Consider the following 120,217-nt stretch of genomic DNA (forward strand, 5'->3'; position numbering starts at 1 on the left):
CCGAGAAGACTCTTTGCATGTTTACTGCTTTTCAGCTGAGCTCTCATAAACATTTAGAAGCAGGCCCAGAAAAGACAAAAAATGTTGGAACTTTGACATGAAATTACATGTTATAGCGTAGATTGTTTTCTGCTTACAGTGGTATGACGGATCTACTGAGTGTTAAATGCCAGATTTCCACACTGTGAACAGTGAGTGTTCCAGTAAGGAACAGATTAAACTAAAAAGCTTTTTTAAATGACATGATTCAAGTCTGACAGAAGTCATTTACAGTGGACGGTGACTTTCTTTGACGTCAGCCTGCAGGGTAGAGTGTTAAAATGGTTCACCTCCTCCTACAGAACTTTTTCAGCTCATGCTTTAGGTGAAATCCCTCAAGGCTCCGTTGCAGGCACCCTCCCGTTCCCGTTTACCAACCTGTTCCACCTATGTTCGCTTAAATCAAAGACGTATGTCAGTGTGCAGTGACAATAAATGCATTCTGACTCAAAAGCTGCACAGCAAGAAATTAGTCTGAATAAGCCTGAAGTCTAAACGACACCATATGTCACTCCAGTGCCAAGTCCACTGCTTTAGACTGTAATTTTATTTCCCTCGACTGAAAAGCACTCAGGGTCAGCCTGTGTCCTTTTTCACTGAAACAAGGTAACTTGGTTACATGCCAGTGGCGACATGTTTGTTTATTTGTAAAAGAAACGTTAACTGTTTGTTCCATTTTCTTCTATTTAAAACAGGAAAGAAGAAGTTACTTAATTCAGAGTCGCCACAGCCCATGCAAGCTGCAAAACGATTCTTCTTGTTGGTGCGAGTGGCTGCTTGACAGGAACTGCTGGTGTGTTTTTAGGAAGAGAAATGAGTGATTCTGCACGGCACTTTAAACCAGGGATGTCAAACTCCGGTCCTCGAGGGCCGCTGTCCTGCAGGTTTTATATGTTTCCCTGCTTCAACACACCTGATTCAGATTAAATGGATCTCTTGGAAAGATTGTTAAGTTCTGCACAAGCCTGATAATGATGCATTGATCTGAATCAGGTGTGTTGAAGCAGGGAAACACCTAAAACCTGCAGGACAGCGGCCCTCGAAGACCGGAGTTTGACATCCCTGCTTTAAACCATAGGATGTGAGCTTCAAACCCAGACACAACAACTGCTTTCCCACTTCTGAATGATCAGAAGTCAGTAACACAACAAGACTTCACTAAAACACTCCTGGTTGGCTTTAGGCAGTGATGTCACATTATGTCATCTTAATAGATGCTATTTAGATCAGTTACAGGCACTTGCTCCATCAACCACTGGAGGTAACATATTTCTTTCTTTGTGTAAACACAAAGTGCACGAATAAACAAACCATCGGGCCGTTTTTTTAAGGAGGACAGCCTTAAAACCTTCAATTTGAGGACCAGGACCAGGGGCAAAGGGTGGCTGTAGGGGCTCTCCTGCACAGTCGGTCTGGAGGGCCTTTACAGTTCTGGGAATGGCAGGGAGGGGGAGGAAGATGGCTGCTAGCAGGTGAGGCGAGGCAGCTGAGAGAGCCTCCTGCTGGGTATGGAGTAGGAGGGAGGAGTTAAGCTGGAAGCCAGGAGAAGATGGGCAGTGACTGGCCATCACTGCAGACCCCCCGACTGGAGGGCGTTGTGGTTCAGGGTGGAAACACCTGAGGAAAGTCGGACGCCACCTGATGACATCTTCTCCTGATAAGAGGTTGCAGTTAGTGTAACTCATCGTGTGGTCATGCAAAATGTTTAGAATTCCAACCTGTGAGGTTTAATAAGGTTACAGGTGATGCTGTTCACTGTTGGATAGACACCTTAGACCGTAGATGAAAGACAGGGGGTCTGGCGTCGAACTCAGACCAATCATCTATCCCTCCCTGTTCCGTTCTGTTCGTGGTCAAACTTCTTCCATCTTTCTGAAAAGAGGCAAAAAAAAGGACCACATTAGAGCTGCTGCAGGATGGTATGTTTCCGATAATCACAACAAGAGCCGGAGATTGAAAATCTGATTAGTTGAACCAGAAGGCAAACAAATACAACCCACCCTCGTAATTTATTTATAGTCCCGTTTCTGTAATGTGAGCTTGTGTCAAACTTTGATGTGGCCTCACATGCTGCTCTGTTCAGAGCCTTTTCAGTAACCAGCTCTTGAAAAAGCATCTTGACCCGAGAGTCTGAATGGAAAATCTCTAAATCAGACGGCGAAATGTCGCTGCTTTGTTTGTTTTTTTGCTTATGTTTCTTCGAGAGCTTTGCCCTTGAGTGCTTCTGGCAGCTGAGCACAAAGAGCAAAGGTCCATTAATTTGCTTCTGAGAAGCTACTCACAGCTGCTTGATAATGGCTGATTTCTTCACCAGTCAATCAGCCCTTGAGCCATGAGTGGTTGTGGGTGGAGGGAGTGTGTGTGTGTGTGTGTGTGTGTGAGAGTGTGTGTGTGTGTGTGTGTGTGTGTGTGTGAGTGAGAAACAGTATTGGTAACACCATGGGGTAATACCATAGACTCAGACTTAGACTTAGATTCAACTTTATTGATCCTTTGGGATGACTCCCTCTGGGAAATTCAGTCTCCAGCAGCTTATAGGATACAATAGGAAAGAGTCAGCACACAGATATATATCTATATATATAGATATATATATATATAAATACAAAGTATGTAGTGAGTTTAAGTATAGTAGTGAGGTTGTAATAAATCTTGGTGGATCCTCCCCTTTAGGCTGTTGCTCTTCCATCCTTTTGGCATGTCCATTATTCCCAATAGATCTGTAAGAAAGCCAAAATGGACTCTTTAAGAAGCCTTTATAGATAGTTTGAATGCACATATTTTGACACAAAAAAACAGGGTTTGAGAGGCAATGCTGCATCTGAAGAGCTGTACTCTGTTTGTTGGAAAGGCTGTAGCACAAACCCACACAAAGACTCTGAATGGGGTTTGTTCATGCAATCGCAGCTTGCATTGGAGCGTGATAAATTACAGGTCATCAAGGTGATAAAGCACTGAGCTTGAAATGGGATTGTGTCTGTAAGGCAGTGCACCAGGCAGCTCACATGTGAAGTGATATATGTTAGTCCCTGAGCGGTCTGGATAAGAGCGATACGCGCAGGGCACGTCTCCACCCGTGACAATGTAAATAGAGGCTATCCACTTATCGAGTGAAAGCCGGTGCCTCTCCTCAGTGGAAAGGCTCCGGCAGCCACGCTGTATTTACCGAAAAGGAAAACACCCACAAAGTGCTGACACAAGTGAACGGTTTAGAGTGGGGTAAGCTATCTCTTTTCACTGACAGGCCAATTCTGTTCCATCCTGTGCCTGTTCCAGCATCTGCATTCATGTAAATCCACAGCCGGGGGTGTCTAGTTTGTCAGGAATTCATTTGAGGGCTTCGTGGCCATTAAAGGAACCTCAGACTCCATTAAGCTGGCATAAGCTTTTGGGTTACAATACCTATTATGAAAAGTGAGCAGGTACGTTTAGATAAAAATGTAATAAAGCCACTTAGAGACACAGCTACATCTCAAAGGTTTAGGACTCCCTTAAGGCTTTCTTTACAGAGGAAGCAAACAATATAATCACTTTGAGGACATTTGAAATGCTTTAGTATGGTCTAAACAAACTACAATGCTTTAAGGTAAAAGATTTTATACCTTTGGTCCAAACGGAAACAATCACATGTGACTAAAAAGCTGCCATTAAAGAGCCCCGTTTTCTTAGTTAGCTGCATTGTACAAATAGGAATAAGAGCACTCCTTTCATAAAGGCTTTCGTGTGTAAATTTACTCGTGTTTCTATCTATCAACATTAAATAAAAGAGGAGAAAGTTTATTAGTTTTGTGGCACTTGTTGATTCCCTGGAATGACCATTGAACTGATCCACTGTTAATGATAGAAAATTGTCTTTACAGGTTCTCGCTGTCTTCAGTTTACTGTAAAATCCTCCAAAGGACAGAGCCACAACTGATTATGATCATTCTTTCCAGGCCAACAATTAAAAACCAATTGTCTTCAGAGCCCCATTCAACAAATTCGGCAGGTTGAAATGAGGTTATTATGTTAATTAGGCGATTAGCAGTTAATTAACGTGGCAATTTTCTTAGTAACCAATAATTTATACAGCAGAATAAATGCAGATGCTCAGACTTTTCTGCTTACTTTTTCCTGCCTCATTTGTGAGCTTGTTTGACCATTCAGCTGAACAGTCTCCTCACTTTTCCTGGGGACTTATTGATTCCACATGTCGCGCTTATTAGCATGCACAGACACAATAATAAGTAAATCCATCTTCTGTCAGTCCCTGCTGCAGGGAATACCTTCCGCAGGAGGGGGGGCAACACATTCAGGTCCAATTTTCTTGTCTTTTGTTAAGGATTACCATCATATTGTACAGTCCCAGCACAGCACCAGTGTGTGAAGAGCAAGGAGACTCTCACACATTTGGGATCCTAACTGGCAGAAAGAATTCAATAATAGAATAAATTCATCCATGGTGGTTTAATTAACGGGTGCTGCTGGAGTGGAACAAAGCTAGTTGATGGGAAACAAATACACAACAGAACTTAATGGGATAGTTGCACCTTAGCTAATATGAGACATCCACCTTTTCTCACATGAAAAGAAACTTTGAACAGGAAAAAACGCGTGTGATGAAGTGTCAAATGCTGAAAATGCACTTAACACTTCTCAAAATTACCAGCTTGCATACAGTACCAGTTTGGCCTGTTAGACCCAAGTCGTTTTGAAATATAGTCCCAGATCTTTCGTCCTTTACTGGCTGTGACTATTTGCTCTGTTCCACAGAAGCATGTCCCATCATGGAGTGGTTTCATGCTGAAATAAGGCCGTGGACTGCCACCATGACCCATATCAGCTGTAATTTGTAGATGGGGGAATGGCTTGCATGGTTACTTTTACAAATTTTACAATCTGAAAATCTCAAGTTGTTTTATTTGGGAGGTGACTGGAGAAATAGAGCAAGAACTCACCTCCAATACCTTCCTTCATCTGTTCAACAGCACTTTATGAGACTTCTTCAGAATCCACAATTCACAATTAAAGGCAAATAAAAGAATAACTCATTTCTAAAGGTCACAAATTGATAATTGGGGCCAGATGGCCTGTTTTTAAATATGCACTCTAAATTTATAATTTGAATTCATACCAAACAGAAATTTAATTGGTTTCAGTGAAGGTGAAATAACTGTCAGCCTTGTTTTCAACACTGAAGAACTAAACACTCAAAAGTAAGTAAAAGGATGACTCACAGATGAGCCTGCAGTCAGAGAGCAAAGTGCTTTGATGATAAAGTCTTTATGATACAACTGAGCTTCCACTGACTGGTGGACTATCTTTTTAATACCTGGTGTTTTGCACTTAATTATTGCAATTTTGGCATTTTTTAAACAGGAAGTGACCATATAAAAGTAAAGGAGGGCGGCGAAGTACAACTATGAGTCACACAGGCTTGATTATATGGCTTCATCCAGGATTTATGATAACTGTGATATAAATGCTGATCGTCTCCCCTGCTAATCAAAACAAGAACATTCGCAGTACGTGGCTCACATTCTACTTAATGCATAAGAAGGTCATTAGATTTCAATAAGAGAACAAGTATTTTCTGTGAAAAAACCCCCAAAACTCCAAAAGGATTCATCAAAGTAAAATTAGAGTGGACCAAAACCTGATTAAAACAAGCTGACATAGCTTCGATATATTGGATTAATTCATTTAATTGGATTTACTTGGCTTATGGCTGTATTAGAATGAACTGAGATGTAATTGGCTTGAATTGGACTGTTTTCGAAGGGGCCTGAGATGACATTTGTTGTGATTTGGTGCAGTGTCGATCAAACCGAACTGATATGAACTGAAATTAACTCGTAACTCAAGTTCATAGGTGAATAAACACAAGCTGGACCACGACCACACGAATCAAAGGAAGTGAAATGAGCAAAAAACTGGAATCGGATGCTATTCTGGGATGTTCCAGAGCAAATCCTTTGTAGTCATGATGGCACCAACCAGGTAAATTCTTTCCTGAGCTATGGTGATCAATACGAACCGGAAATAGTTTTAGAAATACATTATAGACTCAGGGCAAAGTGGCTCTTTGACCTTTTTGAATGTAAAATGTAAGAAATTCATTATTTGATCCCATTAGACATTTGTGTGAAATGTTATGTTTATTTTATCCGTTTTTGAGTTACAACCAAACCATGCAACGCTGGCCTTAACCACTGACCACCACACTCTAATAACTCTGTCTTATAAGTGAATGTTTGTGCCGGATTTGACTAAATACACTCATGACATTCAAGAGATATCGTGTGAACAGGCTGCTTGCGAATGTCGTGCCTTCGGCCACATCCTCGAAGACGCAGAGGCATCGGGAGCTGACTGAGGGAGACATTTTTCTTCACCGTATGAGGATAAACACTCACTCCAGCTCAGGTGGAGTAGAATGTGAAGAGGAAGGAGCGTGGTGTGAACATCTGTCAGTCTCTGAGCTTCAGAGTGTGGCGTCCTATCAGCAAGACGTGATCAGAAAGTCAACACGATGGCTGCTGCATCGTGTGGGATTCTCTTCCAAAATAGCCTGCAAACACTGGTTAGTTTAACCCGATCTCAGACTGAATCATCACATTTTAGTAAATCATGGCCAATGAATCGACCATTTTAATAAAATGGGAAAAATGGACGGGAAATGCGGTCATCGTGCACTGAAACACCAGGTCAGGGTCACTGCTGAGAAAGAGAAACGTGAATTAAGGTTCGTAGCAGCAGCTTCGCTTCTCTGAAATCAAAGGATCATTTCTGAAGTTGTTCATCTATTGGTCGTAATTTACGGAAGCCTGGAGTGACCATGCCTAATGAAATATTTTACTGTTGTTATCTCAAGAATCCAAGTGAAAGGGGAACTCCGGTATTTTTAAACCTAGATCTTATTTCTGGCATGAAATACGTTCATCTACTCACAGAGAACAGTTTGGTGAAAGTCGGCGTCCTTCTGAAGATATTTAGATAACTGGAGATCCATATAACGGAGTGAACGGGGCTTAGAGGATGCAGCCTCTAAATAAGGCATTATCTGTCTTTATTTCACCGATACTTTAAGAAGAATGAATGAATGAACGTGTGCTATAGCTCTGTTAGCTCATAGCTGCTGTGTTGTTGTTATTGGCGGCTATCGGGGGGCTTATAGAGGGCTTTCTACACACTCGTCTACTGGGATGATGTCATCGGTACACAGCTCGTTCACTCCGGTAAGAACGTCCATCTTACTCAAAGTCATCGTCCACGTCGTCAAAATCTGATAAATATCCTGCCATGTTGCACAAAACTATCAGCAGCAAACTCTGTGTGAAGTTAGCCGACTGTCACAGAGCACGGAGTGAATAAACTGTGCTGCAGGGGGGCGTGTGGATGAAGTGGTCCCAGTAGAGTGCCTGTGTAGAAATCCCTCCGTTAGCTCTCCTATAGCTGCAAGTAGCCACATAACAGCAGCTATGAGCTAACAGAGCTATAGCACACGTTCATTCATTCATTCTTCTTAAAGTATTGGTGAAATAAAGACAGATAATGCCTTATTTAGAGGCTGCATCCTCTAAGCCCCGTTCACTCCGTTATATGGATCTCCAGTTATCTAAATATCTTCCGAAGGACGCCGACTTTCGCCAAACTGTTCTCTGTGAGTAGATGAACGTATTTCATGCCAGAAATAAGATCTAGGTTTAAAAATGCTGGAGTTCTCCTTTAATTATTTAATTATTATTTAAGTTAACGTATCCTTGTAATAACAGAATCATTTATGTTGTTACCTCAAGATAACATTTTAGTTTTCTCTCGATTTATATTCGATGTTGTTACATCTCTGCTTTTCGCAGATGATGGGGTCCTGTTGGCTCCTTCAGTCCATGACCTCCAGCTGCACTGGAGCGGTTCACGGCTGAAGCAGCTGGGATGAAAGTCAGCTCCTCCAAATCCGAGGCCACGCTTCCCAATCAGGAAAAGACGGAGGGCTCAATTACGGTTGGGGACGAGTCGCTGTTGTACCTCAGGATCTCGTTCACTGGTGATGGCAAGTTGGAGCGAAAGATGGGGAGACGGATTGGTGCCTCATCAACAGTAATGAGAGCACTGAGCACCTCTGACATGAGGTTCCCTTCAGAGTGTGACGGGGCTCAGCCTTAGAGACAGGCTGAGCAGCTGGGGAGATTAGAGCAGAGCTGCTGCTTCTCCACACAGAAAGTAGTCAGCTGAGGTGGTTTGGGCGTCTGATTAGGATGCCTGTTGGTTGCTTCCCTTTGAAGGATTTCTTGGGTACATCTGGGCAGACCCAGGACAAGTTAATTTTCCGATTTCTGCAACCAGAGGGACAGCCTAAAGGCAAGCTGCTGGCTGTGGCGGAGTTGGTTAAATTCTTGTCAATGCCCACATAGGTCACTGTCTGTACCGAAGAGGAGACAAATACACGCCTTGACTTTATGCTATAGATCCATCTCAAGTGTCAGGGGTGCGATAAAACTGGATATCAACACAGGGACCACTCAATTTAGAGCTCACCAGAACCGCCTTGTGATGTAGAAAAATCAAACTACATTTTCCGATAATCACGATGTTCGATTTCTTGTGAAAATTAGATCAAATAATTTCTTATCACTCAAAAACAAGCTGTATTTTCTCTGCTTTCTGCTTCTGTTGTAATTAATTTTCTAATAAAAAGAACCCCTCTTGGGATGCATACTGTAGGTATTGCACACATTTCTTTTTCCTTATAAAATCCTGTTCCCATGGTGCTGCTGGCAGTGGGGGTGAAGGCAGTGCCTGAGGCCTAACTGATGTACTCTGTTGACACAAGTCTGAAAAGCCTGGCTTAGTACCCTGCAGCGAAAATAAAGGCCTGCTAGAGTACAGTTATATTACAGTTATGTGATACATTACAGTTATTACAGTATTATTACAGTTATGTCTTGCTCTGTGTAATATGAATGAAGTCTGCTGAGTGTAGAATTACATCACAGTCTTCATTTATTCCACACTACTTATTATCCTAAACAAAGATATTTGATGTATTTTCTATTTATTGCATTATTTATATCCTCCATGGGATTTTTATTCTTATATTCTACTGTAATGAAATCAGTTCCTCTTTAAATTAAACCACTTTTCCCAGCTGGAACAAGCATCTTCCCATCAGGGGCTAATAAGGTTTATTTTATGTTGTCTTTTTTCTCCAGAGAAAGCTGACTGAGTGCACTTTTCCGAATAAAACCACAATCTGCTGAATACTGATTGATTTAAGCATTGAGACTTCTGATTGCAGTGATGAGGTAGACAGATGTTAGTGTTTATTAACCAAACTTTAACTTGCACTATTTCAACCAAGATTTCTTAAAGGGGAACTCTGGTATTTTTAAAACTAGACCTTATTTCTGGCATGAAATACATTCATCTACTCACTGAGAACAGTTTGGTGAAAGTCGGCGTCCTTCGGAAGATATTTAGATAACTGGAGATCCATATAACGGAGTGAACGGGGCTTAGAGGATGCAGCCTCTAAATAAGGCATTATCTGTCTTTATTTCACCAATACTTTAAGAAGAATGAATGAATGAACGTGTGCTATAGCTCTGTTAGCTCATAGCTGCTGTTATGTGGCTACTTGCGGCTATAGGAGAGCTAACGGAGGGATTTCTACACAGGCACTCTACTGGGACCACTTCATCCACACGCCCCCCTGCAGCACAGTTTATTCACTCCGTGCTCTGTGACAGTCGGCTAACTTCACACAGAGTTTGCTGCTGATAGTTTTGTGCAACATGGCAGGATATTTATCAGATTTTGACGACGTGAACGATGACTTTGAGTAAGATGGACGTTCTTACCGGAGTGAATGAGCTGTGCTGCAGGGGGGCGTGTGGATGAAGTGGTCCCAGTAGAGTGCCTGTGTAGAAATCCCTCCGTTAGCTCTCCTATAGCTGCAAGTAGCCACATATCAGCAGCTATGAGCTAACAGAGCTATAGCACACGTTCATTCATTCATTCTTCTTAAAGTATTGGTGAAATAAAGACAGATAATGCCTTATTTAGAGGCTGCATCCTCTAAGCCCCGTTCACTCCGTTATATGGATCTCCAGTTATCTAAATATCTTCCAAAGGACGCCGACTTTCACCAAACTGTTCTCAGTGAGTAGATGAACGTATTTCATGCCTGAAATAAGGTTTAAAAATACCGGAGTTCCCCTTTAAGGCTCATATTGTAACAGGATCTATGTTGAGCAAAGCCTCCTTCTTTTCTGTGCTCAAGTACCTCTGGTATCTCCTGGTTAGTTATATTGCTACTGGTCCAGTTTTGGTGCTTAAAACTAAACTAAAACTAAACACTGGTCCAACACAATCCTCATCTGCAAAATTAAACTCCTACAAAACTCCAAGTCAACATCACTGCAGAGGAGGAGGTCACAGGTCAACAAAAACAGCTGCTGTTGAGTTTCTCCTCTGTGAATAAATATGTTCAAACTAACCAAAAGACTGAAAGAAATTAAAGTTTTCACCCACATTAAAATGTACATATTCACATATTTTATCGGATTTTCCCCCAACAACATAGTAAACTTTCTGCTCTATAGATTTTTAAGGCTTTGAGCAAAACTTTGAACTGAAAAATTAAGCTGCTTTTTAGTTTGACTCCAAGTGAAGCTGAAACACACACACACACACACACACACTCAGACAACCTGATCTTTCAACTTTCAATCTTTAACGATGCAAATGAGATGCAGCCTCGATGGTCTCCTCTTGGCTTCAACCTGACCTCCACAGTGTGACATTTCTCCCACCACCCAAAACTGTATTCCTCATTAACACCAGTGACATTTAGACTTTTGAGGGGTTAGCTTCACTTCTCCACACTCAGATAAGCTGTTCTTTCATTAAAATCGACTCAACTTTAGATTTTGAATTATGGATCACTGATTTTCTTTCATGTTCAGAACAATCAATAAATTTAAAGATGGTTTTAATTAGCCTGTTTGGTAAAGCTCAGCTTGACCTGTTAGCTGCTATCAGCCACATCACAAACTGAGGAAATGGCTTTCTGATAAAAGAGCGTCTTACAGCGCTCACCTGCTAATGATTGTGAAGTCATGTCCCAATAAAGTTAATAAAAGTTACATGAAAACTAAAACCTGTGGCCCAATCTTTAGCATTTTGCTCTGCCTGGTGTTATTAGTGCCTTTTATAGCATTTCCACAGGTTATTAAAACATAGCCATGGTTTAGTAATGTGGGGGATCGTAATAATCAAACTGTTTTTATGACCACAAGTTGCTGCAACACGACTTTGAGGCTGGATGTGAAATGCCTGCAAAGCTCATTTCCTTTCCCTTAAAGCTGCTCTGATTCAGCTTCTTCCTGTTTGCTGATCACAATGTTAACAGTTAAAATGAGATGAACTGTTTCCCTCCTCAGCGACAGCTTCTTTTATCGACTAACAAACTTACTTTCATGAACGCTGTGCTTCAAAAACACAGTCAACACAATATAAGTGACTCTGAAATAAGAAGACATTTAATATCATGCCGAATCTTCTCTGGATTTCCTCACTCTGATTAATTCAAGCCCTTGTCTTTCATGCCTGTGCACGCCAATAAATCTTTACATCCTGCTTTCCTGCATGTTCTGTGTCAAACGCATCAATCCTCCTGTTTGTGAACACAATGGTTGGATGTATCTGAGTTATACCCCCCCCCCCCCTCTGTAGAATTAATTCAGGTCAAAACAGAACATTGGAGCACAGGAAATCCCTGACATGGCTGCAGATCAATCCGTCCTGCTTGAAAAGCAACTTCACTGCCTCCACTCCATTAGACAGAAGGATAGGCTCCTAATAGCCATCTTGTTGAAAACAATCTTGGACCTCATGATGGAAGCATGTATTTCACTGTGCACTTTATTCTGGGAAGTCAATAAGTCTTAAAGTAGTCGATTATCAATTAACTACTAATTATCAATGAAGACAGTTCAGCGCAATTTACCTGAGAATTATTAATGTGTAGACATTTATTTCTGTAATGGCAACCGCTGATGGCTAAATAAATGTCAAAATAATTGTCCAGCACGATATGAAGCAGTTCATCATTTTATTTTTCTTCCTTTTTTTATGATGTATTTGTTCTGCAGGGGCAAAAATGGATTGCCATCAAAATCTCATCATAAATTATTTCCCCTGAGCAAGACTTAATATTCTTCTGCAGTTGCCTTTAATGGTTTTTCAGATATATTGCTGCCATGCAGGAGACATAAATCTACTAAATTTTAAATCGTACACATCGTTTTTGCTCTTGGAGAACGTTTTCGTCACACTCGCAGGGTAAATTTCGTCTTCGAACACCAAACAAACACAAATAGGAACATTTTTCTCAGGCCGTTAAAGGCTGCCGTACCTTTGTGTGTGTGTGTGTGTGTAAGATTATATCTTTCTTGTGCAGGTTAACAATCCTCGATGGGATGCTTCCTCAGCCATCAATTTCTTCCCTGTGGCAAAGTCCTCTCTGAGGATCACTGGACAGTCTCAGCATCTCCTAGTTGCACATCCTCTCATTCCGTATGATAATAAAGTCCTGGCTGTTGAATAGTTAGCCTGATTGTGTGATCACATGACACAAAAGGCTAGTCTCTCGCTCATGGATGTGTCAGTGCTGCAGATATTTGAATGTGTTCCTCTCAGGATGGCCACCTGAATGCTGATTGCGCTCCCTGTTGAAGTGCCACTTTATCTTACTGTGGGGTGAACAGCAATGCCATAAAAAATCCACTTGGCTTTACACTGAGATATGATTGATTTTTTTCTCATGGACATTTAAAACGCTGATCTTGTGCTGAAATAGTACAATTTCCCAGTGACACTGACAAAGGATTCAAGGCTAAATAGTGTGTCACTTTGGTCATTTCCAGAATGGCCTGCTGTCTGTTTTCAGGAGCTCTCTTTGTCATTCCCTTTGCTTTAGACTTCTGAAGAATGTCATTTTCTAAAATGCTGAGTCACAGCAGCATGGAGATAAACATGATATATTAACCTGCATATACGTCTACACAAGTAGTCAGTCAATAAATTACAATAAGACTGAGTTAAAACTATAAAACCCCGAGATAACTCGATCCAAAACGACAGCGGATCGGATCGAGCGTTCTGCGCATGCTCGAGATTTTTCCCCGCGATCGTCACCCGGAAGTGGAAGGAGACGATATTCCTGTTGTTGTCGCCGCCTTCAGAAAGAAAGAAACAACGCGATGGAGAATGCGCCGTTGTGCATCGTCTGTTCCATAACCAGCTCATCACAGATGGAGAGGGACGCAGCTTCATCTCGCTCTGCGTTCTCCATCTTTCTGAACGCCTGAGTTTGTTGCTGTTGGTGGTGAAGACGTCAACAGGAAGTGGCTCTATTAGCGATAGCTGAAATGGGGACAGCGCCACCTATCGTACCGGGGTATGACATGCTTTGTGCCAGTGATTCCATTCATTCAGCGCCATATATCCAAGGATAATTACCCTCAGATAAGGAGCAGAACCCAACTAATAATAATCTGTTGGGGGAATTGCTGGACCCATGCCACAACAACAAGAGACCACATTTACTTTGTGTTTCCTTGCAGTTTCACCAAAGATCTGGCTGTTTAGCCATTATTATTTCCTCAGCCCAGTTTCACCTGAATAAATGTTGCTCACAAAGCTACTAATAAATTATACATGATATTCTGCCTTCTAACAGTCCACAGAGAAGCACAGTTTCCTGCAACATTATCATAACCACTGTTGGTCAGGATCTGCTCTCAATAAGTTTTCGTAATGTCGAGAGAAATCTGTGTTCCTGGAACTCACTTATCTGTAAAATTCTGTTTTGGTGAGCTGTAACTATATAAAACAGGTATTGGTATCACAGGTATTGCAGATAGATGCAGGGCTGCACCTGTTTCTCTCGCCAGTAGAGATAAGACAGGAACATTACATGCATCACCGCCTCCTGGAGCCAACAGAGTTTTATCCCAGTGTCAAATCTCTCTCTCTCTCTGACATGTGTTCCTGCGATATTTGCAAGGACTGTCATTTTTGAAAAACTCCCAGCGCCCTAAGGCTATTTAGGTTTACATTTCGAGGCGTTTATGCAGAATTTGTATAGGCTGCAACACTACTGACCTTGTTTCAAGTGAAAAAATTTGTATCACTAAGTTATTGAAAATGGGGCTGCAATGACTAAAGTTGGGAGACAGTGTGTGCATTGTCTGCTTTGAACAACACTACAATGAAACCATACTAATGCAGTTGTGATAGTCAGAGAATAACAAGCAGCCAGACATGAATCTAATAGCTGCACCGGTCTGCTTCTGATAAAAATCACAAAGCTTAATCCCACTCCTCACAATACTTGCATGAATTTGTGTAATAATAAAAACTTCACAATATGTGGAAACTAACGCTGATTAGACAGGAAATGTACATTTTCTTAGCAAATAGATTGCATCTATGTGCTGTTTTAACACAATGGGCCTTAATCCCAGTCATCAGGAATCAAAGCCATGCAGGTCTGCAATCTGAGCATGTAATCAAACTCATTAGTGCCTCTGTGTGTATTTTACAACAGCTGCAGTCCAAATCATGCAATACATCATTTAAAACAACGCACCAAGTCATGGTCAACAGTAGCTAAATCTGACTGGTACAACCTGTTCTCAACTGATTTCTTCTGCTCTTACAGAAAAATGATCCCCTTAAGTCATATAGTTAAATTGGTTTTGCTAAAACTCAAAGTCAAGCTTTAATTTAGGCTTTGAATTTACTGGATGAGCCGTAATCAGTGTATTTATGTTCATATAAATCCGAAGCACCCAGCTTCCACAGGAACAATACATTAGCAGATATACTCTAAGCATTATTCTATCCTGTGTTTTGGTACTTTGGGGCTCATTGTTACACATTCTTTTGGTTTATGCTCCACAATCTTCCAAACATTGTTTGATACCCTATGCCGGCTTGTTCACAGACACGAGACTTGTGTTCCTTTCACTGATTTTTACTGTGGTCTTCATCGTCAAACGGCTTTCACCACAAGTACACCGTAGAACTGATAAAACACAAATGATGTACAAATATTACATTACACATGCCTCAACTAAAAGAAAATATATCATTTACAAACATAAACTTACATACCACTTTGGCCTGCAAGTGGACAAACCGGTAAACTTGAAACCGCTTATGGTCTTCGTTGATTGCTTTCTTAATTGGATCCATATCAATGCTTCCAGTATACCGGACCGCTTTTATAAACAGGAAGTGACGTCACCGCCACCTTAAACTAAACTTATCAAGTTTTAACTTTTAACTAACACCAAATGTTATTAACTATATCCTTTAAACATTGCTAAAAATATTAAATATATACATTAAAACACTTAAAACAAACGTGTTATACGGACATTCTCTATGGCCATAAAATCATAGCTGCATCTAATTGCGAAACATGAATATAACTGCCGTTACATACACAATTATTTACACGTTAACAATCATTAGAGTTACAGAATACCATATGCAAATGCACGTAAAATGCATTTCTAATTCAGCTTCATGGAAGTGTAACCGGTTAGCTTCTAGCGTTGTCTGCGTTGTGTTTTTATGAAAATGAACAGGCCCAGGTCAGGATATCTTTCTCCGTTTATTCTGACAAAATGTGTAAATAACAACAAAATCCTCCGGTCAATCGTGATCAACTTGAGCTCCTCTCTCCAAAGGAGTACAACAGCAAAAGCGTGAGACATATATACAGGAGGGACCCTCAAAAGTGAACATCAAAGGTACAGAAACTGAGCCTCAAACCTTCCACATATTGGCTCAGGAGGTCATTTAAACAGATTTTGTGTAATTATAATGCTACATATTACTGCTGTATAATTGACTCTGTTACAGAAGCATATTTCAGTCAGTTCCAAAGCTGAGATGCTCATAAAGACTCCTTTCCAGTAATTGCACAAGACCCCTGCGGTGGGGTTTGATGGCCCTCATGGCCTCTAAACATCACCATTTCAGGCAGAATCCTACCTGGTTAAATGGGCTACTCGGCAGTGAGGTGCTAGCTGCTGAACTGCCCTCTCAGGCCTGGCTTCAGAGGGTAACGAGCCGGTACGAACCTCTCATCTGTAGTCGTAAACTCTTGGTAACTACTGAGGGAGAAAAAAGATGAGGTGGGATGTTTGGAAATGTAAGCGTGGCTCAGAGTTGGATCCCTGCTCTAAGGTGGTTTCCTAAATGAGCAGGTGTCTGCAGGAAGATCAATAAACTTGTACTTTTGCTGATTTTTGTTAAGAATGTTACTCACAATGGCTCTAAATAATCATTTGTGTGAAATCAAACAAGTTTTATTATTCAGATACTCAGACAGGTACTTCAACGTTCTATTATATACAAAACTTAAGCTGTTACAATTTAGAAATAAAGTGGAATCATCCAACTTTTCTCCGTAAAGCCAGACTAAAACAAGTTATTCAGAGATTTTTCTTTGACATAAAAACCTTTAGTTGCAGAGGAGGTACGAACAGCAGATGAGTTTCGGAAGCCATCAGCCACGATGGTGGGTGGATGTAAAAGGTTAGTTTTTCAGCCGTGCAACAAAGATCTCAGTTTATTGTCTGCAAGGGAAGTCTCAGCTCCACTGAGACAGATAGATGTGTAACCTTAATACCAAGGTGGCACAGATTGATAAATGGAAGAGCAGGGAAGATGGAGCAGTCACTGTTATCATTGTTGTCAGTCCAATCTCTCTCCATCAAAGACCTGGGGAGGCCGTCAGCTACCATTAGTGTGCAATTTCCAGTCCTGACCAGGGGACTGCTGAGCAGTTATTTGGTTCCAAGGCCGCTGGAGAGCACTGGTTTTTCTGCTATGCCTCAAAATATTTCATGTTGCAAATGTATTTTGTTGTGATTTGATGCTTTTCAGTGATGGTGTTGAATGTAAAACACTCATTTTACACTTTTTATTCTTTCTGTTCTTTTCTGCTGTTCGTTCCCTGATGTTTTATTCCAGAGAAAAACCGAATAACATCGAAATATCACATATACAGGGATTTATATTTAGAATATGGAGAAAAATGAAAAGAAGAAGTCATTTAGGGGATTCCTGGGGCCCATCATTACACCATCAAGCTCATGAAGACGTCTCAGATTGATGGTTAATGTGTTGTTTTACATGAAACCTAAATATACTCTCATCAGATAAGAATATACACTTAGCTGGATCAGCTCTATAGCTGGGTATTTAGGTGGTTTGTATGGGTTAAGGTGGAATAGAACTGCATTTGACCTGGCAAACATTAGCTTAATCTTCCGACATATGATATAATATCCCAGATATCCCCATGGATTTTCCCGTTGAGGATGCCCACCACAGTTAATTCTTTTGGGTAAAGACTCTATTTCTTCTACTTATTTACAACTGCTGGTGAAGTAGTTTCTACTGTCACCACCTGATGACACCGTTAATTTCAAACCAGCCAATGGAAACGAGTCTGATTCACATTTATTTTGAGCCTTGTCCAAAACTTGCACATTTGGCTTTTGTTGCAAACATGGACAATAATTACATTCAAAGAATATACGAGAATATGGGTTGTGAAGGCAGCTTTATGTGAAGGATAATAATGGCATCCATTGCAGTGTGGTTGTGTTGCAAAAAGAATGTATTTTAGCCCTAACCGTGGTTGTTTTCTACCTCCAACCAAGTATTGAGCCTAAACCCAACCAGGAAGTGACAAAATCATTTTAGAAAAGTGCTGTTGTGTTATTGATGGAAGTTATGTTAGCTTCAGCATGTTAGCCCATCCACACAGTGTATAATAAAGCTAGTCAGCTGTTTATTGCGCATTTTTGCACATTTCTTATTAGATTAAGGAGATGCAACTTTAATCAGAGCAGGATCTGGATTAGAATCAGTGTCGGATAAGTCTTCCGCCTCTGTTGAGCTGAGACCCACCCTGACAGTTATTCACAGCCCTGCCTGGTCTTCCTGGTGTGATATGTGCTTAGACCACAAACCCATTTCCTTCTGCCTGCCTTTGTCAGCTCAGTCTTCAGACTCCATGTCAGAAAGACTGACATCACTTCTCCTGCCATTTGAAATTTTTCATCCATTCACCGAAAAAAAAACCCAGCCCTTTTTGTGATTTTCAAGCAACTGCTTTCAGGTTTTCCCTTTGGAGAGTTCAGAGTGGCCAATGTATGGGCTGTCATGTTCCTGCACTGTCACATCTTGAGAAACTATGAAAAAATACTGCACAACTGCAGTGAGATTCAGACTCTCGTGTCAAAGAGCCCACGCTATGTCACTTCGTGCTGTGACATTTCTCAGCGACACCACATGTCAGCCACCGAAGCGTCAAGTGGGGGAAAATGTCAGGTTTTTCCACCTTTATTTGGTCCAAAACATGGGATTCAGCTGCAAAAACACGTTGCTTCAGCTTCAGAGGAAACTGAAAGATTGGGCTGAGAGAAAGAACAGCTCCTCTGTTGCAGAGACTTGGCTGCATTGTAACCTAAAGTTGTGGATTTATTCTAATTCAAATAAACACCAAACACTGATGTAACTTAAAGCCTGAAACTCCTCAGCAGTCCGTCAGAAGTGAGGAAGCCTTTAGGAGAAGAGACGGATCATCTATTTGAACCAAGAAAAGAAAACACTTTGAATTAACTTGACACAAATGAATGAAAATCTAAACAAATGTTTATGAGTGCGAAAGACATTAAACAGCCTTCATTGAACATTCTCTCAGATGTGCTTTGCAGTGATATCAAAGATGATGTTGGCAGGCTGACAAGAAGAAGAACAAACCCCAAATATAACTGGATTAAAAGCAGCAGCTCATGTTTGTACTACAAGAGTAATTTGAGAGATAACTGTACAGTATAAGTGCATTTTATGCTGCTGTAGTTTTAAAAGCTTTGGCAGACTTTAGAATGCTGCTATATGATGCTAAAACATGATTTTCCAGCCACTTACTTATTACTTATTTCCAGAACTCGCTCGGTCTGGTTTGGCAGATGTTTACTCACCTAACCAGATGTTTACAGTGGTTTTAATTCTTTGAAATGCTAACGATGAAAGAAAATACAAAGTTTTCAGGACCCAACTTTAGTTTGTCACGATCAACAGTGAAAATTCCCTTCCTGTGATCTCAGCTCTTTCACCACCTCCCTGCAGCAACCTTCACTACTCAGTGTCAGGCTGCTCAACATTTATAGACCTGTCTCTTCTGCATCTCCTGAGCTCTGTCTCACATGCACACTCACGGGCATCGTTTTACTCAGGCTTATTTCATGAAGCTTTCAGGTTTAATCTTAAATTAAAGCCCTTTTAACTAAATAGCTTCTAATATTATAAAATCAGCTGCAACACAATTCCAGACTCTTGTTAGCATTTTCCCCATTACCTTATCATCCTCATTTATACCATTTAACTCAGACTTACTGAGTGTTTCGTGGGCTTTCATAGATACTTGCCTGCTCACAAAATGGCTCTGCTGTAAAAGGACCTCACTAATGATGAGAATGACATGAAATGAATGACACAGCATGTCACAAATGACTCATTTGTTATTGGTACAACAGCCTGTGATATCTCCATCATCCCTCATAACAGGAAGGACCTGTGGTTGGCTTATTTATAGCGCGTTTGAGTGTTTGTGTGTGTTTGTAAGTGTCAGTCAGTGGTGCTAGTCGCTGAAGCTGGATTGAAAGATTATCTGCTGCCATTCATTGAAATGTCACTGCTGATGTAAAGGTCCTGAATATTTCACTGCTACTACTACTACTTCTGCTATGCGTCCAGTCACACAGCCTTCCTCTGCACAACATCGCAGCCACTTTCTCTGCTCATGTTAAAGGCAGCTCTGAAGCTAAATTGGCTTTCAGGCTAAAGAAGAAGAAGAGTGTCATTCATCTCAGCGAGTGGCTGCAGATTTCATCTTTAATTAGATGTCTTAAAGAGATGAGAGTGATGTGTTCCACTCTTACTGCTGTGACGGTAGTTCATCAAAGCTTCCAGCTAAACCAATACGGCATCCTATCCACAGGGCAGTCTCTAATGTTTGGTCCTGATTCAAATGAGGATATATGCTGTATATGTAAAAAAAAAAAGCTTTTTTAATATCATTAAACTGCTCTTAGCTCTGCTGATCAATAAAGATTCTGTTTTTTTTAAATTTCCAGTGCAAATCATGCATGAAGAAGGAGGTAAACCCATCAGTTAGTGGCTACAATCATTAAGATAAGTTATCAGGTCTGATTAGATCTGGATGTGGTTACAAGAGGAAGATGGTGAGCTCCAGCTCTCTGTGGAGGTCGAACATCATTTCAAATACTAATAGCAACACATATGCTGTATTTAACACTAGAGCTATGAGTCAGAAAGTAATCTAAAGTTTCTTTACACCCAGATAGAAGGACAAATTAAAAAGTCTTACAGTTTATTTGATTTAATGCTGGCATCAGTCCTTGTTATTGCAAATTTATATCCAGTGTAATAATTATTCTTTAATGGCAGGAGGAGAACGGTTGTGTTTCCTCACTGTATTCAGTGCAAAAATGTACACAAACTGCACTATTACAGACCCACATGCATGCCTACAAGGGCATGAATATGTATTTCAGAAACATTCATATAAAACTAATTTACTGTGGTTAATGTATTCTTGGAGGAAATGTAATACCTCCACGGGAATAAATTTGTTCCATTGTAAAAGAAAAAAATGTTACAGGAAGAATGTTGGTGGATGGTGACGCATATCCACTGAGATAAGATGACAGACACCAACAAAGACAGGACAGCAACTGTGTACCCATATGTCAGTGGGAGCCTGTTTAGGACATTAAAGGCCAGGGCTGGAACACCTGCCTGAGGAGAGATGCTCTGAGCAAAGCTCATCGCTTGGTTCTGAGTGTCTAATTATGGCTTGTTGAAAATGAGCCTGAGTTGTGTGCAAATGTGGTTTGTGACGGAAATATTGGCACGTTTTTATAATACGACTTCTGTAGATTTATGACGGAGACTCATAAAGCTTCAGGACGAGCAACTTCCCTGAATAAGTTGAAACTTCATTTTCACCTCATAGGAATCTCCTTCTTCTTCATGCACTGCCTTGGCAGATTAGTTGCACCTTTCCATTGATGATATATTGGCAATAAAATCCAATTGGTCATCTGTTTGTACACAGTTATAGTAACCTTAAAGGGGATTTTTAAACCTAGACCTTATTTCTGGCATGAAATAGAGTGAAGTGAACGGGGCTTAGAGGATGCAGCCTCTAAATAAGGCATTATCTGTCTTTATTTCACCAATACTTTAAGAAGAATGAATGAATGAACGTGTGCTATAGCTCTGTTAGCTCATAGCTGCTGTGTTGTTGTTATTGGCGGCTATCAGGGGGCTTATAGAGGGCTTTCTACACACTCGTCTGCTGGGATGATGTCAATCGACCCGCTGCTGCAGCACAGTTTATTCACTCCGGTAAGAACGTCCATCTTACTCAAAGTTGTCGTTCACGTTGTCAAAATCTGATAAATATCCTGCCATGTTGCACAAAACTATCAGCAGCAAACTCCGTGTGAAGTTAGCCGACTGTCACAGAGCACGGAGTGAATAAACTGTGCTGCAGGGGGCGTGTGGATGAAGTGGTCCCAGTAGAGTGCCTGTGTAGAAATCCCTCCGTTAGCTCTCCTATAGCTGCAAGTAGCCACATAACAGCAGCTATGAGCTAACAGAGCTATAGCACACGTTCATTCATTCATTCTTCTTAAAGTATTGGTGAAATAAAGACAGATAATGCCTTATTTAGAGGCTGCATCCTCTAAGCCCCGTTCTCTCCGTTATATGGATCTCCAGTTATCTAAATATCTTCAGAAGGACGCCGACTTTCACCAAACTGTTCTCAGTGAGTAGATGAACGTATTTCATGCCAGAAATAAGGTTTAAAAATACCGGAGTTCCCCTTTAAGCCACAAATAAAAATGCAAACCCAGCGAACAGTGAAGGTCTAAAATGGCGCTGCACTTCAATAGAAATACAAGGGTGCACTTGTTTGTTGCCTCTGTACCTTTTGTTCAAAGAAACATAAATAAAACTAAATACACAATACACTGAACATGTGTGCAATTCACAGCAGGCCCATGATGTGTGTATGTGTGAGACTGAAGAGGGCAGGCAATCAAATCAGCCATGACAGCAGCAAATGAGGCTTTTAAAAGCACTTTGCTCGTACTACATCACAGCGTCTCACCGTATCACCTGACGACCAATGAGAACGGGCGGGAATTTTATGCTAAATTCTCATTAGTGTGGTGACGGGTCTGCATGTCTGAGATGATGAGCTCTGACACGAAGGCTTCCTGGATAACTTTTAAATCTTGTTAGAGCCCTCAGACTTTGAGACGACTTTCTTCAGAAGGGCTTTGAATTAAACAAGGCTGGATGTGTGCAGCGAGCGTTGATCCCTGTCAGCAGCTGCCAAAACCTCGGGTTGTTTTATTTTTGCTATTTGCTCTTGAAAAACTGTGCCTGTCATACACAGGGAGCGACAGACTATGGCAAAATGTGGGGTCCATTGAGGCATGGAGGCCTGCAATTTATTGTGCATTTGTGACAACAAATCCTTCAAAGACAGATCTTCTGACTGGACCTCCTGCTCTGCGGTACAACGGTTTGTTTGAGACAACATCCAATAAGGTATGACATCCCAAGGGTGCTGGAGTGTTGTGAGTGTGAGGGGCATTCCTAAGAGCCATTTCTATTATATTTGATATAAATGGAAAAAAGGCAGTGTGTTATGGACAGAAGCACAATGGCAGATGAATCACTGAAGGTCTCTGTCACTGTGTGTCAACACAGAACGGGTTTCGTGTTAAAAACAACAGGCTGCTAGTGCTGAAAACCCCGATAAAAGCAACCGAGCTTAACCAAAACACTTAGGCTGCGGGCTGTATGACAAAGCATTAAAAAACAATATCTGAGCTGTCTTTATAACATCAAAAGGAATAAAATAAAGACCTTTTATTTGGAATATGGCTTTAAATTTGAGTATATTTTATGACATTATGGTAAAATATGCAGCTTTTTCCCTTTAATGCCGTATTAACAGCCACTGAACCATCTCATCTCTCTTCTCAGATGTCTCCAAACAAACAACACTTGGCCACTAACTAATTAAAATCTTAGGTGGTTTAAAAGAAAAGCATTTCAAAGTGTAGCTCAAATCCTTGTTAAACAGGAGATTTCACTTTAAATTCAGTGCTTTATTTTACTGTAGACGAACCTAATGTCAGACATCTCTTACTGTTTTACATGTTTCAGTGTCACTGACCTCCTGTTTTAAGCATAAATTCTGTTTTAGTGAATTAAGACCCTTTGGAGTAATGTTAATAACATGTCACGGCTCTGCAGCTAACTCCCCATTCTTTCCTTTTCTGACGGACTTTTAAGATCCATTAAAACTGAAATGTGAACCTTAAGGGAAGACAGATTGATTAAAACCTGAATGGAATTAAAGGTGAAACCAGTGTTTTCCTCGTTTTTTGAGCAGATTTTATGTTTTGTTGTTTTCTTTGGTTTCTGTCGACTCTCATCCTGTGGTTAAGTGAATTTAAAGCCATAAATCTGGTTATTTTAAGGCTTCTCTACTACTTGCCTGGGGTAGGGATGATCATGTTTGGCTCCTGAACATTAACAATGCCTGTTGGCAGCATAGGGTCTGAAAACCTCTCAGTGTGGGACACAATGCAGTGAAAATGGGGAGAATTGTGTATTAATGTGGGCTGAAGAGAAAGCTTCACTCTGCCTTTTTTCTTTTGGTGTAACTAGACTGCGTGTACAGTGGAGCTCGTACAATAAAGCCAAGCAATTATATGTTTAAATGGCTTTATTAAGCCTCATTAAATAAACTAAAACCTCAACCCAGGTTTTAATGTCATTGCTGTGAGATCTTTCATGTAAACGGGAAAAATCGGCACCAGATGATGAATCACAAACATGGATCTACAATTTCTTACAGGGAAACGTAAGCACAAGGTTGGGTGAATATGTAAATGAATAGGTTTACAGATAGCACTGATCTATCATCGGGACTTGAGTGGATTTGACTGTGATTCCACCTGGTATTTTGTGAAGAATGTTCTGCATTTTGTCAGATTGAACGGATCCTGGGTGTGTTGAACCTGCTCAGTCTCACCATTTAAAGCAAACAACACAGCCCAGATATAATCCACATACTTGACACGGAAACAGTCTGATCATAGCCTCCGGTCCCTGGATTTCATCACATTTGCCCTCAGTCCGTACTGAACTTGGCAAAAAGGCGTTCTCCTATGCTGCGCCTACAACATGGAACTGAAGCTGTCCAGTTTTATTTCATTAGAGGACTTCAAATTACTTATAGGAAGGCTGGTGAGACAGTCAGTGGGGGTCTGCACATGTACTGTACTTAACTAGTTCCTTTTTTCTTTAATTTTATTATTACTAATTATCATATGTTCCTGTTTTTGTCTCTTGTACGTTCAGTTAATCTGTAACTTTGTGTTTTGCTGCTGCCTAAAACTGGTCTCTCTTGCAAATGAGACCCTGGGTCTCAATGATATTTTACCTGTTTAAATAAAGGTTAATAAATAAAAAAAACTCAACAAAAACTGGAGTTCTCAGGCAGCTGCCATCCACTGATCATGAGGAAGACTTCAGGGCTCAAACGTGCATCCATGCTCAATCTGTCATGAAAATCTCACCGGTAGATGTGTATTTTTTCCTTTTGTCCTTTGTAAAACAATCACAAGAGTAGAAGTCTGAGTGAATATATACAGTTGGGATATTTTCTATCACCTCTATGGAAACAGGGTAATAATAAGAGTACTGTGAGCTTCTCTCTCAAAATATGCCCCAATTTCATCGTCTTTATGTGACGGCAGAAACTGTATAAAACAATGTCACTGTCTGTAGATCCCCTTACACATTAAAGTGCGGTTTTATCTTGTGTCTGGTACCAGAAAATGTGCGGGTCCATGTGATTTATACGTTAAAGCACCTCAAAAGAACACCTGCTGCGTTCCTCTTCCTTCAAAACATGTCAGCTTCCACATGCCGGTTTGAGATTAGTGTCAAACGCTGAAGCTCTGGAACCAGGTGAGTCCTTGTCCTGGTGTTGTGGCTTTCTGGACACTGCATGTGTGCATTTATTTGGTCCCACATTCACTGACCTTTAGCTGTCCACATGAGTCCTGTGTTTCTGCAGCGAGGAAGAGGAGAGGACAGCAAAACACCTGAAAACGAGGAAGATATGATTTAAAGAGAGAGAGAAAATGCTGGAGAAGTCGGTAACAAAAGGAGACAGAAGGTGAAAGAGAAACTAATGAGTGTTTCTGGAATATCTATTCAAAACTTTGAATACTGATTCATTTTATTTGACAAAGTTGTTCCTCTCAGGGCTTTTATTCTGACATCACTGAGGCTGAAGATATTGAATCACTATGAGGAGCCGTAAGAAAGAAAAAGCTGCAGCATTACAATCATTTAAAGGGGAGCTCTGATATTTTTAAACCTGGACCCTATTTCTGGCATGAAATACGTTCATCTGCTCACCGAGAACAGTTTGGTGAAAGTCGGCGTCCTTCGGTAGATATTTAGATAACTGGAGATCCATATAACGGAGTGAACGGGGCTTAGAGGATGCAGCCTCTAAATAAGGCATTTTTTGAAAGGTGGGAAGAAGCTGGAGTAACCGGACAGAATCCAAACCGGACAGGAGCTGGGATCCTCCTCTCTGATCCCATACAGCCCTGCTGAGGTGTATTTTCATGAGGCACTTTGCTTTTCTTTTGCCTGACAGTGTGGACTGGTTGTTTTTGGCCATGGCTCACAGGTTAAAGTGGGCCATGCAAGCATCAGAGCAGCGCTGCTTGATTCTGGATTTCGGCCGCTTGTATTCGCGATCTCGTTCTTTCGGTCTCTCCCCACAGCTCGTGACCATCGGTGAGAATAGGAACCAGTAACTCGAGAGCTTGGCCTTCTGGCTCAGCTCCTTCTTCACATCGACGGGTCGGTGCAGAACAACACTGCAGACGCTGCACCGATCCTCCGTCAATCTCACGCTCCATTCGTCCCTCACTGTGAACAAGACCCCGAGATACTTGAACTCCTCCACTTGGGGAAGGATCTCATTCCCGACCCGGAGAGATGAAAACTAAACGATGAAAACTAAATGATGGAAACTAAATTTCCTCCGAAGGTGGAGGCCTTGGCGGTCTGATCTGATCCTGAAATTGTGCCCGATGTATTCATCAGAGACTTTCCACCTCCCTAAAACATGCCCATGTTGTGTTTGTTCATGCAGGCAGATATGACCTAATACTCCGTTCGAAGTGCATGTGACCTTAAAAAGTGCCTAAAAAAGTGAAAATAGTGTCCATCACACTACAATAATAATGCATTTCTAACTGTAAAAATACTGTAGTACTGATTTCTGCCCCTAACCAAGTGATATTTCCTAACGCCAACAACATTTCATCATAACTTATTGTTTTACACGTAACCAAGGGAACCAGCAAAAGGGCATCCATGATGGCGATGGTCAAGTTGTTGTTATTTTAGACCTGTGATCGTTTTCTAACCCCAACTACGTCACGTTACCACCTAAAGCCAGAGAACTTTGTCAGTTTGTGAACATGTTTGAGACAGAAGTGCTGTGTTAAATGCAGTCAGTTAGAAATTAAGAGTCACCCTGGAAACACGTTCAGCAGGAACTACGACATACAACAAACATGCTACGGGAAGTTTCCTTTGCTGTCTGATGCAGGATGTTCTAAATACTGATCTTTGATGATCTAATATGCAATCCTGTGTGCTGGGAAAGATCTTTGCACCTTGGCACCTTGGCCAACAGCTGAATTGGTAAAACAAAGTAGTCGCTGCAGGTAATTAACATCAGCTAATGTTTTGACCAAAGGCGGCAGGTGGCCCCTGCTCACCACACGATCCCACACTGAGGGACAAAGGCGAACATATGATCCTCACTCCTACTCATTAGATGACCTTTCAAACAATTGCCTTGATTAAGCTGCATATTAGTTTCCAGCAGAGCTGCTCTGTAAGCCCAGTAAACCAGTAAAATTGACCTGAGGGACAAAGCACAAGCACTCCAATAAAATATTTATCTCCTTTTTGGATTGTGCAGGTTTTATCTTCCAACAAGTTTAATGGTTTTAATTCAATTCGGTTCAGTTTTATTTATGAAGTGCCAAAGCACATAATTTTAAGGCACTTCAAAGCCACAAACTCTCTTTATTTTTAATTGACAGAGATCCCAAAGTTTATTAAAGCAGTCATTCTGCAGTGACTTCATCCTCATTAGATAAAACTTGCTTTATTCTACATACCCTGTCAGTGTCAGTCGACCCCATTAAAAACTATAACTACTCGTGCGATGGTCCACCGATTCCTACTGATGATGTAAATTAACTTTAAAAAAAATGGGCATTGGATTTTTTTTCTTATTTATCTTTTTTAATAAACTCAGGATATGTTTGCAGGATATTTATTGGGGACTATTTCTATTTAAAAATGGCTGTTAATTCTGGCGACCTGTCCAGGGTGCACCCCGCCTCTCGCCCAATGACAGCTGGGATATGCTCCATCATTTAATCATCAAACTGATTTCCTTTTGGATTGTAATGAATCCTTAACTCCAAACAAGACAGTCAGTGCGTTTAATGAGCGCCATCGGATCGGATTAATGGCTAAATTACAATAAAACTGAGTTATTCAGCTCATGTAGACACCTTAATCTGGCAAAAAAACTATATAAGACTATAAAACCCCGAGATAACTCGATCCAAAACGACAGCGGATCGGATCAAGCGTTCTGCGCATGCTCCAGATTTTTTCCCGCGATCGTCACCCGGAAGTGGAAGGAGACGATATTCCTGTTGTTGTCGTCAGAAAGAAAGAAACAACGCGATGGAGAATGCGCCGTTGTGCATCGTCTGTGCCATAACCAGCTCATCACAGATGGAGAGGGACGCAGCTTCATCTCGCTCTGCATTCGCCATCTTTCTGAATGCCTGAGTTTGTTGCTGTTGGTGGTGAAGACGTCAACAGGAAGTGGCTCTATTAGCGATAGCTGAAATGGGGACAGCGCCACCTATCGTACCGGGGTATGACATGCTTTGTGCCAGTGATTCCATTCATTCACCGCCATATATCCAAGGATAATTACCCTCAGATAAGGACCCAACTGTAGCTGTAATCCAGTTAATCTCATCATGTAGACCCACTGATTTTTACAGTTAAAATTTTGATTTTTAGCTACAAAATGACTTGTAACTTGCCTGGAAATAGCCTTTATGATTCTTGTATTCGTGGGTAATAGAGCCAACTTGGGCCTATGATGCATATCGACAAGGACAAGTAATGATATCTATCGTGACCAGGGCCTAAGATTAAAGTGCTAAAATTCCTTGGAATAGTATTCCGACTGGACTGCATCCTTTTTAATGTGTTTATAGGAGTGTTGCCAGTGTCCCCTTACATGATCTACTGCTTTTTATCGACTTCTCAGCTGATTAACGTACCAGCGCACACATTGTTGACTGCAGATTAACATATTGGAAGGTTATCAGTGACATTTAAACCGATTCCCTGTTCATCTTGTCAGAGTTGTGCTATTTAACTGCTTCATCTAAACTCAAACGAGTAGCCGGAAGGCAGACATAACGCCAAAGGAGGCATGATTCCATCATTGCCTCCTTGCTCAGTGAAGATGAAAATAAGCGATGGATGACTTTAATGATGGCTGCTTGACATATGTTTGGACTTCTATAAGAAGCTTAGGCTGCTTGCATAGGGTTGCACCTATATTGACAACACAAGCCTTTACTGCTACACAAGCTAACACTTTTATTTGTTAATTCATGCAACAATACTGTGATGCAAAGGAAATTAGACTTGTTTCTTTATGTGTAAATATAACTGTGTTAAAAGCTTGTGCAGAGAACAAATACAAATGCTGTTCTTACAGAGAGAAAAGAAGGTTTGGGGACATATAGATATATCGTGAAATAGTTCAGCCCAAACATTGTTTTTATTAAAGTTTCCTCTCAGGAACACAGTCCCAGTGAATCTGTTTTAAGCTCTGCTGCAGTAAATAGGGTAAAGTTTGTCCTCGGGTGCAGGGAAATAGGATCATTTATTCAACACATTGGTAAGCTGACCTGTGTCCAAATGTTTTCTGCTGATATTTTTCACCTTTTCACCTTTTCTGCAGTTGTACTTGCTGCTTTAGGTGTCTATTTACTCTTCATTATTATTCTGTCACCTAACATTGGCCTCTCCTGTTGTTCACATATCACCACCTTCTGTATAGTGTCTCCAGACTCCATATTTTCGTATATATTTTTTATTTTTCTTATCACAGTGCCTTATTTCTTAACGTTGCATAGTGTTTCTATATTTTATACTTCTTATTTAAGTTTCTTATTACCTAAATTGACTACTTATTGACTACTTATTGAGCCTCTGCACAGGAATCCCAATGTGTCTGGACTGCTGGTTTATGCACAAATGGCAAATAAAGAACCTTGAACCTTGAGGTAAGCATGCAGAAGCTCTGCCACTGTGTCCAGCATTGAAAAAACGTTCTCCTTCTTTTATATATTACAATATTTGTCACCAAATAACCTTACTCATTTAGGATTTATTGTTGCTGGAGTGTTGCTTAGTCACATCACCACTCCAGTTGTCCTTCATAAAACCTACAAAAGCTAAGTAAAGACAACATTTGTTGGCCACTGAATTATGACTGATTTAACTGTTCATTAACAGTTTACAGCCTAAATTCTGATTACATAAATGTTTTGGTTCAGACCTGCTAAGGTTTACCACTGTTTGATGTACCTTAAATACAAACATAAGACTTTCACTCGACTGATTCCTGGTCTGATTCCTCGGTGTTTCCCCCTTTTCCTCATTCTGTAGCATGGTTTGGGGGAGATAATGTTACTCTTGATTTCAGTCACTGTTTAGTTAGGTTCAGGCACCAAAACCAACTGGTTCGGAACAAATTATTTATGTTTTGTGCACAGAACTCTTCTTCTGTGGTGCTCTCACCACCAATGCCTGACATGAGCCTCATCACCCTGGTAACCAAGCAAGCTGGTCTGACATACTGATGTGAAATGATCCCAACTTAACTCCACACTACAGTCTGCAGTCAGTGGAGGAGTTTGAGGGTTTCCATTCTTTCCTATGGTAAAGATAAATCAATTAATTCTGTTATATTTGATATATATTCTTATTTCTCTCTTGTAGGTCCATCTCTCCATCCTCAACATCCTTGTAGCAGCTTCAGAGAGTAACTTACTTTTCAATTTACTGCTACAGGCCAGGTTCTGCTTCTTGAGAATCTTAAGAACTTAAGAACCAGCTCTTCATCATCTCACTCAAGAGGCCGACTTCCCCCAAGAGAACAAGAGCTAACCGCAGCAGTGTTGTGATATATTTCCTTCATTTCCCACCCAGGAACTGAAAAAGTTTGAATGCTTTGTCACCATTAGCTGAAGAGTGAAAACAATGGTCCATCTTCCACTTTAAAACCTTTTCCATCAGCAGAAAATGATCCAGTTTCAGCCATGTAGGCAGAAATAAAAGTTTTCATGTTGAATTTCAGAAATAGTTTGCTTATTTAAGAAAGTGGGCGATCTCAGGCACAGTGCAATTAAGCTGAGGGATTCCAAACTCAGTCTTTCTGACAGTCTCCAGCTCTCTGTCTCCTGATATCTTGCCTTTTTTCATCTGTCTCCTCTCTCTCTGCAGGTTCCTCAAAAGGCAGCTGTCAGGAGTTGTATTCTGCTTCCCATGGTGCAATGCATTATTCACAGGTCCCAGATCTGTCCTTTGATCTTGATAAATTAAAATGGCGCCCTCTCAGGGAGGCCATTCATCTGTGGGCTTTGCAGAGCTGCACATCGCAGCCATTTGTTACACTGAGTGCAGTTGTTGCAAGCTCCTTAGGTTAAAGTTTCAAAATTGTGCCTCGCTGTTGACTGAAAGAAGGGGATCTTGATAAAAGGGTCACATAATGGGGTAAAACTCCAGTTCATTTACAGCCAATTCTCTTGTCTGCTGTAATTACAGCATCCATCACACATAAAGAGGACTGCTCTCACTGCTGACACCTTTAAGGCAGATATAGGACAACTAATTGGGCAGTTTAATTACAGACTTCAAGCCCCCGTAGAGACAACGTATGAGCTTCAGGTCTTAGACACAGATTAACACACCCAAGCATATACACATTGATGCTATCACATGGAAACCTGCATGGCACCCTCTTATTAGACTTATTAACAGATGCTCACACTCCATACCTTCTCAGGCACATCACAACGCTTTACTTTGACTAAACTTTTCTGCTGTGGAGTCCTTAAATGCCATTAATTTATACAAATACAATCAAAAACAGTTGCATTTGTTTAACTATATTCAATAAGGTATAAAATAGCCATCTGGACACAACAAATGCATGACAACAGAGGCGATTAAATGGCTCCCAATCAGTCATAAAGTGTCTAAACAGGTTCTGCAGCATGTTTAAATTCTAATAACTTTGTCTTTGACAGTATCACAGCAGTTATTAATGTGTAGAGAAGACTAAACAATAAAGGAAAGGACATTGAGGTAAAACATACAGTGGGTGACATTTCAAAATATTTCCCTCCTTTGATACCTCTGTTATTAAAGCATGGTGTGGTCTTAATTGAATTGGCTCGGCTCACCTCGTTATCTCACAGAGGCCAATTTATCTTGTTTATATTTATAATAATATTTATTGAGCACCATTACAGCTCTGAAGGAGCCTTGAGAAAGCAGCAGAAGCAGCTGCTCGGTTTCCAGAGGATTGTTAGCATAATGTGTCGATGTTTTAGTTATCTTCATTACCCAGACTGGACAAAAGAATCAATACTTCATCGGACGGGTTTGGACCCCGTTTGCGGTGGAGCGTACAGAATTTGAGCCACATCCATTTTTATAAACCTGTTTATCTGAATATCTTATCGTCTCCCTGAAGACAGAGCAGAACATGAGCTACACAGTTCAGTTGTAGATATTGATCGTTGCCTCAGGACTCCATTTGACCACACTTTGATATGCATGATAAAAAAAAAAAAAAAAGAATATGGACGACGACTCTCAATCTACTCTGCAAAAAACACAACAACTTCACACTAAGATCTAAGCTTTTGCTCATTTTTCATCACATACACTTTGCTTCTTATCTCACTTATGTTAGTTCCTATTTGATCGTTAAAAGTATCACCGACACACTCCTTCTCTACTGCTTCGTTTGCAACGCCAAGCAACTTAAAACAAAAACCATCCCCTTTTTTTACGCAGATACTAACTTTATTGCCCCAATTCTCAAAAATAATAAGGTCTGAGGCGGAGGATCCTGGGAAACATGCCCACTGAGTACTGCTTTTGTTCTCTAAATACCCAAATACCACAGAGAGCTCAGAACTCCCATGCAGAAATCTTTTAAATCTCTATCTTGCTTGTTGTAAACATAGAAACCATCACATGTGAGCTCATATACTGCACACAGAAGGCATGCTCAGTGTTATATTCTGTCACACATGCATCAGATTAAGAGAGAGAAGATGTTCTTTCCTTTGAAGGATTTACGCTGTAATCAGCCTTCTGACAAAGGTGATCCTGTCGGTGATTACACTGAAAACTGAGAGGAGTAAACACGAGAAAAAAAAAAGCTTCCACTGATTTAGACGCATTGCAGATATACAGAGAAAGCTCCACACACTATCACTGCCATCAAGTTTATCCTCAGTTGTGCTGCAGTGGGGCTTCAAACCCCCTGTCGCTGAGCCGAGCATTTAACTCGGACTGGTGTGGCACCACTCCCCTGCTGCGGCTCAGGATAGTGTTTCAAGGAAAACCCAAATGAGGCAGTGCAGCTGAACTCTACCACAGCACAAAGATTGGAGCTCCTCTTCTGGAAGTCTTCAAAAGTCACAGCTCAGAGTTTCATTGTAGATGATTAACGCCTGGTGACATCATCCAACTCTCTGCACCTGCTGCCTACTCCAGATTCCAGGTTTAAGGGCTAGTTTGGCCCCAGCTTTGGACCAGCCTTTTAGTTAGCCTGGTGAGGAATGATTGAGTTTCTGCTTTTAATCACGTCATGTTCCCCCTTCTTCTCCAGCCTCTGCCTTATCCTCCTGTTTCCTTGTCTTACCCATTCATCAATCCCTGCACGCATTCAGCCCTTCCACTTAATCTCCTTTCTTTCAAAAGTGATGCTTTCTCTCATCGCCCGTCTTGCTTGTCTTGCAGCCACTACCACCCACCAGAGGATTCAGAACTCCTTGTGCATGTCTCCAGAACTGCCTTATAAACAGAGTGTAGCAGCAGCCGTTTCTCTTTATTCTGTACAACTCAGACCTCCAGTTAAACAGAGTGCTGTCATCTGCTGAAATACTTTGATGATTCTGTAGTTGTTGGGTCTATCAGATTTATGGGTGAAAGGCAAAAGCTGCACTGGTCAATCTTGATTATTTCAACACAAGGTTTCACTCCTCAGCAGAGCAGGGTCCAAGAACAGCAACCAACCCGAGAACAGCCTCCAGCTCAGATAGTGTCAGAAAAATTCTCTCAAAATTAGGCTCAGAGTCGCTGGATACGATTAACACAAAACATTTATTTCTTGCAAGAAAGAGACAAGTCCGCACAATCTGTCAGGAAGCTGCTCAGAGTTGTCTCCCTTACGAAATGGTGCTCTTGCTATTTATGTTGTTTATGCTTGCTGATCACACAATGTTATGGGAAAAGGTGCTTCTCTCCCCATTCCTTGTTATGGGAAAAAGGCATTTCTCACCAGTTAATATTATGGGAAAGACTAGTACAAGAGTGAAAACTCTTTTGCTTGAATCATAGAAGAGGAAGAGATGGAGGGACTCTTCTGTCATAGTATAACTATATAATTTTTCCAACAGATAGTTTCAGATGTTTGAGAGAAAACCACCTCATTATCACATGTTGATGTGCGTTTGTGAAGCACCAAAGGTTGCAGAACCATGTTCAGCCTCTAAACCTAGACTGGAACTGAAGTTCAGATGTCCATAATCCATCCATTTCTATGTCAGCTCAATGCACTCAGAGGTGCGAGGGGGCTGGAGACTATCAGCTGCCACTGGGCAAAAGGAACGTTGCAGACAAATGAGACGAACAACCGTGCACACTCACTCCTAGGGTCAATTTAGAATAATCAGTTAACCCAACATGCATATTTTTGGATGGTGACAGGAAGCCGAAGTAGTCGAGGAGAACCTCACTCACAGGAAGGACACAAACCTTTGCAGGGATAGCGCTAACCATCACTCCAGCAGCCAAGGGGCACAAAGGCAAAACTCTGGGTTTATCAGTGGTCTGCACACCTTCCAGCTGCCGTAAAGTGATGAGCCATGCAGCAGAGCTCACCCTCACAGATGTAGAAGTAGCTCAGGCTTGAAGCAACAGCTGCCTGTGGTGGTGTCCAGTGAGGAGAAGACCTCATGGTGCACTGTACTCTATCTGGGGTGTGAACAAGAAGACCTGAAGGAGGCAGCGATGGGAGAAGCTGGGCTTGGATACTGTAGTCTGCTGCAACGAGTTCTTTAACCATCTTATACTAATTCACGGTTTCCAAAGACACTTTAACAACTGCTTGATTTGCTATTCAACTGATTTATCTGTTTGGAAAAGACGTGATCATTTTACTTTAAACATAAGCTCTCATTTAAGGCCAAAACAAACAGTTAAATAATGTTGTACCTTTTTCCAAAGCTCATACACTGATGCCCAATAATATACCATCTCAGTCGCTGGTTTGGCCATCTGGAAGCAGGAGGGTTTTATGTCTTATCCTGGGACACCTTAAGATGTGATCTTATGGAGCTTAACATTTCAACACTGGCTGAAAGAATCTGCAAAGTTGCATCACTTGAAGCTACCTGCTGTAGTTTTAACCTTGTATTGGCTTTCTTTGTTGTCTGGAACTGGAAAGGTCGTAGTTAGGATCTTACAGTTCTTTCTCTTATTGTGTAATAATTGATGCAGATGCTGCTTGTGTGGAACATAGCATGCTTGCACTGTTATCATATGATGATTTCTGCGGGTTTAACATATAATTGGAACAGATGTGCCTTTTCTCTGGGGCTCTGGGGCTCAGAAAACATCAGGGGCTGCAGCCCCAGACACCAGGAGCTTAAAGAGCCCTAATATGTACCATATATTCATGCTGATACTCAAGTCACTTAATTGCTTGCTAACTAAATAAACAAATAATGGTGAGCTCTTTTCAAATCATTATGATATAAAATTGAATAAAATGTAGGCGATAATATGCATGCAGATTTTTACCAGCGCTGTTTCTATGGATACTGGCTGTTTTAAATGCCTGATGCTTGTCAAAGGTGTCATCTACTGCAATCTCACACGTACCTGCCCACCTATTTTCTGCCATTATTTAAATAACACGACCAACTCATACTGAAGATTCAAAAGTGCCTGAAAGAAGTAAAGCTAAACACCACTTTCTGTCAAAAAGAGCAGCATTTGAAAACTTTATCTTCTGTGTAATTGAATGCAACTAAAACGTGAGGTATAGCGGTTTTAAAGAAAATGCAACATGCCTGTTTGCTTGTTTTACTGGCTTTGGTCTATATGTGCTGAGCCAAACTGGTCTGGAAAAGATGTACTTACAACAGTAACAGCTTGGAGAGAGGAAACAACCAGAAAAACGTTGCCATAACTTTGGAATATGTAAATCCTTCTTCCACGCTGTGCCATTACCAGCGAGCCACAGCAAGTGTGCAGGCGGAGCAGGCAAAACTATTTCCTTTTTTTTCAGAATACTAATTAGAATGCAGATCAGATGATGTACTGCCAATAAAATGTTCTGTCAACACGTCCTGAGGGGAAAAAATATAGTTTTATCGTCACTGCGGCTCCAATCAGTCACAGAGCTGATGAGGAATAAAACATGAGTAAAAACTGAGATTTTTCTTTACATTTTTCGTAATGTGCTGTTTAGGAATCTATATATATTAATGGTATATTTCTATATTAAGTTTTTAACTTAAAGACATGTAAGAGGGTGCTGGGGATGAAGGAAGAGGGGGAGACTGTGGGATCCGATCCATTGGTCACTGTGGAAGAGAGAAAGATCCTGGATTAAGTATTTTACATATTGAACAAACTGCATCTGATCTGCACCGATCACCAGGCAGATCAGTTTTTACTGGCAGATTTTTGTTCCAATCCTGTGAAGAAAGGCCATGAAATAAGACTGAAACTCCTGAAATCAGAGCAACACACAAACAAACCAGTGATTAATCACCAATTTTCCTTTGTAATGTAGTTTAATACAGAGTAATAAGATGTAATGTAATTGCTAATTTGCATGACATGAGTCTTCCTGTTATTGTCATGGCGACGGAGCTGTGATTACCTCGAAGCACTTAATTTCATCCCATTGTGTCTGACTGCGTGATGTCAGGCTCTGGACCGTCGCCATGATGACGGCGCCTGTTCTTCTTCAGGTCATGTCAGCCGAGCGCCGCTGCTTGGTTTGTCTGCCGATGAATTTTAAAGTCACACTTTTAAAGCCCACACCAGCCGGAATTAGCGTTTGCATTCATGGGATTCAGCTGAGCTCTTGTAACAGTCATACTTGGCTTGAGCCTTTGATACCCGACAGTTGACTCCTCTTGTTGCCGTGAATAAACCTTTTAACAGAACGTTTCTGTTCACAGTGAAGGCGTCTGCCAGCCACCTCTCCTCTGACTGAGATTATGCTCAGTGCAGAGGAAAGAAATGATGATCCTCACTGTAGTAGCAGCGGCTTTTCAGTCACTGGGAGTTTGTTGACTTAAGAAAATGTAGTTTATGTTGTATCTAATGCAGCTGAAAAACAAAAAGAATACATATTATTTTAGATCCCATGATGGACTGCAGACCCATCCAGAGTGCACCCTGCCTCTTGCCCAATAGGAGCTGGGATAGGCTCCAGACCCTGGATGAAGCAGGTATAGAAAACAGTGGATGGATTCAGTCCATTTGCATGACTTACTCACTTTAATACAATCAAGTCTGTCAACTCTGCAAGTCATTGTTGTCATGAACTGGGGGAGAAGTAGGACCCAGATGCAGCTCTTTAGGTTCAAAAAAAGGTTAATTCACAAAACAGGGAGCAAAAGCAAGAACAAAAAGCCGGATTCAAAAATACTTAAACGTGGAAAAAGACTATGACAAACAAAACAGGACTAGGATTAACTGTGGTAATAAGACTATGAAATAAATACTACGAGCAATGACTAAACAAAGAAACGTGACTATGAGGCAAAACCAGACGTCTCTCTGTGGCAAAGCATGAAGGGTTAGTGAGGATTCTGCAGAAAATGAAAGGAAACCAGGAGGCTAAATTCTGTGGAGGGAGTGATCAGTGAATGCAGCTGAGAACAATGAAGCAGGTGATGTGAGTGAACCGAATGTGACGGGGAGAAACATGACAAGAATAACCTGAAAACAAGATGATTAAACATGATCTGAAAAACAAACTGACAGAACATAGACTGGGACAATAAAGTGTAATAATTGAAAATTGATGGACATTGCAGCACATGTGTAGGCTTGAATATTGAAAAGTTTAAGCTCTAACCAGGTATATATTAATAGTTGTGTTTTAAACTCCTAACCTGGACCACACGTCCCCCCTCTGTTCATTGAACTCCTCTGGCTGCCCTTAGCCGCCCGCATCAGGTTCAAGTCCCTGATGTTAGCTACAAAGAGCTTAATGGAACGGCTCCATCTACTTGAATGCTCTTGCAAATGCTTCTGTCCCAACTGGGTCCCTCCGTTGGTCCCAGGATTGTCGTCTAGCAGCTCCTACACCACGCCTAAGACAATCCAAACTCTGTTCATGTGTCGTCCCACGATGGTGGAATGAGCTACCGAGCGCTACCAGAACAGGGGCGTCCCTGTCTATCTTCAAGAAGCTCCTGAAAACCCAGCTCTTCAGAGAGCATCTCCTATCCCAGCACTTACCTTGTACTTCCCTCCCCCCTCTATCTCTGCTCTTTATCTTTCTGCACTTCCTTCTATGCCTGCACCCTATCTCTACTCTGTCCCCTCTGACAGAGTCGGACTCCTGGGTTCCTTCTATGTAGCTTATTGTTAGCTTTTTATACAGCTGTTATATCTTCATTTATAAGTCGCTTTGGATAAAAGCGTCTGATAAATACAGAAACATATCGGAGTGAGAGCAAAGTAGAAAAGTGAAAGAACTGTTGAAAATGGCGTGTGGTTCTCCTGCATTGGCTGCCAATTAAAAGCATACTGGTCACCAAGCGGAAAAGTCTGATATCTCTGCCATGTCAACAAAGGTGAGGTGGGGTATGAACAGGCATGTAAACAGATAGCTATTCCATTAACAAAGCATGGAATAACTACCCTCTGACTCACTGAAACTTCCCCAGAGCACAACAAGTAATTACATTTCACATCCATGGATAAGCTCTTACAGATGCCTGGATTTGTTTGGCTAAATACTTTCATATAATCAAAGATTGCTCAGTGGCTCCGGAGGGACAAAATCTAAATGAATGACAGCAAAAGAAGGTATAAGAAGACTCTGCAGTTACAGTTTTGCACACAAACTCGTTAATTTCTCAACTCTGAGCTCTGTTTTCACAGTCTGGTAAACTGCAGATTACTTTTTATTAATTTCATGCAAACAAACAAGCCTAAAATAGGTCTATAACCCATCCGTGGTCATTTTTCAGCTTTTTTTTTCAGCATTTTTCAGCCCATAAATGCCAAAAATCTGTCTGTTGACATGATCAGACAGGGATGCAGTGAGTGCTGGGTGTGTGGACATATCTAAAGAAGATTGCTCCCAGCTCCCAGAGGCCCTGAGCAGGAAATATAAGTCGAGGTTTGATGGCAATCTGTGGTCAAAGCAGGCAAAGGTTCAGACTGGTGCTGTTGTATTGCTAAAATGTGATATTTATCTAACTGAACTATGAATGCAGCTCTACTGAAAATAGTATTTAATGCATTTATAGTGTTTTAGTTTCATGTTTCAGGTATTATATTCTGTATTAATCATGATGTTGAGCTGCAGCTTGTTGCAGAAAACTATGAAACAGAGCTAAAAGAAGTGAACTGCACAGGTTAAGAAACATTCTTTGACAGAAACATCTTCACAGCAGAATGTCATCATCGACTCTGAAGCCAAACGAAAGATCTGGGTTTAATAGAGCTCTGGACTTGCCTGTGGCACTGAATTCAAGGTGTTTATGAGACTTGACTCAAGAATCTCTGAATCTCTGAGCTGACAGCAAGTGACTACAGCATGCCGCCTGCTGACATTACAGCAAAGTCACGTTTCTGCACACAACACAAGATGTTACAGCTGTGAAAATGTGTGTCAAAGCCGTTTATTTAGTATATACATGGAATAATTCAATCAAAATGGAATAAAATGTATTTATTGACCAGTAAACAATGTAAACGCCCGTAAAATAAAATAAAAATGGATAAAATTACACAGTTTATACAGTCATGTGAAATATAAAGTACACCCTCTTAAAATTTTAAGGTTTTATTTATCGGGACACCAACAAAAATCTCTTTTGGTCTCTCTTTTTCACCTTGGGGTGACCTTTAACCTTTAACATGCTAACTGAGGCCTGGAGAGTCTGAGATGTAGCTCTGGGCTTTTTCACCTTGGGATGACCTTTAACCTTTAGCATGCTAACTGAGGCCAGTAGAGTCTGAGATGTAGCTCTGGGCTTTTTCACCTTGGGGTGACCTTTAACCTTTAGCATGCTAACTGAGGCCTGTAGAGTCTGAGATGTAGCTCTGGGCTTCTTCACCTTGGGGTGACCTTTAACCTTTAGCATGCTAACTGAGGCCTGTAGAGTCTGAGATGTAGCTCTGGGCTTCTTCACCTTGGGGTGAACTTGCTGGGACGTCCACTCCTGGGAAGATTGACAGCTGTCCTGAATGTTTTCCACTTGTGAATAATCTTTCTCTCTGTAGAATGATGGACTCCAGATAGTCTGGAAATAGCCTTATAACCCTTCCCAGACTGACGGGCAGCAACAGCTGCTTCTCTGAGATCATTACTGATGTCTTTCCTCCTTGGCATCGTGTTAAACTGACAGAACTCCTGCTTTTATAGAGCTGCTCACACTGACTGATGATCAGTTAATCAGAGCATTGATCAGCAGCTCCTGCCTGCACCTTGAAGATTTGCTTCACTTTGTTGACTCATCTCAGTCTTAATCTTTTACGTATTAATTGATCTTTTGAAATTAAGTGCCTGCCAAACAAGTACAAGACTATTAAGAGACCTTGGTCACCTGGCTGCAGTTACCCTCTTAATTCCTGAGGAAGCAATAGGAGTGTACTTTGTTTTTTTAATATCTAACATGATTTAGTTACACTCAGTCGCAACCCAGATAAGAAACCTGTTAAAATCAGAAGTGGTTTAATAAAAATCAAACTTCAAAGTATTTCTATGACACATTGGATCACAATAGACTTCAATCAATGTCAAATTCTCTTGATTGCCTGCAGATTTAGTGAGACTGCCTCACAGGCACGAACATGGCTAGTATTTAGCAATCCAGGGTTTTTCAAATATCAGGAAATACACGACATGTGCCTTATATTCGTTCAACAGGGACACAATAAAAGGAGGCAACCTAATGTCATGTATGCACTGCATGGGTTTGCAGCAGTGTTGGAAGAAAAAACTCAGAGACGCAGGACCAGAGATGAGGCTCTGCTTGTGGTGGTTAGGAAGAGCAGCAAACAGCAAGAACATGGCAGGTAATTCATTAAGGCAGAAATATGAGGCAACCAGCATGGTTCACCCACTAGGGCATGATTATTATTAGCGCAACAGGAAATGGAGGTCAGGGGTAGTGGCAAAGCTTAATTACGTCTGGAACTAATCAACTAATCTGTTGAACAAAGGATACTGCAGCTACATGGCTTGTGTTCCCGAGAAGCTGCAGGACACCAGTCAACCATCCATCCATCCATTGTCTTAATCCAACCCAAGGTCACAGAGACAAATGAGACAAACACCCTCACACTCACTCCTAGGATCAGTCCAGAGACACCAATCAACCTAACACCCACAGACACATGCAACTGAGACCCATCCCGAAGTTCAATCTCCTTCCCAGGGCTGCTTTTGGGACAGAATATCTCTCCCGAAACACCGTTTAGCCCCATGTTTGTCACGAATGTCGAAGCGAGGACCCCAGAGCGGAGACACAGAAACAGGCAAAGTGGTAAGAGTGATCCAAAACACACGAGACTATGGCTTAACATAGAAAACCAGAATGATAACCGACTATCTGGCAAAGAATGGGAACGACGACAAGGTATTGATACCTGGAAGGTAATTAGGAACAGATAGAAAACGGGGGTGTCAGGGCTACATATCATCCCTTCCTCCTGTTGGTGGAAGGAAAAAAATCAGGAAAAGAAAAAAGACTAAGTGGAACCTGGAGTCGCAGCTGTGGCTGTGACATCGTTTCTGCTGAAGAAATGAAAGGATTCAAAGAAAAGATCCATCAAAACCCTGGTTCCTGTAGTCAAAAAGTAGCTAAATAAGTTGATTCTGTCCAATGGAAAGGTTTCATATATATATATATATATATATATATATATATATATATATATATATATATAACAGGATAACAGCTTTCTGCAGATTTTGATCCAGAATGCAAAAAGATTTTCTCAAACAAACTTTTCATCTTCCTCCAGTTTCACTAATAGGTCCATTCTTTTGCACTTTTTGGTTCCTTATTTCAGTTTAGGACTAAAAAGGCCATTTGAATGTCTTCAAGAAGCAGGAAAAGAAGTTGCCTTCTGTTAGAATAAACTTTACTGATATTACGCAAGGCCAATTTATCTGTAAAACCCTTCTGTGAACTATTATACTGAAGCTGCTTCAGTATAATCCCTACATAATTGACAGCTCAGCTAAATACTTGTACAATGATGATATTGGTGCTATGCATCCATCCATTTTCTATACCCGCTTAATCCGTCGGCTGGAGCCTATCCCAGCGGTCATCGGATGAGAGGCGGAGTCACCCTGGATGGGTCGCCAGTCCATCACAGGGCCACACAGAGACAAACGAGACAAAAAACCACACACACTCCTAAGGACAATTTTAGAGACACCAGTTAACCCAACATGCATGTTTTTGGACGGTGGGAGGAAGCCGGAGAACCCGGAGAGAACCCCCGCATACACGGGGAGAACATGCAGCCTCCACACAGAAAGATCCAGCTGGGAGTTGAACCGGGAACCCTCTGCTGTGAGGCGACGGAGCTAACCGACCACCGCACCCCCGCAGCCCTGATATCGGTCCTATATATACCCAAAAAGTCTATCTGGTCCCATATTTGGCAGCTGTAGAGATCCCACTGAGAAAAGCTTTTCATATTGGTTATCCACGCTGATTAAATCTCACCAAGCCACAAAGCCGAGCCTTTGATTTATACGTGCCTTCTTCAAGCCAGTAGAGTGATCATACTAAGGTGGAAAAATATTGATTGCCCCACTTCTGCAGTGCAGTTATGGGAAATGGCACGTTGCCTGGCCCTGAGATATTGTGTGGTGAGAGAATTTTCTAAGAAACGAGAGGTAATATCGGACATTTTTCATTTCGAGGAGGGTTTTTTGACTGAAATGAACGAATAAGATTAATGCACAAACACCTATATAATTACCAATATACACTACCGTCATTCTCCGTTCCAGATATTGTTTTTCTTGTTAATTTGTCTTCAATCCCTGAATGTTTGTTGCCAAGTATGAGAAGCGTTAAGGGACATTTTCTGAAATATAACAGCCTGTATGATTAATGTTCACTCTTTTAATGCTAAAAATCAATAAAAATGTATTATGTGGAGCAATCTAATTGGCTGTTTTAAATTTGAAAGAGATTTCATTGGACGTTTTATTTACTGTCTATCTATTAAAAAGGAGCTCCTCAAATGAGCAGGTTTTGATTGATTAATACTACTAATGTTACCATTTATAATCTAAAATGCTTCAAGGGGCTTAAATTTGATGAGCATTGATTAGGGTTGAAAAGAGGGAATTCCTAAAGAGATCAGCTTGTTCAACTATGGTTGAGATTTGGATCCTAAATTAAACTACTGGAATGACATTCATCAATTGCAACAATTCAAAGTTTGCAGTGCTAAGATATTCCAGAGGATTTTCCTCACTAAAATACTTCAGTTCAATGAGACAGAACAACACTGTAATGACTCCAAACCACAGATATTCAGTGTTACATTTTTAAAAAGCTTCCGAATGAATCATCTGGGTTATTTTTTCACAACTTTATAAAAGATTGCTGCACACTAAAAGCCTTGGCTATTAGATAGAAAGGTAAAAGCACTTCTCATTGTTGAGATTTATTGCACTCAAAGTGTCAAATTCCTCAAAATGATTTGTTTTGAAACAAACCCGCTCAGCACAGCACAAAATGAGCCAGAACCGGACAGAGAAATACCCGTTAATATACACATAGCTGCTGGGTTTTCATCCCATGTTCAAAGCAAATCACGCAGGCTGTGAGGAATACAGCTACATGAGAGGGAGAGGGACACAGACTGAGACACGGATTACTCATTTTCTATCTCTTTGCAGCCTCTACCATTGCTCGTGACATGACCCTTTTTAATGGATTTTCTCATCTTTGTGAGGCAATATGATATGCATTCAGGTGAGTGTGACTCGCCTCACATGGGGGACGGATGTGCAAACATAACATGATTTCACCTGCAACACCTATCCTTCCTGTGCTTTATCTCATTCCTGACACAGTGCCAGTGCTTAGATAGCATCCAATTTTCCATGTGTAAACATTCTTGAACATAAATCTAAGGATTGATTCCACAACACAGTCTATTTAATAGATTTTCCACTGTGGATTTGTCAAATTGTACCAAAAAAGTAGACAAATCTGCAAAAAAAAGTGATACAATCATGTTATCTTAGCTCATAATCTCCTGTGTGGTGTTCTAAATCTTTAGAATTTCCCCCACTGGAGGATGAATAAAGTATTTTTCTATTCTATTTTATTCTTCTATGCAAAGTGCTTGGAGCTCAGAGAGTTAATAAAACTCAACACAAGCTAAACATCATGATAAAAGTGTGAAATTAGCATGTTGCTACAGTGGACGACTCCTACTTTTTCTTATTCTATCATTTGGCTGGCTTTAGCTAGCCTGCATGCGTCTATTATCTCTGAGGGTTACATTACATGTCTTTTACTTGGAAGGGAGAAGGAAGCCAGAGCAAAGGGAGATAAGGGGAATTACATTCTGATTCATTCTTTCTGATGGAAGTATAATTGAGTCCATTTGAGGCTTTTAGGGACTCAGATACAACCACGATGCCCTCAGACGTCTCTGTAATATCACAGAGTGCTGGGAGAGCTGCCACCGCTGCCCATGCCTCAGATCAGCAGGGTGAATTAGTATTTCCATAATAATAATGCTTAGCTTTTGTTATCTTCACTGAATACTAAATTTGTGGGGTTTTACCACATTAGCAAATCTGAGATGCAGCTAAATTGTCAGTTGTTTTACCAAGTGTCTCCTGCAGCATTTAAAATAAGATACATTAGTTAAAACTGGCAATTAGTGAAAACACAAGTACAGTAAGCAAGTATTTGGGTAAAATTAATCCATTATAAGACGATTCAGCACTCATCTAGAGCCATGGGGTCCAATACGCTTCGACTCAGGGAAGATACCGTTCTATACGAACCACTGGGTTCAGTTCAGTGAAGTCGGATACAGTTCTTAACATTTCTTTAACATAGACATGAATTGTTCTAAACAAGCGATTTCTATAAATGTGTCAGCTGGTGGACATATTTAATGAAAAACCAGGGAATCACAAGTTAATTTTGGCACTTTGTTGCACAGGAATAGATACATTTCATAGTTCTTTACCTTGATGCACAAGTCAGGGTTCGGTGGAGAGGTAGGATCCAGATGCAGCTCTTTTAGTTCAAAAAAGGTTTATTCACAAAAACACAAGAAGAGCCGAGCCGGATTCAAAAAATACTTAAACGTGGAATTAACAAGACTATGAAAACAAAACTATGGAATAACTACAAAGACTATGACTGAGAATAAATAACTATGAGGCATAACCAGACTTAACTTGTGAGGGTAAGTCAGGATTCTGCAGTGACTGAAAGCAAACCAGGAGACTAAATACTGTGGGAGTGATAAGTGAACGAGGTGCAGCTGTGAACAATGAAGCAGGTGATGTGAGGGAACCGAACGTGGAGAAACAAGACCAGAACATAACCTGAAAACACAAGACTATTAAACCACAAACTGATCTGAAAAACAAACTGTGACAGTCGAGTCGTCTTTTCTTAGCATGGCTCGAATGCACACCGTCAGCCACATTGGGAGATTAAAAAATCCTTTAACTCTTCTTTTTCTTACAAATCTTAGTCGTCTTTTTCAAGGATTTCTCGAGGCTCAAGGATAATTACCAAGGCCATCCTGATGAATCTTTGCAATTCCGATACCAACATCTCCAGGCGGCCAATCTAGCAAACAAGGTCGGGATCCATGGATTCCAATCAAAAAGAACTCATTTTAGCAAGACCAGCAGGCACAAATAGAGAGCCTTTGTCATTAATTGTGTGCTTATAAGAGATGGGATTAAGTTGTTTAGACTTGGCTTTAATTTGGTGAAAGAAATGAGAATCCTAAGAACGCTCTTCTGACAATCAACCGGGGTGAAAGGAGCTGAACGCTCACGTTTAGTAAATGGACAAAGAGTCTGTCCATTTACTTTGTGCTCACTTTGCATGCTAATGCTTCTGATATGAAGCTCAAACACTGACTGGTATCACAGAAATACGGCACAACAACAAAAGAAAGTAACACAATTAACATTCTTCATATTCAAGAGATTTAATTGGATTCATCGCCGGGAGGAGCTGCTTAATTTAGAGGAGACAATGGGGAAAATACTGAAAACACCTTTTGCAAATGTGTCACTTCCCTTGTGATGAATGTGCTCGCCTTAGCATATTTCTACTGACTCTATTTTCACTATTTCTTTAAAGTTTACACAAAAGACTTGCTAACAGAAGCAGGGAGTGTGATCAGAGCTGGTGTCTGCAGCAGGAGTAAGAATACAATAAATAAACTGCAGTTTTTATCACCCTTTTCACAGAAGAAACGTCTGCTTTTTCTGTGGATCTGAAGAAAAACCTGAAATCACTTGTGCTAACAGCTGAATTTCAGTCTCGTTAGGGTATCTTTCTCATTCATAACTCTGCTGTTTTCACACAGAGCACTGAGTTATACTCCTACTGTCTGAAGCACCACTATCGGACTTTCAGAAGCAGCATTAATCAGGCACAAGTTTATAAAGACATCTCGATAGCTAACAATATTGCATTTCAGTCTCCAATATCAGACAAGCTAAACATGACAGAAACAGAGTGATGCGCCTCATTAAAGCAGGGATCAGGACCTTAAATGCAGACAATGGCAGCTTTTCACAACACTAACACGAGCTTCTTTGTGTCATCTCTCCACTGATGTCTCAGCCGTAGACATAAGGAGAGTGGGAGCAAGGAGAGAAGTCTTATTGAGCTCAGAGCAAAGAGATGAAGGCAAAGTAAATCCCATGCCTCGACATATAATACATGCTTCGGACCATTAGAAAGGAACCATTTGTCTCATCCATTCCTGCATCCATTTGGCATCTCTTGAGATGAAAGTCAGGCTACTAAAAAGCCAGCAAAGACTGTATATTTGCATTAGCTGCTTCCTCACATGGGCAGCAGCACACAGAGGCTGGTAGCCCACAGGATTACATGCACATCTCTGTGGTTATTACAACCATTTATCGTAAATGCTTTCAAAAGGAGCACAAAGAAAGAACCTGGAGAAGTGGTAGACGTTGGCGTGGGTTTGGTGGACGCTTTGTGTGAGACATGCAAAGAAATAAGAGTCTCAGAGATGGACTGCAACACTGGAAAGGATGGATGAACTCACAGTCTCACCTGTGGAAAGTTTTGTGGAAACTGAAAAACCAAATTGTCAGAACATCCTCTTTATTCTTTAAAACTGTAGTTCTCAGCCAAAGCGCATTCATTCCCACATTATAAGAGTTATCTTTGGCACTTTTACAGATGCAGCAACGTGTTTTTAATACTTATTTACAGGTGAGCTCAGTGATGGAGAAAATGTATCAGGCTTTGGCATTACTTGTCAGAGTGAAGTCATTCAGTGGGTCTACATCAGGGATGTCAAACTCCGGTCCTCGAGGGCCGCTGTCAGATTAAATCAATCTCTTCAAAAGATTGTTAAGTTCTGCACAAACCAGCTAATGAGGCATTGATCTGAATCAGGTGTGTTGGAGCAGGGAAACAGCTAAAACTGCAGGACAACGGCCCTCGAGAACCGGAGTTTGAGATCCCCGGTCCACATGGTGAAATTAACTGGATTATAGCTATAGTTGGGTTCTGCTCCTTATCTGAGGTAATTATCCTTGGATATATGGCGGTGAATGAATGGAATCACTGGCACAAAGCCTGTCATACCCCGGTACGATAGGTGGCGCTGTCCCCATTTCAGCTATCGCTAATAGAGCCACTTCCTGTTGACGTCTTCACCACCAACAACAACAAACTCAGGCATTCAGAAAGATGGCGAACGCAGAGCGAGATGAAGCTGCGTCCCTCTCCATCTGTGATGAGCTGGTTATGGCACAGACGATGCACAACGGCGCATTCTCCATCGCCTTGTTTCTTTCTTTCTGACGATAACAACAGGAATATCGTCTCCTTCCACTTCCGGGTGACGATCGCGGGAAAAAATCTGGAGCATGCGCAGAACGCACGTTTGGATCGAGTTCTCTCGGGGTCTTTATTCGATCGCGAGTAACCCGATCCGATCTGTTTTTCAAAGTTTGAATAACTCAGTTTTATTGTAATTTAGCCATTAATCCGATCCGATGGCGCTCATTAAACGCTCTGATTGTTACGAGTTATCAAAGATATAAAAGATTTAATGTGTGTAACACAAAGGCTGGAAAACCCAGAAGGTTTAAGCCAACATTTAATATAAATCTATTCTTTTACATTCAGTTTAATGTAGTTTTTTTATACTGATGATGTCATCTGTTGCTATTTTTAGCGTTTGGCATTTTACAAAGACTGTTATTCTGAATTAGACTGTGTTGAACTAAAATTGAATGAATTTAACTGGATCACAACAGGATTGATTGAACCTCTTTTAATTGGGTTTGAATTGATCTCATTTAGTTTCTCTGTAAAGTGCCCTCAGATTCAGACTTTTGTACTAAATTAATAAAATGAATTGAATTGAACTGAATATCACCTTAAACGAAGGACACATTTTTTTTAAAGGCTGCAGTATTTGCAGCCATTTCTCTCTTTTTTTGTTGGTTAGTCTGTTTTCAGGTTTTCTATCACCTGGTCTCCCAGACTCTTCAGTTCAGCACTAATGGCATACATTAGCCCGTTGGACAAAGCAAGCCTTTCAGCTCTTTCATGCAAAACTTTGAAATGGTTACAGAGTGCCCACTCGCTGTTGGTCGTAGCTTAAAACATTCAATCCACTGCAAATAGGAAGATGTGAAAAACACTTAGACAATAACAGTGTAAATAACTGAGAAATGGAGGAGTGTGGAAGCTTTTGGATGAATCGTACCGTACAGGTTTTCAGTTTTGATGTTTTAAGGAGTAAAAGTTAAATTCTTTACCCGAATGCTAATATTTCCAGCATGATGATGCATTCTTTTCAGCTGATTATAGCCAAATTCTCCTCACATATTTCAGTGTCTGCCCTGTTAATGTCACAGCGAGCCGGCTTTGCCCTCATTAGCAGCCTGCTCGAGCTCTCGGTCGACTGTTTCGGCAGGAAAAAACAGGCGTAGGAACACAGCTTGGGTGAGCGCTTCCTTTGTCCACCACCCTCGTCCTTGTCCCTTCCTCTGAAGCCTGAGCAAGGACAAAGAATGTCAGCGACACAAGGTGCCAGACGAGCCTTCAACATGCTGTGTGTTCTGGATACTATTCCCTGCTCATTAGGAGGTATAACAAGATTTCACCCTTCTGCCCAAATCAAATAAGGGCTGTGTGATGATAGCTTGAGTGACCTTAAGGTTCCTAATGAATCTGACAAGGCATTTTGTTTCCCCTCCGCCTCTCTGTGTGTCAGACACTATTTATCTGCTCTTGGTGGACATTGTCCAATTTCTTGGAATAAACATGGGACAAAAATGTAGTTTTTTTTTCTAAATTTCAGTTCAGCACATCGTCTGCTGTGGAAAAAAAGATTTTAACTCTTGATCGAACGGCAGTGTCTCTGTTTGAGGTGAACAGGGTGTTCCTCTCCCATGCTTTGAATGTGAATCATGTCTTTCTCATCTTTATTGTATTCAAGAGCAGAGATGTAGCAACATGATCTGTTTGTAATAAGAACATAAAGAGGGAAATAGCTCTTTATTTCTGTAATTCAAAACTACACTGTGATGCATATCTTTGGTTTAGACATTCACTTAACAAGTTGATGTCTACTGTCTAATGTATTCTAATGTAATACAGTTTTCCATCCACAAGTTCTTTACTTTCATACCAATACTTACTGTTCAGCGGGTCTGCGCATACTATTCTGGTACGGTTCCATGCGATGGGCCTGATAAATGCAGTGAGGAAGGAGGCAGAACCAGAGTGTGTGCAAGGCGCTGTGCTCTTCATACGATGCCTGCACTCTAAAATGTCAAAGTGTCAATGTATTCAAACACCTTTGAAGCTTAATGCACTGCCCACTCCCATTAAGTTACCATAATGTTCCTCCTGGGGGATGTTTCGAACTTGGTCCTGGTAAATTACTGCATTCAGCATTTAACAACTGAATCAGTTAAGTTTTTTTAAGATGTTTCTCTTTAATCCAATGTTGGATTCAGCTGATTCTGCAAAAAGCCCCGAAAAGATAACTTTAAATGCAGAACAGCACATCTCTGAAATATAGTCATTCCAGACCTGTTGAGAAGGCAACGTATCTGTAGGCTGTTGTTTCTGTGTGGGGCAGCATCCACATATGATTTCAGTAAGATCCCTGTTAGTACAAGACTTTAGGCTGCTTTTAACTCTTAACCCTCACTAAATGCATTAGGTGCAAAAAAGAGGAGAGACTGGAAAACTTGTCTCATACAATGATTTTACTACAGATTGGTCATTGTTAAATTGTTTGGGGACTAAGGTTCATTAATGCCTCTGCTGAGTTACTTTGTATCTATATTTGTTTTTAAAGGGGAACTCCGGTATTTTTAAACCTTTTTTCTGGCATGAAATACGTTCATCTACTCACTGAGAACAGTTTGGTGAAAGTCGGCATCCTTCAGAAGATATTTAGATAACTGGAGATCCATATAACGGAGAGAACGGGGCTTAGAGGATGCAGCCTCTAAATAAGGCATTATCTGTCTTTATTTCACCAATACTTTAAGAAGAATGAATGGATGAACGTGTGCTATAGCTCTGTTAGCTCATAGCTGCTGTGTTGTTGTTATTGGCGGCTATCGGGGGGCTTATAGAGGGCTTTCTACACACTCGTCTGCTGGGATGACATCATTGACGCCCGCCGCTGCAGCACAGCTCATTCACTCCGGTAAGAACGTCCATCTTACTAAATCTTCAAAATCTGATAAATAGAAGTTAGAATCTGAAGTTAGCCGACTGTCACAGAGCACAAATACTTTATTTCGTCAGATATTAGTCAGATTCATTCATTCTTCTTAAAGTATTGGTGAAATAAAGACAGATAATGCCTTATTTAGAGGCTGCATCCTCTAAGCCCCGTTCACTCCGTTATATGGATCTCCAGTTATCTAAATATCTTCAGAAGGACGTCGACTTTCACCAAACTGTTCTCAGTGAGCAGATGAACGTATTTCATGCCAGAAATAAGGTTTAAAAATACCAGAGTTCCCCTTTAACCACAAAAAGCTGCTGATGCCAGGCTTTTTTCTTAAGTTTTACTCATAAAGCTACACGATGGAAAGGTAAAACTGAAAGATTTGATTTAGTTTTATCTTCCTAATTTCTGCTTGTTTGGCCCCCTTTTATTTGCATGTCTGAACTATTTCTGCTGTCTTCAGGGAAGCAGCCAAAATGAGTCAACTCTAGTCAAACACTTTATTTTTACCATCAGTGGATGCATATCCCACTGAGACCGACTGTGGTGCAGCGACAGCCTCTTTGGTTTCACACTGGCATGCGTGAGAAGCTGTGGAGGGATTCTGACAATCAAGATGTTAAAAACACAGAACCTGAAACTTCCCCAGAGCTCTGATTTTAGCTCTGATTGCCATCAAACTTTTACATCCAGCTGAAGTCTGCAGTCTGCTTTCACAAAAACCCACCAGAAGAGAAGGTCCTGCTTTTAGCCTCAGAAATAAGGCAAAGAGCCGACATTTTGGAAAAAAAATCACTCAGTGATTGTTGTATCCAATGTATACTGTGGACTGTTTTCATCAGAGACAGCTCCAAATATGATGAAATGATGAAAAAATGTTATTGGTAAGCACTGGAGGAGGGAATCCTCAACTGAAGCCATTGTTTTATTTTACAGTTTTAGTGAAATCGACCTGGATTTACAACAAAAGTCATCTTTCTTTGCCCATCTTCCTGCGCATAAGAAAGTTTTTACTCAAAATCGCATGATAAAAAGTTTATGAAGACCTATTGAATTTCAGTCTGAACACATTCTGCTCAGTCTGTTTATTCCTTTTTGTTCTGTTCTTGAGTCTGTGGGAGTTTCACTCTGAGCCTGAAGGGTTTTCCTTCCAAACATGAGATTTCTGAAACTTTAGCACATGGTGACAGTGTCTCGGTGAACTTAGAATGAACTGACTGTAGGAGGAAATCTTCAGTATGACAGAAAACTGCTCGGTCTCGAAGCTCTTTATTAGCGTGTCAGAAATTAAAGTAGCTAATTTACATTTTTACAGATAGTGTCAAGTGAACGTCTTTTCAGGTTAGTGAAGACAGTATAAAATTACAGATTGCTATGATATGATACTCCAATCAACCTATATGGTTTGTTGTATTTAGGTAATTATATTACTACAACTACTACTGATAATAATAATAATAATAATGATGATTAAAATGAAAATAATGTTCCAGAATAATGATGAATGAAAAAAGAAAAGGAGCACCTCGTAGCTTATTGCCATAGCAGAATATCAAAAGAGGAAAATAACATATAAAAACTGCTATTTCTTAATAACACAATAAGGGATTTAACGGTCTGAGAATTATTCAGTTCTGGTTTAAATCTATAAACTACAAGGAATGCACTTAAAAGTTAGCAAGTTGTCCTGATTGGCATATTTATATGGATATTGACTGAAGTAACTAACCTCAACGCTGATGGTCTGCAGATTTAATGTTCCACCAGAATACAAAATAGAGTCTAAGTCTGTAAAAGTAGACATTCTTCCAAAGGCAGACTTTCTGTTGTCAGATTATTATGAAGTATTCCTCCTGCAGCTACCTCAGGAGCTGGAGTCTATGGTTAATAGAGGAATATCTTTGTTCTTTAGTTTGCTTCCACCATGAATCTAACCTGGATGAAACAAAGGTTCTTTACATTAGGAGCTAATAACAAAATTCAGTTAATCGCTTCTCCTCAGGCTCACACACCAGAGGCTCCCTGCAGACATGTTATTCTTCTGCAGCCCACAATAACTAATTATCAGTCCAACAAGGGAGTGTTTAACAGATTATGACCAAACCGTCTGTTCGAGTTCAAGAAAAGGAGCCAATAACACACCCCTAAATGCACTTATAATAAACATCGCCCCACGTCACACCCTCAATATTCAAGGCTGAAAAAGTGGTTGTTTTTCATATAACTCCAGTGTCTGAGTGTGTTGCTAGGTGAGGGGGGGAAAGGCATCTTGGGCAGGATAAGAGTGAGTGTGTTACCTGTAGTGGTCCAGAGAGATATCAGTAATCACTGAGGTCCCAAGAAAATGTGTGAAATGGAGCTCAATGGTCTAAAGCAACGTAATCTGTGGGCAGAAGTTACAGAAATACTTTAATCCTGCAAAGGGAAAATCACCAGAGTGGAAGAACATATTTTCTTGATAGTAGAAGAATGTGATCACATTGGTTTGCACATACTAGGAGGGGATGGACTACCCCTGACTATTTCCCCCTTAGTGTCAGAGTGACCTTTTTAACACTAATGCCAGTGGAAACACATAATTACATATTCATGCTGTGCAGCCAAATCTGTCTGCAGAGACTCCATGTGAGTCCGGAGGTACCAGATAAATATGGCTGAATTTCAGGGAAATTGATAGAAATTATTAATTATTGAGTATTATACCACCACTATATTGTTTTTTTAGAGCAATGATGTTGCATGTTGGGCTTAGCACTGCCTAAAGCAGCTCTGATTATTGGAGATTGTTCATTGTTGACCACAGCTAGCTTAGTTTTAACCAGCTCCTGCTGTGGTAACATGCATCAGACTCCAAATGGGTTGGTTAAAAACAATCTCCCGAGTCCAGTTTCCCTCCAGTTATCTGATCCGGGGGTATACTGTAATGTTTCCAGAAACTGCCCCTCGCTCCTGTCCATAATGTGTGTCTTAAAGCAACAGAGAAGAGAAGAAACGTTTATGAGTCTTAATTTAATGAGTTCCTGACCCGTTTTAAAAGGGGAACTCCGGTATTTTTAAACCTTATTTCTGGCATGAAATACGTTCATCTGCTCACTGAGAACAGTTTGGCGAAAGTCGGCGTCCTTCGGCAGCTATATCCTTCAAGACAACGTTTTTTTTACATTAAACTTAGTCTTTTATTGACTATTTTGGATTAAAAAATCTGTCATTCAGAAAGATTGTGATTTTTTTTAATTATCTCATTACAGGCCTAAAGATGTGCATATAAAACAAAGTCTGTGTTTTTCCTCTCTTCCTTATACCAGAAAGCTAAAGCAGTGCAGCTGAGTCGTTTTCCAGCACAAACACGATGCTTTGAAGATATAAAGACGCGGCTTTGCAAGACTACTTGACAACCACTTTAAACTTGGATCTTCTATATTTAAACTGAATATTTACACAGAACTTTGCACGTCAGCCCTGATATTTCATCCTGTAATTTTATTTGACACTCTGCCTCTCGGTCGTCGTGCATCGCCACATCTGTCGTCCATTCACCTGTCATTTGCACAGCCTCCAAACACACCCATTCAACAACATAACCACAGTTCATTTCAGCGGCTCATTTCCTTCCACAGAACATTATCACCCATGGTTCATTTCCTCATCATTAAGGCTGCGGCAGTGGGGCTGAATATAGAAAACGAGATGATCATGAGATGATGTCACACACATCTGTCTACAGATTCTCTGATGCTGAGCTGGCAGATGCACAGTGTGTAGGCCAGTCTGTGACAGTGAGAATTATTTATTTAATGCTCTTAGGTTTGACCAAGAAATTATAAAAGGGGATGAATGTATTCTTGCATAGCTATCAAGGTAGATGGTGTGAAAAAAGATGATGTCCAGATGACCTGAGAAGAAAACTATTTATAGCCCTGATTTGACAACTCAGCGGGTTGTGCTGCTTAAAAAAGGACAGAAACTATGTTACGATATGCATGTAAAGTATTTACTGTAACTCCAAACATTGTTGTTTCGTTTTAAACCCTGTGTTGGAAAAATTATATAGTTATACTATGAGAAAAGCTGCAAGAATAAGAGTTCTGTGATGGGGGGTGTTTCCTCCCCAACTTTTCTTTTCTCATAATACTATGTATCAAGCAAAAGTGTTTTGACTGCATGCACTAGTCTTTCCCATAATATTAAACGGCGAGAAATGCCTTTTCCCATAACATTGAACGTCTCTTCCCATAATATTAAATGGTGAGAAATGCGCCTTTTCCCATAACAATGAACGTCTCTTCCCATAATATTAAATGGTGAGAAATGCGCCTTTTCCCACAACATTGAACATCTCTTCCCATAATATTAAATGGTGAGAAATGCGCCTTTTCCCATAACAATGAACGTCTCTTCCCATAATATTAAATGGTGAGAAATGCCTTTTCCCATAACATTGTGTGGTCAGCAAGCATAAACAATATAAATAGCAAGAGCACCCTTTTGTTGGACCAGCTTCCTGACAGGTTGTGCGGACTTGTCTCTTTCTTGCAAGAAATAAATGTTTTGTGTTAATCTTATCCAGCGACTCTGAGCCTAATTTTGAGAGAATTTTTCTATCACCCTGATCAGATATTTCATTTTCTAAACATATCCAAGTGTCTCTGGTGCTTATATGTGATATACGTGCTTCCTTTCATTGGTTAAGAAGTGGGAAAGACGAGAAGAAACTAAAGAAGAGATGGGTTTGAATGTGAACATGTTATTGACCAAGAAGCTGTAATTGTTGTTATGTTATTGGACTTTCTGGAGCGGTCCTTAACTGGTTCAGGTCCTATTTAGAAGGCCAGAGTTATTTTGTTACAATTGGCAGCTATGAATCTGAGCGAGTGGCCATGACTTATGGAGTTCCCCAGGGGTCAATTCTTGGACCTCTTCTGTTTAACTTGTATATGCTCCCTTTGGGTCAGATATTGCATAACGATAACATCAATTATCACAGTTATGCAGATGATACACAACTTTATGTGTCTTTGTCACAAAACGACTGCAGATTTACTGTGTCAGTGTCTGGAGGAAATAAACACCTGGATGAGAGAGACCTGGATAATGCTTAATAATTGCTTAATTTAGTGTTTCTTATGTCAGTTCTGTTGATTGAATAAAAACAGATCTAACTGTAATGTGAAAACTGGGAAAAAAAACTATGTTGACCCAACAAACAAAGCAGGTGTTTACCAACAACCAGCTGGAATGAATCACTTAACAAACCTAAACTCAATGCATTAATGCGAGCACATTTCTATTTAGTCAATAAAACATGGAGATTTAGTTCGAGTGTTTGCTGTGTATGATTATAAATGTAAGCATGAAGTCAAATCTTGGAGACAGATTCCCTTTGGCAAAGATAATCCAACCAAACACAAACATTAACCAACTTTGGCTGCGATAAAACCTGCAGGTCGCATAACTCATCCTCTGGGGAAACGTATGTGCTGAGCACAGATCAGCAGCTTCCCGAGGGAACTCTTTCAGTGCATCCTTGGTGTCTTGATGACTTCTCGTGTTGATTTAGGGGCAGTCAGCCACCCAGCTTTGGCACACCAGTGGGCATCCTTTGCTGTCAGAGACTCAGAGCAGCATTGGTGTTCCTCTTGCACTGAAAGCTGATGATAAGTTGTAATCTACACTTTCTAAATGTGCGTGTGCATTATTTGAAACATAGCAGCCAAAGAAAGAAGTGAATGTGGGCCTGAATTAGTCACTTTAATATTTTCAGGCATTGAAAAAATTCATATTTCCTGTGATATGGCACCTACGTGTAATCCACTGCTGTGGTTCCATTTATATCTAATTCAGTTTGATTTGACTTAACACTTTAACTTGGAGGGTGACCATGAACACCAGGCTGCCACGATTTCAATGCATATTTACAACATCATAACCAGCCAATTCAACTAATCAAAAGACCAATAAATTTCCCATTTGCTGTGTCATACTGCGACAACAGAAATGGTCCTAAAAAGTTTGATCTTTATCCATTATCAATTGTCACCTCGGAGGGTGGCGGGATGTGGAGCATATTAGGGTGATGGATGGACTCAAATAACCTATGATTTGGCCAGTGGGCAGCCTGAGAGGTTACCTAATGGAAATTATTGGACCAGCTGCAGAATTATACTAGCATTTTCACCCTATTCCAAATTTGTAATACAACAGTGTTATATCAAAGCTCCACTCAGCATTTTTTGTACTAAATAAAAAAGATAGATCATTTTGAAGTTGAAGTTAAAGTTCCATTATCGGGACTTTTTACCAGATCAGGAGAACATCCATCTCAAACGGGTCACTGTGGGTGGATTTTAGGTATGATGACCATCTATTACTCTTAAAATTAATTAGCTGGTCTACAAATCCCTAAATGGTTTGGGACCAAAATACCTGCTAAATCTTCTTATTCCCTTATTCAACCACCCAGAACCCTGAGGTCACCTGGAAAGGGTCTGCTAACGGTTTATAGTCCAAAGATAAAGATGGTAAAGCATCATTTTGCTGCTTATTTCTGGAACAAACTCCCTGAAACACTCAGATGTGCCCAAATGTTGCTGCTTTTAAATTAAGGCTCAAAACTTTCTTGTTTTGTCAGGCCTTTTAAATGTGATGATGGTTAGAGTTACAGATACTCTTGAGTGTTTATTACCTCCTTTTTACTTATCTTATCCTGTTTTTCTTACCATCTTGCACCACTTCTGATTCCAGCTGAGTAGATTTTACAGAAGGTTTTATTGTCTTGCTTTGTTTTACGTGTCTTTGCAGTTTTTATCCTTTTATTCTGTTCTTTATTTTCCTGCCATGTAAAGCACATTGAGTTGCACTTGTGTATGAAATCCTCTATACAAATAAAATTGCCTTGCTTTGCCTATTGTGGCTGCTCCTATCCGCTTACTGGTTCAGTTTGTTTCCTTTTGATTAATCTGATTGGTTGAAGTAGCTTCTGACTTTTAAGGACAGATACTCAGGATGTACGATGAAGGAGAATTAATGCAGGGTCAGCTCTTGATTCTCAGTGTCTTTTCAGTGAATTTATATGCTGGAAATCTCACTTGCTCCACAGTAGGTGAGTTAGGCTCCAAAATCCCTCACTGATCAGAAGAGGAGATGGTTATGTAGCCTAAAACAGAGTTTCACTTGATTGTAAAAGACTTCCAGCTATTTCCTCAAATAGTTTACATTCAAATCCAGGTGCGGATCTTAATAAAATGTTTTAAAGATGATTAAAATCACTGCATAACTAAAAGAGTTTGTATGTTTTTTCTGTTTGTTCTTTATGTGACATTAAGAGCTTTTAAATTCAGCTGCCAACACACCTGCAGCACATTTATTCAATGAATCGGACAATCAAATCATCAGATTTGCTCGTCCTTTAATGAAGTGACAGTGATATATCAGTTTGCTAACTAATGCCTTCACATAGTTGGTATTTACTTTGTCTGCTTGATGTTTTGACTGCACCATCTATGTTGAATCTTTTTCTGTTAGAAAAAGAACTGTGATTGGTCATCTGATGCGAACTCCACCTGTTTTTCATTAATCTGCACATATCCAGAGTCAGAAAACCTGGATTGATTTATTTCATTTACAACCTGCGCTGTGGTACCATTTAGTGAGATCTCTATATCAGTTTTGCTCAGTCAGATCCCCAAAAGATACCCGGGATATGTTGCACCAGCTTAAATATATGGCCTTAGTCATATGTTTGATGCTTTATGTAAAAAAAAAAAGAAGCAAAAGAGATGAGGGAAAGTAAATATTCATCTCAAATTGTTTCTCTGGATGAAGCAACACTTTACAGCTAATGCACCTCCTGACCATTTAAGTGGAAAGTTTTGCCTAATTAAACCTTAAATTTTACTTGTAGATTTCTCATCATATGCAACACAAAACTACCAGCCCAGCCTACTTTCTCCTATTTGCTTCAGTATTACTTTTATTTGCATAAAACGGCTTTATTTCGGTAAAATATCATGCTTTGTGCTGTTTTAACCTGAGAAAAACCCTCATGCTCTCTGGGTCCATGAAGCAGACACCCTTTGCTTGTAAAACATTTCTATACTGGCAGTTATTTCTTTTCAACTCAGCTATTCAAAGTCAAGCTTCACATATGTACACATTCACACAAAACAGAGTAAAAACTGGAGGAATGTATGACTTTATCAGCTTCGTGTGAGCCACAGTATTTGTGGAAAATACCCTGGAAAGGAAACTGAGGAAGCCTAATTACCTGAGTCTGGCAGCTTGCTCAACCTTTTGTTACTAAGATTCCTCAAATGAAGTGAGCAAGTGAGATAAAACAAAAGTGAGGATTAAAATCCTCTACAAGCAGCCTTATTCCAGGAAAAATGTCAAGTCCCTGCTATACAGCTAAATAGTGAAGGGCCTGAAGTTGGCGAGATTTTACATACAAATCATGCAAACCAAAGAACATCTGTGGATGCTGAATGGGTTTCTAAATGAGGAACAGCTGAGAGGGTAAAAAATATGACAATTTTGTGTCAAAGCTTCGCATAAATTTACACAAAACTTCATCTATTGGAATAAATGTTTAATACTGTAATATTCGGTGTCATAGACTGGATAAGCTCAGGTTAAAAATCCCAATATGACAATGTGTTTTGAGCTGGGAAGCTAAATTCAGCTCAATAAAAGATTTGCATTTGTAAACTGTTACTGTGAACCCACAATGCAGTAAATGAGCTCTCACTGCAAATGGAATGGGTCACCTTAGGCTGCATAAACAAAATGTCCATCAGAGGCATAGCAGGAACATTAAAAGTGACCAAACAGTTTTGTTTGTGAGAAAAAGGCACGAGCAGCGAGTATTTATGTCTTTTCTCGTTATTTTTCAAGTGCAAATGGGATTTGGATTTCCTTGAAACCTTGAGGGAGATTGGAAAAGCATAACAGGTCATCCTCCAAGAGGGACAGCAGCATCAGGATCAGTATTTTAAGGTGCTTTTGGAGTGGGAATTCCCTCAAAGGTCTTCTGGATACATGTTTTTGGTTGATGGGAGGAAGCTGGAGTATCCAACAAATGCACAGGTAGAACATGGCCATTTGTTTTGAACTGGAAACCCTCTTTCTGTGAGGCAACGGTGCTGGTGGATTCCAGCAAAGAAGAGGTTTTCTTCTTTCTTTTTCAATCATGCCCATGTTCCTTCCAGAGACGCCACTGATGTGTCCTGATGTCCAGAGGAATATTGCGCAATGGCAATTTAGCTCGATTATAACAACAAACAGTGGAATCAGTGTAAAGTATTAATGGAATTCCCTGTTTCAACATTAAATGCACCCAACACTATATTTTTTTCTTGCCAAACGGCACCACCTGAATGCAAACTAAATGTGCGGCACATCAATCAAGATAACAAAGACGAACCGAGGACATCAAGCGTGTTCTCCCGTCGGATTCTGCTCACATTCTGCTCCGTTTCAAGGTTGCCTACAAGCCGAATCCCTCCTCTTGTTGCAGAGATGGAGGGCGGACTGTAGGCTGGAGCAGCCAGGCACCGTAAGGGTTGAATAATTGATCGCTCTCTATCAGGAGGACGTTAGTGGGACGTTAGTGGGACGCGGCCCCCCTCCACCCAACCCCATGTGATTTGGCCGCCTCTTTCCATCACAGTGTTAAAGGCAGCTGTTCACCCTTCGCAAACCACCACCCCGTCACTCCTTCTCCTCCTCCTCCTCTCTCTCTCTCTACTTGTGTGTGAGTGAGTGTGTGTGTGCAGGAAGACGAAGCGGGAAGCAGCAGGAAGCACCAAGGACGTCCTTTTTCGAGCCCCTGGAGCTGGAGATGCAAGGAATGAGCAGTTATTAGCCCGTGCTACTGCTGCTTGCTGCCTGCTGCAGGATAACTTCGTTCTGGAAGGTGCTACAGCTGAGGCTCTGCTCTCTGATCCTTGCTTGCTGTGTGAGTGTGTGAGGAGGAATTCAGCCAGTCGCCGGACGGAGGTAAATCGATGCTTGACGCTCCTGCTTCAACACAATTAAGCGGTTTGTGGAGCTATCCAGTCGCGGTGGTGCTGAAATCATTCTCCGATCATACGAGGAAGTGCGCGTGTATCTATGCTTTAACACCATATGTGGTTCATTGCTTGCATATGAGCAAACATTGAGTCTGAGAACATATTCAGTGTACGTACAGCGGCACACACGCATGCAGTTGGCATTTCTCGCGTAGTGCCAGCAGCTTTTTATGCCGGAGTGGGATGGCTGTGTCCAATGTCCCTCCAATGGAGGATGGAAAGTTTTACCACATGATCAGGAGATATACACTTGAGTGGTTCAGTGCTCATGCATGAGTGGCATACTGTCCTGCCAAGCTGGGGGACTTTCACCGAGAGCTCTCTTAAAACTCGCCCGGCTGCTGACAAAGCTCAGAGGTACTGAGGCTATTAACTATCGTGTTACGAACCCCGGTCACTACACACCACGCTCTTCGAAAATATTTAAACAGCGCAGATATCTTTGAGGGAACCAAGAGAAGTAGTTACTGATTCGGTCAGTAGTTTTGAGATGTTTGGGGCTGTGTTGCTGTTTTTGAACCTCTAACCTTTGTGTCCTTCAGTTGGCGGAAGGATGAAGCGTGCGCTACGCGCAAACACATTTTCTACACCCTAAATGCGAATAATTGCGTCCGGGAAAGGTTTTATTTGAGCTACGTGTTGTCGTTTAAGATATTTTCAATTTAAGGGATTGAAAAGAGAGAAAGTTTTCAACAAAGCGTATAGTGACCTCATTGTTTGTCCTTTTCCTACCAGATCTGGCAACGAAGGATTCTACTTTTCCTCATCCCTTGAATGTAACATCGATCGGACAAAGAAGGCAGGGAATTAAAAGCCATCATCATGAATTTCGTTATGAAACAAGCGTTGGGAGGTAAGTTCAAATCTTTAAAACATTGTAGACGAAGTGACCAGAGACTTCGCTGATACGCCTGTTCTGGGGTTTTTATTTTTCTACAAATATGTGACATTTCTAGACTCATCTTTAAAAATGTCCATGTCTTTCTGCGCAGTTGCAGTCGCTGAACTCAATTTATCCGTCTCGTTTTCTCTTTTGGTGCGTTTTTCTCCACATTCTCTGCTGGGTGGCTGCACACATGGCCGGTGATGTCGGTCCCGGGGGCACACAAAGTACAACCTACCGTAGAAGGCTAGTAAATTGTAACGTGGACAAACCCAGTGGGGCCAAAGGGCGTTTCACTTTCAGAAGTGTTTAAACAGGTCTGCGGCGCAGTCTTGCTATTATCAGACTGGGGTGCCTCTTGACTGGACGCCGCAGTGACTCTTATCTTGACTTGCTGAGTACACATTTTCCACCTGAAGGGGGAGAGATAATCAAGACAGAATCTAATCTTCAATAATTTCATTCCAACATTCTGACATGTGAATGATTTTCTAATTGCTTGCGCTGCAGTGTCTCCCCGGAGATGAGCGTATCATCGCAAATTAATAGATTTTGAAGGGATATGAACTGGCTCCCGTATGACTCTATGGATGGTGTAGTCAAAGGTGAAAGAAATTAAGTGGTTTTCACAAAAGAGTTACAGTTTGTGTAATTTGTGCTCAGTGGGCTCTCAAAGCAATTGTTTGTTTCGAGCAAATGGCAAATCCAGTCGGTCTCTACTGTTAAGGATGCTTCAGAATTTCTTTGTCATCTACAGTGTGAAAACCTTCCCAAAGACCTGGTTTTATATCGGTCACTGCAATGAATAGTCAGCAATTAGAGCCACCACTTTCTTCACATCGTGATTGGTGAAGGGAAACGCGTGACGTCACCTTTTTTCCCCCCCAAAATGAAAACCTTGGAGAAGTAAAAGCCAAAGATTAAATAATCGAAACTGCCTTTATTTAGTCAGAAATCTGTGTTTATGCAAGAGTCCATAAGCCACTGTTAGATAAAATATGCCCCACACTTTTTTAGATGTTGCCTTTCAATCAAATCCAAAAAGGTAGAGCAGCTCTTGCATGATTGAAGCCATGGGTTGGAACTTGAGGCAGTACCCCACTGGCCTTTTGAATAGAAAAGCTTTGCTCTTTGAGGGGTCCACAGGTGGCTCAGACTTCACTTTTCTTTATCTGTTTTAAAGCACAAAACTTCTACTTGCTCCTGAACTTTAAATATATCATATTAGCATTAGAAAGGACAAACTCCCATGCTGTGAATCAAGGTCAAATCCATGTCACAAGGTCATCATTGTCTAGTTTAAACGAAGCATCAAAGTCTGACGTAATAAAGATGGGAATCCTGGAGCTGAACTAAATCTCAGCTGGGCCTTTCTATGTGGAGTTTGCATGTTCTCCCCCCTGGCAACATGAATTCTCCACGGACACGCCTCTCACAGTCCAAAAACAAGCATGTCAGTTTCATTAGTGTGTGAGTGCACCTGGTTATTTGTCTCATTTGACAATGAACCGATGGCCTGTCCAGTGTCTACCCTATCTGTCACATGCATGATGGTAGCTGGGATGGGCTCCCATGACCTCACATTGGATGAAGTTGTATGGAAACTGAAGGGTAAACAATAATGTTTAGGACTAAGATGCATTCTCTATACTCACTAACTCCAATTTGACACTTAAAATGCAGTTGCTCTCACAACCACTAGAGGTTGCACACTATTTGAATTATGGGTCACCATTGGTTGCAGGAACAGATGACCCATGGAGTTGTTTTTGGGGGGCATATTTCATACAAAGTAAAACTATAACCATTTCCTTTTGCCATTGCACAAAGCAGGTAGTAGTGCAAAGACCTATGGCTGTAACTGCACTCCTGATATAACAACGGGTCAATGGGAAAAGCTGAAAATTGTGATCAGTGGTTGCTTTTCTGTGTAGTAACACCCTTGTGAAAGGGTGCCAGGAAAAAGTTGTGCCATCATCAAGCCCAATTACGTTGTAGAAAAGGCAAGAGTTCAATCTCAGCATATGTTTGCAAAAAGAGACCCATCTCCAGCCTATGACAAAATGCTTCAGATCCCTTTCATTAGAGAAGCTACTGAATGTGACAATCCACCTACATCTTCATGCTTCTCATTGATTTACACTCCAGCTTATTAGGGATGCTTGATGCCGCAGTGGGGGAGATGCTAGCAACGTTTTGTGAAAAGCTTGTCATTTTGTCAGTTGTGCAGGTGTTTCTCAGAGGCTCAGTAATATGACAACACTGCTGCAGTGGTGTTGGCTTCCTTATTTTTCCACATATTCCTGCCTGCTCATGTTCGGTGAGGCCTTTCTGAGTGAATGCATTGATTTAAAAGCAATAAATACGTATTTGCATCTTTCAGTTGGAAGTGCTCTCATCTATGGCACAATCGGATCTGAAGACATCTCTCTAGAATGACTCTTTAGACAGACTAAGATTGAAAGGCATATGCTGCAAAGTAGGGCATTTTTTGTATGCAGCAGCGGTTATTAACGCCCATTTACTACGAGTCATTGACCCTTTACATCATTTAGCATCATCAAGCAGTTCTGACCGCATTTCCAGGCAGAGAAAGACTTTTCTGAACTTGTGAAAAATCAGTTAAGATAATCTTGAATGTTTAGGCTTGAAAGGCAGGATCCACACAGATGTGATTTATGAAAATTAGTGGGCGAGCCTGACATTTGTATTTGTTGTCATCAGTTGTCTGGTTCCAGCTTGAGAAGATGTAGCAACTCTATCAAATGACTGAAAGGATTCAGAATTCAATTTGGCAACACAAAATGTCAGTGGGAAGCCAGAAGCCTGGAAACATGTATGTGTGAATCCTGCCTGCCCCCTCATCATTAGAAACTTACTTTAAGTGATGCTTTTTACAGGCTATCTGCACTGATGTCATTTTGAAAGATCACTCAATAGATTAATTCATCTTCAGGAATCTTTCCCTTCATACTTGAATTTAAAATGAATCAGAAAACCGGTAACATGTACGGGTGAAACTATTATGTTCTGTTTGTGCTGTTAAAGGCATAATTAAAGCTAAAGTTAAAGTTAGAATATGTTTTTCTGTGCCACGGAGAAGCTAACCTTTGTAAACACGCTGTTATTTTGTCTTATGGCTGCCAGTCTCTCTGCTACATGTGCAGCTTCACATTTAGTGGGTTTCCAAGGAGCTGCAGGTGCCCATTGCCAGACTGCTGAATACAAAGCTTCCTGTCAATAATGATGAGTTAAAGCCACTGAAGTGTGCGTAAAGGAAATTTCACACATGAGAAAAATCATGCAGCTAGTGCCAAGGTCTTAACCTTTAGCAGAATATTTCTTTCCATCTTAGGGGCCAAGACTTTTATTTCCTTTTTAAGGAGTAATGGCTTTTCAGTGTGTGGTGGATTAGCTGTGGGCTATTAACGCTTCTATGTCTCTGTGTGCTCTGAGGAGATACTCACACTCCATCTGCTCCAGTCTGGGCTCTGGTATGTATTCTGTGGGTTTTATACGGTGACAAGCAAGGTCATCTCACTATGCACCAAGACAACACTCATCTGTCCCTATGACCCTGACATCCTTCAAGAACAGAAGCTTTCAGAATATATAATGTCAGGGACACTTGAAAGTAAAAAGATGAGCTCATGTTGTTGGTGTTATCAACTATTATTCTGTGCTTAAAAGATTACCTGCATTCAGGTGAATTAAGTGCTCTCCATTACCCATCAGGTTCCTCTTTGGTGTATCTTGGCATATAAATTTGTACCACTCAAAATACTATTTTCATTGTAGCCTCCTGACCATGAGCTACCACAGATTGTTTGATGCAAAACTCCCTTTTACTAATGTCTGCCGGCGCACAATCTGCTCAGAAAGAAGCAAAGGAAGCAAAGGAAGGTTTACCAAAGGTTTTTAAAATGACTTGTGTGATTAATTCAATGCACACTTTGATGCCTGCACACCACTGAAGGGTGGTACAAGCGATGAATTGTAAGGAGGGTAAGCTGACAGTGCAGATTGTGATGCTAACTAGCTAGCTAACAGCAGTGGATTTTTATCTGGCTTGTGTTGGGATGTTTTTTACTTGTTTTTTGGTGTTTATGCCTGCATAAAAGGCTGTGTAGTGAAGGCAGAGGGTGGCAGCATGAATATGTTGCAGAATGAAGCAGTTGTCCTAAAAAGAAACAAACCTCGGGGAAAAACAGTGGTTGACATTCACAAAAGGAAAATGGAGAGAGCTCTTCTTCAGGAATTTCTTCTCTGGGAATATCTGGAACATCATATCTGGGAGGACAGCAGTCAGTCTGGAGAAACAGCTGGTGAGTGTTGTTATTCTAACCTTTACCAGGCCAGATGTGATAAGGAAAAGTTATTTAATGCACATCAAGTTAGGCTAACAAACAAAAAAGCAGGCATTTCAGCACGTTTTTGGAAGTTTATCTGATTTCCATTCACCTTCTGTTCTTCACTTCTTCTAAATGTGAATCAAAGTGGTGATTAAACCTGGCTACTGACTCTGTGTAAATGTCAGCGCTGACTGTAAGCAACATGGAAAATCCGGAGAGGGAAGAATCAGTCTACAGGTTTGTGATCAGCAGGAGAAAAGCTCTGTTGTTGTTTTATATGTCGAGGATAAAATTAAACGTATCAAACGAGGTTTTAGAACATCCTGGAGTCACTGAACCTTTTAATAGCTCATCAGTGGCATTTGGAGGAAAATGGAGGGCATGTGTGTGTGTTTGTGTGTAGGTGAAAGCTTTTATTACAATAACAGGAAACCATGCTGGAGGAGAAGGGGGATTTATTAGAGATGACATCATCAAAAACGCTGCTCGATAGAAGGCAGCTTTCTCAGGCTCACCTCTTTCTTTCTATCAAGCTGGAAGTGCAGCCCCTCCCCTCGCCTCCTCCTGTCAGGAGTGGATAGAGGAGGAGAATGAGGTGTAGGAGGAGATGAAAAGTGACAAATTGATCTTCTAAACATGGTTTTATATCATCAGAGGCTGACACCAAAGCTTGTAAAGCTGCACTTCACTCCGGACCGGCAGAAGATGGACTCTCAGTTTAATGAGAAATGTTTTCTGTCCCGGACGACCTCACGTTTCTCTCCTGCTCTGCTTCTGTTCATTCCTGATTACTTTCACCTCCTAACACTCCTTCTTCCATCGACTCATCTTTGCTGTTTTTTCTCACCCACCTCTCACTTCCTTGTCACCTCACTCCCTCCCCACCACACCTCCCTACGCTCTCTTTTCACTCCATCAGCTCTTCGCTCTTCTATTCTTCAATTTAACTTTTGTCCCCTTTCTTTTCTGCTTCACTCCTTCGACTATTACAGTAAATCTAAAGGGCGAGGCAAGGAAACTTCTATCAGGCAGCCACGGGGGAGGCTGTGGTTGTGTGTGTGTCAGAGTGTGATTCAGTGTCTGCTTGTGTGTGAGAGTTGGATAGAGTCAGATAGAGAGTGGTGTGACAGGCAGAGAGGCCAGGATGAACCTTTAGTTGGCATTAGATGATAGGCTGTTGGTGTGTGTGTTGGTTTCCAAGTATATGAGAGAGATGATGCTGAGACAAACACAGAAAAACATCACATTCAAACTTACTGACATACAAACCCAGAATGCACACACACACCCACATGCTGAGAGTCATAATCAGTGGGATGCGACAGACCTCCTGCCCAGCTGAGAACCACAGGAGGGAGAATAGCTCCACAATAGTGGAGATATGGCAGCCTGCAGCTGAGCCTTTTCCACACATCAACTGGGCAAACATAGAAACATTTTCTGAGATGACAAACTTCTGTGTCAACAGATGATATCACTGAAAAACAATTCTGTATGTATAACTGATACAGAGACATTAGGGAACACTCTCCAACACTCCAGAACAGTGACCCAAGTGCAAAGTCTTTCACCAGATTTTACATTTGATTAATTAGCTTAATTTCCATCCAAGTGTCAACAAAAACGTGTAAAAAAGGGTCAGTATTTTTTACACCAAAGTCGTTCCAAGAACGCAGTTCTAAGACCTGTCCTTCCCCAGAGGAACTGTTTCATGTTGCATTCCCACATGAGTCTGGGACCTTGACAGGGACTGATGTGACGCAGCCGTCTGCGACAGACGTGTTACTTTAGCGCCACTCAGCAACAGAACAGAACCCGGGAAAAGTAAGCAGAGAAGAAAACAACAGCACCAAGAAGCTAACATGGAGAGGAGAAGGCCGCCGTGTTCATGGTCTGCATGGCGGTGATATTAATCATGGACGATCACATCAGGCGTCTAAGATGGAGGCTGGAAGAGCTCACAGCGAGAGTCAGGAGACGGAGAATCCAGCAGCGGGCGATACTTCTTCCTTTCATGGAGGAAAGAAGGAGAGCAGAGCGCCGCAGACAAAGGAGACGAAGTTTAACTTATTAAACAGGCACCGGTTGGGTCCGTGTCGTATGAGGAAACATTTCAGACAAGGGGCGGAGCTACAGCCACCAAACACCTACGTCATGTTCCTGTGGAGCCCAGAAAAGACCCTGAAGGAGCTGGAATGGTTCCAGGAACTGAGGGCCGTGGTCCCTAGTTCCTGAGGGCCGTGGTCCCTAGTTCCTGAGGGCCGTGGTCCAGAGTTATCTACGGGAGCAGAGACACGGTCGAGTATTTTGCTCTAGGACAGCGCAGCTGAACTGAAGGCCCAAAGTATTAGTTACAAAATAGAAAAGAATTACAATCTGTAACCTTAAGGCCACGGCTGGCATTTGAATGGATTTTTATTAAAAAGTAGAGAAACAGAACTGTCTGTTGGTCCAAAACATTGTTCGTATAGAGCTGGATTTCAGGTTAAACTCTGAAAAATGGTGGATTTTAAGAAGATCAGTTTCAAAAGAAGGACTTAATAGTTCTAATAGTAATAATTGGTGGCATGTGTGCTATGAGAGGTCTTATTGTTGTACAGATGTCTTCAGATGTGCAGTTTCATGGGAATTGGCCACACAGGAGATCACACCAGTGACATCAGCTGTAAACTGACACGAAACAAAGAGATTTTCTGACGAATGCTGAGACATTTTTAACCTGAATAGACACATTTATGACCCTGCCCTTGGTTACCCTGGTTTGTAATAATAAACATGTTCATGGAAAGTAACCACAATTAGGGAAGCTACAACTGGGGTTACAGATCAAAACACAGTGCAATTACATTTGTTAAATAACTTCCAGTTTAACTTCTTAACACAAACATCACGGATGAACTCACTGAAGGGGTAAATAAGCTCATCTGACAGAGCTGTGCAGCCCGTCAGGCCGGGAAGCATCGCTGGGAACAGCTACAGCAGCGCAGAGCACAATTAGTCACACAAATACACACATGCGCAGCAATTGTTAAAGTAATGTGGGTGTAAGGGGTCATGTTTGTGTGAGACAGTGTTGTGTGATACACAATACATGCATTAATTGTGAAATGTCATGACTAATATTGATGGTGTAACCGTGAAGAAGCAGAAACAGGAGACTGCATGAGGCAATTCCCTGTGCTCCTGTCGTGTGGTCATGTAGAAGATAACACGTTATTATCCTTAAGGATTAATTAGGATTAGCTGGAGGACCCCGGAGGATGTATGGCCATAGAAGATATACAGTTCTTGTGTGACCTCACAAAATCCCCGGAGTGTGGACTGTTTACTCGTTAAAGGAGAGAAAAGGAGACTGATGAGTTTCTGTGGCATTTTTATTTCTTACGTAATGGATACAATGTTTGTTGTTTCCTTCACAGCATGAGAATAAATACACGGATACAATAAAATATTATATTGAGCTTTATTTTTCTTAATAAAAGGCATAACACAGAATTCTTAATGCAGCTGCCACTGTGATATTACTACATGTTGCCAAACCCCTGCTGCTCTGAACAAGGAGAACAAAACTGTGTCTTCAAATGTAATTTTGCCACATTTTTGCAAAGAGCTGTTCACTTCAATCAGACCAGTAACATGGTTTTCCTTACAAGGTGCCACTAATTAAACCAGAGGTTTGGATACCATAATGTCCCCTTAAAGGGGAACTCCGGTATTTTTAAACCTTATTTCTGGCATGAAATACGTTCATCTACTCACAGAGAACAGTTTGGTGAAAGTCGGCGTCCTTCAGAAGATATTCAGATAACTGGAGATCCATATAACGGAGTGAACGGGGCTTAGAGGATGCAGCCTCTAAATAAGGCTTTATCTGTCTTTATTTCACCAATACTTTAAGAAGAATGAATGAATGAACGTGTGCTATAGCTCTGTTAGCTCATAGCTGCTGTTATGTGGCTACTTGCAGCTATAGGAGAGCTAACGGAGGGATTTCTACACAGGCACTCTACTGGGACCACTTCATCCACACGCCCCCCTGCAGCACAGTTTATTCACTCCCTGCTCTGTGACAGTCGGCTAACTTCACACAGAGTTTGCTGCTGATAGTTTTGTGCAACATGGCAGGATATTTATCAGATTTTGACGACATGAATGACGACTTTGAGTAAGATGGACGTTCTTACCGGAGTGAATGAGCTGTGCTGTCATCCCAGCAAACGAGTGTGTAGAAATCCCTCTATAAGCCCCCCGATAGCCGCCAATAACAACAACACAGCAGCTATGAGCTAACAGAGCTATAGCACACGTTCATTCATTCATTCTTCTTAAAGTATTGGTGAAATAAAGACAGATAATGCCTTATTTAGAGGCTGCATCCTCTAAGCCCCGTTCACTCCGTTATATGGATCTCCAGTTATCTAAATATCTTCTGAAGGACGCCGACTTTCACCAAACTGTTCTCGGTGAGTAGATGAACGTATTTCAAGCCAGAAATAAGGTCCAGGTGTAAAAATACCGGAGTTCCCCTTTAATACACGCTTCCTGCTTGATTTAATATAAAACCTTTGTGCACGGCTGGGCAGTCTGTGAGCAATTCAGATTACTTTCTTCACACTTAACTGGCTCTAAGCTGACATGACATATAAAAATAATGTTTTCACGGTGGATATCAACCCATTTTAACCTGCTTCTAAGAAACGAGACACGGAGCTACAGTAATGACATCTGCCCCATACAGCCCAATCAGGTGTTATCAGGTAGTCATATTAAACTCGTTTGGGCTCTTTCACATCTTCCCATTGACGTTTTTTATTTAGTATTTTCACATTCTAACAAATGTTAGATTGTTATGTGAAGTTAATTTGTTGTGCCAACTATCCAAAGGCTTGTATGTCTCACTTGATTGGAAGCCTGTAATTTACAGTTAGAGGTGTCACGATACTGTAATAAGAGCTTTTTTTGTTATCTAAAAAGAAAATCTGTGCGCCACAGATCAACGAATTTATTCACTTAAATCCCAAAATTAAATGCTTTTTAAAAAAAAAAAAAAGAAAACCCAGCTCCTAATTACAGTTCGAGTTTACTAATGTGTTCAAATGGAAGAAAAACAACTGACTGAGCTAGATTGTAAAACTTTTCATCAATTAGTGTTTTTTTATGTGTAATCCACCAATGTTCCCGTCTCCCGGAGGAGTTCTGTGTGTTTAATCAGTTCAGGAGGCTCGCAAATGAGATAATCACCGTGTTTATGGAGAACAGATGATGTTTCTGTTTGATCCCAAAGTTGCAGTCTTTGATCCAAACCGGCATTATGTCTGCACTGGACTGGAAAAAGGACAAATCTGCGTACAGTTTCAAGGCTCTGATGGGACTGATCAGACGGCGAGGGGTTGACATCTCTGGCTCTGCAGCTGATTCAACATTTTGCCGTCCATGAGCACATGTGAATAAATGCATTTAAAGAAATTAATGCAGAAAAATAGACAGAAAAAGATCAAATACCACAAGTTACTAAGTCAGATCTTTATAAACTATTAATTATCTATATTGTATGCCTCTTATTCATTCATCAGGTTTTTAACCCCGTGCTGGGTTCTGGTAGCAAAGATTAGGATATGTCACAGTTTGTATCAGAGAGGGTTCAGGTGTAGGAAACAAAAAGCAAACTTGAATTAAAGCTGATGAGAAACATACTGACAAAGCACAGAGGAAGAGACAAAGTACAGGTGGCAGGAGACAAAGTAAGCAAAACTACAAGCAGCACGCCGGGACAATTCCAGGTGATCAGTGAAACTGAAACCAACCAATTTGTTCTCTAAGCAAGTGTAGCTGTGTTAAGAACGTCATCACACAGCAACGCAGGGCTGAATCCGGGCAACTGTTTACAACTAAAAACAAGCCCCACAAATGCAACCCTGACTTTTACAACTCATACTGGAACATCGGATCAGTATGGAAGACAGGGCTGCACGGCGGTGGTTAGCATAGTGGTGATTAGCACAGCGGTGTGGGGGTTAGCACAGCGGTGTGGTTGTTAGCACGGTGCTGTGGGGGTTAGCACGGCGGTGGTTAGCACGGCGGTGTGGGGGTTAGCACGGCGGTGGTTAGCATAGTGGTGATTAGCACAGCGGTGTGGGGGTTAGCATAGTGGTGATTAGCACAGCGGTGTGGGGGTTAGCACGGCGGTGGTTAGCATAGTGGTGATTAGCACAGCGGTGTGGGGGTTAGCACGGTGGTTGTTAGCACGGCGGTGGTTAGCACGGTGGTGGTTAGCACGTCGGTGTGGTGGTTAGCACGGTCGCCTCACAGCAGAGGGTTCCAGGTTCAACTCCCATCTGGTTCTCTCTGTCTAGAGTCTGCATGTTCTCCCTGTGTGTGCGTGGGTTATCTCCGGGTTCTCCAGCTTCCTCCCACCGTCCAAAAACATGCATGTTGGGTTAACTGGTGTCTCTAAATTGGCCCTGTGATGGACTGGCCACCTGTCCAGGGTGTAACCCGCCTCTCACCCGATGACCGCTGGGATAGGCTCCACCCCCCCGCAACCCGACCGACGGATTAAGCGGGTATAGAAAATGGATGGATGGATTTATTTGAAAATAGCTTTATCAGAAGTAAAACTCTGTAGCCTACCAATATCTGATAACAGATAATTATCATGAGCAGCCAGTTTCCAGCTCTTCTTCTGACCATGAAGAGAAGTCAGGTTACGTACAACCGACACTTGGCAGCACATGTCCTTGTGTCTCTTAAAATGAGTCTTACGAACAGTTATGCTTTATCACAAATAAATAGGACGAACGTGTGTTTGCTATTCACCGTCTTCTTCTCTGCACAACTCTGTTTTACTGAACCATTTGGGAGGTCTTCCTTGAAAACTGTCCATCTGGAACAGTATATCGTTGCCAAACTTCAAGTGCAAATGTTAGTCGGAGTCTTCTGACCAGCTAAAAATCAAGTCAGTACAGAAGCCCCGAGTACCCTTCCAGTTTTGATTAAACTGACACTATCAGCAGCTATGCTAACTACTTCAGGAGTTGCTACTGTCTGATAGTCTTGTTTTGTTTTTGTTAAAATGATCCTTTTGTAATGCTTAAAAAAAGGAAAAGAGCTCAGAGCAGATATTCTTCTCCCCTCTTTCTCCACCTGCCTCTCCTGACGGGGACAGTTTTAAAAACTGTCAGCCTGAAGATGATTGATGCATCGATATTTTCCTTGTCACCACGGTCCAGCAGCTCAGCCTCGAAGGTGTTCGTGTCACACTTTGTGTTTCGTCTGTGTCATGATCACAGAGCAAGTGACACAAACCAACCTGGAGGACTTTTTTTTTACGTTACAGTCCTCAGAAACAGCCATGTCCAGAATATCTGTGATGGAGCAGCCTGAAGCATAAACTCTGAGACTTTGCTACCAATTAAAAGGGGAAAGGAGTTCCTTTTAACCTTGGCTCATTTATGGACTATTTGGGTCTCACGTTTTCTTTTGTAGTGACAAACATGCCACATTGGAGCTACTTTACACAATTCTAAGGTCCAAATTGGACAGGACAAAGGACATAAAAGTATGTCAGACCATTGGTGCTTCAAATTTCTACGACCAACCAGAAACTCTTTGCGTGGTGTTGAAATATATCTTGTGTAGTAATGACAATAGATTGACATTTCCAAGTCTGTGGGGGTTTTCTGCCCTGCAATAGCCTGCCGGGGGCGGACAGTCCGTCAGCCATTGAGGGGGTCCCCATGTGGCCATGTGCCTGTCAATCAAATCTTTTCATTTTCAACATGAAAAGTCCCTGCAGGATCCAGTGTGCGGAAACATTTTCAGCCGACATGAAAGGAATGTGCAAAATATGGCCTTAAAAAGCTCGAAGCACATCCGCTCCAGACACACGCTTTGCTGTCAGTTTGCTTTGGGGAGCAGAATCGTTTCAGGACAATGTGACATATAAGTCTGAACGTACAGGTTATTGTGCCTTTAATCTTCATCATTGTGGGTTTTTGTTCATGTGCATTAGGTGCATGATGAGGTAGTGAAACTAAAGCAAAACAGAAATGTTTTCGGCCATTAAATGGAGATAATCAATAAAAATAAATGTGTAGAGGGAACAGCTCAGCTCATAAAGCTCTTCAGGTTGCACAAGTCATGTGACAGACAGCCGATACAAAAATATATATTCATAGCGGAGCGATTTGTTTACTCGAAATTGCCTGAAAGTTAGAGAAAGCAACAATCTCATGCCAGTTTATAGAGCTGGAAGGAAGTGTAATATAATGATTCAGATTCTCTCCCACCCTCTATGAACCTCCTTCTGAACCGTTATTCTTGTGCACGACACAGCAGAAATGAACATTTTTCTCATTCAGATGAGTCACAGTAAAAGTTTCATGTTCCCATTAAGGTAGACCATCTGTTAAATGTAACTTTTGCCTCCTTTTTTAACAAGTTCCCCTCACCTTGTGTGAACTGGTGAGCGTCACAGCATATAAACTGAAATGCACAAACACCATGTAGCAAAACCACTCGCTGACCAGTGCCGACAACCTGAACCCAAACATGCAAACACCTCATTACTTCTCCTCATAGGTTCCTTCTTCTGTCTGCTCTCGGTGGAAAGTTCAGGAAATCAGAACACTCTGCCCACAGAGTGTAATGGAAACTGTTATGGCAAGAAATCTTAGATTGTGTTTTTCTGCACAAAGATCTATAATAAATCCAGAATGACAGACATGGAACACACACACTTGAAGTTCCTTGTATGTTGTAATGGTCTGTAATGACGTTTTTTGCATAGAAACACTATGTAAGTGCACAAAAACTCGTCATTTGAGTGCCTGGTTGCTGATATAATTAATAAAAATGAAGGCGAATAAGACTAAGATTATTAAATATCATCAGAAATTATATATGATGCTTTTTTATGGGAAGTTTGAGTAAATAAATCCAGTAAATATCTCAGGACCAGTATTAAATCAGTCTGCACAACCCATTAAAGTTCTCATGAGATGAAAAAGTAAGCACGTGCCCTCGACCGTTCGTCATGCCACTACAATCCCAGCTAATGCCCAGAGAGGCTAATAGATGTGTGGCAGCGCTGCTTGTTGTTCGAAGTGACATGAGTCACGATCTCAGATGAATAAAGCATGAGGCCCGATATAAGGCTGCTTCCTCATTTTGCATGCAGCGCCTGCAGATTATCTTCCTTCAGAAAGCAAAGCTGAATCAGGCGATGGAAAAAACACATGTATATACATTTAATTTCTGTTGATAAAATAAAAAATGGTTTTAATTCGCGGTAACACAATGATGGGAAAGTTACTGGACATGCTGATAGGTTAGAGGTAACACCCACTGGATCTCTGCCTTCACTGGTCATCAGTTTTAATATGAAACTTGGTGTTTTGACAACGAACATTATGATAAGAGTAGATTATGGTGGGGCTGCAGGACATGCCAAATATCTGCCAGCGCTGCACAGTTACCGTATTAATTTAAATTAAATGCGCCATATAATCCGGTGCGCTTTATGTGTGCACTGGATTCCAAAATGTGCCATTTTGAATTTACCGCGTGGAGCGCCCGCATCACTCACCGCTCTCCCCTCGCGCCGCTCACCTCCACCTTCACTTTAGCCGCGCCTCTTCGCTCTGTACATTGGAAATGAACGGCAACCGGCCACTTCCTTCACTCTCTTTGCCTTCGGTGTGAATCCAGGCGGATCCCAGCCATTCATTCTGCTCCTACTTAGCGATTGAATCGTGTCTTCATTAATGCTTAAGTCCATGTCCCAGTGAGAGTCTGTTCTTCAGTCTGAGATGGGTGATGCAGACCAATGTGCAGTTTATAAAGTTAAAAAAGACAGACGATGTTGTCCTTGAACGTCGGACCATTTCCCGCTGACACTGCTGGCAGCGATAAACCAGCGATAAACCAATCAGAGAACATTACGTAATTCTACGCCTTATAATCAGGTGCGCCTTACGTGTGGGTTAAGTACAGAAATGGACCCCATAATTGAGTGTGAGCTTTATAATCAGGTGAGCCTTATAGTGCCTAAAATACTGTAACTTTTGTCTTATGTACTGAATATTAAAAAAATACTCAGTAGTATTTGATATTAGTATTTTTTCTTATGTTGCACCACTTTGCTCCAGTTAAGGTTCTTCCCACCCAACTGCAGGCAGAGCAGGTCTCCCTGAAGCTTCATTTGGCTTATCTCGACTTATCTGGTTATCGACCTCCACGTTAACCCTTTTTTTTATTAAATTTTACATTAAATATCTTATATCTTTCTTTTATGGGAGATTTTAATTCAAATTAGAGCTATATTTGCCTCAGATGCCTTAAAGTTACGACATTATCTGTATAAATACACGACAGGTGAGTTGTACACACCGACCTCGCATTATAAAACTGAACAATTTTTGGCGTGTAATGTGAAATACTGTCACTTTTCCGCTGTTGTGATATAAATTAGTGCGACGTGTAGTTTGCACTTTCAGAAAACTGCTTGACTTTGTACACAGATGGAAGGCGGAGAGCACTGTCAGCCAGTCCAGCATCCAGAACTTTATGAAGGGGTCAGCAGCTGCGCACTTGGCAAACACTAACACACAAACTGGCAGGGGCAGGCCTGTCTGAACTAAGGGCAGATGGTATTAGTGATGTGCTGTGGCCTGCTGAGCCTCCCGGAGGATCCTGATGCAAAGAGACGCCACCTTCCACTGTGATGCAAGCACACACGACAGGGTGAGAAGTTATCAATGGACACTGCTGGAGCACTCGAAGCTGCAGAGTTTGTTTTCTCTGATACAAGTTTGGTCTTGAAGAAATCTTTCATCCGCACAGCCAAGAAATGAGTCAGTGTTGCTGCTCAAAAACCTTAAGAACCCCTGCAGATTGAGAGGGGGCAGTTTGTTCCACCAGGCAGCAAAACTCAACTCATGATGATGAAACATGCACTCAGAAACATATGCATGCCCACCATGAATGACATGGAAATAAATAAATAAACATGTTCTCACAGAACCACTTTTTCCACAAATACAGCTCACACACAGGACAAAAATGCACCCAGACATTACTTTACAAACACAGCCGTGCACAGAGCCGTGCACATTAGTGGCACACATGCACAGCACAGATGGGCCCCCTCTGCACCTCTGCAGTAACTGTGATGTGAGGAAATGAGTCATCTGTTTGGCCTGAATGTTTGCACCTACATTATGCAAGATCACCGTGCCGACTTCCACGGTCCATTTATTGGTGATTTAACATCAAAAAGCAGTGTTTAGTTTGGGTCAGGAGAGTTTCTGAGAGGAAATAGCTCACTTTTTTGGCCAATTCAGAGCAAAATAAGAATACAAAAGATAGAAATAAGTCACACCAGTTTAGTCTTTGAGATTTGTGACCAAAGTTTCTAAACGACTGATTGTCAGCAGGAATATTTTGATGGAGTTACAGAGAAATGGACATCGACTTAAATATCAGGGATCAGAGCCAGAAACTGCAACGGGCAGACATGGCAACAGTGGCTGCACTTCACTTCAAAAAGGTGGAGCGCTCCCTCCCTGACTCCCTGGCTCAGGCGGAGGAGTTTAAGGATCTTTGGAACTTGTTCACGAGTGATGGCTGGTTGGAGCGACAGATGGACAGACGGATCAGGGCTTCCTCAGCCGTGATGATGGCGCTGCTCCGGTCCATTGTGGTAAAGATGGAGCTGAGCTGGAAAGCGAAGGTTTCAGTTCACTGCTCCATCTTTGTTCCAACCCTCACTTATGGTCATGAGATCTGGGTAGAGACCAGAAGAAGGGGGAATGAGAGGAGGATAGAAGAGTCAGCTGAGGTGGTTCAGGCATCTGGTTAGGATCTGGTTTCCCAGGCAGGTCCAGCTGGGAGGAGGCTGTCCATCTATTTGTGTCCATCAGTCTCCACTTCACTAATATCTCACCTCTTCCTGAACAGAACAGTGAAACATTGGGTGAATAGGGCTTAATTTCTCTGTTTTCTTTCTTTGCTTTGTGACAGGCACAGCATGTGCTGCTGTAACTTCTCCTGAACAAAGCTGCCACTCCCATCTGTGCTCAATGAGCCGAAGGAAAGGGCCCAAGTTCGAGTGTTGAGTTTCCAAACATTAAATAGCTGTTGCAGCTAAGTTTGCCTCTTAGTTTCTGTGTATAAATACACATTATCACAGTTGTTCTGAGTTGGAACCAAATGCAGATACAAACACAGAAGGCAGGCATGAACATGTTCAAATGAGCAGTCAGTGGGTCTACATGATGGGATTAACTGGATTACAGCTACAGTTGGGTTCTGCTCCTTATCTGAGGGTAATTATCCTTGGATATATGGCGGTGAATGAATGGAATCACTGGCACAAAGCATGTCATACCCCGGTACGATAGGTGGCGCTGTCCCCATTTCAGCTATCGCTAATAGAGCCACTTCCTGTTGACGTCTTCACCACCAACAACAACAAACTCAGGCATTCAGAAAGATGGCGAACGCAGAGCGAGATGAAGCTGCGTCCCTCTCCATCTGTGATGAGCTGGTTATGGCACAGACGATGCACAACGGCGCATTCTCCATCGCGTTGTTTCTTCCACTTCTGGGTGACGATCGCGGGAAAAAATCTGGAGCATGCTCAGAACGATCCGATTCACTGTCGTCTACGTTTGGATCGAGTTATCTCGGGTCTTAATCCGATCGCAAGTAACCCGATCCGATTCTTAGTCAGATTAAGGCGTCTACTTGAGCTGAATAACTCAGTCTTATTATAATTTAGCCATTAATCCGATCCGATGGGACTCATATAACCTCACTGAGTGATTTTACCTTCTTGGGTTTTTACAGGTCATACAGAGATGGACACTTTTCCTGCAGTTCTTCCTGTTTTTACAAACCCGCCCCTTGCAAATCGATCGTAATTTAACCATTAATCCGATCCGATGGGACTCATGTAACCGAGTGTAAACATGTTCTGTGACTCTTTAACTAAACTCGGCTGTTTTTAAGTCACAGGTAAACATGCTGTATTAATGCAGCTGTATAAGGACAATTGCAAATAACTTATCTCGGGGTCTTAATCCGATCCGATCCGTTTTTAGTCAGATTAAGGCGTCTCCATGAGCCGAATAACTCAGTCTTATTGTAATTTAGCCATTAATCCGATCCGATGGGGCTCATGTAACCGAGTGTTAACATGTTCTGTGACTCTTTAACTAAACTCGGCTGTTTTTAAGTCACAGGCATACATGCTGTATTAATGCAGCTGTATAAGGTGTATAATTGCAAATAACTGAACCTAAAAACTGAACCTAAAAAAAGATTGAGGCCCGCCTGCTGAATCTGAAAAACGGAAAAGATGACTTTGTACAGCAGAAAGTCAGAGAAGAGTTCCGTCATTTTCGTTTTTGGCCTCCACAGCCGCAGACAGCTGCGGGGGGGCACTGACTCTGTCCTCATCAGAGTATAATTTTATCTGAGGAGGTTCTCCCACACCTAATTTCACAGCTGCTGCTCTCATTTCTGAGTCTATTTTCGGCGTTTGACATGTTGTTTTTGCCGAATGTTTTGAAGTTGCACTCCCCGAACGTGAGTGTAATATTAACTGTGAGTCTGAAGCTTTTGTCACTTGTTATTTTGTGTGCCACATAACTGAATAAAGTAGACTATGCACGTTTAAGCAGGTTGATTTAGAGAATCTCGATGGTTATTAATAACATAGATAAATGCAGAGAAGTGCATCTATCTGCTCAGATCTCACATCTTCCAGTAGTTCATAGCACTCCATAACGCTGAGCTCCATTTAAAAGGAGAAAAGTGAGAAAAACAACCTTAAACTAGTTCATGTTGGGGCTGTGAACAGAGTCTGTTTTATCTGTGTGAACTGAACTAATTCTGAGCTCGGAACAGAAAATTACAGAAAAAATATCCACTAGTATTGTCCACTACTTGATTAATGTTTGACCTATTTACACTCATTTATTTATTACATCACTTCTATTTTACCAATGAACAAATGACTTCTGCACCACATTCATTGATCCATCTCCATGCTAATGTTGCAGCTGATTATGTAAAGGAACCACTGTTGCCTAAAATAATCACTGTGACGCTTTCTCCTCTTAGATAATCACTAATTTTCCGCTTGGCTTTCTGCTGCAACATGCTGTGCTGTTCTGCCCGGTGAGAACAAAGTGTAGCTCTCTGGCAACGGCAAAAGGCAACAGCTGACCTTCACTGCATCCTCATGAAGAACGTCCAACATGGCCGCCCTCTTCAATATGCTATGCTGGCGTAACATTACAGTCTGCTGCTTGGCTTTAGCCACAACATCATCAAACAACACTCAGAAGATTAACAGTTCTTCTCTTTAAGTTACACAAAAAACACAGATATTGACTAATCATAAACATGCAAAAAACAGCAATTGGGATATTTATCTCCACTGCTGACTGATCTGCTTTGGCTCCATTAAACTGTACTGCTCCATTCATTCTGGAGGATCACTAATCAGAACCTAAACTGTCTGCAGAAAAGATGTCTGCAGATGCTGCGGCTTTCATCCAGGCGTGTTCAGCGGTGCTGACGCGGGTCTGGAGGTTTCACAGCGGTGGCTCGGACTCTTTCTGATACAGACTGCAAGGTTGAGCTGAAAGCCAGCGGATAAAAGACATGCAGCAGAACACCCACCGAGGTTTCAGTCAAGGTTACATCAAGGCTGGTGCTTTTATCCTCCCTGTCACTGAAAGCAGTGGTCGGTTTTTTCACTTGAAAGCAGTGCTGTTATGATGGTGCTTATCTCAACTCTCCTGGTGGAACAAATTGTTAATGTCAAGCAAAAACCATTAAGTGTAAAAAGCCAACTTCATCTTAAAGTCAATAAGTGGCGGTCAGAGCACCTTTAGCTCCCATACCGTGACAAATTGTGGAGGGAAATTACAATTAATGGCCCTCGAGTTTATGTCACAAGAAATATTTAGATTTTCTTTTTTTGAAAAAGAAATGAAAATAGGAACATAACAGAAGTGAAAACATTTCCCAGTCCTCCAGTCTTTGTGACCTTGAGACTGTGGGTGGGTGTAATGAAGAGCGAATGTGATGCTGCAGGAGGAACTACATCAAAGGAGGTTTTGGAGGGTGTTTATTTACCAGATTCTGTCAAAGCGATAGTATAAAGAGTGTGAAACATCAAGCTATTAAATTCTACAGTCAGGATTAACCAACTGATCCACCGGTTTTTGGCTTCACCCACTCAGATCCTTCTTTTCTTTATTTTAAGTTCAGTTAATAATCTCATAGCACTGAAATCATAGATCCACCCCATTTACACAGTAACAGCCACAGAAGAAGCAATAACATCCAGAAATCTACACACAGCCCTTCATTTCAAGTTCAAAGTTGTTTAAGGCTCCAAAAAAGCTTGCACTGTACCCCACTTTTATACTTTAGGACGAGCTGAAGAACAGAAAAAAGGACCTATTACATACAGAATTATGGATTTAACAAATGTTCAATAAATCAGAAATGACAAAAATGACTTTAAAAGCGTCTGATTATATTTCTTAGACCCTTAAAAAATGCAGTATGTGCATCTCTATCTCTATTATAAAGTTAGAAACCATAAGTGCTTTAAAAAAATGGATCTGGCAAAGAAGAAACAGGAAAAAAGATCCCTTTTCTTCTATAGTATATTCATCTGGTGTCACAAAGCCATCAGGAATAGAATCACTCCTGCATGTAAGCAGTCATTTTGCACCCAAACGGCCCTTTTTACACTCTCCACTGTGGGTTTTGATCCTTGAACATGAACAAAATGCTTGGAGGTGTAAAGCCGTCTAACTATCCACATGACATGCTACCAGTTAGCCGCCAGCTAAAGTGTTTGTTTGTTAGGTTTTTTTGTCTGAGATGTAATAGGTCAACCTGAAAAAGCCCGACACTAACAAGCTAAAAGGTTTGCACATCATCGTCACCCATCATGACGCTCTTCAGTCAATTAATCAATTCTCTTCCTGTGTTTGTGTACCGGTACAGAGACGGTTGTCCAATAGCAGTTCAAACAGTGCAGCTGTGTTTATCACCCAATCGTGCCTAATTTGAGGGCTACTATCTGCAACTGAACAGGAAGTTAAGTCAAGTTGAGCTCAACCACACAGCAGAAACAAGAAGAAATGATCTGAGGATGCAAAAATCATCACTTTTTATCAGGTACAAACACAACAAGCTCAATGGTTGTTGGACCTTCCTCCTTTCTTTTGTATTGGGCTGTTGTGATAGTGCAGGTTTTGCATTTAAATTCTTATAGAAGTGCTCATGAGGCCTCATCAGTCCCTGATTGGCTGGCAAGGATAAAAGCCAGCAGGACTTTGAATCCTAAGGAATGAGATGAGGGGCTTTAATCTGCTTAGCTGTGCGGTTGTAGTTCACTCACAATAAAAACAGCAAGTCATGCTTTAATTAATAAAGTAATTCACTGCCTTATTTCTGTTTGTTCTCATTCCAAGTCACTACCCTCCATCACAGCGAGAGTGTGGCCCTGCGTGGTTCCTTATAAACACCCCTGTCAGTACAGGACAAGCTTGGTATCCTGCTGGTTGTCATATGCCGAGTGTCCTTAAAAGGCCGTAGAAGCAAATACTGCCAAGGTTTCTGCGGTTTTATTCCTACTGGGACAAGCCATGCAGAAAATGTATGCACTCGCTGTATTGTAGGTTTCTGTGGATTAATAGCTTGTGGTACTTGGCCCAGTAGCAGTGGGAGAGAGGGACATGTGGACGAGGACAGGATGGTTGAGGCGAGGATGGTGAGTACACAAACTCTGCTGATAAAATCATAAACACGTCATCCACCATCTGTCTCAGGGAAATTCCTCCTTTACTGCCCCGTAAAAGAGGCTCAGGGAGCTGGAGGCAAAGGCAGATGCAGCAGCCGCAGAGTCAGCATTCACAGGACAGAGCCGGCGTTAAATGAGCATAACGATGAATGAAAGAGAAGTTTGGTGCTTTTTCAGGTGCAGGCGCGTGATTTTGTCCGATTTTCCTCCACCACCTAAGGTGCTGTTAAGAAATTTGGTTTGTTTTCTGTATATTTGTGGGATCTGGATGATAAATTAGGTAGAAAACTGCCTCACAATATCAGAGAATACGGCTCTGTCTCGATCTAATCGGTGGATGTTCTGCATTGCCTGTTCTTGTGTGTTAGACATGAAGCCAACCTGCAAAAATAATCAATATCCAACCCTTTCTTTTTATGCTTGACCCTAACCAACCAGGACTGATAGCAAAGTAGAAATGTGAAAAGTCCTTGAATGATATTTTATACATTTCTGGTGTTCTTATCTCATATAGACTTGATACCAGCCAACAAACTGTCCTGTTGCCATAGCAAACATGTCTATATCCCATCCCATCCTTCACTGATTCACGGTAAACCGGTTGAATGAAGTAATATATTGATATTGGTCATTATTCAGATGGTTATGATGGTGATTGGGCTGGTGAATGCGCTTCACTTTTCCATTATTAATCATTTTTGTTACACACCGACATGCTTTCAGCGGGGGGGGGGACCTTCAGGAACTTTGTTTTGTTTTGAGATCATTGCAGCTGGAGACTTTGCAGCATATCCACCGAGCAGTGAGTCATGAATGATGTGCATCACGGCGGAGTGTTGAGCTCAGGCGATGACTCCGGGGGAATCAACCCACCAATCCAGATGCTGATTCTTATCTTTCAGGCTGGATGTACTGTCCACAGTGCTCCAGTCTCCACTGTGTGGGGTGTTCTTTGTGGACACCCACACACAAACACCTGGTATTTGCTTTCAGCTTTTGCTTTTGTCATCTATAAAACTACAAATAACAGTTTATAAAATGAAGCTGCAGCCCTATTAATCCATATTGTGTCGGGTTAGACTTCTAACAAATCAAAAGATGTCATTTCTTGTTCCCTGTTTCTTGTTCACGGAGCAAAAACATTGCATAACCAAACATAACTGATGTGCCTTAAATTAAAAGCAGAATGACTCATCAAAGGTTCTTAAAAGAAACCAAATAAAAGAGGAATAAACAAGAACATCTTTCCAGTTTGTCACTGAGGTGCCACAGATCAATACTTTGAAGGGTGTTTGTGTGACAGCTGGAGGGTTTTTGCACATCAAGCAATTTAGAAAGGAACCTTGAAATGGATCATAGTGTTTTAGCCTTTCTCTGCAGGTCTTGGAAACACACGTCGCTTTTTTTTCCCACCACCGAACATGAATAGAAGAGCAGTGCAATGAAACTGAAGGTCTGAGAGCTGCTTCGGTGGCTCTGCTCACTGTGAACCTTTGTGAAGGTACAGGAGGAGTGGGTGTTGAGAAAAGGCTGCCGCGAGTAGGAGTGTGAACTTCTGCTGACTGCTAAAAAGTTTTATTAAGCTTCCTGGAACGTTCCACCTAAAGAGCAGCAGCAGGCATTCTAGAAACCAGGCTGAACCATTGTTGCTGGCATGGGGGGATCACCGGTTAACTGACTCAGACTTCATATCTCTCAAATCGTTTCTATTCCTACCAACATGAAAAGAGCTCCACAAACTGCTCTATTGAAACCTGAAAAGGAAGGATGTGAGCTTGCTTCACAGTACGTATCCACAGTTTTGAGGTATCCAGTTGCTCGTAGCGTTTTCTCGGTAAACACGGTGCAGACTTGAAACAAAACGGGACACAGAGTCACTGAAGGCCTGTTTACTGACAGATTAAATGTGTCTTCTGTAAGATAAAATGGGAAAATGACGAGAAAACGAGTCCAACTGGCACAATGGAGCTCTAATTAGTTTGCAGACGTGAAATGGATGGCCAGGGCCTCGGTTTTGGGGACGTTTAAATGTGTCACTGGGGGGGGGCGAGATATATGAAATGAGTCTGCTTAACTTTTATCTAACAAAGCGAATTAAAGGAGTCAGAAGACAGTCTGATGATCATAAAGCATAAAGCCTACATCCACAAACAGCTCAGCAACAATGCAAACAGCCAAATAATTCATGTTTGTGGTGAAACATCCTATTTCTAAAAAGATAGGGAGCAGTTTGAAAGATAAGCAGCTGTATAATGCTGGTTATCCTTCTGCATCGGTAAGTGAGTCCAACGCCAGCTGAACCGACGGTAAACAGTGAGAGGGACGGGCATCTGACTCCCAGGCATGCGGCTGCTGCTTAAAGCCTGCGTTGACCTGCTGTTTCTGCATGTGTGGCTTTCTTTTGGCTTTGTTTCCTCTGCTTCTGAACTCCGTTGTTCCACAGCAGACGGACTCTGTAAAGGACAGAGATGGAAATGATCTGGGGCATAGAAGAACATCATTACAAGACTGCAGATTCTTACAAGAAACCAAAGAAATATGTACAATAGAATGCATTTATAAGGGAAAGCTTTGGAGACATTTTTCCCATTGCCATGGCGATGTAACCCATCAGAGTCAGTGAGACACATGCTTCCTTACTCTTATATCCCTACGTTTAGCAATAAGTTGGTCGGGGTTAAACATGATAACAATAAAGTGTTTAAATGTCAATAAATGCACGGTTACAAGCTGCATTAAGTCATATAAACGCTTCATATAAACGCTGAATCTTATTATGCTTTGGATATTTATTCAAACACTTTTTATTCTGAAACTGAGCTGATGGAGAACAGCAATTGAGAGGAAGTTGTGGTGTGATGTATCCCAGCTGTGCAGAGCGATGAGACGGACTCGAGTTTGGTAATTTATGGTTTATTTATAGCGAGAGGGTCAGAGCTAAGGGCAGAGAAAATGGCCTCCTGCCAGACCTGCCAAGTTGCCTGAAAACACGTACGACACAAAATTAGATTTCATCTGGCTGCTGGAGAATAAAGGAGACACCTTCGCTGTGAAGGTCAGCCCTTCCTTTGGCACTCAGACCTCACTGACTCAGTGCTAACACTTCATATACAATAACACTGACTGGCTGGAATCACGTCACCTTGTGGACTCCCTGGAGGTAAAAAATGACAGAATCAATAGCAGCCTGTTACTGGAGAATCGCTCTTTCTATGGCCACAGTGATTATGTGAATGAATTGGCAGCTTTGTTATCAGGGCGCTGCACAGTCCAGATGTCAGTGCCAATTTTGGTCCTCCAAGACAATAGAGGAGATATCTGCTCAATCCATATCTGGCAACAAAGAGGCTTGTCCCAAAGGCCAGAAGAGCTTCATGAAAGCACACGTTTGACTAAACAAACTATTGACAGCAGCTGAGAACGTACAGTATGATTAAAAACACTCAAAAAAGAACATTTGTGCGGCACTATAAGACCTTGAATATTGTAAACTGTAGTTGTGTCATTGTTTCATATTGTTTCATCTGTTTACTTTGACTTTTACGAGGGAAAAAAAGAGGTTAAAAGCATATTTTTCAGGGTTTGAAGTCACTATGAGCGCTCAGATTTGCAGGGTGCCGTTACCTCGCAGTATCAGCTCAGAGGAGAACTATCCACCCCCCCGATCTTTATCTCAAAGACTGCAAAACGTGCTGCATTAGTTGTGCCCTGGAGGTGGGAAGTTGGAGCTCTTTTGCTCCTTAGCTTCACCATTAACAGTCCATTTTAATTACAAGTTACCAGTTACAAGTCTACCAGATCGTTATCTGGAATTCTTACTTGTTTTTGGTGTTTTTTTCCATCAGAATTCTTTTTAATTTATCTGATGCAGACATTGGAGATATTTACAATGCAATATTTATAAAAAAAAGATTAAAGTTTACAAACAAATTAGGAAAAATCCCCAGAAATACATGAAATGAGAACACGGCACCACCATCCTGGCTATAATTGTGGATTTTTGTACATTTCTATTCAACTTTAACTGAGGAAAAGAGTTTCATGCGCCACCAAAAAGCTACAAAAAGGCTTTCCAGTTGTATTGTTTCTGCCCCACCGTGCTGAACACCAGGTTGGGTTCAGAGTTGAAGGCTGGTGTGTGTTCTCAAAGCTCAGAAAAGCCTAATGAGAGAGTGAAGACGTTATGAGGAGCATGCAAATGAGACAATGCGGCACTGATGGCATGCAAATGGTAAAGCTGCCAATTACTGAGGATTCCACTTGAGGAGAAAACGGAAATGATATCAAGCAGTCTGACACAAGAGATCTTGATTAGTTTTCTTTTTTCAACACATTTTTAGCAACATATCAGAGACTCGATTCCATTTTTTCATTGTTCAGATGAAAAATGTCAGCTGACTTAAACTGCAGATGTTTTCCATCTCACTATGTCCTTGTTTCTCGTGTTTAAAGCACATAATCGACCGTAATTCCACCTGTTTCTAACATGGATTTGCTTATCTGAAGACGGCTTCCAATGAAAATCAAGTTTTTAACCTCGTTTACTTGTTTTCTGTGTTAATGAAATGAATTAAAATGAGAAAAAAAGCTGTTAGTTGAGCATTTCTAACCCTAAAACAGGTTCTAAAGCAAATATTTCATATGTGTCATAACGAGGGAACCACATCTTCTATCTTTCCAGAGACTGCAGTTCATACCAAGCGGCATTTATCATTGACAACACATTTTTAGCTGTTTGCCATCAACCTTCTTTCTTAGAATTTCCTCGGCTGAAAAACAGTTCTGAGGAAGAAATGCAGGTTGTAATCGTGTGCTTCGCTGTGGTGTCCAGGACAGAATTGTTTGCAAGGCTTGTATCATCAGCCAGATGAGCGATTTAAGCTGTTCTGACATCCGTTTACTCCCCATCTTACACCTTCCAGGTCCACTTAGCCTCCCAGACCCCGTACCCACAAGCTTCTCCTCCTGGGCCTGGTGTAGTTTGCCACCGACCAGCCCTCACCATTCAACCCTGGGGAATAAAGGTTAATTTTCCAAGTGAGCTGCGCCTGTCGCATGCATGAATGTACTGATACATAAACAGTGGAGCAGCTGTGTGTCAGTACATACACAACCTCAGGCAGTGGGTGTATTAGGCCTTGCGTGACTCGTTCTGACTCTCAGACATCGAGCCTGTCAGAAGGTCTCACTGAGCTCAGGCTTAACTGGTGCTGCTAACCAGCTCAGACTCCGGCAGCAGAGGGAAATAAACCTCAAGACAGAGCAGAGACGATGGGGATTATCAGTAAAGTGTGACTCAACCTGAGGGTTTGTTTGGGTACTTGAGACCAAAGAATTGTCCCACCAACACTTATCAGCACCAGCCTTCTTCCCATTAAAGTGTCATTTTCATACTCGTTTAAATCAGCCTTATTATTTCTTTCAACTAGAACATTATCTTCTAAAGATAATTCAACCGTGAACTTTTAAATGCTTTAAGGGAATTTCCTCAAATTTGGCAAGTAAAACTCAATTATGAACGTTTTAAAGGTTAAAAGGTCAACTTTACTCTTATCAGAAGATGATTTTGGCCAAAACTCACATCTTAAACTCAGTATCTCACGGACAGGTTAAAGCAGGCTCCTCAAACTTGGCAAAAACATTCATTTGGACCAAAAAAAGTTCTGATTTTACGACATTGTTGAAAGATCAAAGGTCGTGAAAGGGAGTTTCATTTGGCACAAGTGTCCCCGTGACCTTTGAAAACAGACTGTGTGGCACTTTTCAACTAGAACATTATCTTATACAGATAATTCTTTTAAATGCTTTAAGGGAATTTCATCAAATTTGGCAAGTAAAACTCAATTATGAACGTTTTTTATGGTTAAAGGTCAACTTTACTCTTATCAGGAGATGATTTTGGCCAAAACTCACATCTTAAACTCAGTATCTCACGGACAGGTTAAAGCAGGCTCCTCAAACTTGGCAAAAACATTCATTTGGACCAAAAAAAGGTCTGATTGTTGAAAGATCAAAGGTTGTGAAAGGGAGTTTCATTTGGCACAAGTGACCTTTGAAAACAGACTGTGTGGCACTTTTCAACTAGAACATTATCTTATACAGATAATTCTTTTAAATGCTTTAAGGGAATTTCCTCAAATTTGGCAAGTAAAACTCAATTATGAACGTTTTCTAAGGTCAAAGGTCAACTTTACTCTTATCAGGAGATGATTTTGGCCAAAACTCAAATCTTAAACTCAGTATCTCACGGACAGGTTGAAGCAGGCTCCTCAAACTTGGCAAAAACATTAATTTGGACCAAAAAAAGTTCTGATTTTACGACATTGTTGAAAGATCAAAGGTCGTGAAAGGGAGTTTCATTTGGCACAAGTGTCCCCGTGACCTTTGAAAACAGACTGTTTGGCACTTTTCAACTAGAACATTATCTTATACAGATAATTCTTTTAAATGCTTTAAGGGAATTTCCTCAAATTTGGCAAGTAAAACTCAAATATGAACGTTTTTTAAGGTCAAAGGTCAACTTTACTCTTATCAGGAGATGATTTTGGCCAAAACTCAAATCTTAAACTCAGTATCTCACGGACAGGTTGAAGCAGGCTCCTCAAACTTGGCAAAAACATTCATTTGGACCAAAAAAAGTTCTGATTTTACGACATTGTTGAAAGATCAAAGGTCGTGAAAGGGAGTTTCATTTGGCACAAGTGTCTCCGTGACCTTTGAAAACAGACTGTGTGGCACTTTTCAACTAGAACATTATCTTATACAGATAATTCTTTTAAATGCTTTAAGGGAATTTCATCAAATTTGGCAAGTAAAACTCAATTATGAACGTTTTTTATGGTTAAAGGTCAACTTTACTCTTATCAGAAGATGATTTTGGCCAAAACTCAAATCTTAAACTCAGTATCTCACGGACAGGTTGAAGCAGGCTCCTCAAACTTGGCAAAAACATTAATTTGGACCAAAAAAAGTTCTGATTTTACGACATTGTTGAAAGATCAAAGGTCGTGAAAGGGAGTTTCATTTGGCACAAGTGTCTCCGTGACCTTTGAAAACAGACTGTGTGGCCACAACTAAATAATGAATTTTAAATTTATTTTTAATTTGAAATATGCTGCATGCTTCTGTTATACTTTGCTCCTGAACAAAGACAGTTTGAGCGAGCAAGAGTACTCTTATATTAGCAGATATACAAAGCTGGAACAAAGCGTGATGTCACTGGTCCTTATAATGAACTAACAAGGACCAATCAAAGCAGAGACACCATCACTGCCTCCATATTATAACAATTCAAACTGACGGATGAGCATATGTTGAGCAGCTGTGAGGTGCAGGGAGGGAGAATCTCATCACAGCCTAAAAAGTGCGCACGGGACCACATCTGAGCACACAATGAAGGTGCATGTGTGCTATTATTCCAGTATGTACCGTTCTCAGTGTGTCTGCAGATCTTCTACTCATGGATACGGGTCTGCTCACTTTTATCTGCACACTCTTAGATCCAAGGACTCGGGTCCAGTCCAGAGTCCAGAATAAACCTGGAGAAGCAGCATTTAGCTGTTTATTTATGCTGCAAACAAGTGGAACAAAGTGCCAGAGGAGGTTAAACTGTCACCAAATGGAGACTTTTTAAATCCAGGTTAAAAACATTTATTTTCTCATGTGTCTGTGCATGAAATCTGCACAATATCTTTTAACTTATCCAGACTGTTGCTTGTTTTTAGTCATTTTAATTCATTTTATTTATTTCTATTTATATTCTTTTACATATTTTTAATGCTTTTTCTGCGATTCTTTTATTTTATACGGAGCCATTTGAACTGTTTTGTACATGAAATGTGCAAAATTTGACTTTATCATGTGCACAACCCTGGTTTTGATGTGCACGGTATTTGAGGCTAATTCAACAGCAGCGCATATTATTTTCTGACTTAATTCAAGTATAACAACACAGCTATAAGCTTATACTTTTTCTTCTTATTCCCTGCTTTATTGCTTGAATAATAAGAGAAAAATTAGTTTGATTTAATTTATTTGTTGCACAATATAAATCTGTATCTGCAAAGGCAGTTATCTGCTCGCCCTCCATATGCACTGTCCCACTGGGAAAATTTAGTTTCACTGCAAAACACTGAAATAATCACCACTTTATGTTGGGGAGCCCGGAGTTTACGTCCTAATTTCATCAAACTAGCACTAATGATTCTCCCTCGGAGGATTAAAGTTCCAGTATAGAGCATCCATCTTTAATCTGAGTCCCTGGTCGGCCTCCCATGATGCATCAGCTGTGCTTTTTCTAGTCAAGAATGTAGTTCTATGCAGCCTCATTTTCAGACGTCATAAAATACGTAATCCTCCTCATTCAAGTAATAAAGAAAAGACAATACACTTAAGAACAAAACACAAGCCTCTATTTTTCTGCACGTCTTTCATTCCACAATCAGACATCAGACGAGTAGCAGCAGGTCCACAGCTGGAGGCAAATCTGTGTCTCACTGGAGGGCAATTTTGGCACAAAGAACTCTTTGCTCTCATGCTTTTAATGTATCTGAAGTGTGTCTTTTTAAAGGCAACATTTACCCTTTACTCAGACAACTGAACGAAATGCATTTGTCAGGCCTCACAATAAGAAAAAAAGCACATTAGCACCATCAGCCAGTTTTCCACCGAGCAGGCTTTATGTCTGCCTTAAACTGAGGTCTCATCAGAGCTCCTCAGCTGTAGTTGTGTTTCTAAACCTGTACTTGGTTGCGTTAGACATATGGAAAACTTTGGTTAATGGCTGGGGACTTTAAGAGAGGAGATATGTCTGACTTTTCTAATGTGGCTGATTTTTATGTTGATCAAATCCATTAAAAGTCCATTAAAGCTATAACGCTTCATCTGCTGCTTATATGTGAGGAAAAAGCCAGTTTATGTCGGCATTGCATTAGTGCAGTTTATATTAAATATGACTTTAGCTTTTACATGTTATTACTGTTTGTTTTTTTTTAAATAAAGATAAGATACATTTATAAAAGTAGGCATTAAAAAGTTCCACATTACCGTGGCGCTTGAGTAGAGAAATAAGAGTAATTACAGAGTCATTTTTGATCTTCAGCAGCACTCTTAAAATGACATGAAAGCAGTTTAACACAGAGTAAGAAAGGTTTGAGCTCTATAACCTCTCAGATTCCCTGCTTTATGTTCATCGGTTCCTGGTATCCATTGTTACTGGTTAACCGACCATTTTAGCGCTTCCTTTTCATTCGTCTCGCGCTGGGGACAGATGATAACTTGATAATAAATCGTTACCATTCATTGCTGTTCGTTGCCAATTCACCAAAGAGCTTCTGAGCCCCAGCCCCCGATTTGTCAGACATTGTTAAGAAGATGTAAAGAGTGGCCCGGCTCTGTCTGATCTACATGGGCAGAGAAGGATATTGATATTCTTCACTGTTCTCCCTGCCAGCCAAGGTCAGTGACATGTATCACAAAGCCTGCCGTCACACTCCACTTCCCTCTTCTTCCTCGTCAACGATCTCTTTTCCATTTCTTTTACCCCCTTCCTTTCTGCTCCAGCTGCTTTCTGTGTTTTTAATTCTCACTTTCGCTTCTGTTTCGCTCTCTTTCCTCTCACATCTTCATGAAAGTTCCTGGATTTCAGAAATCTGGGAGTGCCCTCCGCAGCTGAAGACTTGCTCTGAATCCAACACTGACCTCAATTCTCAGCCTGCGTCTTACACTTTCTTTTGCTCTTTTTGCATAAGAAGAACTTCAAAGAGCTGTGGGAAAGTCAGGGGACTGGTTGCCAGCTGAACATCAGAAGACATGTAGGAATACTCAACCCAGCCAAGAAATGTGCCAGAGCATGTGGCATAGCTGAGAATCAGTCAAGGGCAAGCCATGGGATTTTTCTGTAGCCACTCTCACTTTTCACACTTGAGTTGCTGCATGTTACACAGCAACACTTGTGAAGCTGGAGGTGAAAAGAGCATTTGAGGGGAAAAGGAGGTCATTTCATGACAAAAATCGAACATACTGACACCTTTGATTTCTAAAAGGCTTTCGTGGGATGAATACTGCAGCGTAGGCTGAGAAGTGATGCTGGAGGCTCTTCTTCTCTCTCAACAACACCTAATTATTGCCGACACAGGGTCACAAGTAGGAGTTTTTGGAGGAAGGTGTGGGTCAAAAGGTTGTTTTCATTTACATATATTTGCAAAAAATATAAAAAATAATACTCCTCCTCTGGCAAAAGGTTTACAAGCTCCATCATGAACAAAATCAACCATAAATCTGCAGAATCTGAAAGTTAAACCACTGTAGAAACCAGTCCAGTCTACTGGTTTTTACAGATAAGCTGATGAAATTTGAATTTAGGGTTAGCAATGTGACATTAGCATTCATGGCTGCTAAATGCAATCTCTTTACCCAGCTTTCAACAATGTTTAGATAAGAAAAGATCATATGAAAGGCAGAGTTTATTGGTAGATAAAACCCTGGTGGTGGTCTTCTGTTGAGGCTCCATCTTTGGCAAGTGAAGAAGGTGGAGTTGGGGAGGAGGTTGGATACAGTCTGGAAGCAGATTAGCAGCAAAAGAGGCGAGAAAGGAAGCAGGAAGACCACTGGACCAGAGCGGTGATGCCACAATTAATGTGAAAGATTTGGCAGAGTGGGAAAGAAGGAAGAGGAAGGGAAGCACTGGAAAACCCCAAGTGGCAAGAGGGGGTAAATTTAATTGATCAGATCTTCCTTATATCCTAACTTTTTGCTGACCAGCTGCCATAAGAACAGCTGCTCGGCAGCCAGCAGCATTCACAGCGAGGCCATGTGGCGCATCTTCTAGGCAGCTGCAGCTCTCCTCAGCTGGCAAGCAGTTGCTTTATAAGACTGTAGAAAACCAAAGAAAGTGCATAAAATGACCATGCTGGTACCTCCCCTTGCATGTGATCAAGTAAATTTAGATTCTTCTACTGGAAAATTGCTCTCTGGTTAGGAAATCTGCATCTGAACAGAGCAGGCAGTGTCAGGTGATGGCAGGCGGAGACCACATTAGCATATTCATGAATCCCCATTTACTGAATGAGGAGAAAAGTATGGAGTCACACACAACCTTTAGATTTCAGGTGGTAAATAACTGTTGGATTTTAATAAATTATGTTAATTAATGCAAAAACTGACCTGGTAAAAAAAAAAAAAAGGTAAAAGCAAAAGTAGAAAACAAGAACAAAAATGAGTTTTCTCCTGCAAAGTTAGTTAATTAGCCCAAATATGTGCAATTTGTTGCTAACTTGTGGACTGCTTTCTATGGCTGTTTGTTTTGTTCTTTAAATCATATGAATATGAACTCACAACCATGAGAGAATCCATCCTGAAAGGCTCCAGCTTTTCGTTTGTGGCCTCAAAACAAAAGCTGGTATTTGCTGTGACGACTATCAGTGACGGCGTCTCATATTCACTGGTTTTCTGTGTAATAAATCTGATTGGTTAAAGTTTGCTCGTGACTTTTACAGACAGATGCTTCAGCTTGATGTTTTCTGAAAGTGTCACACAGAGGACCTCCCAGATGGTTCATCAGCATTGCAAAGTATATTGACCAAATTCAGTAAAGCTCACTAAACTAGATGTTTTAATTTGGTTTTCTGATCTAATTTCTTCATATTTTTTTTAAAGAACACGGTCTTACCATCATAACGCCTTTCATTATCCATGCTTTGATATTTTCTTGCTCCTGAATCCCTGTTAAGTGTGCACAGTGAGATCTTAGAGTGTTAGTTTTGACACTTTTGCAGTGTGAAAATGCTTAAGATACAACCTGCATATGACAAAAGAACTGAGGTAAAGTTCAGATCTCATCTTCAACAAATAACCCCAAAACCTAAGATTCTGCATTCATGTTAGTACACTGTTAAACAAAGAAAGAAAAGATGCATTCAAGTATGATAACAGAGAACAAAGACTTCTCTTTGATGGCTGAGATTTAAAAAGCAAATCCAGAAACAAGTCCAAATGCAGACAGGCTGCTGAGGATGATAATGCAGCTAATCACATTTTCGTTCAAGCTAAAAGAAATATAGCAACAAAGCGACTTTATCACTAAAAGCTTCCTCTAAATTCATGAAAAAGTATAGTTGTGACCAATCTTAATGAAAACTCTGGATTTTTTTATTACAGGGTCCCGAATAGTTTTAATGTTTTATGAAGCTGAACAAAAGAGATACTGCGAGTGTTCTGCAGCTCTGATTCACAGTGCAAATCAATTCAGCTCCATTTCATTATCAAACTGTCACTTCACTTCCAGATGGGATGATGGAAAATAGGCCAAGGGTGGGAAGTCACATGAAAGTTTGCAGCCTGCTCTGTGACAATAGCTGAATCTTAAAGGGGAACTCCGGTATTTTTAAACCTGGACCTTATTTCTGGCATGAAATACGTTCATCTACTCACTGAGAACAGTTTGGTGAAAGTCGGCGTCCTTCGGAAGATATTTAGATAACTGGAGATCCATATAACGGAGTGAACGGGGCTTAGAGGATGCAGCCTCTAAATAAGGCATTATCTGTCTTTATTTCACCAATACTTTAAGAAGAATGAATGTATGAACGTGTGCTATAGCTCTGTTAGCTCATAGCTGCTGTTAGCTCATAGCTCTGTTAGCTATAGGAGAGCTAATGGCAGCCAACGCATGGCTGCAGCAGAGCTCATTCACTCCGGTAAGAATGTCCATCTTACTCAAAGTCATCGTCCACGTCGTCAAAATCTGATAAATATCCTGCCATGTTGCACAAAACTATCAGCAGCAAACTCTGTGTGAAGTTAGCCGACTGTCACAGAGCACGGAGTGAATAAACTGTGCTGCAGGGGGGCGTGTGGATGAAGTGGTCCCAGTAGAGTGCCTGTGTAGAAATCCCTCCGTTAGCTCTCCTATAGCTGCAAGTAGCCACATAACAGCAGCTATGAGCTAACAGAGCTATAGCACACGTTCATTCATTCATTCTTCTTAAAGTATTGGTGAAATAAAGACAGATAATGCCTTATTTAGAGGCTGCATCCTCTAAGCCCTGTTCTCTCCGTTATATGGATCTCCAGTTATCTAAATATCTTCCGAAGGACGCCGACTTTCACCAAACTGTTCTCGGTGAGCAGATGAACGTATTTCATGCCAGAAATGAGGTTTAAAAATACCGGAGTTCCCCTTTAAGTTTTGCATGTGCACTTCACTTTTATTCCGTTAAAAGTAGCACTCCCGCCCTCAGATTGCTGCTGCGCATAAACAGAAATGAACAGACGTGCATCAAACCTGCAGAACTGTTTGTGCACGTTGACTTTGTGCCTGCATGGCCACTCATGCTGGAAGAGGGATTCATATTAATTGCATTTTCATATTTGACACGCTCAACAAGCCCCAAAGCCACACAAATCCAAGCCAAGGGTGAGCGTGGTGGTCGCCGTGATCTCATGTTTGAGTCATGGTGAGAGTTATCATTGATATCAAATCCCCCCCCCCCCGTGATTGATGAGAAGAGTCAGAGAGGATGAGGAGCGGGTGATTATGCATTGCAGGAGGCCAGAAATCCGTCAAGCTAATTTGCACGCTGAGGCTCTCCAAAGCCATCAGGAGGCACAGAGGATTGAATCATAGTTCCTGATATTAGCATTGAAGCAGCAGGTGAAACTGGAGCTAAAAGCATAACTGGGGGGTGAGAGGGAAGCAGAGCCTTGGGTCTGAGGGATCAATGTGAGTGCATAATGCTGCCAATGCATACGTGAGGAGAATCTCAGCAAGCTTAGTTTCATGTGGTTTTCATGGAAATGCCTATTTCAGAGAGCAATGGAAGCACCACAGACCTCACTTAAGAGTCCAAGCTTTGAAAATATTACTTTTCTTGAAGGTTGTGTCACAATTTTGGATTCAATTTAGATTCTGTCTACATTTACCTATGAATTTCAGATTGGATTTAACATCATCTGTCTGTAGTTTTGGATCTAATTTGGATTCTGTTTACATTTACCTATGAATTTCAGATTGGATTTAACATCATTCTTCTACAGTTTTGGATATAATATAGATTCTGTTTACATTTACCTATGGATTTCAGACTGGATTTAACATCATCCGTCTGTAGTTTTGGATCTAATTTAGATTCTGTTTACATTTACCTATGAATTTCAGATTGGATTTAACATCATCCGTCTATAGCTTTGGATCTAATTTAGATTCTGTTTACATTTACCTATGAATTTCAGATTGGATTTAACATCATTCTTCTACAGTTTTGGATCTAATTTGGATTCTGTTTGTATTTACCTATGAATTTCAGATTGGATTTAACATCATTCTTCTACAGTTTTGGATCTAATATAGATTCTGTTTACATTTACCTATGGATTTCAGATTGGATTTAACATCATCCGTCTGTAGTTTTGGATCTAATTTAGATTCTGTTTGTATTTACCTATGAATTTCAGATTGGATTTAACATCATTCTTCTACAGTTTAGGATCTAATATAGATTCTGTTTACATTTACCTATGGATTTCAGATTGGATTTAACATCATTCTTCTACAGTTTTGGATATAATATAGATTCTGTTTACATTTACCTATGAATTTCAGATTGGATTTAAAATCATCCGTCTACAGTTTTGGATCTAATTTGGATTCTGTTTACATTTACCTATGAATTTCAGATTGGATTTAACATCATTCTTCTACAGTTTTGGATCTAATTTAGATTCTGTTTACATTTACCTATGAATTTTAGATAGGATTTAACATCATCCGTCTGTAGTTTGGGATCTAATTAAGATTCTGTTTACATTTACCTTTGAATTTCAGATTGGATTTAAAATCATCCGTCAATAGTTTTGGATCTAATTTAGATTCTGTTTACATTTACCCATGAATTTCAGATTGGATTTAACATAATTCTTCTACAGTTTAGGATCTAATTTAGATTCTGTTTGTATTTACCTATGAATTTACTCCCCATCCATCAATAGCTCATCTAAAATCAAGTGTTTATCAAAAACCTTGTTTCAGATAATCACTTTTTAATGGTGCCCCAGTTCTCAGGGTACAAAGTAAACAAAATGGCTAATAAAGTTTTTTTCCCACTTTCAGATACAGAACACTGAAATCCTTTAGCCTGTAAACCTCACCCTCCAAATCCTGGAGGCTCACATACTTAATCTTACTCTCTTCTCTACTCCCACTGTTGTATTTACATATATTTTAAATGATCAGGACATCTTACGCACACATTTTGAGCCCTTACATTCAGATGTAATCGCTGCAGTGATTTGATCAGACGACAGATGATGAAAATGTTGTAAAATCAAAGCTGTGTCAAAGGTGTTGTTGCCGGTACCATCAAAGAGTCTCTCTGCTCAGCAGCTGGAGGGGATTTTACTGCAGAGCTGAGGAGGGAGCCGCATTAGCATCATTAACCATGTGGGAAATACTTATTTGGAAAATGCAAATGTGGGACTGATAGATTCTCTTAAACATTGCTTCACTGAAAACATTTCCATTAAGACACTGAGAATTTGAAGCAGCCAGTTTTATGTAGAATAAAAATAAGAATTTCAGTCCACTGACTGCTCACTTTTTCCACATAAGCTTCAGGGTAGAATTTGTATCTGTAATGCAAAGCATGAAGTTCATTTTGTGCTCATCTGCATGCAGGAACAGGCAGATGAAAGAATCTGTTAATGAGTTAACCTGTTAATTGGCTCTGGCATGAATTCAGATGTGTCAGAAGTCACATCTGAGGTATGCGGGAAGTGTGTTAAAACTCTTTTTTTTTAATAAAAAGAACAAACACTCGATAAGAAACAATTATTTCAGCTTTATTGTGAGACATTTCCTTCAATCCTCTGCTCTTAAAGCCACTCTTCACTGTGTTACTGTCTGCTGCTCATACCAGCATCCTGACCTTGAAATATCTTAAACAACAAATAACTTTTTTTTGTATCTGTCTGATTAGTTTATTTATCTCCGATCATCACAGGAGGAATTATTAGAGGCAATTGCTCAGCTCCATAAAGACTGATGAAATGATTTTTCCTCACCTCTGTCACAAACATAATTACTTTCAAGACTCCTGCCTGACAGAACAAAGCAAACAGCAGCAGTGCACCACAAGCCAGGTATAATTAGGTGTTGAATTGGTCTAATTAGGGGGAGAATGGCAGACCATAACCTCCCTGATTAAACTGACTGATTGACAAAGTCACAACAAAGCTTAAATGGAACAAACTTACAGATTCTTTTCAGTATGAAAACTGAAAATGTCCTCAGATACAGATGTTGGCGATCAAAATGGTAACAGATTTGATCGAATACAGTTTCTTAAAGGTAACTTAGTATCCTCTGGAGCCGATTACCTGCTCACATGTCTTATAATGCAAAAATAAATGCCTTCCTAGTTCGCATCAGTTTGTAAACTGTAATAGAGAGCTGACTTGGCTTGTCTCTAACTGAGCCCCACGTTAAATTATGGCTCAGTGAAACCCATTATTCTTTAAAGTGTGTTGAGCAGGAAGGGCTGAAGATTGATGTGCAGCCTCGCTGCATTCATGGCGTTCCAGGTGTTGGTGGACCGTGACTGTCAGCAGCTGCTGTTTGTGGAACTCGTGGAAAAGATTAAACTGCTGCTATTTTGGGCCCCGCTTCACAACAAGTTATTGACTGAAAATGCTCAGCGAAGGATCAAAGTGTTGAAGGTTAAAATTAAGAAACACGCTCATGATCAGACGAAAATGTGAAGGTGAGTAAACACCGGGGTGAAGGTAATTAAACACAAGCTGAACTGACTAATGAGTGAAGATGCGAGTGCTACAGGACGGAGGAAACCTTCAGACTGACACCTCTGAGCTTTCTCAGCTTGATGCATCCATGTCCAAACACACAAGCAGGATCTGAACTCCAAGAAGAAATAATGTTGTCCATTTTCCACCTTAAAAATGTATCTGAATTCTGACCCAAAGACTGAATCGATTCCAGCAGAAAATGGAGGCTGTGAATTAAAACAATAAAGCATGTATCTGGGGAGACTTCATCTATACATTTGCCTTCAGTGCAGGAACTCGTTGCTTCTGTCTGACTGATGTTTTTCCATAATATAAGTGGATGTCATAATTCAACCGGACACACCGCAGCTATAAAGAAAGAAATGATTCCTTCAGAGTACAGTCTGATACCTTATTGATCCCCATATTAAAGAAAAACAATCTACTGCCCTCTGTAGACGTGGTGGTCAGGGTCCACTGCAGCAGATCTGTATTTTATGGAGCTGCGCATCTGTACCAGTAAACATCATAATTCACACAAGCACTGACAAGATAGAGACTGAACCTTTAAGTGCTTATGTATTCCCAGCAGAGTCCTAAAATGTTATGAACTGTATGCGCTTAATTTCCTCATGCACCAACAGAACCTGTTGACTGGCTTTTTCATTTCTTAAAGACTTGGACAAACCAAAAAAAAACCCAGAAGTATCTGATGTTGCAGAAGTTTTATCGAGCATCACAGATTTTTACATCAAACCCTGATGTAATATGGTTAAATCTGTCTTATTAAAAGGTGGAGAAGTAGCTAAATAGCTTTTGAATTGACTCCATATGAATTAATTGGATTATGATTACAATGAATTGAATTCCAATTGGCTTGAATTGGACTATATTATTTAAGTGCCTTGAGATGACAATTCAATCTGGCGCTATATAAATAAAATTGAATTGAATTGAATTAAACGGCCAGCGTTGTTCATACATCTGAAGCCTGCACTACCTGCAGTATTTTTTTACTTTTTATTTATAGTATTTAGTGCATCAAGATTAAAACTTAAAGGTCCAGTGAGTAGGATTTAGTAACATGAAGCAACATAAATGAGAGTGCAAAGACCAACTCAGGAGCTAATGTTTGGTTTGTCCATTCTGGGCTACTGTTGTAATGTGATGGGAGGCAACAGAGGGATGAACGAGGAGATTTACGTGTTTTTTTTATATAAACTGCTTGTTTTAAGGTAATGAAACTACAACTATTCTCATTTTAATGTGGTTGTACACTTATGATGTGAAAAATAGATTGAATTGATCTTTAAACAAAGCTGTTCTCAGGAAGGAGGCCATATTTAATTGAATTTTAGTGGTTATTTTCTCTGTTTTGACGCTCAGTTTTACTCTGTGGGGGTCTTTGGTGAAGCTTCAGCCTGCCGCAGTGTCACCTCCGTGACTCATTACTGCAGTGACTCCAGATTAATTGCAAATGAAATTCTGCGATTGCTCTCTGTGATCTCTGGCACGCGACTGAACGGGCCACCCCGGGCCGTCAGGGGATGTTTGAGTGCGCTTATTTGAAGAGGCAGAGGAAGCTACGAGGCCTAAATTCTACATAAAGGCAGAGCTCACAACGAGCCCTGAACATCTCAGAGAAAGAGATGATCAATTTAAGAGTGATCAATGATCTAAGATGGTTCTTTAAAGCTTACAGAGATTTTTGTGGCACTATTTGTTTTCTTACTTTACACCAATTAACTAAGAAATGATGAAATAAATGCTTGTTGAGGGTAAATCTGTGCCTGTGTGAGTGAGACGGATGGTTCGTGCCGTCCTTGGTGTCAACATCAGAGGTGATTAATGGGGTCTGTCCCTGCTCGCTCATCGCTGGGTGCACACTCTGTGAAGCTGTCCTCCATTGATAATGGTTGTGAACGGGTGATAAAGCACACAAACGATGTTCCCCAGAGAAATTCTGTTGATGGGGGAGGGAGAAGAACTGCTCACCTCAAATCTCAGAAGTGCGTCCTCCTCATTTTGCTTCAAGGACATGAAAAACAGCTTCTGTTGCGTTTCACAAATCTTTTAACCACTCGAGTACTTCGTCCACATTAAACTATCTGTGTCTTAATATCAGAGAAGTCTTATTTTGTTTCTTTTAATTTCATCCTAATTTGTTTGCATAGTGAATAGAAAGTTTATTCCTGCAATAAAAGTGCACAATAGCAATTTTTCCCTCCTTCAAGTAACAGCAGAGTTGTGTTTTTTCCACAGCACAGCTGCATGTTATCAGTTACGGTTCCCTATAGTAGGGCCTTTTACACTTTTAATTTCATCTATACTCTAAGCAATAAACTGCACAAGTATCAGGAGCACTCCCACTTTATAGGTTGGTGGTGATACTTCTGAAAAAGGGGGGCTTATAGAGGGATTTCTACACAGGCACTCTACTGGGACCACTTCATCCACACGCCCCCCTGCAGCACAGTTTATTCACTCCGTGCTCTGTGACAGTCGGCTAACTTCACACACAGTTTGCTGCTGATAGTTTTGTGCAACATGGCAGGATATTTATCAGATTTTGACGACGTGGACGACAGCTTTGAGTAAGATGGACGTTCTTATCGGAGTGAACGAGCTGTGCTGCAGTCTATAAGCCCCCCGATAGCCGCCAATAACAACAACACAGCAGCTATGAGCTAACAGAGCTATAGCACACGTTCATTCATTCATTCTTCTTAAAGTATTGGTGAAATAAAGACAGATAATGCCTTATTTAGAGGCTGCATCCTCTAAGCCCCGTTCACTCCGTTATATGGATCTCCAGTTATCTAAATATCTTCTGAAGGACGCCGACTTTCACCAAACTGTTCTCAGTGAGTAGATGAACGTATTTCATGCCAGAAATAAGGTCCAGGTTTAAAAATACCGGAGTTCCCCTTTAAGGTATTACAGGAAAACAGTTCGGCCCGATGGGACACTGCGCTTAAAGCAGATATTTTGCTTCCATCACTACATTTGGAAAGACGGACACATTTTCACCTCTTAGCAACCCAAATGGAATATGTGAGATCCGGGTTATTTAAATCATTTTCTAATACTTCTAACTCTGATGCATAGAGTTGTATAGTCTAAACAGGGCCCATAGTCTATATAGCATAGCTTTTTGAGTTGAATCCATTTGGTTTTGTTGAGATAACATGATGGATTACAAACGGTTGCTCATGTTTGTCCATGGAATGATTAGATCCTCGGTGTATTTATAGTCTTTACTCTTAAACACACATCTTAAAGTGAGATTTTTACTCATCTCACCTCCTCTCTGATAAATAGAAAGGACTAATAATTTTTTTTAATGATCGATTTAAGTGTTTACATGCAAGGCTCAACTTAAATGACACTTTCTTCTCCACAAGGAATAAAAAAGAAGAGGCTAAGCCTCTTGCCCGAGGACACACAGGAGATTTAACTTGGCACCATTCAAGTATAAAATAATCTCTCCCTGGTCAGCCTGTCCCTTTCAGCAATATAGAGGCAATATTCTGAACTGAACATGGCTTTCTCTCACCCAACGCGTTGTTTAAGCTCTCCAAGGACAGCTGTGTTCCAAAACCAGTAAATAGTCAGGATGAGCGTGGACGACTCAGTGTGAAAAGTGACTCAGTGCTGCTTTAACAAAAGATCTTTTAAACTCGGAGCATTGGTAAAAATCTTGTGTAGGAGTTAAAAACAGCCACAGATCTTTTAAAGTTGCACGATGTGTCCGTGACTTTTGCTTGAACTTGGATAAGTTGGTCACTTTATGAAACACCTACGCTTTCAGCAGCTTTCTGTGTGTTTTCCCCTGAGAATAGATGCTTTTATCCAGTCAAAGCAAATTAAAATGCAACAAAATGCATATAATGGGGTCATTTCACCATGGCTTTCTCACACAATTTAGATGTTCTCAGATGATTTGGATAAGAAAAAGACGAGTTTTCCAATAAAAACAACCAAATGGGTCGTTTGGATCCCACCCACAGATACGTCCTCTGAACAACTCTACCACAAAGAAGCAAACACCATCCTCAGGTGCTTCCTGTTAACAAGTCACAAAGACACTTCAGGAGGGAGGACAGGGGGGGGTGCTACACATAGCACTTTCCATAACACGTTGCAATGCTTTCTCACATCCTGGCTGGATAAATATCATAGCATCACTTGGTTTGGGGTAGAAATCAAAACTACTTGGTTGAAATTAGGGATAAAATGCATTCTTTCTCCTTAAAAAGGTGCCATTTTTACACTTAACATGCAGTTGCTTTCTCCGGCTTCCTCCCACCCGCCAAAAACACGCATGTTGTTTATGATTGGTGGCTCTAAATTGTCCCGAGGTGTGAGTGTGAGCGACCGGCCACTGAGGAGCACGAACCAGGGTATTTCTGGTGCCGGTCCCAAGCCCGGGAAAATGGTGAGGGTTGCATCAGGAAGGGCATCTGGCGTAATCAATTATGCAAGAGCGACTTTCTGTGGTGACCCCTGATGAAGGGAGAGGCCGAAAGAAGAAGAAGAGGATGCAGTTAAACATAAAGGGGCCACATTTAGAAGAAGAGAAGAAGAAGAGGATGCAGTTAAACATAAAGGGGCCACATTTAGAAGAAGAGAAGAAGAAGAGGATGCAGTTAAACATGAAGGGGCCACATTTAGAAGAAGAGAAGAAGAAGAGGATGCAGTTAAACATAAAGGGGCCACATTTAGAAGAAGAGAAGAAGAAGAGGATGCAGTTAAACATGAAGGGGCCACATTTAGAAGAAGAGAAGAAGAAGAGGATGCAGTTAAACATAAAGGGGCCACATTTAGAAGAAGAGAAGAAGAAGAGGATGCAGTTAAACATAAAGGGGCCACATTTAGAAGAAGAGAAGAAGAAGAGGATGCAGTTAAACATAAAGGGGCCACATTTAGAAGAAGAGAAGAAGAAGAGGATGCAGTTAAACATGAAGGGGCCACATTTAGAAGAAGAGAAGAAGAAGAGGATGCAGTTAAACATGAAGGGGCCACATTTTGAAGAAGAGAAGAAGAAGAGGATGCAGTTAAACATAAAGGGGCCACATTTAGAAGAAGAGAAGAAGAAGAGGATGCAGTTAAACATAAAGGGGCCACATTTAGAAGAAGAGAAGAAGAAGAGGATGCAGTTAAACATGAAGGGGCCACATTTAGAAGAAGAGAATAAGAAGAGGATGCAGTTAAACATGAAGGGGCCACATTTTGAAGAAGAGAAGAAGAAGAGGATGCAGTTAAACATAAAGGGGCCACATTTAGAAGAAGAGAAGAAGAAGAGGATGCAGTTAAACATAAAGGGGCCACATTTAGAAGAAGAGAAGAAGAAGAAGATGCAGTTAAACATAAAGGGGCCACATTTAGAAGAAGAGAAGAAGAAGAGGATGCAGTTAAACATAAAGGGGCCACATTTAGAAGAAGAGATTTGTATTTTCAAAGATGGATGGAAAACAGTTAGTGACACAAAGACCCTAAAATGCCTTTTCTATAAACTTCTGTCACATGACCTTTACAGTATTCCAAAGATAAAGAGCTCGACATTGACAATGTTTACAGTTGAGTCAGCAAGACCTGGAACAGTAAAAAGGTTAATGCTTGATGGATTTATTCTATCTTTTTGAGTAGATTGTGGCAAATATTCAGCATCCATTAGAGTTTTGGTTTATAGTCATTCCAATACTGACTCTCCTTTTAGCTCTTTTTAGACGTTTTAACAACTCTGCCTTCAAAAAGTAAAACTCTTTTAGTTGATTGAAGGGCACCAGCACAAAGATGTCACTCTTAATTTGCAGAGGGAGCTAAAAGAAAGATGAGAGCAGCCATTATTCTCCAGGCCGAACCACACAGCTCATAAATTCCCCTTGCTGGTCTTTCCTCTGGGACCACCGCCCATCTTGGGGCTGCAGGCTGATGAAGACGGCTGGTGCGGACCACAGGGTTTGAGGCAGGAACCTGCCGCTCTGCAGCCATGGGACTGCTGAGGACTGGTGACAGATGGAAGAGCAGGAACACACAGTCCTTGAGCTGGTCCCGCTGTTTCCTCTCTAACACTATCACTTGTTTTTCTGCACCCGTTACATCTCAGGCTCAAACAGTAGCGATTCCTTTTAATCTAATATCTGAATCGGTTTTCTTTTTTCCTTCTTCTCATCTCTCATTTCTCTTTATCTGTGGATTTCTGTGTCCTCCTCCTCATTGTTTTCTCAAAGCCGTCACTCCTCTCAGTGCTTTGCTTCTCGTTTTCACGCTCAGTCCATTATTCCTTTTCTTCTTTCCTGCTCTTTTTCATTGTTTATCATTTTGTGCACAACATTTTGCTCCTTTCTGTATCCTTGTCTTCATGTTTCCTTATTTCCTCTTCTTCTCCTGATCCTTTACTGCTCCACAGACGGCTCTTTGCGTGTGGTTTCACCCTGAAACATGTGACTATAACATTCACACACAATGTAGCTGCCCTTGGAGCCCAAATTCACCTGGAGGACGTGCACTTGATCTAACTTTAATAGCACACAGGAACAAGAACAGATCTGTACACAGACATTTTGTTCCCCTTCTGCAGAGCCTCATCTGCATGCACAGTCAAAGCACCACTGATGCAGCCATGCTCTCTTTGTTTTTCACACGCTTTCCATGTTAAATGCGAGCCTTTATCTTGCTGCTCACAGTCTAATCCATCTTTTGACCCAATCATCCATAACTTCCAACACTTCTCTCTGATCCCCCCTCAGTTGTCACTCTTCTTCCAATTAAGTCTCTTCTGACTTCAGCCCCCAGGCCTCAGTCAGCCTAAAGAAATTCCTCTAAAGTTGTGATTAGTTACCATTACTCAGCGTTGTGGGCTAACGAACTGCTGCATGTCTGTCAGCTTTATAAAATTATAACATGTCATAATTATTACATGTTTAAAGAATTTAACTATATTTCCAAGGTTCAATCAACATTAAATGCAGATGCTTTCTTTTGCAAATTGTTACAAGCTTATGTTTTACTTTACGTGAAAGTTATAAACTATAAAATGTCCAAAAATGCTTGAAGGGAGTTATAAATATACAGAGTTCGGCTCCATCCAACCAAATATCTTCCAAAGAATTATTTAATTTCAATTTAGCAGTCCGGTTCAGTTTGAAAGGGTAAGAAATATTTATAAAAATAAATTAAATAAAAAAACATGGCTTGGCTTGAATATTGAATACAAGGTTACAGGTTGCCAAGGTAACAGTCTCTGCGCCTTTATTTTGACACATTTCACATTGTCTGTTACATGTTTTCTTGTGAGATTATCGAGTCAAATATCCATATAGGATGATATTCTTCAACTTCCATTTGTCATAAACTTTATACTGTTTTTATAGTAAAGGACAATCAAATAAAAGCTTTAAAAAGAAAGAACAACAAAGGGTTATTGATAGAGGCAGACCGTGGTCCTGAGCTCAATTCAAGGTTATTTCATTAAAATACTGAGCCTCCATGTTTTCTGTGTCTTTGGCTGATTGATGACCATCTTTCTGTTTGTGCCATACATTAGTCTGAGACTCTTTCCCGTGTTTTCGTCCCAGAGAGCAGATGTATAGGAGAATTGTTTTTTGGCCTCAACATGAAGGATTACATTAGATGCTGCTGCATGTGGACCTAATGGCCTTGAACTAATCATGTCTCATAGTGATAAATTTATATCATTACTCGTAGTTGCAGTTGTCCAAGCAACTCCTGCAAAACGTAGAACTCTAATTAAGTACTTTAAATCCTTTCCTGTGTGGTTTTTCTTTTTCTTGGAGTTGAGACTGTCATTTCTTACTCTGAAGCGTTCTCACTGCACAGCTCAGAGGCTCCACAGTAGGCGGCTTTTGATGACACCAAGGCTTTTGGGAACAGCAACTGTCACAGACTTCTACACAGCAACTTTGTCACAATCAGACGAGCTAATTAGCCTTGAGCATCGAGATCAGTCATGCGGAGGTTTGAGAGAGGCAAACATCGATAAACAGCAGCATAAGGGGAATGACGGAGAGGATCGTGAAAAGACAGAAAGAATCATTAACTCAGAGATATAACAACATAAATAGGCTTAAATGTCTGATTCATACTGAACACTGAATATGAGTTTCAGGGATATCTTTGCAAAACTAATTCAATACACTCTTTTCCTGTCACAACCACATTGAAAAGTATAAAATATTGCCTTAATACCAATGCAATCCAATTATATAGACCTGCATTTTTTACAAATGAATATCTGTTGCTGCAGAAAAGAGGAGAAAATATCTCATGGTGTCAGGAATGTAGGAGATTACTTATTTACTTAGTCTTCCCCTTGTCCCCTAAAGTGTTCCTCATCACAACTGACTTCACCACAAACTAAACTATCGTAACATTTGGTGTAAATCAGCAACATTCGGAGGATTAAAATGATTCTTCAGGTACTGAAAGTAAAATATGTTCGTGCAGCTGGATGAAAAAACCCAGTAAGATCAAAAGGTGAAACATATATCCAGTGCTGGTGTTACTTCAGAGGAAAACATATATGTTTATAACATTTTCAGAGATATCTCAGAGGAATTTATGAATGGGACAACTCTATAATGTCGAGGTCTCCTAGCAGTATGTGTATCAAACCAAATTGAAGTAAAACCTCATTCAGATATCTTGGATTTCCCCACAATAACATAATCTGTGTACAATCATGTTAAAAACTGCATGATTAGGCTCTTGCTTCCATTCATCCTGTGTTTGTGAACCTCTTTACCTGCTCTGTATTGCTCAGTTGAGGAGCATCTTCCCTTTAATGGGCAGTTTTCACTCACCTTCTTATTCATGTTATGAATTCAAAACATAGCTGGAACCTGGGCCAACGTGTCCTCTGTCAGACGCACTTAAATATGGTAAAAATAAATGAATTAATCAGCAGTCACTCGGTTAAGGACTGGGGATTGTCCAGGGATGTCAAACTCCGGTCCTGGAGGGCCGCTGTCCTGCAGGTTTTAGATGCTTCAACGCACCTGATTCAGATTAAATGAATCTCTTCTAAAGATTGTTACATTCTGCACAAACCAGCTAATGAGGCATTGATCTGAATCAGGTGTGTTGGAGCAGGGAAACAGCTAAAACCTGCAGGACAGCGGCCCTCGAGGACCGGAGTTTGCCATCCCTGGCTTAGACTTAGGCTCTGTCTTTGAGTTTTTCCTCCAGAGAGCCGGCGAAGCTCGGCTCCTCAGCCAAGCGCAGAGCAGGATGGAGACAAAGGTCCTAACGAAGACAGGAAGTGTGCTCAACTGAGGGCACGAGGACAGCAAAAAGCATTTCAAATTTGCCCAGTGTGGTCTGGGAAGTCCAAGTCTGATTAAAATCAATTTCTTTCCTGCAAGTTGGAGGTGAGCAAAGAGTCAAGGGTCCAGGATCTGAGCACTGATCGAGCACTGGCTTGTTCCCAGCCATTGAGCTGGTGAGAAGAGTCGATGCCTCAGGAGTGAGAACACACAGGCAGAGCCTCGTGTAGAGGCAATGTGCCAAAGCACAGTGGGAGCTCAACATGCAGGGTCACACTCAGGATCAGCCTGTGCAGCTCCTCCATTTGGAGTCGTTTGTGCCAAGTCATTTTTAAAATGGAGCATCGGGGCCTGAATAAAGGCAGTCTCTGTTTTGAAACGATGTTCTTCCCAGATGGATGAATTTGTGTGAATGTTAAAGTGCAGCATATGGCTTCATCTGAGTTTCGACTGCTCTGTCTGTTGGGATTGTGCACAGGAGCCCTGTTCCTTACACAAAGGTGACGCAGCTGGAGTATAAACTGGGGTCATCGAAAGTGAATAAAATCCCTCAGATCGGACGAAACACATCAGCAGTGCAGTGACATATGAAGCATGTCAAATGATGCTCTGTACACACACAGAAGTGGTACTAAGGCTCGAGTGGGATGTGCCAGCAGACCTTTAAATAAGCTAAACTTCATTAAGTAATCACTCGATTAAAATCTCAAAATTCTGAATCCAAGATTTTGCTAATGACAAAAAAGCTTAAAATGACTATTTAAGTTTTGAATAGAATGCAGTGAAGTCATAAGATAATAGATTCAGAAGATCATATGAACAGATAAGAGACTAAATGCATGTCTTTACTTTCTTCTTCTGATCTGGTGTATAGCATATCTAACAAGTTCAGCCGAGGGATGAGATGAGGAGCTGAATGAGCTCCAGTCTCCGTTTATCGTCATCCTTTTCACAGCACTCGAAGCCTTTTGTTCTCAGGTCTTGACCCATGGTCCAAGTGCACACTTTGCATGAGGATGTAAATTCCTGTCGGAGAAAAGGCTAAAGAGAGCAGCACAAAGGCAATCAAGAGAAAGGCTAATGATTAATTGCAGTTTCTTTTATCTCAGGCTCTTGTACGTGGCGCTCACCTCTTGTTCCCTCCATTGTCGCAGACTTTTGTCTTTGATCCAGTCGAGGGCAGATTGTGCTGCTCTTTCACTGGCATAAAGATCAGAAACACAAAGCAATATCTATTGAATTATCCATATCTTAGATGTGCCACTGTACGCACATCCGGACTGAGAGCCATAATGAGCAATTATTTGTGAACTGCCGATGTCGTCTGTTAAAGAGTTTGACTTTTTTCACTCCACTGAACACAATATCCTTCACTTTCTGTCACAATTATCAACAGGGGCCACCAAAGACATGGGCAAGATGCTTGGTGGAGAGGAGGAGAAGGATCCTGATGCTCAGAAAAAAGAGGAGGAGAGGCAAGAAGCACTGAGGCAACAGGAGGAGGAGAGGAAGGCCAAGTATGCAAAAATGGAGGCAGAGAGAGAAAACATCCGACAGGGCATCAGAGACAAGGTAAAAAGAACATTTAGTTTAGTGAATTTGTGTTTTTCTTTTCTTTTCTTGCTTCTTACCAAAAAGTTTTGGCTGCATTTCAAACACATTAGAAAAGTATTCAGTACAACAGTAACATTGTCCTCTACAAATGGTTTTATACATTAAAAAGTATTCATTATCCTCCTGATGATGAATCGTTCAGTTGATTTCCTGTAATGTTATATTAATATAATGTGGTTTTGGGTATCAGAGCATGCAGCTGGTTCATTTATGCTGTAACGTTTTATTATAAATGTTAGAAAAACTGCAGGTAGATGCACGTTTTTCAGGGAAACTCTTCACCCTGACAGCTATGGTCAGTTTGAACTTGACCCTTGGAACATGTGGTGAAGATTTCAGTCCAAACCTGAGTTGAAGGTTTGTTTTCTAAACCTAAAAGAAAGTCTGTTAAATACAGAAAAATAAGCTGCAATATGTCTAAAACTAATTAGCCAGTGGAAGGCCACAGTAGTTGAAGAGATGTTTATTTCCTGAAAGCCAGACTACTTTACTTTGGTTCTTTCTCCTCTCCTCAGGTTAATTTAACCCCCGCAGATCAGGTTCATATCACAAGATTAATGGTGTAAATGAATAAAACATGCTCTCTATTAGAGTCCAGTGTGCAAAGCTTCAAAGGCTTTTTTTGTCTTACTGACCCTTTTACATATGGCCAACGCTATCTTTTCTTTGATAAAGTTCTGCATACTTAATTAATCCCTTATGAAATATTGAATGATTGAAATATTTCTCTTGGCAGTGCTAATAATAGATGGAATATTTCACATGAACACCCTTTGACGGCTTTCAGGCTGAGTTTAAAACTTTTCCGTGTGTATTCCTTGTAAAACTGTGTTTGAAGCTTGGGGATCAGCCCTGAACTCTGCAAAGTCTGAGCAACAATAAGGAATAAGGAGCGAGAAAGTGCAGTGTGACAGCATATCTTTGGAAAGTGTTTGATTATAGCGAGCAGAGAGGGGCTGACTGAGCGTGACGGTCCTCACTTGAACTGATGTAAGTTTTTGTTACTGTGGAACGACTCTGAGAGCGAGACAGAGACAGATTGCAGGAGATTTAGATGGCGCAGCATGAAGGGAAACCACAGAGCAAACAGTGAGAACAAAGGGAGATATAGAGAGAGACTCACAACCAAACACATCAGTGGTTTTTACTGTCATGAAGTCAACAAAAACATTTCTCAAGCTTTAAAAGGGGAACTCCGGTATTTTTAAACCTTATTTCTGGCATGAAATACGTTCATCTACTCACCGAGAACAGTTTGGTGAAAGTCGGCATCCATCAGGAGCTATTTAGATAACTATTAGCTATTTAGATAGGTGGATAAGAGTGCCTGTGTAGAAATCCCTCCGTTAGCTCTCCTATAGCTGCAAGTAGCCACATAACAGCAGCTATGAGCTAACAGAGCTATAGCACACGTTCATTCATTCATTCTTCTTAAAGTATTGGTGAAATAAAGACAGATAATGCCTTATTTAGAGGCTGCATCCTCTAAGCCCCGTTCACTCCGTTATATGGATCTCCAGTTATCTAAATATCTTCTGAAGGACGCCGACTTTGTTTTGCCTCATGCCTCAAGGTTTAGTGATAACATATCCATGTATCTGCACATCCAACTCTCTCGGGACCTACAGTAACCTTTTGCAAAACTTCTATTCTAAATAAAGTAACTGCGTATGTTTTACTAAGTTAAATTGAAGGATTATCTATTGTTACAGCAATCGTTATGGACTGATTCAGACTTATTTCTGGGAACTGGGCATCAAGCAAATCTTTAAATGTTTTTTTGTGTTGTGATGCCTGGTAAAGGAGATTATTGTGGACCCAAACGCAGACAGGCTGGAGGCAAACTATCGATGAACCAAAGATGGATTTATTCAACAAACCGAGGGAGAACAGGTGCTCCAAAACTCTAAAAGAACAGAAGCAGGCTAAAACAAGCAGCTGGACAGGAAAACCATAGCAGAGGAAACAAATGACTGACAAATGATTGAGTGTTTTTTAGCTTTTTGGTCTCATCAATAAGTAGAGTGACAACAGATGAGTAATTACCAAGAGACAGACATGAAGGGACAAGACCAAGACAACGTTGGACAACGAGGGGTAAAGACAAGCAAAGAGTAACTTAAACTGAACTAAGGACTGAAAGTAACTCGAAAAGAAACAGAACATACATGGAATACACACAGAGTAAGACCCATGATGGCACTAAACCAAGGAAACAGAACACAAACTCTGACAACAGAATCTGATAAAGTGGTCTGAAAGCTAAAGCAGAACTCCAACAGCACCGAATTAAATCACAGAACATAGATAACATCAAAGCACTAAGAATAACGAAACCAGAGCATGGAACAAAAACCAGAGCAATGATGATAATCAGCTAAATAAAGTGAACATTACATGTGAAACCAAGAGGCTAAAAGGTAAAAAATACACAAGAATAACCCCAAGAACAAACCAAAACCTCCAGACCCTCACATTAGGATTTATCTTCCACTATACACCATCACAATGGCGTCATCGTGTCTTATAGGTGATAGTTTGGAAATAGGAATGTCTTGGAATTGTTTTGTAACTGTGAAGACTTCCCTTCTTAGCTAAATTTATAACTCAAGGATGGTTTTATTATGGCAGAAACTTAACGTTGAGCTGGATGTAGACTTGAGTGAAAGGCAGACTTACCTTTAATGTCTCACGACGCAGCCTGACTGCTTCACTTGGAGACATGCACATCCTCCCACAGCCCTCATGTAGCAGAGGCAGAGTCTAGTCGCCCTCATTTAAAATATTTATTGCACCAGAATCCTATTAAAGTGTGCCTGGCAAAGCAGCAAAGAGGTCATGGAGGAGTCTGGATGATTTTCCACTCTTGTGCCTCAAGATTAGCCATCATTCAGCCTGCCGGCCTTCCTCTACTCTGCAATTCAGCTGTATTGATTTTTAAACCAGAAGCTCAAATGAACAAAATCCCCTTTTCATAACACTGAAAATAAATCTGCAGAATTATTTCCAAATTTCCAATTAATTAAGAACGAACATAATCCCCTCTGTATCAGTTTAGTTGAACAAATTAAATACTTAACGTTTGAGCTAATGCATGCTGCTCTTACTATATTCTGCATTAGAGACAAACTGTTTCAGGTTGCCCAGACCTCTTTGTTTCACATTGTTGTCCTTCCATGCAAACTTTAACATGCAATGGGAGATTTTTAAGTCATACATTGACCAGTTTGGTTGACTTCACCTGACTCTTTAATTGGAACAAAAAATATCCAGTCTGCTCATTTTAGGAGATGCAGCAGTTAAAGCTTCCACATGCACTCACAACCACACAAAAACAATCAATAACTCAAATTTTAACTTGAGGTTCGGTTCTAGTTGCTGCAGTTGCTGTTCAAGGGTATATTATGCACTGTGCTACAGGTGGATGCCGCCTGAAGCTGTATCCATTTAAAAGAAGAAATCTGCATTGCTTTGCAAGAACTTTTCAGTGAACACAGTTTATATAAAGTAAATAAAGAAAATAATTGGTTAAATTAAGGCATATAAAAACTTAGAGGACCTTCATTACCATGATTACAATGAAAAAGACGGTCCTAAACCTGGTATTTTGAGGCATTGTATCAGGCTGGGCAGGCAAACGAGTTCTCAACTCATGTTTTCTATGTTTACACAAAGAAAACATTCAGTTATGTCAAAGCTTTCAGTGTGCTGGGAATAAATGGGATGTCCTTTGGCATCATCTGTGCTGCAAAGAGCAAACTATTAATCAGTTCTTTAAGACTGTCTTCTTACAAGTAACTAATGTGTGAGTATCTGCAGTGACACTATGTTGGTTTAGTTGCTAAAACATAACCTACATTTTAGTCCACATTAGATTTAAAATACACAGCACCAACTTCAGAGAAAATGTGTTCATATTAGGCTAAAAATACCTTCTACTTCCTGCTTTTCTTGCAGTATGGCATCAAGAAGAAGGAGGAGAAGGAAGCCGAGGCAGCTGCTGCTATGGAGCAGGCCTCCGAGGGCAGTCTTACCCGCCCCAAAAAGGCCGTCCCCACCGGCTGTGGTGATGAAGAGGAGGAGGAGAGCATCGTGGATACAGTCATGAAGTTCATCCCGGCACCTCTCATGGATATGTTCAATAAAAAGTAACAGTGTCTTTAGATGAAATATGGTTAACTTCTTACAAAGTCCTTCTAATTAACGCTGTACCAGCCTGCCCCACCCAAACCTGCAGTCATACTTTTCTTCACCCGTGTCCAACAAATTTCCAACGCCCTGGAAATGCGCAGCGTGCCATGATTTTGTCTTTGAGCAGTGACTCATACTTTTTAATTTACTGAGCAGAGTATCTCGCCTTGATAATCTGTAAATCTATTTTAAAAAGTATGCAACACCTACACAAATCTAATGTCTTTAAGACAACTTTATGCCACGTTTTCAAAATGTCCAGCACTCAGAATAAGACCAGATATCACCCATTATTCACCCTTTTGTTTGTAAATAGCCTCAGTTGAATAAAAAAAAGAGTACTATATATACGAGTGAAATGTGAGATAACAAGATGAAGAGTATAAGCCATATTTTTAACTGTTTAGAAATTATCCAAACCGTATCAAAATTTGATTAGATTTTCCATTTATGCTAATATTTGATACATACAGTGTATATAAACACCTGCGTTTTTGTTGGCTTTTGTTCACCCTGTAAACTGCCCATCATGTTCTCATTGACTCGCAGTGATATGAGCTCTGCATTCAAAACCACATCTATAAACCAGAAAGTGAAGGAATTCATTTGAAATAAGACATTTTTTTGCTTTGTTTACCTTTTTTAGCATGCAGTTTAATGGTCGTGAAGTGACGTGCATATAAGGATTAACATTTATTTGTCATGATTAAGCAGAATACGTTGATATTTGAGGCAATAACTGGTTCTCCATTTTACTTAACTGAAGTTTCATCCAACATGTACAGTACCTGATAATTGACTTTGTGTCTAAAATGTTCTTCCATGGGGAAATCTGTACATTTTCTCCATATGTAAGGCGTGTCCTAAAGCAGTAAGATGGCATTCTTTAAATCCTATAAATTCACTGGCTATACATGTTTGTGGTTTACAAAGTCAGTTATATGTCATGTGGCAGGTGTCTGCTTTTTGTATTAGGGCGGCCAGTAAATACTGAATTATTTTAACATTTTCATAATCTTTATTATCATGTGAAAAAAAAGACATTTCACACACACACAACTATGTTGTGTAGACACTATATGTGAACAGACAGTGACAATAGTGCAATATATTGTTTAAAATGAAGTTGTACTGTGTCCGTTGGTTGAACTGATGGGAGTGAAGTCCCAAATCAGCAATAACAGACAATCTTCATCATTGTGTGTTTAAAGTTACTCCTAAATGTGTTAGTCGACGTTAAAGGCACAAAAACGTGTCTACATAACCTACTGTAGTAACGTGAGACCTCTGTAGGTCAAACATATTTAATTAAAACAGAGAAAAGAGGGAAAGTTTGTTTCATGTTGTGGAAAAATGTTCAGTTAAATGACAGAATGATGAGCACAACCGTGATTTGTGTTTGAAATTGCATTTGAAAAGACTGATTAAACTGTGGGTTTTTACAGACTGACGTTAACAACTCATGCACAGGTGTGAAGAAGTTTGACCTTTTTTTTTAAAGCCCTACATGACCATCACAAAAAAAGACAAAAAGAAAAGACCATTCACCGTCTCTGCAGATTCTGGTCTGGCGTGCAGGTAAATTACTGCAATGGCACAAATTTAAAGATAAGGACAAAATCAGTCTATTCCCCATATGCCTTGTTTTTCTATTCCTTTTTTCTATTCCATTCCACAGTGTCTTGTTAAACATTCCAGATATTTCAGACATTCCACCAGACTTGTGCTGGTAACATGTAGGTTTACTGACAGAAAATATCTACAGAAGGCCTCAGTCAACACCTTCTTTGCTCACAAGTACATCACAATGAAAAACTTAAAATTTCCAAGCTGTTATGACATAGCAAAAGTGACTATGCTAATGTTGTAAGCTGTTATTTACTGGAGTCCTCCGTGAAGTTTAAAGGATCATCATTATTGTGATATTAGCACTGATGAGTTCAGTCTTGTGATACAATTTGTTAAAAAATGTTGTTCTGATCCACTTGTGCACAAAAGCTGTAGCTGTAATTGTTTACAAAACCACTTTTTTTGACACTTTGTCACTGTTTTCATTAAGCTAGCTTAACATCAAATTTGTGTATTCCTGTGCCGATAAGGACAACTTAGCTTTTCTCTGTGCTTTGTGAGCTGTATAATCATGAATATATGTTGAATATATTTAAAAAAGCACCAGAAGTCGAAATGTGATAAGGCCACTTATCAAATTTATTGAGCTTCCTGTGGCTTTAATGTATTTGTAAACTGCCTTTACCAGCCTATGTTTCAACAGTGCGTTAGCGGATAGTTAGCTACAAATAGTTATGGTACCATGCATTATACATCCATTATCAGAGCAGTTATTAAATCAAACCAAAGAATAGTACTGGTAGGAGTAGATTTCGCTAAGAGTTTCCATTCTTGTAATTTATTTTCAATTCTCAGGTATTCTAGCTTTATGTTTTTGCTAGTGTCGTGTTAGCTAGCTACGTTTCATCGCTAACAACCTAGCTAGCCCACAGAAACTTTTATTTATTAATTACTTATTTGTTGTTTGGCCCAAGAATATTCTAGAAAGCTATAATTACTGCCCCTGTAAAGGATTACAAGCAACAACACCTTAACATATACCACAAATGTGTTGCCAATGAGTCTTTTTCAAACTGGTGTGCTCTGAAATCAGATCACCTTTTGCATCACAACCACAAACTGAAACAACTGATCAACTCATTCATCAACGTCAATTAAATGTCAATTGATTGCGCTCGTAATGGCTTATAGACCACTGCCCAAATATACTGCCCAAGTCATGCGTAATCAATATTTTGTAGTCCAGTAAATGCTGTGTCAGAAACTCATCACAGTTTGAAGCCACTCGTTTGTGCTACATATACAGTCATTAAAAAGTTTAAAAAACTGCCTGAAAAACCCGGCTTTTAGAAGAGTAATTCTTTGATGTGACTTGAATGTAAATGTCTGATGTTTCTCTCCTCTTGCATCTGTCTTTCTCTGTTCTGTACCTGTTGAGAAGATGCTTACTGTTGCACTATTTTTTCTTTCTCGTCCGTAGTCGGTCCTGTTTCTGTCCTCTGGTGGTTGGTATTTTTGAGAAAAAAAGAAACATGTTTATTTAGTGCATTATTTTGTACTGCCAAATCTCACCCTTCTCCTTCTTTCCCTCTCAATCTCCCTATTTGTTGACAAAAGTGTATGCATGCTTATGGTGTGCGATGTAGGCAAGGTTGTTGATATAATTGTTTCGTGTCCTTCCTGTGTTTCAAAGTTCCACCTGTAAGCCTCACTGCATGCCATTTTAGACAAATAATTCAGTCTGTAACTTTCCTGCAAAAATGGAATCACCGCACACTGAGAATAAAGTGATTTCATATAATTTTTCATCGTCTTGTGTTTCTACATTCAAACAGTTCTGTAACAGTCCTTTGGCTTCAGCTACCTCAGTGTAATTTATATATATGGAAGCAGTGGTAGAGGCATGCATTTCTGATTTGGGAGGAAGTATTGCTCCTGATATAAGAGACTGAGACATGTACTCATAGATCATCCCATTGCATGACATTCGTTAAGGAAGTATGTGCAGAGACCTTCTATGTAAACCACATATTACTGTTTTTTTGTAAGTCAATCCTGTTTTCATCTCAACATGACTGTTCTGCATTTTTCACACTTTAATTTTTTCTCAAAAGGAATCTTAACATCTCTTCAATAAAAGCGAAAAGGGCTGTAAACAGAATTCACTGTGTTGTTCAAATCATGATTGGAGGGAGACCTAACTTGTGATCATGTCACAGTGAGTGCACAGACATCAAAGCGATGCAAATATCATCTCTCTTCGTAGCAGCCTGTTTATTATAAGTGGATCTGTGATATTGGTGTTTGAAACATTTTACATTGAACAAATCCACAGAATAGATAATGGGGCGAGGCCAAGCAAGGATTAGAGAAGGCAGTGGCTTCTCAGTTAGGTTTAATTCCAGCAGAAAGGAGGCTGACATTATTACGAAATGAATCGATTATCATGCTTTGACATTTTCGACTGTATTGCTCATCAGAGGTTGGGTTTGGATTTTAGATGAGGCTCCTCCAAAAGGTTATAGGCATTTATTTACCATGCAAAGCCTGTCATTTATTTACCTTCCACTCAAACAATCTTGAAGTTTCATTTTTTAAATGTCATTCTTTTCTGCAGTGCTGCTGTTTATTTACCAAAATACACACCGTATTTTTTATGCCGAATGCATCAGACAGCTTGGTTGCATGCTGTTGCACTTCAAAAGGCACATGTGGCTTGCAGAGCACATGGGGTACAAATTCTTTCTCACTGTTGCAACAGATGTTAAAGGACTTGTGCTCACAAACCTCATCATGCACAGATATGCCGATCAAACAGACAGGTTGTCAACAGCAGCAGTTCTAAGTGGGGGTCCACAACATAAAATAAAGCTTATGAAAAGGATCTTTTAAACATTTAAAGTCAGCATTTTTTAAAAGATAAATATTCACTTTATCACAATAAAGGTATGGTTAAAGGACAAAAAAACCTTAAACACTCACTAAAAGCCAAAAATCTTTGCAGCTGAATGTCCAACCTGATATAATTGTGCCACTGCAGCCCATGTGTGGATTTGGTTTGTTTGTTTTTGCCTATAACTTCTACAATCAGCCTTAACACTTGTGCACAGGGTGATATGAAATACATTAACAGAGGGAGCAGCATAATAAACTAAAATTAAGCCATAAAATTTAGAGTACTTTTAAACAGAAAAGTACCCACAGCTGTGGCTCTGAATATTAGCACTGAATGTAAATCCCCTGCAGACACATTCAAAAAGCAATTTCTAGAGAGTGAAATAGTCATAAAATATGATGTCAAATAAATTATGCAGCAGCAGCATAATGTTTGGACACACATATAGTTTAATTTTTGCATGTGTGGGTGTGTCTAAAGGTGTGAAGTATGATTCAAAATATTTTATATCAGCCTTAAATCGGTCTTTTAAAAAAGGCAGGGCATGGATTTTTTACTTTTCAGATTTGTTTTTAATTAAGCTACAGGCAGCCTAAATAAAATGTCAGCCTTTAAGCCCACAAATCCTGACATTTGAGATATCCACCTCCCTCTTGCTTTCAGTTTTTGCCCACACAAGTTCATATATCTAGGGGATAATAGCCTGATAAGTAGCTTTTGAATGACTGCTAATCAGCCTGCTGGCTACTTCAGCTAATTCACCCTTTGCTCAACTGAGCTTACTGTTTTCCAGCAATGAAAACAAAGTCAATTCCATTGGTCAGAGGAAACTTAAATCCACCGTATCAGCCAATCTGTTCATTCTCCATCC

At 40.7% G+C, this 120,217-nt stretch overlaps 1 protein-coding gene across 3 annotated transcripts; it reads left to right on the forward strand.

Annotated features, from left to right (window-relative positions):
• Nucleotides 1–60,559: 60,559 nt before the first annotated feature.
• Nucleotides 60,560–118,256, forward strand: LOC140317677 (complexin-2-like). 3 transcript variants are annotated; one of them, XM_072395154.1, is made up of 4 exons: nt 60,560–60,870; nt 61,680–61,797; nt 110,473–110,648; nt 114,648–118,256. In XM_072395154.1, exons 2-4 carry the CDS (start codon nt 61,767–61,769, stop codon nt 114,840–114,842), a joined length of 402 nt encoding a protein of 133 aa, XP_072251255.1. In that variant the 5' UTR covers nt 60,560–60,870; nt 61,680–61,766; the 3' UTR covers nt 114,843–118,256. The 3 variants fall into 3 exon arrangements, with proteins under 3 accessions (XP_072251255.1, XP_072251256.1, XP_072251257.1); XM_072395155.1 differs by lacking the exon at nt 60,560–60,870 and adding an exon at nt 61,191–61,301; XM_072395156.1 differs by lacking the exon at nt 60,560–60,870 and adding an exon at nt 61,314–61,419.
• The last annotated feature ends 1,961 nt before the right edge of the window (nt 118,257–120,217 follow it).

This window comes from Leuresthes tenuis, unplaced genomic scaffold (genome assembly GCF_036924035.1).
Source record: "Leuresthes tenuis unplaced genomic scaffold, fLeuTen1.0.hap1 SCAF_11, whole genome shotgun sequence".
In the NCBI taxonomy this organism is placed as follows: domain Eukaryota; kingdom Metazoa; phylum Chordata; class Actinopteri; order Atheriniformes; family Atherinopsidae; genus Leuresthes; species Leuresthes tenuis.

What these genes read in the sequence shown, in the direction of transcription:
- LOC140317677 (XM_072395154.1), top strand. Translation starts at nt 61,767, where the DNA reads ATGAATTTCGTTATGAAACAAGCGTTGGGAG. An exon ending in TATGAAACAAGCGTTGGGAG is followed by an intron (nt 61,798 to 110,472) that starts GTAAGTTCAAAT and finishes AATTATCAACAG; the next exon opens with GGGCCACCAAAGACATGGGC. An exon ending in GACAGGGCATCAGAGACAAG is followed by an intron (nt 110,649 to 114,647) that starts GTAAAAAGAACA and finishes CTTTTCTTGCAG; the next exon opens with TATGGCATCAAGAAGAAGGA.